General features: G+C 37.4%; 1 protein-coding gene across 2 annotated transcripts; it reads right to left on the reverse strand.

The window, feature by feature from the left end:
* Positions 1–1,880: 1,880 nt before the first annotated feature.
* E2F7 (E2F transcription factor 7) lies at positions 1,881–46,007 on the reverse strand. Of its 2 annotated transcripts, none has more exons than XM_079142536.1 (13): positions 45,793–46,007; positions 45,053–45,145; positions 37,094–37,369; positions 32,038–32,203; positions 27,457–27,747; positions 25,971–26,129; positions 24,521–24,655; positions 12,529–12,711; positions 11,972–12,044; positions 9,355–9,838; positions 8,088–8,304; positions 6,135–6,556; positions 1,881–4,628 (listed from the first exon to the last, which is right to left on the reverse strand). In XM_079142536.1, exons 2-13 carry the CDS (start codon positions 45,143–45,145, stop codon positions 4,458–4,460), a joined length of 2,670 nt encoding a protein of 889 aa, XP_078998662.1. In that variant the 5' UTR covers positions 45,793–46,007; the 3' UTR covers positions 1,881–4,457. The 2 variants fall into 2 exon arrangements, with proteins under 2 accessions (XP_078998662.1, XP_078998663.1); XM_079142537.1 differs by lacking the exon at positions 45,793–46,007 and adding an exon at positions 45,617–45,747.
* Positions 46,008–144,179: the final 98,172 nt, after the last annotated feature.

Raw genomic sequence — 144,179 nt, forward strand, 5'->3', positions numbered from 1 at the left:
GCTGAACTCTAGACTCATAAAATGCTGTGTGAAAAAAATGGTCTTACTAAACCAGTTCCAAAAATTGTATATCTATTTCCTCTTATGAATTAAGTCTAAATAAATCTTGTAGTTTAAAAAAATACTGTTTAATTTTATTTTACTCACAATATCAACTTTTGAGTCTTACTAGTCACTGATAGCTGAGTTCTTCAGAGCAGTTAGGCAAGATGGGATGCTTATATTGAAGTCAGTCAAATTCAAGACTGCCAGTGGGATATTTACAAAAGTGCATTTAGATGTGAGAGAATGAAAAGGAAAGTATTTTAGCTTTAAGTATGATTTCTTAAATTTGAAAGCATTTTCAGGTCTTTAGGACTTTAATCAAACCAATCTTCACACTAAAAATTAATGGCTATCAAAACCACTTTGGTTAAGTGTGAAGTGCCAAAACAGTCACCTGGGAACATGAAAATCTTGGACAAGGGGAGCTTCTAACTATTATAACAGGATGAATGTGACTTCATCTCTATAGTAAATGCTAACTCCAAAGGTGTTGGATTCTGCAGAATTGATGGAAGAGATTTTGCAAAACTAGTTATACAACTATAGAATCCCTTCACCCACAAGCCTGCAAAATGGTTGAGAGAACAGATATAGAAATGGACTTAGATTTTCTTCGGAGAGTTATGCTCAGTCACTCATGAGCCGCTGAGGGCAGGTGTTTGGATATTGCTTGCCTCTAGCCTCTTTTGTGAGCAGGAAGCATGTTCTGTTATTTGACTTGCCTGGGGGAGATGGGTGGGCCAGCAGCTTTGGTAATGGAGGGAGGAAGAGGCTTCTAGTTTGTTTGGATCTTCTTAGAATCCAGGCAAAGGGCACTGGGTGTGGGCTAATGGAAGTCAGTCAGCCTGGAACTGTTTCAAGTCCTGCCTGAGTCTGTGGGCATGGACTGCAGAAAAACCAGAGATTATGGGAGTACTTAACTAAAATGTTAAGTGGAGGACAGCTGGAGGAAATGTATTGCCCACATCAAAATTCAAGCACACATTTCCCTCTAAAGACCTGTCCATGTGAACCAGCCTAAACATGTGCCAGTCTCACCTCATGATTTGGCAGGGGAGTGTGAAAGCAGTGCAAGATGGATGACTTTCTGGACATAGTAAGAGCTAGAGGAAATCAGATTAAGTCTGTTTAACAGTAAAATTTGATTTTGAATTAAAGGTGAGCATTTGGCTAGATCAAGAAGCATTTAGGTGGGCTGGGGTTGTGGCTCAGTGGTAGAGCATTTGCCTAGAATGTATGTGGCACTGGGTTCAATTCTCAGCACTACATATAAAAAAGTGAATAAAATAAAGGTCCATCAACATCTAAAAATATTTTTAAAATAGCATTTAGGCTTATGGATATGAGATGTTGGAGACTTGGTCTTTATGCATCTGACTTCTATATTAAATAAGCATCAGAACTGTCTGGAAGCTCTAAACCTATAGTGATTTTTACTTCAGTAGAATCAGAAGCTCAATAGTAGTCTCAACCCTTCCAAGCTCCCAGGTAATTCCAGTGTAATTAGTTTTGCCATGTGGGAACATTTGGAAGGTCTCAGCTAAATCTGGTGGGGCAAGGTGTGGTAGTACACACCTACGACATTGGCTACTGGGAAGACTGAGGCAGGAGGACTGCAAGTTCAAGGCCAGCTGGGCAACTTAGAGACACTGTCTCAAAAAGGGTTGGGTACAGGTCTGAGACCCTGTACCAAGAAGTTCTGACTTGGGTTTATGAGGGCCCGGTTGGCTATGTTGCAGCTGTTAATGGTTTTACTGAAAGAGGTACGCAAAGAAAGCCCATCAGGAAATACAACCAACACTGCTTACTAAATGCATTGATTTTTATTGCTATTTTATAAAGCTTGATATTTTTCTAAAAGAAAAAAAAATTGGTTTACATGTAGTGAAGTTACAAGTTGATAGCTATAGATAATATAGCCATTAGGAGAAAGCAGAGCTAAATAATATGAAAACAAAAGCAGTAAGCAGCAATAAAATTAATACCTACACAAATCTAGCAGTGCAATAAGATAAGCAGAAAGCAGCTTTACATTAAAAAGTTATTTAAATACAGAAATAGCACCTTACAAAAAGGAATTGAGTAATGTAAACTTGGTAGGTAGATTCAAGTATAAGTTATACCCCCAACTCTTGTACCAGAATGAAAGGGTTTCACAAACCCTGGACAGTGTAGGGCACACCCCTCAGTGCTGACTCAAGTCTGCATTTGCTTAGCAGGATCACCAATAACTATTTTTTTCTTTTACTAAATTATACAATGATAGACTTAAGATTGCCATTGCTTCTTCACTACCCATAATATCTAAGTCTAGCTCAGCAGCTTTACTACCATCAGTTGCTCTGTAAGAAAGATTCATTTTCCTGACAGAAAATACCACTGATTATTTTAGTTTACATAACACACGTTAAGTAGGTATTGAATATAGAAGTAATTTTTCTTGGTTTTGTGTTGCTAGATGTGGTCACAAAGTTGTAACATTCTCATTTATGGATTGTATCTTAACACCTCTCCAGAACCATGAATTCTCTGAGGTTAATGAATAATAAGACAAAGGTAGCAAAAAAGTTAAGTAGAGAGCTGGGTGAGGGAAAAACCAGGTTGTGTTTTCATCTAAATGTAGAATCTCAGTGAAAATATTTTGACAAAGTCTTTGAGCATGACAGATTTAAAAATGTAGTATCCTACACAGACTCACATGCTGCACATCCTTTAACCTACCTGAAAAAATGAATAATTTTAATTGTCTTGGTAAGGAACCCATAAATACTAGTTCAGGGCAAACATTACCATGCAATTGATGATTAGAACCATGTTTTAAATCTAAATCTAGAGAAAACTGTAAAAACAGGAAAAAAATCATCTTGTAAACTTGAAGTTTAGTGTTCATAGAATTTGATATAAGTAGCAAATCTATTTAATCTGGTTACCTACCTCAAGTTTTCAAAAATCTTGTGGGGGTAATAAGGCTAATAGTATTCTGTAGTTAATATAAAGCTACTTTACTCAGACTCCCAGAGTCTCTTAAATTAATATTTTTATTCTTTTATACAATATTTTACTGGGTCTAAAAATAAAAAAAATTAGCCCTATATAAAGATTCTAAATCTAAGAAACTCGGAGAGAGAACAAAGGAAGAAAAGAAGGAAAAAAGCAGAGAAGAAAGGAAGTCTTTTACTCTGAAGAGACAAGAGTGAGGTGAATATCAAAACATCTAGAATATGAAGAACTAGTTTGGTTCCTTAATGAACCCTAAAGTAATGTGGTTTATAAAGGAATATTCCGTAGCAGTTTATAGTATTGTGTTGGTGTTGGAACAATGAACCCCTGAAAAGTACGTTGTGACTATGGTTTGAATATTCTTGAAAATAGAACATGTGTCCATTTTCTCTCTTACCCTTGCAAATATGCAGTAAAAGAAAAATAGTAAGAATCCCCTATTGCCCTATATCAGTTTCTACACCATTATTCTTCAGCACTTGACCAAAAGGTCTCAACTAGGTTCCAATTTTCCACATAATTACTTTATACCATCCTGATTGATTTTAAAAACAACAATTGTTAGAAGGAATCCATACCTGATACTCTACAGTTAACATTTAAATAAAAAATGTAGGGCATATACTGAAGGGAACTGAACACAGTAGGACTTTTTTTGAAATGAACAATAAAATCTCATTGTTTACAGTTATTTGAGAAGCCAATGGGCTCCTGGTTCCCCTTAGTTCTCATGCCCGCAGACAGGGTTAGCACAGTTCATTTATAGCCAGGTGTGTCATTCACAGTTATTTTGGTCTTGACATTTATCACATATATACATTTATCCACATTATTACTAGGTCGTAGAATAAGTGCAGGGCAAATTATAGAAAAAAGTATAAACATTCAAGTCGTCATACCCTGAAAAAAATGTGTTAAGCTGTAGTTGTAAACTTTTTGCACTAAATCCCATTTCAGGAACAAAATAAATAATACCATAGGATTCATAACTGAAGGGAGCTTCCTGATGAAGCCTAAGGAAGCAGTAGCTTTTTAAACTGCAGAAAGTTCTCTCACCACAGATTTACTCATGTCAAGAATGCTCACCCTGGTTAAGTGCTGGACAGCCCCCTTCAGAAAGCCTCGAGGCTCCAGCAGCCTGTTAGATCTGACTGCAGCCATTGGAGGATCTGAATCACAACCACCAGTCAGTGCTTTCACTGTAATGCCACACAGAGTCTAAACTCCTGCTGGTGTTGACACAGTTAATAATTCATAGATGCTCCATGATGTTGGGAAGTTAGCAGAACCAGTGGGTGAGAGAGAACAAGGATACGAGCTGAGGATGAGATGGTTCGCGTTCCACTTAGGACATCTCCCAGGACGTAGAGAGATTCAGGTGGTCAGATCCCACCCACTGCCAAGGCGTCCACTTAGTCAGGACCACTGCTGGGGATTTCTAGTCTCCTCTGGGCTGAGCTGGTGTTTCGTGACTGATTTCTTTCTCGTCTCCTGAGGACAGGGTCTCCAAGGCTGCCAGGTGTCTTGAAAAATGTCTCACGATGTGTGCAGCGGATACTCTTGGGGGTCACTGGAGCAGATGACTGAATAAAAAAGAGCAAAACCAGAAGTGAAGTCAATCTAACAATCTCTGGGCCCCTTCTTGACCTGTGTGGTGGGTGTGCAGTGTTCTCTTCTGCGCTTTCCTATCACACTCGTCCTGCTTGTCTTCTTCACAACCCTGGCCACAACTGGACATTAGGTTGATGTTTACTTTGGGTGCAGAAAGGTGGCCTATCAAAGAGTTTCCAAGTGTGGCCAGGGTCTAGAGCTAGAGTCTAGGCTCTCCCGTTCCTAGGATGGGTGACTTTGGCACCTGTCTCTCAGTTCAATGCAGTGAGGATGAAAAAAACAACCGACTTCAGAGATCTGTGAGAATTAACTGAGATGACCTTTGTGAAGAACTTCTGAGCATGCAGAGCAAATAACAAGTGTATTTGTATGGTTTTTACTTACTTGGTAATATGTATTATCTCTCATATTAAATGTTAAATATTTGTCCCCTTAATGTACCCTAAAAAGGTAAAGATGTATAGCCTGTTTACTGCTATATCTCCACTGCCTAGATCAGTGCCTGGCCTGTAATTGGTGATCAAAAAAGCATATGTTGGCCTGGGAATATACCTCAGTGGTAGATGCTTGCTTATAGCACATGAGAGGTCCTGGGTTCAATCCCCAGCAATGGGAGAGAAAGTTTATGTCATGCTATAATCACCTTATTTAAAAACTAACATGATATTTCAATACCTAACAAACTTCTGAGCCTCTAAATAACTTGTCTAAAATAATTTTGGTCAAATAATACTTTTTCTAGGAGAGTAATCACTTCAAAAAAATATTTAATGACAACTACAAATGGCATTTGAGGGACAAATACAGTATTGATGAACTTATACTGATTATATATATACATTTTTATGAGCATTCATATATGTACATATATATGTGTAGATATTTAGATATCACATTCTTGAAGAAATGATTAATGCTAAGAATCTGAGTTAGTATCAAATCTTGTTACCCTGGATTGTTTCTATACCTGGACAAATTAAATTTAAGATGGTCTCCTTAAAGGAGCTAATGAAATAAAAATTAAAATCATCACTAAAATCATCTAAGTATGTGGCATGCCTCAAAAATCTCCCCTAACTATGCCTAAATAGGTCCTTCTAATTCTAGGATACAGAATGACAACTGAAAAAACTACTTTTGTCTTGAAAACACAATTGTTTTCCTGTTATCCTGAGGATGGTGAAACATAGCAGCTCATCCTTCATTTTATACATGAAGAAAACAAGGAGGCTAAAAGTGAAATGACACAGAGGCAATAGGCAGCAGCAAATCAATGAACTTCTTTCTTTGGTGAGGTGACACAGACAAAAATTTAAAAATTCCACTTAAGCCTATCTTATATATCAGTATATAATAAGCAGATAACTATGGGTTCACAGTGGAAGTCAGGTAGGAACTAACCTAATTAATACCTCTGTCCTATAGCCATGTAGCTATAGGACACACCCCACCACAAGTGACAAACCATCAGGCCTCACCTGTTGTACCTTTACTACTGAAACTGGATGACCCATGTATACAGGGGAGTCAGGCTGGATGAGGTTGTGTGATCCTGACATCACTGGACTCAGGTTCAGAGAGGGCAGACTCTGAAGCTGAGGGTCTGCAGAAGGGAGCGTAGAGGACTTTGGATTAACCATGGATGCAGGGCTGAGAAGAAGATGCGCTGTAGATCCAAGGCCAGGCAAGCTGAAATTCACAGGTCCTGTATTTGGGAGAGTGCCAGGAGCAGAAGAAATCAGGCTGGGCATCGTGGGAGAATAGAGAACAGAAAAAGGGCCCAGAGTTGGAGACGGTAAGACCATACAAGGAACACCGAAGGATGGCAGTTGACCTGAGGATGGTCCCACAGCATGGGGAGTTTGACTGCCAGATAAGAGCACATTGAAACCGTTTATTCCTGAAACAAGAAGAACAAAGTGAAGATCAATATGACATAAAGATTCCGAAACTCATGCTGACATTCTTCATGGCCCTTTCCAATGGGAGTCCATGATAAATCAATGAATGGTGGAAGCTTCCCCCACCTGACCAGGTCAAAGCCCCTCTCTTAGCTCTTCTAACCCACAAGTCTCCTTCATACTGGTGGTCAAGACTATACCCCCCAGTTACTTGCATGACTATGCAGTTGATGCCTGTGGAAGGTTCTTAATGTGAGTTCCACTAAACTCAAAATAAGGAGGAAAGTGAAACGTGAATGGAAAAAGGCAAACTTCATTTTTATGAATTTCTAACTGAAAATTTATATTTCCCTCAATGATTACAGGCAACAAATCACAATAGTATTAACAGTATATACAAAGATGTTCATATTTCTTTATAATTATTGTGATGATTTTAGCTCACCACAACTTTGAAACGATGGCAATTTTAGACTACCAACGCTTTTTATTGCTATAAATCACTTTAAAAATTATCTATTTTATTTTAATAAAATTTATTCTTTGTAATTCTATATATTCAATTTTCTGCATTTTTAAACATTTTGAAGAGAATTCACAGATCTCCCAGACTGTCCAATGATCTATGGCTGAGAAAAAGTACAAAATCCCTATGCTGGTACATAATTTTCTTTCAGCATTGGCTGAGTCTGTTTCTGTTTTCAAAGTATCACTAACACTGTTGACCATGCTTAGAGTAAGCACTCGGAGCTGAAGAAACGACAAGTGGGTAATGGACTAATGCCTACCTAATCTGTTCTGGCAGGTCAGGCTTAAGCCACCAAGCAACCCAGGGAAGTCCAGTTAAGTCTCTGCACATACTTCTGTGCACACAGAGAGTAGCTTTATTATACAAAGAACATATCTTAAAAATTAAGTTCCTATTGTGATTCAGCTTTAAAAATAGTAACAGCATTTGACTGAGTCTAAGTATGAGGCACTATTATTCTAGGTCCTTTAGGCTTATTATTAAATTGAATTCAATTTTCACAGCACTCCTGTGAAGCAGGTGCTATTATTACTGCTGTTTTACAGATAAGGATGGCTAAATACTTAAGTTCTCTTAGATTATAAATGGTTTTAAACATCAAGATCACGATGAAGTGTTCAGCACTTCTGGACACGCGAGATCAGAATCTAGCTGCACACAATGGCCAAGAGGTTCATACTAGTATTCTGAACCACTGCCAGATTCTGCTGAATTCTGAAAATAAAATTTGCTTTTTCACCAAAAACAGTCTAATGCATTTTTAAAAATCATCTGCTCTAATTGTTTTCCTGTTATCCTGAAGATGGTGAAACATAGCAGCTCATCCTTCATTTTACACATGAAGAAAACAAGGAGGCTAAAAGTAAAATGATACAGAGGCAATAGGCAGCAGCAAATCAATGAACTTCTTTCTTTGGTGAGGTGACACAGACAAAAATTTAAAAATTCCACTTATGATCCAAATCCCACAGGGACTCTTAAGACATGATGACATCTCTTACCAGCTGGAGACTGCACATAAAGATACTGCAGCAAAGAGGGCTCTTTGGTGCTTTCATTTTCTTTTGAAGGCTTTTCAGTATCTACATTTTTGGAAGAAGTGAAGCAGTTTGTTGCAGCCTTTCCTGAAACCTCTTCTGCAGCAGGGAGTTGACAATTCACATGAGCATCTTCCAAGGGCACAGATCCCCTGTTTCCCATTGACTTGGGAGAGGGTTTCTAAGCATAACCAAATCAGGAAGCAAAAAAGCAAGTCAAAATTCCATTAGTCAACCTTATAATAGCTTTGTCAAAATACCTAACACAAACAAACAAACAAACAAAAAAACCACAGCTGTGTGACACAATGACTTGTGTGTGTCAGTTCTTTTCATCCTGTTTATAGGAATAGTGTGAAGATGGATGTCATGCCACATGTATCTGTAGACTTATGACTCCTCAGTATAGAAATGATATTGATTTTAGTAATGGAAATCTGGCCATGGTGTTTAGATTATGAAATAAATTTCTGAGCTGTTAACACAAAAAGGATGTCAATGCTGCGGTCTTATGTGGCCTTTTAAGAACTGTGGGCTGGCTCAAAGCCACCTTGGTTGTCTAAGACATGTTTGTCAGTCTTTCACTTCTGATCTGTAACCCCAAGCTATAAACAAAATTAGAAAAATTCATTCTGGCAAGAGTAAGGCATAGAAGAGAATGGTCCATAATTAATGGAATGACCCCCATTCCGTGTGCCTAGTTGACCCACTGCAAACTGCTGCAAGGACAGTGCTTCTGCTCCCTTATTGCTTTACTGGGCACATCTCAATAACCTCTGCATGGCTACCAGGTGGGAAAACGACCAAGCAGAGGCACTGCCAGCCAGCCAGCACCCACATTCCTGACTCTGAACTCAGATGCATCCTGGATTGAGCTGATTACTGCAGTGATTTTAACTTGATTTTTTTTTTTTTTTTAAGTATATAAAAAGACTGGGAAGAAATATACAAGCAGGTTAGCAGTGATTGCACTATGTGGCAAGTTAATGGATAGGTTGTTTTCTTCTTTATCCCTTTTGGCATTTTAAAAGAAGTGTGACTTATACAGATCACTTTTCTTACAGTACTATTTTGTGGCAAGATTTTTTTGGGGAGAGTCAGTCCAGAGTTTAATGATATCAGTGACACATGAAATATCCTTATATTCCAGACTCCATTGCCTATTAGTATCTGTGTCTTTATTAAGAAGCTCATGGGAAATCACCAGACACATCCACCCATATTCCCTTACCTTGGGCATGACAAGGGATAAGGGGCTATCTTCAAATTCCTGACTTTGTCTCTTAGCAGCGGGCTCATCCTCTTGCATCTTCCTGTCCACACAGAGGCGCTTCTGAGCTGAGGGTGTGAATGAGGGCTCTGATGCAGCTGGGACTTCTGAGCTTTTGCTGTCTTTTTCTGATGCAGACTCAGGGGATGGTCCCTCCCGCAGGTTCCCATACAGCATGAACAGTGAGGTGGAGGGCACGTACACCAGGGGCTGGCCAGCAATTAGAGCAGGCTTCAGGCTCTCCATGTCAGAGGCTGGAGAAGCGAGGGGGATACCAACTTTTCCATTGAGGCCATTCTGCATGGAGAAAGCCTGCAAGTCTGTTTGAGCAACAGAAAATACTTGGTGGGTTAAAGGATTAACACAATAGTCTGAGTCAACAGGGAGGACAGGGTCCAAGCTGCTTGCTGGAGGCACCACTCTCTTATTGGCAAAGGCTTTTATCCTGTAATAAAAAGAAACATAATGAGTACCATCAACTACCACATTCCACTAGCTCTTGACTCTTCACTTAAGAGAGCCCTGCAAATCAGGAGTGAGGTACTGCTCAGGCTGGTGTTCAGATATACTCCCTGAGCACACATTAGCTTTCTCACAAGGCAGAAGACCAGCCACACACTGGATGGTTAGGGTTGGAGCGGGGTGCTGATGTGGGAAGAGCTATTCAGGGCTCTCAGATGATTCATGATTAGCACAGTACTGAACATTTTATACAATTATTATAGTAGTAGCTACTTTTATCCCCCCTAACCCCCAGTTTTAATAGGAAAACTGAAGCTCAGAGGTTAATCAACCTAAGGCAACTTAGCTCTTAAGTGGTGAAGCTGTGCATCATACCATGTCTGCTTGATGGCAAAGCCCATGTTCTCAGTCACTCTAAGAGATCTTGGGCAGATAATAGAGACTGGACCAGCATTTGATTTCAAGAAAGAATCTGTCTCATATTAGTATGAAATAAATGAAGTGGGCAGTGAGTAAGGAAATAAGATTATTTACTAACTGATTACTTTCTGTCATTCTCATTTCACTCTGCTCAGTATTACTACAGAATTCAAGGCTGTACTTGTTTGAAATTAAGACCCACTAATATGGGGGTCTTATAAGTGATGCCTGTGTCTTTAACAAAGAAACTCCAAATATTCAAAAACATATTTACATTGTTAGTACAATAGAAAGGGATGAGAAAAATTCTTCAAGAGGTAATCAGAGAATGGGGATTTCTTCAGCACTTCTGATGGATTTGCTGAGACCCACTTTGTCCACCTTCTGATCTTCCATTTTAACGCTGGGAACAAAATGGCTGCAGCCCCTCAAGGGCTGCAGAGATGAGGACATCTCTCTAGCCACGGCCTCCCTAAGTGAGGAGTCCATATTACCCAGGTGAGAAACTCAAGCAGCTCACGTGCATCACCCAACTCCAGCCATACGCTTCAATCCCATTTCCACCAACATCACCATCACCTGATCCCAGATGTTCTTTCTGTCACCTCTGTCTGTTTGAGCAAGTCTTGCTGGCTCTGTGTTACACTGATTTCCTTTCCTTTCTATCTCCAGCTGACCTGGCTCATATCTGCACCACAGCAGACCAGAACCAACACAAAGGCTCTGTTCTATGATCTGATCTCTATTTCCAATCCTTCTTGCTTAAAGCAGCCAGAAGGATTTTTTTTTTCCCCCAGTGCTGGGGATTGAACCCAGGGCCTTGTGCTTCCAAGGCAAGCACTCTACCAACTGAGCTATGTACCCAGCCCTGGAAGGATCTTTTTTAGTGAACCTGCAATAGTTCTTTACCATCTGGTGAATCCAAACTCTTCCACCTGGATTTCAATGCTTCTTGGCAACTTGACCTGTACCCACGCTCTTCTTATGAATGGTGTTTCATTTCACTATTCTATTTGGACAAATCTTGACAGTGAAACTAATCAGATTTTGTCCCTCTGCTTCCTGACTTTGCCCCAATCTGTTTCTTCCTGTATCTGTCATCAAAAATTTCTCTGATTCCCTCTTTATTGTTCCTTCTGTTTTCTCTGACCCGATATTATTTCTTTCAAAATTAGAACCCAAATTTAATTCAGATGATCTGGGTTGGATCCCAGCTCTGTCACTAGTTAACAAATGGATTTGGGCAACTCACTTAACTTCTTTGGTTTTTAGTTTCCTGTCTGTAAAATGAGGCTAACTATAGCAACCTCAAAAGATGGTTGTGCTCAGTTGGGTTAATAAAGGTTCAGCTATAGAGTTAGTAAACAAAGTTAGCTATGGTGATCACAAAGTGATTCACGGGACGAAGAGGCATCATTTCCTAGTGTCATGTTAGTATAGTAACTTCTCTTTTTTTTTTTTTTCAGTATATTTATCTTTTAATTTTGTTCCTTACATCCTGTCATAGCTTTGAGGATGAATTTCTCACACTTTCATGTCCCAGATGCTATTTTTTTGCACAGTATTGGGCACAAGAGATTCTTAATGAAAACGATAACTTAAATTTTATCTTTTGATGAGTGGCATTTCAATTTTGCCAAAAGTTTAACACTATGAAATAAAAAGAATGCACTATGAGTTTTTAAAAAGTACTTACTGTGAATTGTCTTCTATTTTCTGTCTGTAGACAGCTGCTAAACTTCCAATTTCTAAGGAATAGCCACCTGATCCTGAAAAGGGAAATGAAGTTTTAACAGATAGAGAGATTTATGCATATTAATTATATAAAACAGAATTTATTACTCATAGTTCAAGAATTATAAGATGATCTCAAATCTGTTTTGGTTTTGATTCAGAAGGAAGTTTCCAAAAGTAGGCTGTTAATGGTGAATTCAGGTCTCATTAAGAATTAGGAAGGAAACCAAACCAAACCAGTCTTGCTTTGAATTTCTGAGATATATCAAACAGGCCAACCATGGCAAACCAATTGATCAAGGTTGACCAGATCAGTTTCAGGCATGGGGCCATGTTCATACACTCTGAAGTCAGCATCTCCTTTGCTGCCAATAATTACTGTACTTCAGGCAAGTGAAAGGCAGATTTCTGAAAAAACAGGCATAGTCTAGAGTCAGATCATTTTAGAATGCTAGCATGTGGGGAGGGCTACAATTACATGGCAACTGATGGATTCCATGGGTCATGTAGGGCAGATACCTTGTTCTCTGCACGGGCTGCTAGGTTCTGAGCTCACTCTCCTCTGTATCCTCTCAGAAGTCTGAACTGTGTTAAAGGAACCATAACGAGCCAGCCTCTGTTTTGCACATACTTGAATCTTGCCATATGTCTCTCTTTTCAATTCTGGTAAGACAGATGCAGAAACATCCACCAGTTCTTCATCTAAATAAATGAGAATTGGTAGTGTTATTATACAGCTATAATTCAGGATAAGTTTAGTCTTTTGAGGAAATGGCTTTGGATCTATAATTGGAATGGAGTTACCCTATAAATCAAAACCTAAGACAATTAAAGGAATTTTATAAGCCTTGTCTCAAACCCCAATTTCTTTCAATGTACTCATTTTTTTAAAGTCAGTGGATGACTATGAGGTAAGAATGAATCCGTATATGTTCTAAAATTATCTGAACTGCAACAAAAGTAGAGCAAGATGTTCTTTAACCCAAATTAGAATGGGCCTGACATTTTAATGCTCTGCTGGGGCACAGAGTATCAAAGGCAATCCTGACCATGTTCAGCCCAACATGTATATTTTGAGATTCACTTTCAAGATTAATTGAAATCAGCCTCTTATGCCAAAGCTCTAGGGCAATGAGTAGAAGAATCTTTGTTTTCTATTATACTTTATTATTTTTTTCTTATGTAGCAGGAGGCTCAGTTACTAAGTGGCCAAAAGAATAAGGTCAACAGATTTTGTGGTTGAAATGCTGTAGAACAGTGAGGATAACAGAAGGCTGGGCCTTGGAGCCATTTTGTGCTTAAAGGGTGTCTACGTGAGGTCAAGATAGAACTTCCCATGTGGACTCTGGCAGTCATTCCTGTTGTTCCGAGTCACTTCTTCCTTGCTTGTTTGTGCTAATTTTTTCTAAGCTCAAAGTAGGCATATTTTAATTATAAAACTGATTTAATACACCGAAAACTCCAGCTAGACTTAAATTTTGTAAAATGCCTACTTTCATGTTAATGCAACTTTAAAACAGAAACGAAAGAAACTTTATCATTTTGTTTTTAATATGACAAAACCCAATAAATGTTTCTTTTAGGAAATCAGAAATCACAGAATCATAAAGAAGAAAATCAGACTAAGTCATAACAGGGACCATATTTGCTTTCCTGAATTGAATAAAACATTAGACAAAATGTATAAAACAATGGCTCTTAGTATACTGGACATCAGACAGTGACCCCTTAGAGACTGGTATAAGGTGAGTTCTATGATTTTTCTAATATACTGCCCAAACAATGTTTCTAAATGGGTTACAGAAGCCTGAAGAGTTCCCTAAATTGAGCATGGAGCTGGGAGCCCATCAAAGCATAAAAGCAAGACCCAAAAGAATCACTGTTTCCAAGTAACTTCACTGTATCCCCAAACAAAGCTGAAGAACAATTTCAGGAACTCAGAAATATTTAGCACCTATCAGTGCATAATTTTGGTCTGGCATACAATGAAAAATTATTAGGTATACAGTGAACCAGTAAATATAATCCATAATGAAGAGAAGAATCAATTGAATTGACCTAGATAATTCTGGGAGACAAAGACTACTGTTTAGTAGAGGCAGCACACTAAAATGATTACTGAAGTTCTATTTTAGAATTTGAGACATGAGAAGGAAGACTGAATACAGTAAGTGGAGACAAAAAAAAAAAGAAAATCTAAATCAAACTTTTAGAGGTAAAATCCAAAATGCTGAAGATGAAAAATAGTGTATGGGATTAATGGCAGATTAGACAATAAAGGAAAAAAGAAAAGTGAACTTGAAGGAACAGCAAGAGAAACTGCCCAAAATGAAAGAGAAAACTAGACTAAAAGACAATTTCAAGTAGCCAAATAAGTATAACTGGAGTTCCAAAAGACAGGAAATGGGAAGACAAAAAAATATGTGAATAATAGCTGGAAATTTGCCAAATTTGAAGAAAAATTTAAATGCATAGATCCAAGAGCTCAACAAACCCAGTACAAGAAACACAAAATACACCATGTCACACATCATCAAATTGCTTAAAATCAGTCACAGAGATAAATTTTAAAGCATTGACATATTATATACAGAAGAGGATGACAGCAGATTCTTTGCCAGAAATAATGCAAGCTAGCAGACAGTGGAGTATGTTCTTTAAAGTGCTGAAAAGAAAAACCTTTGGGCTGGGAAGGCAGCTCAGTGTTAGAGCACTTGCCTACATCTGTGCCCTGGGTTTATTTAATCCTCAGCACCGTAAAAGAAAAAGAAAAAAGAAAAACAAAACTCTTTAACCTAGGATCCTTTATCCAATGAAAATATATTTCAAATCTAAAGGTGAACTAAGGATGTTTTTAGACATACTGGAAGAATTTATCAGTGGGAAACCTGCACTACCAAAATGATTCAAAAAGACCATCAAACAGATGAAAAATGAAACTACATGGAAATCTACATCTACCAAAAGGAAATGGTAGCTACAGGAAAAGATAAATTGTTTTTATTAAAATAGTTTAAAAAGATGATCAGCTATCTAAACCAAAAAATATACTATGAGGTTTATAATATACATAGGAGTAAAATGTTTGACAATAATAGCATAAAGGACAGGCAGGGAAAAAATGAAAGTAATTATTATAAGGTTCTTATACAATACGTGTAGTATAATATCACTTGAAAGTAGAATGTGATAAATGTATACAGTGATCCCTAAAGCAGCCCTTAAAATAACACCAAAGAGTTACAGCTAACAAGTCAACAAAGAACATAAAATGGAAGGATAAAAAGTAAATCCAAAAGAAGAAAAATAAACAATGAACACATGGGACAAATTGAACACAAATAGCAAGACAATAGATTAAAATATAGATTAGAAATTGTACAACATGTGAACAGTCTAAACAATACAGAAAGCAGAAATTATCAGATTAGATTAAAAAATAAACTCAACTGTATAATGCCCACCAGAAACACCTTCATGATACAAGTTGCTTATAAGTAAAAGGATGAACAATATATACTATGCTACTTAATCAAAAGCTGAAGTGACTATCTTACTATCAGATAAAAGTAAAGCTTAGGGCACAGAATGTATCACCAGGAATAAAGATGGTCATTTCATAATAGTAAGAGTCAATTCATCAAGCAGTTATAGTAATCCCAAATGTTTATGCTGATAGAGCTAATGACATAGCTTCACAATACATACAGCAAAACTTGACAGACCTGCAAGAGTAGACAAATTTGCAATTATATTCATAGATCTCAAAATCCACCTATCAATAACTGACAAAGTAAGTAAAATCAGTAAGTATATAAAAGAATTGGATAGCACTATCAACTAATCTTATCTAGTTGCCATTTATAGACTATTCCACCCAATAACAATATACATGCTTTGTAAATGTACACAAAATATTTACCAAGATGAATTATATTTGCCTCAAAAAATAAATCTCAATAAATTTTAAAAGAATTCAAGTTATAAAAAGTATGTCCTCTGATCACATGGAATGAAATCAATGAAAGATATTTGGGAAAATTCCAGCACATTTGGAAACTATAATACATGTCTAACTAACTTGCGGGACTGTGAATTAAAAAAAAAAAATCTTATTTGGATAACAATGAAACCATTTCAAAATTTGTGGATAAAACTAAAGAAGTACTGAGAAGGAAACTTATACTACTAAAATGCCTCTTAGAAAAGAAAGATGATCCATATCAAGGACTTCAGTTTTTACCTTAAGAATTCAGAATAAGAACAAATTGAACTCAAAGTAGAATAGAAATAATAAAGAAATTACCTGAATAGTCCTACAGCTATTAAAGAAATTGTAATCTATTCTCACATAGAAAACTCCAGGGCTAAATGGCTTCATTAATAAATTTTACCAAATATTGAAGAAAAAAAATTCCACCAATTCTATAAAAATTCTGCTATTTGGGATGGACTACTTAACAAAACAATCTCAGGGGCCAATAGTATCATGATACAAAATAGACAAGCAGACTAATGCAACAGTTGGGACAGTTCAGAAATGATATTCTATGTATATGGTCAATTTATCTTCAGTAAAGGTACAAAGGAAGTTTGGAAGAGAAAGGACAGTCTTTTTAAATAAATGGTAATGGTATAAGTAGATACCTGTTTTTGAAGAACCTCTACTGTTTTTCATAATGGTTAGTTTACAATCTCACCACAGTCTATGAGACTTCTTTCTCTACAACCCTGACAACATTTGTCATTTTTTTTTGTCTTTTTGATAAGTCATTCTAATTGGAAATGATATTTCACTGTGGTTTTGATTTGCATTTCCCTGATGATCAGTGGTATTTAACATTTTTTTGATATACTTATTGGCTATTTGTACATCCTCTTTTGAGAAATGTCTATTCAGGTCATTCATAAAATTTAAAATTAGATTATACTTTGCTGTTGTTGTAGTTCCTTATATAGTCTGGAAATTAATCCCTTGCCAGATGAATAGTTTACAGATATTTTCTCCCATTCTGTAGATTGTTAGAACCATGGTTTCCTTTACAGAAGGTAAACATAATCCTATCTATCAGTAAAATATGCTGTGTTTTTGGGGTCCTCCAATGTATGTTCTTGCTGCCTTTGTTGAAAATCAGTTGGCTATAAATGCATGGCATCATTTCTGGTTTTTCAATTCTGTTCCACTGGTCTATGTATATTTTTATGCCAGTACCATACTGTTTTTGGACACTACAGCTTTATACTGTGAACTCAGGTATCAATACTTCCATCTTTGTTATTTTTGCTCAGGATTACTTTGGCTATTTTGGGTTTTCTGGGACTTCATACAAATTTTAGGAGTTTTTTTTTTTCTCATTTATGTGGACAATGGCATTGATATTTGATAGGAACTGAAATAAATCACTTTGGGTAGTATGGACATTTTAACATTCTTCCAATTCATAAACTATCTTTCCTTTTTTTTTTTTTTTTTACTATTCAGTTTCTTTAAATGGTGTTTGTAGTTTGGGTTGTATATATCATTTACTCCCTTTGTTATTTTCTAGGTTTTTTTTTTTTTTTTTTTTTTGTAGCTATTGTGAACATAATTCCTTTCTTGAGTTCTTTCTCAGCAACTGACATTGGTGCTGTTTTATCCAGCTTTTCCACTGCTGGGATGAGTTTATTTAGGGGCTCATGGTTTCAGAGGTCTCAATCCACAGACAGCAGGCCCCATTCCTTGGGGCTCAAGGTGAGGCAGGACATCATGATGGAAGAAGTGGCAGAGGGAACCAGCTCACATGATGCTCAGGAAGCAGAGACTCCATTCTCCAGATACAAAATATGTACCCCATAGCCAGGCCCCCAATGAACCACTTCCTCCAGTCACATCCCATCTGCCTCCAGTTCTCTCTGTTAATCCCCTGGTGGGGGGGGGTCAATTCATTGATTAGGTTAAGGTTATAACCCAATCAATTCTCTTCCAAGCCTTCTTGCACTGACTCACCTGTAAGCTTTTGGGGAGATACCTCAAATCCAAACTGTAACTCTGTAAAAAGGCTACTGGGTTTTATATGTTGATTTTGAATCCTGCAACCTCACTGAATTCATTTATCACTTCCAACAGTTTTCTGATGGGAGTCTTTAGGTTTTTCTATAAATAAAATCATGTCTGCCAACAAGGCCAATTTGACCATTTCCTCCTTTCTGATGTGGATGCCCTTTACTTCTTTCATTTGCCTTACTGCTATGGCTGACTTCCAATATTTTATTGAATGAGAGTGGTGAAAGTGGACATCCTTGACTTGTTCCTGACCTTAGAAGAAATGATTTCAGCTTTCCCCCATTCATTTTGATGTTTGCTGTGGGTTTGTCACATACAGCACTTAATGTGTTAAGGGACATTCCTCCTATACCTAATTTTTTGAGGGTTTTTATCATAAAGCAATGTTAAATTTTATCACATGCTTTATCTGCATCTATTGAGAAGATTACACAAGTTTTGTCCTTTATTCTGTTGCGGAATTACACATTGATTTGTAAATGTTGAAATATCCTTGTATTTCAGGAATAAATCCCAATTAATTATGGTGTATACTTTTTATGTGATATTAAGTTCAGTTTAGTAATGTTTTATTGATCATTTTTGCATCTGTTAATCAGGAATACTGGTCTGCAGTTTTCTTTGTCATTGTCATGTCTTTGGTATTGGAATCAGGATGACGATGGCACCACAGAATAAGTCTGGAACCCTTCATTGTTGATACCTTGGAATAACAGTTGGCATTACTTCTTTAAAATATGGTAAAATCCAGAAGTGAAATCATCCAGTCCTGGGCTTTTCTTTGTTGGGAGACTTTCTATTACTGATTCAATGTTGTTACTTGTTATTGGTCTGCTCAGATTTTCTATGTCCTCATAGTTTAATTTTGGTAGGTTATATTTGTTTAGAAATGTGTGCATTTCTTTGAGGTTTTTCAATTTGTTGGCATATAGTTGCTCGTTTGGGATCCTAGTGATCATATGTATTTGTTATTAGTTGAAATTTCTTATTTTTCATCTCTGATTTTATTTATTTGGCTCCAGGTTTATAGTAGTGTTCCATTCTGAAGTTTCTGTTGATTCATGTGGATACTATTTCCAACAATAAGGGTTGAAAGTCCCCCACTATTACTGTATGACAGTCCATATCCCCTTTTATATCTAATAATGTTGGTCTTATAAAATTTGGTGCTCCAGTGTTAGGTGCATATATATTTACAATTTTAATTTCTTCTTGTTGATTTGATCCCTTAATCATTACAGTGACCTTCTTTGTCTTTTTTTTTTTTTTTTTTTTTAAGTTTTTGGCTTGCAGTCTATTTTATCTGATAAATATAGTTACTCCTGCTCACTTTGATATCCATTTGCATGACATATCTTTTTCTATCCTTTCACTTTCAGTCTACTTATGTCTCTACTGGTAAAATGAATTTCTTATAGGCATATCATTGGCTCTTGTTTTCGTATCCATTCAGGTGGTGTATGTATGCCTTTTAATTAATCAAAATAACCTACTTACAATCAGCAACATTATTTATAAGTAAAGATATACTCCTGTCATTTTTTTCTTCCTCTATTGTTCATCCTTATGGATGGTTTTACCAATACGGTTTTCTTCTTTTGTGTGTGTGTGTGTACCTGTTCTCCTTGTGAGTTTTGTACTTTTCATGTTTTCATAATGGTAGTTAATATTTTTGCTTCTAGTATAGGACTCACTTAAGCATCTTTTCTAAGTCCAGTCTGGTACTGATGAATTTGCTTAGTTTCTGTATGTCTTGGAAAATCTTTCTTTTTTATTTCTGAAGGATATGTTTACTGAGTATAGTATTCTTAGTTGGTAATTTTTTTTTTCTTTTAGGATTTTGAAAATATCATACCATTCTCCCCTGGCCAGAAAGGTTTCTGTTGAGAAGTCTGATCTTAGTCTGATGAGGATTCCTTAAATATTATTTGACACTCTTTCCTTGCTGTTTTAAAAATTCTGTTTTGCCCTTTTGACTATAATATGCCTCACAGAGGTTCTTATTTTGGTCAAATGCATTAGGGCTTTTTGAGTTTCCTGAAGTGGACCGTCTGTCTTCTCCAAGATTTGGAAAGTTTATAACAATTACTCCAATTAATACTTTTTCTATGCCTTTTCCCCTTCCCCTACTGGCTTGCTTAATGGTATAAGTCTTAAAGGCTTTTTTTCTGTCTTCTTTTTTAACCTGACTGGATTATTTCAAAATACCTTTCTTTAAGCTCAGAAATCCTTTCTTCTGTCTGACCTGTTATGCTGTTTAGCTTTTAACCAAATTTTTAAAAAAAATTTCAGTTATTTAGTTCCAAGATTATTTGGTTCATTTTTATTATCTTAGCTAAATTTCTTACTTATGTAATGATCTTCCTAATTTCATTGAATTGTCTGTATTCTATTTTATCTCATAAAGTTTCTTAAATCATTCTTTTGAATTCTTTGTCAAGCAATTATTGATATCCTTTTCTACAGAATCTGTTGCTATTTTTTCTTTGGAGGCATCATATTACCTTCCCCCCCTCCATACTTCCCGTGTCCTTACTTTGATATTTGTGCACTTGATCAGATGACTATCATTTTATAGGGTGGCTTTCACAGTAAAAGATTTCCTCTTGGATATGCCTTAGGACCTTGGAAGGATAGGCTATTTTGACTTTGATTCCAGGTAGATGCGTTAGTGCCATGTCTGTGCACCTTCTTCAGCTGTAAGAAACATCAGCATTATCTGCAGGTGTCTCAGTGGCTTAGGTTGCAGAGGTTGTGGGCTTGCACTGCCAGATGGGATCAGATTATGTTAGGTGGGGCCTGTTTTACAAGTTGCATGGAAGGAGTGCTATCACTGTGGGGTCACATGGGTACAGCACAGTGTACCTGATAAGAAGGTATCTGTCAGTGTCTTGAGGACTGCATGGGGGGTAGTCCTCACCAAAGGGCCAAAACAGCGCACCTGCCAATGCCTGAGGGCTGTGCAGATGAATTCTCAAGATCTCCAGAAGCCAAATGCTCAGGGCAAGTTGCCTTGCTGCTTCCTGGAACTGGTGGGAGGGGGCACTTGGCTATTTTCCAGGACTCTTAATAGGTTGCTTCTCAGGATCATGGTTGGGTGGGTAAGGACACCCATCCAGGGTGTCCAGGGACAGCCTCTTCCAGGAGTTCTGCAAGCAAGCTGCTCAGGACAGACTTCCCAGCAGCTTCCTGAGATTGAAGGTGGGTAAGCAGGGACGTCTGGATAATTCCAGTATAGCAGAAGCATGGGCAGAGCTACCTCATGATCTCCCAATGACCTTTGCAGGACAGAGTCACTCAAGAGTGGGTGGCCCAGGTATCTCCTAGGGTCATGGGAAGGTGAGTGGAGCTACCCTGCTAGTTCACAGGGCTAAGCTGGCTGATCTGTGGGGGGCAACTTTCTAGAATCCTGAGTGAGGAATAGGCTGGATTCTTTCCCGAGGGCCAGGCAGTGATACGGTAACCTGGTACCTTCCAAACTGGGCTCAGAGCCTCTTGTTTATTCTTTCCTTGCTGAGCAAAGTCCTCCTTGATTCAAGGTTGATCTGGAGAGATAGATGAAAGGTGCAGTATGCTTAGTTCTCTTCTTTAGATGACCATTATGTATCTCTGTGTTCCACAATGTTTCTGCCCACACAGCACTCCAATAAAATAGCTGTTTTTCTTTGTGTTGGTTCTTGTGTGAAAGAAAGTACAGGAGGCACCTCTAGTTAGCCATCTTGCTTACATCACCCTTAGGAGTCATTTTGAATAGCAAAACCATCAACAAAAAGCACAAAAATGTGAAAACATGACACTACATAGACTACACTAAAACAAGGAATCTTGTTTAACCAAAGTGTGAACTTGGCAACACAAATTTTCTGTGTGTCCATACGTGACTGTGACAACGCCAGTGAGCATTGCCTTTGAAGTTACAAATAAATTTTAGTGGGCAGATAAATTCACAAATATGATATCTGGGAATAGTGGGGAACAACTATACATAATTCATTTGTAAAATATTCTAGAAAACACTAAAACCTACCTAAAGAGGCAAAAAGCAGATCAGTGGTTGCGGATGGGAATGAAGGCCAGCAGGGAGGAAATACAAAGGAGCAGAGAAGACTTTTGAGGGTGATGGATATACTCAGGATTGTGATTACTTCACAGGTGTATAACAAGTTTCACATATGCAAAATCTTATCAAATTGTAACTAACTCCATGCTATTTTTTGTATCTCAATGATCCCTCAATAAGGCAGTTAAAATCAAAACACCTACATCTTCTCAAATGTGCCACACTGGTGGGAAAGAAGAGGAGGCATATTTATGAAATTTAACTCTGAGGAACTCCTGCTCTAGGGGTGAAGGAAAAGCAGTCAAGGAATCACAGGTGACTTGATGTTCCAGACTAGGTTGCTGGGTTGATGATGTTCACAGTAATGGAACAGGAAATACAGAAAGAGAACTAGGTTTCTGGAGGACCAAGACTATGCCCTTTTGAGGTTCCTGACCTGATTTCAACTGTTTTTTTCCACATCGAATCACAGAGTTCTCCCAGCTGCTGTCCCACTGGTAGCAAACATGACCTTCTTGACTCTTCTACACCAGCTCATCTCCCCAGTGATAATATTTTTCATGGCATCCACACTTTTAGTCCTCTCTTTTAATCTCTATGTTCAAAGACTCCTGGTCACTTTTGCTCATTATATCTAGTACAAATTTCTTGGCCTAACTTTTGAGGCCTTCCAAGAGTGTGGTCCCACCTGATTATATTTTATCTCATGTACTTTTAATTCTATGCTCTGCATTTAAATTAGGGTGGCTCATCTCTCCAGCACATCCCAGATTAAGTCTCACATATGCTATTTTTTCACCCCTCTAAAACTTACCAGTTTATCACAATTGAACCTGTATCCTCTAATATGTGCTAATTATGCATCATCTCTAGCCACTCATTAGTCAACTAAAGTGATCAAAGCACTGATCTTGGTGCTATGAGGTGATGAAAGATGAAAAATAATTTCTGGCCCCAAATGTGCAGGGCATGGGCAAATCCATAGTATCAACTTTGTCAAGTTGTCTGGGTGATCAGAGAAAACATCAGGGAAGAGTTGCTATCTGAGCCAGATCTTGAAGGCTGAGTAGAATATAGTCACATGCCATTTAAAGATGTTTGGATCAAGGACAGACCATATTATAAAGCAGTGGTCTCATGAGATCATATCACTGAATGACTTTATATTAGTCTTAGTTTGTGTAAATACATTATGATGTCCGCACCATGATGAAATTGCCTAACGACACATTTCTCTGAATGTGTGCCTGTTGTTGTGTGTCCTATTAATGTTGAAAAGTAGACAGTTTCACAGGTGAAGAGAACAGAAGCCAAAAGCAAAGAAGCAGAAAATGGCAAAGTTGTACATTTCACAAAGGCAGGGACCTTATCACACATAACTTAAATCTGTCGTGACAAGTAGGGTAGTAATCAGCACACAGTCCATACTTAGTAAGTACTTGGTGTGTTGAATTAGTTATACTTGATTTTAAGTGGTTTCATCTAGCTTCTAAGTGAATAATATGTAACAAGTGAGGTAGAGAATCTTTTATAAGCAGGAGTTAAGTGGCATGAATTTATGCCACTAAAGCCGAAATTGAAAGGATAATTTAAAAATAACTTTAATGGCTTTTTCTCAGGCAGTACCTGTTGCAGTAGGAGCTAGTCCCTGACTGCTCAGATATTACCTGTGCAATAAGCTGAAGATAATACCATCTTTCACATCAGTTTAGTTAAAATTATGACATTTGTTACTTTTTAGATGAATTACAAAAGGGCTCATTATATCCATATTACATTTACAACAATCTTAACATATATTAGATTTGTGACAGTAACTGACACAGTTTTTACATTATTTGGGATTTCACTGAAAAACAATGTCTATTCTGCTAATGTAAAAATAACCAGACTTCAAAAGTAGTGTCATTTTAAATTTTTACACTCAAATTTCCAGGTAAAAAGCTCTAGAATAAAATAAAAACTTATGAAGAGCTATAACTTTTAAAATTTTTTATTTTTAAAATTTCTGGGGGGACTAAACCTAGGGGTACTTTACCAAGATACATCCTTAGTAGTCCTTTTTATTTTTTTATGTTCAGGCAGGGTCTCACTAAGTTGCTGAGCTGGGCAGTCCTCCTACTTCAGCCTCCTGAGTTGTTGGGATTACAGGCTTGCACCACTGTGCCTGGCAAAAGGTATAAAAGCTGTAGACATGCCCATTTTATAAGCTTCTAGTAGTTCAACTGTGAGTGAGTCAACCAGCACATACCATTTTTAGGCTAATAAAATCAGTGAAATCACTACCCTAATTTTGTATGTTACATGGATTATTGACAAAATATCTTGCTGTGTAGTAGATGTACAACTTGGAAAAGGAATTAGGGATTATAATAACATAGGTCCCTAGCAAAACCATGCCTCCTTACCACTAGAGCTGAAGTCCACAGGCCCAATCCATTTGAAAGCTGGTTTACGGCCTCGCTCTTCTGTTACATGCACTTTCTTTATCAGAGCCAAGCTGGTCAGAACATTGGCTATATCATAGAGGCGCCGTACCTTTGCTTGAAGATATAAAACACAATTATGGTCATGCCTTCTGTGATACCATTAAATTTCATTTATCTGGCAGGTAATGTTTCTCGGACATCATATAAACCTCAAAAGGAGTGGGGTGGGTTGAGACCAATGGCTCTGTCATGAAAGCACCCAAGATTTATGCATCTGATGTATCTGAAGACAAATATTAAGGGAAGGTCAGTGTGTCCTTCCATTTCCAGAATTTCACACCTCTTGGAAGGGAGCATCTGGTAATAGGCAGGGAGCACTGTGATTGCAAAAATACCAAGGGAGGAAATGATTAAGGGCTTAATAAATGTAACTCTGACATGTGGCACATCAAGAGCTTTTCCTGAGTTTTCTCTCAGCAAGAGGTTGTGGCACCTGCTTCATAGGGAGCTGGCCTGTAAAAATGACAGGGATTCCCCAGGGCTTCCTGCAAGGCTGCACTCCTGGGCACACATGGACTCAAGGTCGTGAGGTATAACTGTGCTAAGGACAGCAGTTCCTCATCTGGCATTCTGGCCACGCTGCAGTGCATTCTCTGAATCTTAAGTTTGGGAAAAGACTTGAAAAATGCACATACTAGAGGAAAAACGATGAAGTACTTCTACTCAAGAAACTAACAGGTATGAAATCCACTTGACCTCAGGGTTTAGGATCAAACAAAGGCATTATATTATTGTCTAGAAATATCAAGTTTTCACCCTCATCCTAAGTGTTAGATTTTATCCAGCCATTTTACCCACAAAGTAGCTATCACTCCAGTTTGAGGGCGTGAAGGAAAGGGGTGGAAGCTAGCAAATAATGAGCTCATGACTTCCCAGAGCTTGGAAAGGCTGCCAGGAGCCTGGGGCACTGGCTCGACTGGTAAGGAGGATATACTAGGTGTGACATTTGGAAAATATCTGCCCAGAAGCCACTTCCCACCACCCTGGCCCTGGCCATTCCTCTGTTTCTTACCTGTAGACAACTTTCATCTCCACCCTTCAGAAGAGTAGGCAGGGGGTGGGGAAAAAAGGGGAAAGAAAACTCAGACATTCTGTCTCTAAAGAGAAATGCAAAGTAATTCATACCCTCCCTGACCACTGATCTTGGGATGGCATTCTGCTTCTACTGTCCCCTGTAACTTGAGGAAAAGGCTTCTGACAGGAATGGGAATTCAATTTATGTGACTAGCTTATCCTCACAGCAAAAGTACTTCAATGAACACATTCCTCAAAAATAATGTTTTGTTTTTAAATATCAGAGGCAGAAAATATCAACATGTGAGATCCCACCCTTTTGTGCTAATAAATGGATTGAGGTGAAAATTCTTACTTTTAAATTTACTATGATCTGGGGTATCTTGGCTTTCTTCTATCAGTATCTTGGCAGCCACATCCAGAGTAACAATCTTGGTTTTGGAGACAAGGAACAGCATGACAAACTTCTGGCTCATAATTCTCAGAGACTTATCTTTTCTACTGTTTGCAGATGCTACAACGGGAAGGAAACATGGAATTTACCACATGAAAAACTGTTCACAGTTTGCCACAACTATCTAACTCCACTGGCATATGGAAAGATCATCTTTGTCACAGGCAGAAGCCTACTGGACACACATCACAAAACTCAGCTCATAAAGAAATAAGAAGGATTTTCTTATGGCCTCTAAAATTACTCTGAAGTAGCCATAACCTGTTATGTCTATTTAAAACTGCTCTTAACACTTCATACTTATATGTCATACAACAGAATCCATGTGGTAGTTTTCCTGAAGAATATTTTGAAAAGATTAATGTAGATAGATAAAAAGAGAGGGTAGGGATCAGGAATGGTTTTCAGATTGTCAACTCTCCTTTCAAAGGCAAGAACTCCATTTTTATTTTTCTGTGCTCACAATATCTAAAATATGCCCTAAAACATAGTAGGAGCCCACCTACTCCAGGAGTTTTCAGCAACTGGGGAACAGATAAGCTCTATGTAAACAGACTCATTAGATGCGTGACCTGTGGATGGCATGTAAACCATCCCTGGCAGACGGCTGTGTAAGGATAAGTGCTGCCTCATTGGGTGGGACCAAAGGGCCTGAGGCTGTGAATCTAATGAAAACCAGGCCCATCCTTCTTTCCATGTCTCATATTTCCACCTAAAACATGAGCAATACTCGTGCTTTGTCACCTGGGCAATAAGGGTGAGGGTGAGAATGATGAACATCAATGGCAAAAATAGGAAGAAGAAAAATACTAGATGGGGGAAGACAAGAACAATGCAGATACAAATAAAAAAACCTGCACAAAACCAAGAAGGGGTTGTCTTTTTATCAATACTTTGTTAATGAGGCGCTTTTCTGTGTAATATACGCCAACATATAATTTAGGAATCAAGAAGATAACTTCAAAATAAATTCTCATAAAAAGAAAACAGAATGGGGCCATCAATCTATAATGGGGGGTTGGGACTGTAGCTCAGTGATAGAGCGCTTGCCTTGCATGCACGAGGCACTGGGTTCGAGCCTCAGCACCATATAAAAATAAAGGTATTGTGTCTAACTACAACTTAAAAAAAAAAAAAAAAAAACTATAACGGGGAGCACTCTTAGTGATCTATGGTCCAGACACCAAACACCAAATGAATTGCCACCAGATGGATATTAAGTGAGGTGGAGCAGGCAGCCTGGTTGGGAAGCCATCTGTCTCCTTTTCTTCAGTAGAAAATAAAGGGACATCTCTCTCTGGATTATCAATCTGGCACTTCTCATCCTAGTAGTGAATCTCTTCAGAAGAGACCACTGCCATTATTCATGAGGTTACAATGGACTCACAAGAGGGATAGTCAGGTTCAGAGAAATCCAGTAACTGTTGATCTTGGGAATCTGGACAACCATCTTTCCTACGTTCTCCAAATTTATAATCCATCAGATCCAGTTCCTTCTGTTGGAGGTAGGCCATCTGCTCTTCATATTTCTGCTCCTCTCCGAGTCTCTGGAGGGTCCTCAGGGTTTTTGGTAGGCTATGCCGTCCGTGCCAGCCATACTGATTCTTGGCCACCCGGCTGACCAGATGTAGTGACTCTAGCACATTTACAATGTCATAGATGCGTCTCCTTTCCACACCTGTTTGAAAAACAGAAGCCAACAGACATCATGTAGATGAACATTTTTGGGTATAAATTCCTTGAGGGCCTGGACCATGTCTGTGAACTACTTTGTATGGTGCCTGCTATAATGCCCATCAGATGTAAATAATCAATAGATTCAACCTGTAAGGATGCAAGAAAAAAGTTATTTTCTTGATCTAGTCCTCAAACAGACCTCAGCTAAAATACCCTCCTCAAGACGGTAAATAGTTCCATTTGTGTAACATTAATGGTATAGCACCTATTCTTTAGACCCATTAGGCTAACCACACAAACATTTCTGCACATTAGAACTGGTGGTATTGAATAATATGCGTAATAGCATGTCTACTGGACATATGATGAATGGATGATTGATTGTGGCTTACATTCCCAATTATACAAACTATAAAATAAACTAGCAACTGCCACTTTATTATTGGGCAATACTATCCTTTCTAAGGTATGAATGATGTAAAAATATAACCTTGAAAACTTTTTTTTTTTTTGGTATTGAGGATTGAACCCCAGGGGGCTTTACTACTGAGCTACATCCCAGCCCTTTTTATTTTTTATTTTGAGACAGGGTCTCACTGAGTTGCTTAGTTGCTAAGGCTGGCCTTGAATTTGCAATCCTCCTGTGTTGGCCTCCCAAGTCACTGGGATTACAGGTGTATGACTAACCTGGAAAACTCTTAATGGCCCAGCAAGAAATAGATGGTAAAAGGGCTTTGAGTACCCTTTTAAAGTTACTAGAGGAAGCTATAGCCAGGGCTGGAAGAACATGAGTCTCCTTTTTCTCATCATGGCTACTGTCAACTCTCCCTGTGTTCTCATTCATCTTATCCTGCCAAGCAGTCCAACAGTGAAGCACAGACAGGATGACTGCTGCAATCATTAGTTTCCTCCCAATTTCCCTTCACTACTGAAGGAACTAGGATTCTGAGCTACCCACTGAATTGCCAAAAAAAAAAAAAAAAAAAAAAAAAAAAAATCAATGAGGAGGGCTCTGGGGTCAGACTGCCTGGATTTGAATCCTTGATCTAGCCCTTACTAGTTGGGTGATCCTGGAAGTTATTTAACCTTTCTGTGCCTCAGAATTTATCTCATAAAATAATGAGGATTAAATGTGATCATAAATGTAAAGGGTCAACAGTCGTGTTAATTTTCTCTAAATATTTTACATGGCATTAGAGGTACCTAAAATCCCTGCTAACATAAGAGATCACAGTAGAAACAGATTTAAAAAAAAAAATCTCATGTCTGTGACTCATTCTGTTGTGCAATAGGCCCCCAGGCCACTGCTCTTTTTTGCTCTCATCTAAATATCCATAACAAAAACCTTACAGAAAACCAGTCCAGCTACAAAGATTCCCTCTTTCATTGCACATGCCAGGAGCTGTTATATAATCAGGTCAGACTCAGTGAATGTAGCTCTGGGCCCTTCAAAGATTTAATGTGAGAAAGCCACCAAATTAAAAGGAAATTCTGGAGTTGAGGGAAGTTCTATCACATGCACAAACAGGCACTTCACGATCACATCAGAACCTTTCAGCTCATGACCCTGAAAAATCCGTCCCACTCAGTTGCTTAGGCTTTGGTGCCAGATGCCTGCTAGAAGGTGCTGGCAGGACCAGCCAGCAGTCCCCTGACCAAAAGTGCCTGGTTCTTTATTCCAGTCTGTTTCATATATTAACAGATCTTATTAGAGTATAACAATCTATAAACCTTCCCATTAGAAATGTCATGTGAATGCAAGTGAGACACCCCAGGGCCAGCCATATGCCTGGCTTTTTTGTTATTCTGTATTTGATAATAAGCTGTTAAGTCTCCATCTAGTGGCTAGACATCCCAGGCAAAATAAAAGAAGATCCTGACCACTTGGAGAATAACACATCTTTATAGCATGTTGTTTTGGTGAAAATCAAACTAGTAGTTACCTGTCTGCTTAATCACTCACCATTTGAATCTTTAACTGGGGGTTGACACCCTAAAAAGTTCCATTTCACAGGTCTTCAGACCTGAACGTTACTCTGAGGGCTTGCTCTCTCAGAAAGGTTTCCCCTGGCATTCAGTCTTCTTTTTCGTTTGTATTTTTAAAATTTTTTTTAAAGTTATAGATGGACACAATACCTTATTTTATTTACTTATTTTTTAATGTGGTGCTGAGGATCAAACTCGAGTGCCTCACACATGCTAGGCAAGTGCTCTACCACTCAGCTACAAACACAGCCCTTGTTCATTAGTACTGAGGTAGTCTTATTAATTCTAGTCATGAATTAGTTGTATAGTCACGGACTTACCAACTATTGCCATGTTTCCCTTAGATTTAGTTCCCTATGGAGCTTATTGAGAATAACTCTCAACCTAGTAAAAGTTTCAGAGGCTGTGCTGTTTTCCACTTAAAGTCATTCCCACTTCTTTAAATTCTTACCCATAATATCAGTATCAGATCTATATGGCACCAGAATCGGGGAAATAAACCATGGTTTTGCAGCTTGTAACTGGGGTGTAGCAGGGAGTTTAGATTTACCCCCAGAGGATGGTCACCAATGAAATAGCTTCTAGGAAAAGGTCCCATTCCCAATTTCATGTGAATAGAGGTGGCATGCTTACTCAGCAGGTCAGGACAATTACAGGCAATAGGAAGCTGTTAAAAAAAAAAAAAAAAAAAAACCTCTGGAGTGCTGCTCCAGGCAGCCTTTTATAACATAGAGCTCTGCAGAAAGATCTGCAGCGCAGAGGAGAGAAGAAGTCCACTCTTCCATCCTCCCTGTGACCTGGAACATCTCTCTCCAACATCTACTCTTTTTTCTACAGTGACATCAGTCAAGACCCCTGGATGGAAGCTGGATACTTCCTTTCTAGTGAGGACACTGGATGAGCTGTTATTTTACCCTTATTTTCTCTAAGACTGGTTTCCAGAACCCTGTGCTTTCTACTGGCTCTTCATCATGCCTCTGTCTACCTGGCTCATTTTCTTATTTGATTGCCAGAAATCCTAGAAAACTGCATTATACTTCCAGGTTTCAAAACAGATCCCCAACCCCAGCACTCTTATTTCTTCCTAGCTACAGAGGCTAACAGGACAGTCGGGGGGTTGGGGGAGAAGGGAATAATCTAGTAAGAACTGAGTAGAAACTATTCCATATAATAGCAAGAACTACCCATGCCAGAGACTAAGTTAGGCATGTTATCCCATTATTCCCATATTTGCAATGTCTCTGCAAGGTCCCTATGGTACAGACAAGAAAAGATTAACTTTTGAAAGCTTTTATAGCCTATAAATTCGAGAGCTGGGCTTCAAATCCAGCTCCATTTGACTCAAAGCCCAGCTCATGGATTTCCCATCACATCCCACTGCCTACTCATTATCTTGGTTTCCAGCAACCAAAATCATCTTCTTAGCTATCAGCTTGAATAATTCAAATTGACAGTGATCTACTGGGACACATTTTCTGGGCTATGAGAGAGACAGAATTAAGAAACAAACAAAATATTGGTCATTTATCTATTTAGTTGATTTCTTCAAAATGCTTTTCCTCTTGTATACAAAACCTTATTTTTTAAGGGGACACTGACACCTTCAGCTCATTGTAACGTCTGTATTTTTAGACTGTCAACATGATCATCCTGAATCCAACTGCAATCCACGTCCACTAGGGGTCTCTATTCTGAAGCAGCTGTACACATATTATAGCCTGTATAGCCATCACACATCATACATGCTCATGCCACGTGAACACGGGTATTCTTCTTTGTTATGAGGTTTAGCTGTTTATGTCCAGATGTGCTTTTTCTAGTTTGACAGGCTTACTGTGAATATCATGTTATAGAGTTTTAAACCCAATGCTCTTGCTCTCAAATCTTGTATAAAGGAAAAAAACCATTTCTGTCTGATCTCTTAGAAGCATTATTAAAAATACAAACTAGAATAATTCTAAATATTTTCTAAGTCTGTCGGAAGATGGATTTAAAATGAGATGTAAATTTGTTATGTAAATCTCAAAGAATGTTGCCTCTTACAAAAATATATTTTAAGGTTTAAAAAAAAACCCCAAACAAAACAAAAAAACTGAATTTTTATTTGATCTAAGAGGCTTCCTGGAATGAAGAGAAATTTGATGGTGATGAAGAAAGCTCTGCCTGCTCTGCTGTCACCATCCTTGTGGAGAAAGCATTCTATTTAGTTAATAAAAGAAGCCACCTGAAATCTTCTGCTTGCCCAAGGAAACCAGTTTCCCACTGTAACTGGAGACAGGCCTCCAGGTAATCTGGTGATACATACCAAGACTGACAGCAACTTCATCTAGAGAGATGGTAGTTTTCTCAGTTGACAAGGGATAACTTGGATAGCGAGCTAGAAACTTCTGGCACAGCAGTCCTAAACTTTTCTGTTTTCTGCTTGGCCTTTGCTTTTCAAATTCATCCACAGCACTGTCGCCAACATCAAGCTACAGAGGGCACAGAACGGAGGGGGTAAATGTCACAGTTAATATCCTAAAGGAGAAATTGTGGTGGCTGGTATCAGCAAATGGGGGTTGGGGTGGGGATGATCCCAGTCCACACATTTGAAGATTCTAGTTAAAATACAATTTTCTTAATGTTTTCCCCATTGCTTTCTCTGGACTGAAGCTGTTCACCTTCGCAACACAAGGCAGACTCTATCGTTTAAAATTTTTTTAAATGGATCATGTAATCATATATAGGTTATTTGCTTCACCATTGCTACAAGCATACTCCTCAGATCAATGGAATCAGCATCACCAGGAGTCTGCTGGAGATACAGAATCTCAGGCCTCACCCCAGACCTGCTGCACCAGGATCTGCCATTTTAAAAGATACTGGGTAATTCATATTCACATGTAAATTTGAGGTGCATTGTGCTGCACTGTATTTCCTAACTGTTGTACATTTTACAATCAACTAAAGATTGATGAAACTGCATAAGGGTCATTAAATAATATTCTTTTTTCTTATTTTTTTTTTTTTATTGTAAGTATACAAATACAAAAGCATTGTCTCATCAACCCACATTTGAAAAGGCCCAAGAAAGTAAAAGTGTTTTCAATGAATGGATATAGGAAGAAAAGTGGTTTGATTATTTTAAGAGCTTCAGAAAAAGTATTTGATGGGCTGGGGTTGTGGCTCAGTGATAGAGACTTGCCTGGCACTGTGAGGCACTGGGGTTGATTCTCAGCACCACATATATACAAATAAGTAAATAAAATAAGAATCCATCAACAACTAAAAAAAATTTTAAAAGAACACGTTTGATAAACTTCATTCATGATTTTAAGAAAAGTCCTTAGAAAACTTGGAATAGGAGAGAACTTCTTCAATGAAGACCATTCATGAAAACCCAAAAGCAAGAATCTGTCTTAATGGGAAAACCCTGGAAACATTTCCTTAAAATCAGGAAAATGAAAAGGATGTCCATTTTCACAGCTCCTCTTCCACACCATACTGGAGATCCTACTCAGTGCATGAGAACAAGAAAAAGAAATTGAGGCACAGGAATTGGAAAGGAATAAGCAACATTTCCATTATGCAGAAGATATGAATTGATAAGACTGTTTGCTCAAAAAAAATCTCAAATTACTAAAAAAAAAAAAAGGATTTAGCAAGGAAGCTAAGTACAAGACAATGTATTTTAGAAATCAGCTGCATTCCTATATAACAGCAACAGAAAATGAATTGAAAAGATGTCATTTTCAATAGCAACAAGACTAATAATGTTTTTGTGGTGGAGGTTGTTGCTTTTGGCAGTACCAGGGATTGAATGCAGGGTCTCACACAGGCAGGTGCTACACAGTGAGCTACACCCTCAGTCCTTTTTAAAATTTTTGATTTGAGACAGAGTGTCATTAAGTTATCTAGGCTAGCTTTGAACTTGCAATTCTTCTGTCTCAGATTCCCAAGTACCTGGGATTACAAATCTGTACCACCTTGCCCAGCAAGACTGATAAGGTTTTTAAGAATGATTCTGGAAAAATTTATTTGTATAAAATACTAAATCTTAGATCTGAAAGAATACTTAATACTTGGAGAAATATACTATCTCCTGGATACCTTCCTATTCATTTAGTACCACAAACAGATTAAATCCTCTCAAGTTTATATAGATTTAATGCAATTCCAATTAAAACCAAACCTAAAGTATACATGAAAGACCAAAGGGCCAAGAATAGCTGCATAACACATTTGAAGAAAAATAAGTTGAAGGTCCTGCTTTACAATATGGTATTGGTGTAAAAATGGACAAAGTGTCTCATGGAACAGAAAAAAGTTCAGAAACACACACATAAATGGAGATCTGACGTATGGCAGAGGTGGCACAGGTAACTGAGGGAAGGAGGACCTCTCAAATGGTGCAGAGACAAGTGATTATACATACAGAAACACAAAGTTGTATTCTTGATTCACTACACATATAGACAAAGGAGAATATCTTTCTAACCTTGGAATAGAAATAATTTCTTTAAAGAGGCATAAAAAATCACCCTTAAAAGAAAGGATTTATATACAAAGACTATGTTAAACTTAAGAACTTTTGTGCATCAAAAAACAACAGAAAAGGACTAGACAATTGCTAAACTGAAAGAATATATGTGTAACACATACAACTGATAATGATTTAGTGTCAAGAATATATAATCACCTCCTACAAATCAATAAATAAAAGCCCACAATAAAAACTGGCAAAGAACACAAATAGGCACTGTACTGAAGAGTAAAACATGATGGCCAGCAATCATGTGGAAAGTTGCTTAACTTCCTGGATAATGAACTGCACAGTAAGATATAAACTGTATATCCACTAGATAAGCAGAAATTATAAGTTTGACAATTTTGAGTATCACAGAGGATAAGGATCAATAAATGCTTATATATTAGTGGTGGAAGCAAATAGTACTTTAGAAAATAATCTGACATTATCTTGTAAACATTTTCATATTTAATGACCTAGCAATTTCTACAATAGGTACATACCCTAGAACAGTGGTTCTCAGTTTGTTCACAGGATTCCTTTATATTCCTAAAAATTACTGAGGATACTATGGAACTTTTTATGTGGGTTTTATCTATTGATATTCACCATATTAGAAATTAAAACTGAGAAAGTTAAGGTGTGAGAAAAAATCAGTTTTATATTTATATATTTTCAAGTCTCCTTAGTATTTGACTTCATAGAAAATAATTAGAATCTCATGCTTGCTTTTGTATGCAATTTGTTGTAATAACCACATTTTGTAGTTACTGGAAGATTTCAGTATATACTTAGGAGGGAATGAGAGTTCAAATGGCAAATATTGGGGTACTATTATGAAAATAGATTTGAACTCCTTGACCCTCTGAAAAAAATCTTCGGGTCTAGGGAATTGCTTGTATAATATTCTAAGAGACATAAACAGGTATAACATAGCTGCATAATTCAAATTAGTCCCAAACTTCAAACAACCCAAATGGCTTCAGGCAGAAGAATGGATAAATCATAGTATATCCAGGCAATGGGATGTTACACAGCAATGAAAATGACAGAATTATAGCTGTGTGCAAAGACATGAATGAGTCTTAAAGATGTATGCCGATTGAAAAGAGAAGACTGTATACTATATATAGTTTCAATTTTACAAGCCTAAAACCCAAACAAAACAATCTAAGCAATACACTATATAGGAGCACACACATACAATAAGGTGATTTTAAAAATGGCAAGGAAATGATGAATATAAATTAAGGAGAATGGTTATTCAGATGTACATTAATAGTTCCGTTCTGGGTTTGGGGTTGGACGTAGGTAGGTTCCTGGATATTAAAGGTATTGCAAACGTTAAGTGTACTTCATGTCAAATAGTCTATAAAAGGTAATAAAGAACCAGTTTTAAAAAGATATTAAAAGCATTTTAAGGCCACTCAAATTTTAGGCACTTACTTCCTAATAGTAGTGAGTGTATCAAGTGACTGATCAGTTAAAATCTCCTTATAAAGTTTGGGTAGAAAACCAAAAATTTAATTGTTTTAGGGGTACATTAAACAATTAGTCATAACAAGTAGATATTAATAATGCTATCTTCTCAAAGAGGTTATAACAATTGTCATCGGGTGATTTTCATTTTGTTATAGTTTGTCAAGAAAACTTAAAAAACAACTAATATTTTCCTTTGACAGCAAAAAGCACACAATTTTATTTAATATTTATGATCAAATAAAACCAGGGCAGGCCCACAGCTCCCATGTTACAACTGAGTACCTGAAGTACAGAGACTATGTGCCATTTCCCCCAACTCAAGAAGCTAGTGATTTGAACACTAGGCCTTTGAAAACAAGCTCCTTGTGCTTTCCACATCAAATACAACAGAAAGGAAGCCAAAGGACAGCTTAGACTTGAAAGAGGAATTATGAAAATTTTCTAGCTTCAAGCATGTAGGAATTACTCTCAAAACTGTATGATGTACAACTAGTTACATGAGAGAATTTGTTCTACTACCAATGACATGCACAGTAAATTAAATTCATTTTGTTCTATTAATTTCAAGTTGCAATTCAGAACATCTTTTTTTCAATTTCTTCATTTTGGCAAATTTTATAGCTTAAAATATATACCACAAGAAGGAAAAACAGTTAAGTACACTGAAATCTGTAAGAAACTTCTTAACAAATCTAGAGAAAAGTTTGATAGGAGAGTGAAAATCAATGACCACGGAATTTTTGTTTGTTTTTAAAAGAAGTATGGACATGCTGCTTTTATAACTCTGGTTCTTCACAGGACAGGTAATTTAACATTAATAAAGCACAAAACCAATGAACTGAACATCTATCAGCATAATGGGATTTCCCAAGTCAAAAGTACTAAACTTTAGATCTGAGCAAAACTAAAATTCAAAGTTTTTTAAAAAAACTATATTCCTTCATTAAATAAAAATTATTACAATTAAATAAAATTTACGATATTAAAATTTGTTCTGATCAAGGAAGTACGATACAAAGGAGAAAAAGCATTCATTACAAAAAAAAGATAAAGCTTGAGAATTCAGTTATAAATAAAAAGACTTAAGTTTAAATAAGTATAAATATATTTCCACAGCAAATACAACATAAAGGAAGCGAAAGGATAGCTTAAACTTGAAAGAGGAACTATGAAAATTTTCTAGCTTTAAGCATGTAGGAATTGCATGCTTGCATAAATAAACATATTTAAATATTTAAGTATAAACAAAAAGGCATTAGGAAAAATAAAAAAGATATTTTTCAGAAGATTAAAAACTAAGAATTCTGACTTTTTAATAAACAAGTAAAATATTTTCATTCTAACAAAGCCCAAAGGAGCATGATCTTTTTACCTGTAAAGAGTCTGAAAATGCATCATCCTTGTTTTCAATGGGTCTGAACAGTCCCTTTTTCTTCTCCCGGTCCCTTATGTCTGGACTGGCGGCACTAATGAGCATCTTCAGGTTAGCTGTGGGTGTCCATGGCTCTACCTGCTGTCTGTCGACAAGTTTCACTGGAGTAATGGGATTTCTTTCTGGAGTGAAGATTTTTTGCTTTGATAAATCAATTGGTTCATTTTTTATTGGAGTCTTTGGGGCCATCCTTAATCGATCAACAAATATATTCTCCTATTTAAAAAAAGAGACCTTTTAGCAAGTATGAATAAGGGCAGGTGCAGCCAAGAGTAAAGTTTATTCCCATCATTTACTAAGACTTGGAAATACAAATAGGACCATATATTCAGAACTGAAAGGTATTCAGGATTGGATTAATGAAAATTAGACAGAGGCTTCATGGGCATTGAACAGTGGCTCCAGTGAGAAATGGATTATAATCATCTACTCCTTTTAAATATATTTTTCATGGTCTCTCTATAAGAGAAGTCATGAATGTATCTGTAACCTATAGATGCTTGTAATAGTTGAGAATAATGAAGGTCGATATGGGTTAAGTTCACATTGCTTCTAAGGGCCATATTTTTTTGAAAATCTACTTAGAAGTTTGCATTAACTAGTGAAGAATAATTATGCTTTTGTAGTATGATTCTGTAATACAGAAATTAGTAACAGGACCAGTTAAAGAAAAGGCATACAACAAAATACATTTTAAGCCAACCTAGGGAGTTATTTAATGTTTTTCTCCTAGAGCAGTGTTTCTCAACCCATCCATGTGGGGACCAGGTTTATTTTAATTTCCAAACCCCCACATGCTGATACATGATCTTACTTCATAGAACTAATATGCATTTCTCACCATAAGTGATTTGTCACTTAAGTTTGTCACTCAAAATAAGAAGAGATCACTGACTATATAGCTCAGATGTCCCAGAGGTGTTATCAAATTGCTATCAAAGTTTCTAAGTGCTCAACTACCAAGTTTCATTTTTAATTTTTTGTAGTCTGGAAACAGTTTATGGACTAACAGCCCCAGACCATACTTTGAATAGACTTAAATAATCCTAGGAAATATTAAATTTGGGTCCATTATGAAAAGGACTAAATACATAGAAACCGCATTTGGAACTACCAAGTAATTAAAACAAACTTCTTTCTCCTAAAATGTTATTGCCATTCAATGCTAGAGAGAGTCTGTTCTTTCACAGAATTTTCACTTCCTGTCAATAGTGACTCACATGATTATGAAGGTTAATTAAGGGCTGGGGTTGTGGCTCAGTGGTAGAGCACTTGCCTCATACCTGTGAGGCACTGGGTTCGATCCTCAGCACCACATGAAAATAAATAAAATAAAGATATTATGTCCATCTGCATCTAAAAAAACATATATATACAAAAATGAAGGTTAATTAAGTATCTGTCACTCCTTTTCTTATACAGGTATCACTCTATAGCTACTGCAAGCTTGGATACTGGCTGACTGGTAGTTTAAAGTGTTTTCCTAGATGTTAACAACATTGTGAAGAGGTAAGGTTGCTTGGGAGAAACTGGAGTTTGTGTTTGTAAGCCAACTCTTGTTTCTTGGATCAGAAGTTGCCAGCTAGCCAAAGTGATGTTCTGTCCTAGTATACGGTTGCAGGAAGGGAGTGGATGGGGTGATTTCTCGTGCATAATAGCAGTAAGCACCCCAACCCCAGAAGGCTGCATCTGTCCAGCTCTTTTAACTGATCCCTGCTGGTTAGCCATTCTGATAGAGAATTATACAAGTGAACTCTCAAAGGAGATTATGTACTATACATGCATCAACTCCTCAACTAATCCTGTGGCACAGGTGTACTATTTTTCCAGTTTACAGATGAAGAAACTGAGGTACAAAGATTAAATAACTTGACTGCGGTCACATACAATCCCATTCTGTGTAAAAATCAGTAGTATATAAGCAATGACTTTCAGCAAGAAGTTTCTGAAATTCTACATCTAGATATGAGTTTATCTTGGGTGTAAACTGGGAGGAAGGTATCTTTTTCAGAGCTCAAACAAAAGGTACCTAGAAGCCTACTGATCTCCACTAGCACCTCAGAAGGCAGTATGGAAAAGTGATTACGCCTCTAGGATTCAGAACCAGCTTGTCAGCCTCTGCTACTCATCAGCAGCGTGAAAGAGGGCACATTCCCTCACTTCACTATACTTCCATTCTATCCCCTCACTATAAAATTCCATCAAGTGAAAATGAATTTCATAAAAATACTAACCTCAAGGGTTATGAGATAGTCCCTAACACTTAATGAAGCTTAGCAATTACCTTTGCCCCTTTCCCCCTTCTTATTACCATTCTTTCTGGCACTTAAGAGTTAATATAATGTAGCAAATCATATTATTTCACTTTCTAGGTGTGTCTTGTTTCAGTGCACAGGTGTGCACTTGTGGAGCTCAATTCCAGGTGTCATGGTCCTTACAATTTGTGGCACAATGACCTACCTGTCTATTACAAGTGTGTTTTTGGTATAGACATGAGGTGTCTCCCAAAAGCTGATATGTAAAATACAAGAAAGTTTAGAGGTAAAATGACTGGGTTATGAAAGCCTAAACCTAATCAGTGAACAAGCCACTGGAATGGATTAACTGGGCAATAACTATAGGCAGGTGGGGAGTGGTTGGAGGAAGCAGGTCACTGTGGCATGCCTTTGGGGTTTGTATTTTTGTTCCTGATGAGTGGAGCTCTCTCTGCTTCTTGATTGCCATGTCTTGAGCTGCTTTCCTCCGCCTTGCCCTTCTGCCATGATATTTTGCCTCACTTCAGGCCCACAGCAATGAAGTCTGCTGTCTAAAAAATGAGACCTCTAAAACCATGAGCCCTAATAATCTTTTCCTCCTCTAGTTTTTCTTGTCTGGTCTTTTGGTCACAGCAAGAAAAAAGCTGACTAAAACAAGGTGCTCAAAGAACACTATGCATTGATTACCTAATTATTCCAAGAGGTATCCTCATGGTAGAGTGTGACCCAGGCTTGCTGAATGGACAGAGATTTGATCTCCTTTTCTATAGTACCTATCCTCACAGGAACAGTAAGTTACTACTTTTCCCCTAGTGAGAGAGAAATTCAGAATGGATCATTTTTTCATATCCTCTGATCTATTTTTACTACAGTTTAACACTTAAAGTAGAAGAATTAGGTCACATGATCAGTTAGGACTATATTACATTTGCACATCAAAAACTTAAAATGCCAAGCATATTGTGTTCTGAAGTCTTGAGGGGACATCAACTGTAATCTGGTCACACCCTCCTCTACCTGTCCATCTTGTTATACTGACAGTGCAAAGGGCAGAGAAAGGGGCTTAGAATAACAATTTTGTGATTATTGTTTATTGTCCGGCCCCAAGTTCCCATGTGCATTAAGTAAGGCGTTCAGACTAATCTTAAGGACTTTCTAGCAAGGCTGCCTAGCTGTGAAGAGGACACTGGGGTGTGCCCAGATCTCTCTGGGAAGTAGTGACTCATTCCTTCAGCGGCTGGTAGCAATGCCAACAGTAAACCCTTAACCAGATTGACTTGGCTGAAGAGAGACGATTAACAAATCCAGGATCACACCCCTTCCTGGGAGGCCAGGACTGAGTTCAATGGCTGGTAGGCATAAAAGTACCTAGTCTGGTAACTTACCCTAACTTGGGATTACTCCAAGTTAGGGTAACCTAACATTTGCCCATGTGCCACAGGATAAAATCTGACTTCCACCAAGACTGTATTTCAGCTCCACTTCCCCCTTTGTTGAATTCCTTTCCCTCCCTCAGGCCTTGATCCCAACAGCACTGTCTCATAAATCTCCTATACACTAGATCTGCTTGCCAGGAAATCTTACCTGCAAAATCTTAGAAATCACTTTCTCAATTAGCAAGTCTAGAAATGTAACCTATGAAACAGTCCTTCAGTGCTCCAACATATAGGTGAGGTATCTTGGCTTACCTGCCACAGGTGCTATGCTCAGATAATGCAGGCAAAACCACTGTCACTAATACCAGTACTGTGCAATGATGACAGGTTGAATGGGCTGTATGCTGCCACAGAAACAGCTAAGTAGCTGAGAGATCTTGGTTCTAGTCCTGGTTTTCTCACAATACAGCTTTCATAGCACAATCTCAAATAATATATGCAGTCATCAGCCTTGTCAAGGTCCTTGACTGTATGTGACCAACCTTCTTTCCCGTTCCCACTCATGCGTAGCCTACCTTTTCCCCCAACAGTCCACTTGCATTTCTTTAAACCTGCCCTGCACTTTATCTCATCTAAGCTGTTTCTCACACATCAGGTTCTCTTTCATGCCATTAGCCAAGCTTTGCCCATGGAAATTCTATTACTGTCCTTCTGGCTATTGACGAACAACTCAGCTTCCTTCCACAGCACACTTCTAGGAATTATCCACTTTGAGGGCTTTCGCCCACCTTCCTCCATTCTCAAACCACCACAGAAAGTTCCAATCCATGCCTCTCACTTAGGTCACCTCTCAACTGCCAAAGTACATCAATGGTAAAATATCTTACTTGACCTCAATATGGCAGTTAAGAGTGTTGATGACTCTTTATAAAACTTCAGCCCTTAGTTTCTAAAATACCATACTTTGTCTAATGGTTCTCTTTAGACCTCTGCCTCTGTCTCAGTCTGCTTCACTGGTTTCTTCTTTCGCTCTCACAAACCACAGGAGTCACTCTTAGCCCTCCCTTACTATTTACTTTCTCTGGGATACTTCACCCAACCTTATGTGTTTGACTAGAAAGTCAACCTAAACGCTAACAATTCCCAAGTGTGGTTCCAAGGTTAGACCTTTAATGAATTCCAGTATCAGACAACCAGCAGCCTTCTGCACAAATTTATCTACCTATAAATCACATAGGTACAAACATATTCCAAGTTAAACTCACCTTCTTTCTCAATCACTCCCCAAAGATGTGAATACGTTTAAAGAACAGCCATGCCCACTAAGTCAGGGCACTGTTCCCAAACATGCCTTGTTCATTTCTACTTATTTATTATCTCCCTTCCTCTCTATTTGCCTACACCTCAGCATTCATTCCTTCCAGCCCCAGCTCAAGTGTCAGTAACTTCACAAGTCTTCCCAATAGCTCAATCCCTGGCATTCACCTCCCCATCCCAAACTGTCCACTTTCTACTTTTGAAATCACCAAATATATTATAGGATCTTGCATCCCCGATGGACTGGAGAGTCTTATTTAAAACCCCACAACTGGGAGCAGTAAGTTTGGTAGTAAGTTAAAATGATTTATGATTTAAAGAAGTTTCTCCATAAGTAGCCAGAAGATGCATGTATAAAACAGTACTTAAAAAGATCTTGATCCATCTACAGACATCAAGAAAGAAGAAATCTTCTAAATGACATGTGATTCAGCAGGACATGGCTCCAGGTATCCCTCAAAGGAATTTCCAGAAAAAAACAATTGAGCATCACTGGCTTCTGGTCACTGATTTCTTGAACATTTTTAGAATGTCCAAACCTCGTGCAATTTCTTCTGTCTGAAACGTCCATCTCACTTGCTCTTTTCTTATAGGTTGAACTTCCTCATCCAGGAGGTCTTAACCCAAATGAAACCCTCTCTGTAAAACTTTCTCTCTTTTTTTGTGGGGCAGGTAGTGGGGATTGAACTTGGGGGCACTTGACCACTAAGCCACATCCCCAGCCCAATTTTGTATTTTTATTTAGAGACAGTGTCTCACTGAGTTGCTTAGCACCTCACTTTGCTGATGTGGGTAAGGTGACAGTTTAGATATTGCTATGACCAATTTACTTGGTAATGTTTCTTGATGAGACAGTATTACAAATCCCGAGAAAAAAAAAAAAAAAAAAAAAAGAAAGGCTCAGCACAAAACTAGCCATAGCACTATAGACTAACTGGGATTACAGGCAAGTGCCAATGCACCCGGCTCTAACTCTTATGAATTTATTTCTTCCTCCTCTATTCTGCCAAGGCACTTTGTTCCCCCTCCTATTTCAGGACTGCATTAAGTCATAGTACAGTTGGCTAGTTTTATATCTGGGTCCCTGAAAGTCTCTGATGACCAAGGGGCCAGACCTGCATCATATTCACCTTGTGCTATCAGTTTATTTCAGCACAGTATGAAGGGTACATGCTACTAGTGCTTTACAAAAACCCAGTGGGAGTGGTATTATTATAAGCTCCAATATTTGAAAGGAAAAAAATGGACTAAGAAAGATTAGGAGACTCATTACTGTAACCCTAGCAAATGAAACAAACTTTCATTAAAAGATTTTATAAATAAATTTGTTTGAGGTCACAAAGCTAATAAATGAAAGAACAGAAAATGGAACCTAGGATTCTGTGACTCCAATCCCCACCACTCCTAGAAAGCCTTCTTCCTTTATTTCTATAACAATGTGGAAAGGAGAGAAAAGCATCTCAAGGTCTATCTGGGGAAGCTCTCTGTTCTCATCTCTTGCCTTCTCTCTGAGATGAAATGATTCCTGATTATGTATTATATTTCAAACATTTTAATCACTTTCCCAACCTCTTCTGAGTCATCTGAACTTTTCTGCACACTCATTAAAATATCAAAGTGCAACTAGACACACTACTTACTGAGGCTAACTAGAGGAAGAGAAGGGCTTTTGTTGAAGACACTTGGTAAGGAGAAGGACCCAGAAAGGAGTGGGGCACACTGACTTAGACTTTACATAAATACATACATATATTCTTTCAGGGCAGAACCATCCAAATTATGAAGAAAAACAAAAACTTTTGCTCTGAAACTTCTAATGCCCAAACTCTGACCATATCTTAAAGTCTGGACATTTCTACCCTCATATGCCTTAGGTAATTAAAAGAAAGAAAGAAAGAAAGAAAAAAAAAGTCCTCTTTAAAACAATTTTTGGTAATCTTTTTTGATAAAAATCAAATGCTGGGAAAGCATATAATTTTACACCTATCCAAAATTAGTAGCTGTTAAGCATTCTTTAAAGGTCCATATAACCAGAGGTGTTCTGCAACCATTTTCATTGTTGATGTTAAGCCTAAAATAATACCAGAATCCCAGAGACGTTCAATGCCTAAGGAAATTGCTATTCAGTTTTATATTCAAAGTTTCTAAAACTAGGTTTGTTATATCTATTTGCCTCTGCCTAAAAGTATTCAGATGTTTATTCTTAACAAGCTACTACACTTTTCAGTAAGATCATTTGCTGATTTGTGCAACTGTGCTGATGTGGGTAAGGTGACAGTTTAGATATTGCTATGACCAATTTACTTGGTGATGTTTCTTGATGAGACAGTATTACAAATCCCAAGAGATACAAAAAAAAAAAAAAAAAAAAAAAAAAAAGAGAGAGAGAGAAAGAGAATGGCTCAGCACAAAACTAGCCATAGCACGATAGACTAATCAAAGAGTATGTTGGTGGGGTCAGTCACTTGGTCTCCCTATATTATAGGCACAGACCATGCTCTTACAGGGTGAATGGGACAGTTTCTACAGCTGGTTTGTTGGTATGAAGACTTTTGTCAGGATTTTAATAATCTAGCATTTATATAACCACAATAGGTTATTTTCCTGGGAAGTGAGGCTAACGTTTCTATAAAGCATTAGTTAACCCACCCTTAACAACTGCAAGTATTACAAACTTCTGATTGCTGTGTCTGCAATATCTTTGATTTATATAAGTTGGCTCCAATATTGCATCTAACCTGGCCTCTTTCCACTGCACAATGACTGGGAGTAATTTGAAAAAACAGTGCTATAGATGGCTCCATTTTTTAAAAAGCGTATTTCTATTAGGTTCATCAAAATTTATTAAAATGCTTATAAAGACAAATAAAAGTGACGTGCTGGCACACTAAACTGGATTAGACATCACCTTTCCTAGTATGTTAGACATTAAGGTACTTACGTGTACTTACCTTTTGTGCATTTTCCCCATCTTCAATTGTAAAATCTAATCTGGCTTGCCTGGGGTTGATCAGGTCTTTTAGTGTTAAACAATTCACCTCCATCTGCAAGGCACAATTACTTTAGAAAACCATTTTATCATTATTTTCCCCTCCAAAAAGTATTTATTACTCATTTGTGAACATGAACTTCCCCTTCCCTAACAAGTCCTGGGAATTTTCAGGAATGCAGCCACCCTCCAACCACCCTCTCTAAAACATGAACACTTAAAGTATGCTTAGTAATGGGAAGAAAAAAAAAATTTTTAATATGAATTCTTTTTGAAAAGCAACAAGGCAAAATAAAGTTACCAAGTTAAGAGGGTGTTGGTTAAATCTGTCAGAAAGTAGAGGGTCTCTGCAGGTCAGTTAATTTTGGCGCAAAGAACTGGGAGGAATTCGGCTTTGAGGGGTTTTGAATTAGGGTGAAGGAAACCTGATCTCTGGAACAAACCCACTCAGCAATCTCCGCAGCTCTTTCCCAGGCCTCCCAGCGGACCCCAAAGATAAACCCCAGTCATGGGGAAGGGCCAGTACCCTTCACTGAGAGAGCTGGAGGCGACAGAGCCCCGCGCGCGGGTCCTGTGGCAGCACACCTCAATCCCGCGCCAGCCTGGGAAGGAAGGGGGTGGCAAGCTGGCAGCCAGGCGGTATGGTCCCCTTTTCCCCAATTCCCGCCTCCCCACCAGCGCTGGGGCCGCACGCGTACTTACTCCCACTTTGCGAAGGAGGCTCTCTGCCTGTACGGGGACCTCCGCCGCCCCACACCAATGCGGGACGAGAGTGCAGATATCAGCAGTCGGGCGGCGACATCGGCAGGGCAAGGCGAGGCGAGCAGACCCCCGCTCCGAGTGCCCAGTGCTGGCGGGGACCCCGCGGCGTCCGGGAAGCGCCAGCGTTCCTACGCCCCGAGCGCGACTCCAGCCTGTACCGCGGTCCCCGCTAAAACACCTCCACTGGCGCCTTGAGACTGAATTTGAGCATCCGCCAATCAGCGGCGGCTGGCGGGGCAGCCTCGGCCAATCGCGCGGCGGCACGGCCCGGGCTGGCCGCCCCTTGCAGTCTTGGCGCTCCGAGCCGCGCGTTTCGCCCTCACCCGCCCAATTGTGGCCGCCTGGCCCCCTCCCCCTTCCGGGTACCTGGAAACCTCGGCCCGGGAGCCAATGCGGGCGGTGGACGCGGGCGGCTGGCCGCGGGAAGCAGCGGGGGCGACGGGCGGAGGAGGAGGAGGGCTCTTTTGTTATGCATAAAAGACCCGCTCACGTCCCCGCGGCTGGCGGCGCCCGGTGACCGCGGGCACGGCCAGGGGTGGGGAAAGCAGATGGAGTTTGGAAAAACGATACACACGCCCTGGATGCTGTCACCGCCGCCCCTTCCCCCGGCAACCTGCGAGGAAGCGAAGTTGTCCAGACTTGCTGGGGCAAACTTCCTAACACCCGAACGCTGGAGTGACACGTGAACCATGGTTACCACTTCAGGGTGCGAGCAGATGGCACGCCGGTTAGCCCTGGAAACTAGACTGGAAGCCCAACCAAATGTTTTTACCCCTTCCCGCCGCCCCCAAGTCTAGAAATGTTTCTTGGTGTACCCTTTTCAGAACATCGCAAATAATTAGAAGGGCGATAGCCTTATTAAACAAATTTTACAATATGAACTAGCTTTCTGGGGAACAGTGGAGAAAATTTCCTCAACATTGCTAATTTGTATTAAATGTTTCACTTCCTTCTTTGGTTTTTTAATTTAAAAGAAGAATGTTAGTAGAAACAGTCCCCCCACCCCAATAGATCTCTTTGTTCAGTACAGTGTTAGTTATAGAAAAATTGAGGTTACTTCAGAGAGTTCCCATAGATCCAGCACCCAGTTTCTACCACTTTTAACATAATAATATCCGACGGTTGTTATGAAATTCATGAACCAATAATATACCAACCAATAGACATATTCTTAAAGTCACTATTTTAGTCTGATTTCCTTAACTTTTACCTAATGTCTTTTCTGTTCCAGGGTACAACATTACTTTTACTCTTCATGTCTCCTTAGACTTCTTGGATGTCAGTTTCTTCATTTTTGATGACTTCCACTGTTTCCAGGAGTACTGGTCAGGTATTTTGTAGGGTAACTTTCATATAGAATTTGAAGCAGTCTTCTTTACAGCCTGCCTATAGAATTTCCCTACAAACTATATACTTCATTGCAAGGCCAGTGTTTTCATTATCCCTTTTGTACCAAGACTTCACTCTTCAGCCCGGTCCTTCAATGTAAAGGACCATCAGAATTCACAACACTCAGTCAAGTCCTTTACTTTTTACTGTATTTAGATTGGTAGTAAATACAGCCTAAAAATCACCACCAGGCCATACATTATAAAGACATAAAAGCATGCAAAACTTTAAATATAATGACAATTTTTATAATAGAAATAATATTTCGAACTGAAATCTTTCTTATAGGCAGAAGCATAGAGAAGTATAAAAGTAAAATCACAATTTATTCAGTTATGTCCTTAAGTAGAAAATTTAGATGAGGAAATCTTTTTTTTCCCAACTGTATGAAGTTCCTGTGGCAGTTTTAATAAATAACCACAAATGGATTGGCTAAAAAGAAAAGAAATTTATTCTTTCATTTTTGGAGACCAGAAGTCTGAAAGAAGTCAAGGTGTTGACAGGGCCTCACTTCCTCTGGATTTAGAGGAAAATCTATCCATTGCCTCTTCTACCTTCTGGTGGCTGTCGCCAGTCATAGACTTGTAGCTGCCTTGCTCCAATCTCTGACTCCATATTTACATTCCCTCCTCTTTTGTTCATTAAATCTACCCTGTGTCTCATATGAAGTCACTTGTCATTGGATAATCCAGGATGATCTCATCTCACAATCCTTTATTGTTATAGTTTGGATATGTAGTGTCCCCCCAGACTCTCATGTGCTGCAGGCTGGTCCTCAATATAGGAATATTCAGAAGTGGGGATTTTGGAAAGTGTTTGGGTCATAAGAACTCTGACCTCAGTGGATTACTCCATTAATAGCTGAATGGACTATTGGGAGGTAGTGGAAACTCTAAGCAGGTGGGGCATGGTAGGAGGAAGCAAATGGGGGCTGTCATGAGCTGAGCAGCTGTGTACTGTGATATTCTACTTTACCTTAGGCCCAGAGCAAAGGAATTTGCTGACCATGAATTGAAATCTCTGAAACCATGAGCTAAACTAAATCTCCCCTCCTCTGTGTTGTTTGTGCCAGGTATTTTGGTCACAGTGATGAAAAGCTAACACATTAATTATATCTGCAAAAATCTTTTTATAAAATAAGGAAAAAGCTCATGGGTTCTAAAGTTCATGACATGGATATGTCTTTTGGTAGGCCACCATTCAGCCCTGTAAACCAAACTTCATATTATTAAAGTCCATTCATTTCTTAGATATTTCAAATTAATTGTGTTTGTTTCTTTGAGGCTAGGCAGTTTTATGTTTCCTTTTCCTGTTATTTTCAGAATAAAAGCACTTTTTCTATTTCAATTCAAATATCTAATCAAATCAAGAACTCAGTTAATATGTATCTTCAGACACTTCAAGTTTTACTGATTTGGAGGAAAACTGGAAAATAAATGTTTGATGGACAAATTCAGAGACATTTAAATACATTTATTAAATCGATGCTTTTAATTCTCAGAATTTGTAAGTAATCTGTCAATCTCTCAGTTATTCAATTGATGGCTACTGATAGCTGAAAATTAGGCTGAAACTATCCGTACATGTGGCTTCTCCAGGTAGCCCAATTTTTCCAATAGCAAGGTAGCTATATCTCTTACATTGTGTCTTCATGTATCCAAAATGAGTGTCCCTGCTGGTAAAGTGGTAAAACCTTTTGTGACAGCCTAAAAATAGAGATAGAATCAACCTGCTGTTTTTTTGGATGAAGTCATCAGAAGGCCACAATATTCAATGGAAGAGAACACATTCCACCTCTCAATGGGAGAAGTGTTAAAGAATTTGGAGCCATATTGAAAAACTGCCACCCCAAGTTATATGCTAATGAAAGTATTTTCCAGTTCTACCTCATTAATGTCTGTCCAAAACATCATTGACTTTGGAATAGTATAGTATTACCTATGTGGCAGCAATCCCCAGCGTTGTGTATTGTGCTAAGCTTGTGGTTCTCAACCTTGTCTAATCTTTAGAATCACCTGAAGAGATTTTTTGAAAATTCCAATATTTTGAGTTCTACACCCAGACCTTCTCAATCTAATTGATCTGGAATTGGACTTGAGTAATTCTTAAAGTTTTAATGTCTGGTTCCTCAACATCAAGCTAGTTGTATACTTCTTCATTGATTCCTTGAATGTTTTGATTCAATGGTTTTAGAAATGAATCCTCCTATCCCATCAATGAGGACAGGAAGTGTTGTACAGATGTGCTACACTCTGGAGTAGGTGCAGAGGTTTCAAGGGGGCTGGGTCTTTGCTGGTTCATAGCTGTGTCACTGGTTTTTGGAAGGAGTCAAGGTTGTAAATGAGAAATCTGATGGGTGAAGTGGAGATATAACTGAAGACTAAGTAACAAGGAATGTGAGAAGACTATGATGGTGTCTGACATTCCTCTGGGCAAACAACATACTACACTTCTTCTCACACCTAAAATAGTTTTTTACTCTTTTAGAGTTCCAACTTCTGAGAATTTGTAGAAATAAGATTTTGCACATTTCAAAAAGAAGACAATAACATGAAGTAGAATTCTTGTCAGTCAGCTCTAGAGCTAGACAATCTGGGTATCAGCTTCCTCAAATATTTTCCTTTTCTTTCATTACTGCAAGTAGTAGAAATGAAGTGATATTTTTGTGGCATCTATGTTCAAAAGTGTAGTCACAGAAGATAACTGGAAACTGATGTTTCACCACACAGATAATGGAGGGATCTTGGCTTTTCTCAAGAATTGCTGACTGGATCTGTATTACAACATATCTTCATAAGCTGAGGGCTGCTGTTTAAAATGGGCTTTGTCTTCAGACTGTCCTTGATCTGAGAATGTGATAAATTTGCTTTTCTAACTGCTAACAAGTTAAAGAAGGCAGAACATTTAATTTTGTCTGACCACAAGCAAGGTGAGAAGGAGAACAAATCTAGTTGACTTCTACACAAGACCTTAGCAACAATAAAAAGAAAATAATACCAAAGGAAGGGCAGTTATTGCTCCCATTCTTAAATGACATCCAGATGTCCAGCTATTCAAAGAGAGGTGCCTCAGTTGTGATTAGCTGTCCCATAGGTGTCAGAAGGAATTAATTCTTCATCTTCTACAGACCCCTGGTAATCCTTAGCATGGAGCAAGTTTAGTTTTCTTCATACGTTTTGTGATTTTCATTCTTATCAAATGAAAAGCTAGAGTATTTAGTGGGGAGAGGGGATTGTGCCAAAAGAAACAGGCGACAACAGGTAAGATGAATTTTGAGCTGGGTGTTTCAGGGACTAGTATGGGAGTGGAGAGTGTATAATGGGGTGTCCTTCACCTGGTGTAGCACTGCTGCAGGCTTAGCATGGTCATTTGGATGCACCACAATGCATGGGACAATAAGAGTAGGACTGGTCCATGGCACTAGAACTGGATATTCTGGAGAAAATGGGCACCATAAGCTTCCCCTGAATCTCTAGAGTCTTATCCAGAAGGAAAGGACTTCATTTTGAGGAGTAGGGAGACATAAATTCTAGACCAAAGTTGGCCATGAATTTTTGGGGGATCTGGAACAAAAGATATTGCCTAACTCAGTTTTCTGTGATTGTGGGTCTTAATTTGGCAGACCTCTGAAAAACCAACTAATTTCATTATTGTAAATAATTATTGAAAACTTAGTGTCTACTTAAAACTGTTTGCTATTGACTTCTAATTACTTAGTGTAAATGTGTAAGAATATGCAAAACCACATTTTAATTCCTATATTTGGTGAAACTGAACACTCCCCTACTCAATTAATCACATATGTACATCCCTGGATGTATACACATATTTTAATAATGAGAATTTTTTAAAATACCAGGCCAAAAACTAACTTTTGTGACTTTCATTGTTCTCACCTTAGAATTAAATGGCTCTGAGTATAACTTTTTGTACCTACCAAATAGCACTATTTAATAGCATTTATTTATTATAATACTTTGTAAAGTCAAATGAAAGTATTTTCATTGTAAAGTGGAGAAAAGAGTTTGGGGTTAGTGACTTACAGACTCAAAACTTAAGTTCAAATACTGCAGACATTCCCTTTCCTTAACCCAGGTCCACTTTATCATTTTCTGCCTTGGAAAACCCAGAGAAATGGGATATTGAGCCCAAATGGAATGTTTTAGTCAACTCTTTTGTTCCTGTGATCAAAACACCTAAGAAGAACAATTTTAGAGGAGGAAAAGTTTATTTGGTGCTCACAGTTTCAGAGGGCTCAAGTCCATAGACAGCTGACTCCATTGCTCTGGGCCCAGAGTGAGGCACAACATCATAGTAGAAGAATGTAGCAGAAGAAAGTAGCTCAAGATATAACAATTAGGAAGCAGAGAGGGATAGTTCCTCACCAGAGACAAAATATATGCCCCAAAGGTAAGCCCCCAGTGACCCACCTCCTCTAGCTACACCTACTTACAGTTATCACCCAGTTAATCCTTATCAGTGGATTAATGCATCAATTAGTTTAAGGCTCTCATAACCCAACTCATTTCACCTCTGAATGTTCTGGTATTGTCTCACACGTGAACTTTTGGGGGACACCTCATATCTAAATCATAACATGTAAATATATTAGTCCAGGGCTTCACCCGTCAGGGGAAAATGTAATGTACAAAGGTAAAGGCATTGTCTACATGAAATCTCTGTTATGAAGCCAGCTATTCCTGGAAAGAGTAATAATTTAATCAACATCATCCATGTAATATAGTAAGGCATCTTTCCTCAAACTATACTTGGGGGTTAGTAGAGTTAACCTTGAAGTATAACACAGTTGTTTTCTCTGTAATACCTTGTATAAAATAGACATGCTCCTTGGTTTATGATGGGGTTACATCCTGATAAACTCACCCTAAGTTGAAAATATCATAAGTCAAAAATGCATTTAATACACCCATTTAATACACCTAATCTACCAAATATCATAGCTTAAGACTAAGTTACTTTAAACATGCTTGGAAAATTTCCATTAGCCTATAGTTGGGCTAAATCATGTAACAGAAGGCCTATTTTATAATAAAGTGTTTATCATATAATTTATTGAATATCTGTATACAGAAAATGCTGGCAACATAGTATACCATAGAGTATCAGTAGTTTAGCCTTCTGATTACATGGCTGAGTGGAAGCTGCTGCTGCCTACTGTTGTCCAGCTTGACAAGACAGGAACAGAGTGCATATCACTAGCCCAGAAAAGAGCAAAACTCAAAATTCAACTCACAGTTTCTACTGAATGCATATTGCTTTTGCACCATTGAAAAGTCTTAAAATGTAAGTCGAACTATTGGAAGACAGGAACTGTCCGTGCTGGAGTTTCTAGCCTTATTTTGAGTCTCACCTTTCCTTCCAAGTAAATTTTCTTAGTCTCCAGTCACACATACTCCTAACAAGTCTCTGCCACCTTTCCTGACACCTGTGGCTTCCACTGCCAGTGTTGGTTTCTTTCTGCCCCCATGGTGATGCGTGGTATGGATGCCTCCATACAGTGTGGCTCCCTCCTGCCAACCAAGCTGTCACCACTCAGAAAGTCAGGGATGCTCTGTGATGTCACTGCACCTTCATCAAGGGTGCCAGTGGTTGCTGCCATTGAGTGAAACCAGATCTGGATCACTGCTGCTTCCAGGACTGGTGTTACGGCTGCTGCTGGTCCTTCAAGGCAGGAGCACGGGCAATGGCCTCAGCCCCTCTCTTCCACCCCCAGCAAAGTCATCTCGGTCCAGAACCTCTCTAGTATCAAATATTCTTTTGGAGTTCTTCTTCCCCCTTTAGGCCAACATCTATTTAATAAACTGGTCTAACATCCTTCAGGTGACTAATTCCTCTTTATTTGAATTATTCAACTACTTTTTAGCTGAGGCAGTTAAATTCTTCCTATCCTTTTGATGCAAGGAGGATTTTTTATTTTCAACATCTATTTCTACTGGATTTCTTATTGTTTGATAATGTTTCCATGTGATCATTTCTACTGTTTTCTTAAGCTTACTGAAATTTGCTCTAGGAATCTTTTATTCCATTTTACTAGTTTCTTTACTTTTCTGGTTGTTATTAAATGTTTTATTGATGTTTGTAATTGCAATGACCTAATGCTAGAATACCTTTTTGGGTAATTTGTTTTTTTCATTTTCCAAACTTTCTATAATCTTGATTTTTTAAATAAATAATTAAAAATTCCAAAAATATTCCACCTTAATCAGTGTCACTATAAATCAAGAAAAAGAGTTAGCTAAAGAACAATATGGTTATATAAACAATTTCCAGTGGCAGTTTCAAAGGAGCAAAATGTTATAAAAGCAGCTAAGGCATAACAGAACATATTACACAGAGAAGAAAGCAGATGATTTTACCAGTATAGGCTAACACATGTTATAACCATAGGGCTAAAATTAAACAAATAAAAGGAAGACACAAATTAAAATTTGCAGAGTAGTGAAATAACTGGACTCTCATCATGGTATAATGATTCTTTCATTAAATATGCAATTAGACAGTAAAAGAAGGAAACCTGCATACAATCTGTGAGACTGAAGAGAGGCAAACATTACTGAATTACATGTCAATAAAACAGGCATCTTAAAGTTTTCCTATTTAATGGTGTGGTTTGATGGTTAATTTTATGTATCAACTTTTCTACGAGACAGTGCCAAGATATTTAAGCAGACATTACTGGATGTTGCTATGAAGTTGCTTTGAATGAGATTTCTGTTTAAATTTATGTTGAATAAAGCAAATTGCCTTTCATGATATGGATCAGTTGAAGGCACAAAAGAAAGAGGGAACTCTGCCAGCAGATAGCCTTCGGATTTCATCTTCAATATTGGATCTCTCTGGTTTTATAGCCAACTACCTTTGGACTCCAGTTGCAACTGTTTCCTAAGTTTTCAGCCTGTGAAACATCCTCAGCAGATTTTGGACTTTCCAAGTCTCTACAGTCACATGAGGAAATTTGTTGAAATCAGTGTCTTTCTACATACACACCCTGTGGGTTAGACTACTAATTAATACAAGTAGTCTAATTTTTTATTTGTTTGTTTGGACATAATCATGGTTGGCTATTTGAAAGACCTCAAAACAATCTTTTGTCTTGAACCAAAGTCAATCTCTACCAATGAAGATGAACCCATATTTTTTTAAAAAAAATATTTTTAGATATAGATGGACACGATTCCTTTATTTTATTTATTTATTTTTATGTGGTGTTGAGGATCAAACCCAGTGCCTCTCAGGAAAGCGAGTACTCTGCCACTGAGCTACAACCCCAGCACTGAATCCATATTAATAGCAATAAATCTCAATGAAAATTATTTATGGGCTGGTTCACTCAGACAGCATTCATAAAACCTTTGGTTAGTTGCATTTACTTTTTAGACATTAGTTATTAATGCTTGAAACAATAATACTATTATATATTGGCAGAGTCCTTTTTACTAGAGAGAATACCAAGCACTTTATGAGCTTCTGGGAGCTCGTTTCTGCTCACAATGCATATATAGTTCTTTGACTTGAGTCAGTCAGAAGCATAAATATCATTCATACTTGGATTTTAGACAAGAAACCTTCAGCACTACCATAAAGATATGTCCATGATCTAAGTCCTGTTTACCATCTTCACACAACTATCTGATTCCAAGCCACTTTCATCTTTCTCCCCTGGATTGTTTTAATAGTCTCAAAACTGATCGTCCTGCTTGTTGTGCCTCTGTGACTTAGTCCTAAGCAACAGCTGCAGTGATCCAATTAAAATGTAAGCCCGTGTCTCCCTTCTGCTCCAAACACTCCACTGACTCTAGCCCATAAGGTAAAAGTCAACATACTTACAATGGCCCACAAGGTCTTAGGATCTGGCTTCTTTTTGCTACTCTAATCTTACCACCTTCAATTTTTCTCCTTGTTTGCTTCACTTTAGCCACACTTGTTTCCTTGTTAATCCTTGGTCACACTTGTTAGTCTTCTGTGAGCACTTATCTTCTACAGAACTCATAGCTCTCTCCTTCTCTTCTTTCAGAATCATGTGAATTTCTATACCAAAGACACTTTGAAATCTCAGTGACTTAACAAAACAGAAGTTCCTCTATCACTCATGTAGTAGTCTGATAACAGTTTTCCTGGATGCCAGGTGGCTTTCTTGTCTGACTCTGGGTGGCTTTCTGTATGTGCCAACTAGGACCCAGGCTCCTTCCATCTTGGTGCTCTGCAGTGTCCTCAGGCACATCTTCAAGTCCTCTGTTTCCAACTCCTGGAAGGGGAAAAAGATAGTAGACATAACATGTATCACTTTCCTCACGCCCTTTAGAGAATAACCAGTCTCACAGCCACACTGGATTCAAGGGGAATGGCAATTGTGGACACTGGCTCTGCAGCAAGAAACTAACACTGTGGATGGAGGGCAAAGACTGGGGACAGCTAGCCATTTCTGCCACAGACTGCCTTCTGTCCTTTGAATATCTGTGTGGTGCCTTGCCTAAAGAAGACAATCCAAAGTTCAGACCAGGTGCACCACCCAGGACAAAGTCCAGGAAATCTGGCTAATGTAGTTTCTTTGGTTCAGAGATTTCTGAATTAAAAGACAAATTGCCCATCTCTTTATCCCTCTGCCAACCTCATGTAAGAAATGTGAACCAAGAACATGATATCTACAATAAAAGCTCTCATTTGGAAAGGGGAGGGCGGGGAGATCTATAGCATTAACTGATCTGTAGCAATGAGAAATCCAACTGGGCAGGCATTTTGAAGACTCCCTGCCCTCCCTGTGGAGGAGATTCCTTATGAGACTCTAGGGGAGGAAGTTCCTTGTCTCTTGTCCTCCCTAATTCTGGGCTGTTTTCTTGGATTTTCTTTCTTGTCCATTATCCTCCCCAGACAATATCTGAGATTGGCATCCAGGAATATGACCTCAGTACTGTGTAGTTTTCACAGCCTGCTTCCTGCTGGTGGGTATTTGCAGTCCTGTGACGATGTTTTATAGTTATAGGGTTTTTGAGGCATAGTTCCCTACTTCTATGGTTTCTTTGGAAACATTATTCTATTAATTCCTAGTCAGTTCCATGTGCTGGCAACCATATCCAAAGTTCTTTCCTAGAAATAATTCTTAAGTCTGCTCTATTTTTTTCCTTATACTTACTTACCCATGTACTTCTTTCTTAATTTAATATGGATAACTTGGGGACCCTTAAGAAAATAGGGTCGAACCTCTGCTTAATCAAAACAACTGCATGAATGTTTTTGCTCAAAACATTTTAGGTTTTATCTCCTACTGCTTTGTGTCTAGAAGCAGTCAGTTTTCCAACCTTGAAAATTCTCCTTGATTTCTAGATTCTTTTTATCTCACATTTCTTCTTATAAATCAGTCAATTCTTTTTCTCAACACATGTCTTTCTTATAATCCTTGTTCAATTTAGAGGATCATTCATTTAACATTTCTTATGACTTAAATTATATTCCCCCAAATTCTTACGTTGAAGTCCTAGCCCTTAATGTAATTGTTTCTGAAGACAGGACTTTAAAGTAATAATTAAGATTAAATGAGAGCACAACCAGGCACAGTGAAGCACACCTGTTAATCCCAGTGACTCAGGAGGCTGAGGCAGGAGGATAATAAGTTCAAGGCCAGCCTGGGCAACTTAGTGAGACCCTGTCTCAAAATAAGTGAGGTCACAAGGGTGAGACTTTTATCCAGTAGGACTGGTGACCTTCAGGAAGAGGAAGAGATACCAGCAGTGCAATTGCACAGAGAAAAGTCCTTGTTAAGACACAGAGAAGGCAACCGTCTGCAAGCCAAGGACAGAGGTCTCGTGTTGGAAACAATCATGCTGGCACCGTGATCTTGGACTTTCAGCATATACAACTGTGAGAAGATACATTTCTGTATCCAGTCTGTGGCATTGTTATGATCACCCTATCAGACCACTACAGTATCACTGGTGTTTTGAGTCTTTGATGTCACTTTCTCTAATGTTAAAGGTTTGCTTGCTCAGTCTTGCAAGTGTCCCCAGGTAGGAAAACTATTGTTTAATATGGGTCTCTGCTTTAATTTTTATAGTTTAAAATTATTAAGAATTTTAAATTTAATTTAAAAATTAATAGGTACTCTAATTTTTATAGTTTAGTTTATTTTAATAACAAACTTACAGGAACAATACAAAAGACAGACAATTTTAGAAACGGGAACTTGCATGTAGGATAACTCAGAAAACTATAGTGAATGGAGGGAATCTACTGTAGGATAAAAATCCACAAACATCATTTAATTTTCATCAATAGGAAATGGAAATGTTTTAAATGGAATGTTTTGAAACCATCCAAATGCTGGTAGTTTTTCAGAGAAATTTAACAGGTGTATTTATAAATATCACAAAAGTCAAACTACTGAAACTTGTTCCCTGAAATGTTTTGACTTGCATTAGTGCTTTGGATGTCTGCATTTATATGATAAATTAACATGCAAGTGAAAAGGAAAAAAACTGTCAATACCTGATTTCTGTCTTCTGATTTTCCATTTTTAATCATATACTTTGGTATCTTTTGACCCTATGGGTTCAGAACAACTGATAACAGGAAGAAGAGATTTTTTTTTTTTGAGAATGAAATGTTTCCCATAATAGCAGATCTTTTTTCTTAATTTTTATTTTTTAAAATATCTTCTTTAGTTGTAGGTGGACACCATACCTTTATTTTATTTATTTATTTTTATGTGGTGCTGAGGATCACACCCACTGCCCCACACTTGCTAGGCAAGCACTCTACCACTGAGCCACGACTCCAGCCCCATAGCAGATCTTTAGTGAGTTGTCACATATGTGGTGTGCTAGCTGGATGTCTTTTGGTATAATTGTTAGATATTTGGTAGGGATAGCACACAGGTTGGTGTCTTCAAAAAAACCAAACAGGTTTCACTTGCTTCCTGAAAAGCACCAATAGCTGCACTCAGAAGCACAGATCTATTTTTTTTTATTAGTTGTTCTTTTTAGTTATACATGGCAATAGAATGTAATTTAACATATCATACATACATGGAGTATGACTTCCAATTCTTGTGGTTGTACATGATGTGGAGTTACACTGGTCTTATATTCATCTATGATCACATTTTTCCATATATTTGTTGATCATTCATATTTCTTCTTCTGTGAAGAGTCTGTTGAGATCCTTTGCCCATTGATTGACTGGTTTTTTTTTTTGTTGTTGTTGTTGTTTGTTTGTTTGTTTTTTGTTTTTTTGATGTTAAGTTTTTTGAGTTCTTTATATATCCTGGAGATTAATGCTCTATCTGAGGTACAGGTGGCAAAGATTTTCTCCCATTCTGTAGGCTCTGTCTTCACATTATTGTTTCCTTTACTATGAAGAAGCTTTTTAGTTTGATTCCATCCCATTTGTTGATTCTTGATTTTACTTCTTGCACTTTAGGAGGCTTATTGAAGAATTCAGTTCCTAAGCCAACATGATAGAGAATTGGGCCTACTTTTTCTTCTAGTAGGTACAGGGTCTCTGATCTAATGCCTAGGCCCTTGATCTACTTTGAGTTGAGTTTTATACAGGGTGAGAGATAGGGGTTTAATTTCATTTTGCTACATATGGATTTCTAGTTTTTCCAGCACCATTTGTTGAAGAGGCTATTTTTTCCCCCAATGTATGTTTATGGCACCTTTGTCTAGTATGAGATAACTGTATTTATGTGGGTTTGTGTCTGTGTCTTCTATTATATACCATTGGTCTTCATGTCTGTTTTGGTGCCAGTAACATGCCATTATTGTTATTATAGCTCTGTAGTAAAGTTTAGAGTATGGTATTGTGATGCCTCCTGCTTCACTTTTCTTGCTAAGGATTGCTTTGGCTATTTTGGGCCTCTTATTTTTCCAAATGAATTTTATGTCTTCTTTTTCTATTTCTATGAAGGACATCATCCGAACCTTAAGAGGAATTGTATTAAATCTATATAGCACTTTTGGTAGTATGGCCATTCTGACAATGTTAATTCTGCCTATCCAAGAAAATAGGAGATCTTTCCATATTCTAAGGTATTCTTTAATTTCTTTAATGGTCTGTAGTTTTCATTGTAGAGGTCTTTCATCTCTTTTGTCAGATTGGTTCCAAAGGTTTTTTTTTTTTTTTTTTTTTTTTTTTCTTTTTTGAGGCTATTGTGAATGGGGTAGTTTTCCTAATTTCTCTTTCAGTGTATTCATCACTGAGGTATAGGAATTCATTTGGTTTATGGGTATTAATTTTATATCCTGCTACTTTGCTGAATTCACTTATGAGTTCTAGAAGTTTTGTGGTGGATTTTTTTGGGGTCTTCTAAATATAGAATCATGTCATCAGCAAATAGGGATAGTTTGAATTCTTCTTTTCCTATTTGTATCCCTTTAATTTCTTTTTACTAATTGCTCTGTCTAGAATTTCCAGGGCTATATTGAATAAAAGTGGTGAAGGAGGGCATCTCTGTCTTATTTCAGGTTTTAGAGGAAATGCTTTCAATTTTTCTCCATTTAGAATGATGTTTGCCTGGGGTTACCAAATGTAACTTTTTCAATGTTGAGGTGTGTTCCTTCTATTCCTAGTTTTTCTGGTCTTTTGAACATGAAGAAGTGCTGTATTTTGTTGAATGCTTTTTCTGCATCTATTGAGATGATCATAGGATTCTTGTCTTTAAGTCTACTGATGTGATGAATTATGTTTATTGATTTCTGTATATTGAACCAACCTTGTATCCCCAGGATGAACCCCACTTAATCATGGTGCACTATCTTTTTAACATGTCTTTGTATGCAGTTTGGCAGTATCTTATTAAGAATTTTTGCATCTATGTTCATCAGGGATCTTGGTCCTAAGTTTTCTTTCCTTGATGTGTCTTTGTCTGGTTTTGGTATTAAGGGTGATATTAGCCTCATAGAATGAATTTGGAAGGGTTCTTTCCTTTTCTATTTCATGAAATAATTTGAGGAGGATTGGTGTTAGTTTTTCTTTGAAAGTCTGGTCCTGGGCTTTTCTTTCTTGGTAGACTTTTGATGGGGTCTTCTATGTCATTGCTTGAAATCGATCTGTTTAAATTGCATATGTCCTCCTGATTTGGTTTGGATAGTTCTTATGTCTCTAGAAATTTGTCAATGTCTTCAAACTTTTCTATTTTGTTGGATTATAACTTTTCAAAATAGGTTCTGATTATCTTTTGTATTTCAGTAGTGTCCAACATGATAGTTTCTTTTTTCATCATGAATTTTACTAATTTGAGTTTTTTGTTTCTTTCTCTTTGTTAGCTTGGCTAAGGGTTTATCAGTATTACTGATGTTTTCAAAGAACCACAGTTTTGTTTTGAAAAATTTTTGGATCGTATCTTTTGTTTCAATTTGATTGATTACAGCTCAGATTTTAATTATTTCCTGTCTTCTATTGCTTTTGGTTTTGATTTGTTGCTTTTCTAGAGCTTTGAGAGGTAATGTTAGGTCACTTATTTGTTGACTTTCTATTCTTTTAATGAATGAACTCAACGCATTGAACTTTCCTCTTAGCACTGCCTTCATAGTGTCCCAGAGATTTTGATATTTTGTATTGCTATTATCATTTACCTCTAATTATTTTTTAATTTCATCCCTGATTTTTTCTGCTATCTATTGGTCATTTGATAGCATATTATTTACTCTCCAGATGTTAGAGTAGTTTCTATATTTTATTTTGTCCTTAATTTCTAATTTCATTCCATTATGATCTGATAGGATGCAAGGTATTATCTCTGTTTTTCGGTATTGCTAAGAGTTGTTTGGTGCCTAAGATATGGTCTATTTTAGAGAAGGGTTCATGTGCTGTTGAGAAAGAAGTGTATTTAGTCATTGATAAATGAAATTTTCTATATATGTCTGTTAAGTCTAAATTATTAATTATACTTTTTAGTTCTATAGCTTCTTTGTTTAGTTTTTGTTTGAAGAATTTATTCAGTGGTGAGAGAGGTGTGTTAAAGTCACCCAGTATTATTGTGTTGTGGTCCATGTGATTCTTGAAATTGAGAAGGGTTTGTTTTATGTACATAGAGGCTCCATTGTTTGGGGCATAAATATATACAATTGTTATGTCTTGTTGATGTCTAATTCCTTTAAGCAGTATGGAAAAATCCTTCTTTTTCCCTTCTAATTAACTGTGACTTGAAGTCTACTTTCTCTGATATTAGGATAGAAACCCCTGCTTGTTTACCAGATCCTTGTGAGTGATATGTTTTTTCCCATTCTTTCACCTTCAGTCTGTGAATGTCTTTGCATATGAGGTGAGTATCTTGGAGACAGCATATTGTTGGGTTTTGTTTTTTAATCCAATCTGCCAGTCTATGTCTTTGATTGATGTGTTTGGGTCATTTATATTCAATGTTACTATTTAGATATGATTTTCATTTCCTATCATTTTGATATATTTCTGCATCTTATTTGAATTAGTTTCTCCATTGAGTCACTGTCCTTTTAGTGTAGTTCCTCCCTTTGCTGTTTTTCACTTTTATTTTTCATTTCTTCTTCACGAAGTATTTTTTTAGATATGTTTTGTAGTGCAAGCTTTCTAGTTGTGAATTCCTTTAACTTTTGCTTATCATGGAAGGTTTTTATTTCACCATCAATTCTGAAGCTTAATTTTGCTGGGTATAATATTCTTGGCTGGCATCCATTTTCTCTCAGCACGTGGTATACATTATTCCAAAACCTCCCAGCTTTAAGGGTCTAGGTTGAGAGATCAGCTGCAATCCAGATTGGTTTCCCTGTAGATATTACCTGTAAAGTTTTCTCTGACAGTCTTTAAAATTCTATCCTTATTCTATGTGTTAATATAGAATCATAATGCACCTTGGTGTGGGTATGTTGTTATTTGGTATATTTGGGGTCCTATAAGCCTCCTGCTATATTTGATTTTCCATTTCATTATTTAGGTTTTGGGAAATTTTCTGATTTTATTTCATTGAAAAGATTGTGCATTTTTTTTTTTCATTTGTATCTCTGAGCCCTCAACTATCCTAATAAATCTTAAATTTGTTCTTTTCAGTTTATCCCATATATATTGCAAGTTCTGTTCATGGTCTCTGTACATCTTTTCTCCACAGTAACTTTGTTTTCAAGATTATATATTTTGTCTTCATTTTCTGAAATTCTGTCTTCCAAGTGATCTAGTCTGTTGGTGATGCTTTCCATTGAATTTTTAATATGGTTTATTGATTTCTTCATTTTGAGGATTTCTGCTTTTTTTTTTTTTCAGAAATTCTATCTCTTTCCTGAAGTGATCTTTCACTTCCTCTACTTTCTCTCTGATTTCACTCCTTATATTATCCTTACTTTGTGGATCAGTTTAATTAGGTACATTCTAAATTCTTTCTCTGACAGTTTTTCCACTGTGATGTTGATAGATTCTGTTATAGGAGTATCTTGAATTCTGTTATTGGAGTATACATTATTAAACCAAATAGTTCCTACTACGACATCTACAGTATTAATTATCATATAAACAGAAATACTATGATCATATTGCCTCCAATAAAAACAGCAAGTTGCAAAAGCATTTACAATTTCAAATGGTAGACAGGGAGAAAACAGAAGTGATATAGGCTGTGATGATTATGAGGGAGAAGGAGAGAAGATAGAAGTAAAAAATTAAAGAAAGAGTAAAAGAGAAAATGGTAAAGATTGTATGTTAACAGAAGAAAAGAAATAAAGAGATCAAGGAAAACAGGTAAGATAAAAATATATATAAAGTAAAAATTTTTAAAAATTAAAAATAAAAATAAAAGAATACAAAACTAAAATATACTAATCAATCATCTCAGTCTACAAAAAAACTGATCCATGAAATGTAACTGTTTTAAAAAATGCTAACAACCAGAAAAAAAAATATGAGTATGTATAAATATCCATGTACCATCAAGGTCACAATTAAACTGAAAAGAAAAAAAAAAAAAAAAAGGAAAAAGAATAATCTTGCTGAGAAGTTCAAGAATTCCTTCTTTGGGGCTGGAGTTGTGACTCAGTGGTAGAGTGCTTGCCTAGCATGTGTGAGGGTTTGATCCTCAGAACTGCATATAAATAAATGAGTAAAATAAAGCTCCATCAACAACCAAAAAAAAAAGAATTCCGTCTTTGGCATCATTCAGAAGATTCTCAGCTTCTCTTCTCAGCAGTTTTAGGTGGAGTTGTCTGGTTTGTGATGCTCCGCCCTCTGTATTGCTGAAGTGAGAGAGAAAATCCCCTATGCGTAATTCCTGGAGGCAACGTTTAGGCTTAGGCGGGCTCCAGGCTCTTTGCTCAATGCAAGTTGGTCTGTAGATTTTAAATCAGCGCACATCCAGAGCCCAGTAATTGCTATTCTATGCTGGAAGTCTGTACCCTAGGTATCTCCCTGGGTTTCACTTGTGTGGAAGAGCCAATTCTTAGTCCCTTATGTCACCTGTGAACCCCAGGTTTCCTGGTCTTGGGTTCAGTCTCGCGAAACTCCATCTCTGCTGCTCTGCCCATTTGAATTCCCAGCCAGGCACATCTCTCCCAGCAAGTAGCTGGATTGGAGGGGAAGGGGTTGAGCTGGTTGGGTTCCTACAACCAGTTGTCTCCTGTGTAAACCTCTCTCCATGTTTGATTTTCTTTTTTTTTTTTTTTTTATTGTAAACAAATGGGATACATGTTGTTTCTCTGTTTGTACATGGCGTAAAGGCATACCATTTGTGTAATCATAAATTTACATAGAGCAATGTTGTTTGATTCATTCTGTTATTTTTTCCCTTCCCCCCACCCCTCCCACCCCTCTTTACCCTCTATACAGTAGTTCCTTCCTCCATACTTGCCCCCCTCCCTAACCCTAACTCTAACCCTTCCCTCCCCCCCATTATGTTCCATGTTTGATTTTCTCCTGGTCACTTAAGCACACTCTATGTCATACAGTGTGTGTTTACTGGGCCTGTATTTTGGGCCAAACTCCAGTTTGCCAGGAATTGGCTCCCTCAGCAACCTGCTTCCTTGCCTCCACTGCAAAATGATCCTTTCCTTTGTCATCCAAATGATGCCTGGAGAGATGGCAGCTTTTTTCCTGCACAAGGGTACTATGCAGCACACCTTGCAGTTTAGTTGGGCAATATCCTTGATCTCTAAATGCTACCTATCCAGACATGCCTCAGGCCTCCTAAAAATGTAGGTTCCTTTAATTCCCTTATTCTCCCACTTTGCTAAAAGAGGGACCTCTCTGGTTGGTGCTTCCAGCTTGGCACCAGCAGTGGCTGTGCCACTGGGGATTTCTTCCTTATTTTATTATACCCAACCTCCTGAGTCCCCAATTTGCTTTGAGTGTTCAGTTTTAAGTTCCAGTAAATTCACACCCCCTTTTGTTTGTTCACCCACCATACTGAGAAGCTTTTTGCTTTCTTGTTTTCATGCCACATAACAGCCAGGAAAGCAATCTCCTCTATTCTACCATCTTGAAAACCCCACATATCTGCTTTTAAGTCTTGAACAATTTATTGCACCAGATGCTGGAAGGGAAGTTTGCAAATGAACCAGAAGTTCAGTGGGTTTCTGCTTACATTTAATCTCCAGAGTGCTGCAGTACCAGCCCTGCAACAATGAGTTTTTCCCGCCCCTTCAGCAGAGGATGCACTCTTGCAAGCAGTGTTTGTAGCCAGTTGTTTCCTGGGAGCTTTATCTTGCATCTATGTGGGCAGTTGGCTTTGTAAAACGCCTGGTATAGAGACCTCCTTATTTACCTCCCTTCTCTTTTGGCTGGAATCCTAGGATCTAGAGATGTGCTGGGTTTTCCACTTACCAGATTCTAATGTTGATCTTATGTTATCCTATTACTGAATTGACAAGATAATATTCTATATTTTAATTTTTCTTTATTTTTTATTAGAGCTTTATAGTCATAGTAACTGGGCTCATTCTAACAAAGTCATACATGCATGGAAATTGATTTTGGTTCATGATTCCCCCCTTTTCTGTCTCCCTCCCTTCTCCCAGTCTCCTTCCTCTACTCTACTAGACTTCCTTTGGCTTGCTTATTAATTTATATTTGATCATTTCTTTATGCTATCCTGTTCTCTCCTCCTTTCCTTTATTTTTCCTACCTTCTGCATATGAGAGAAAAATTCAACATTTAAGTTTCTTTTTGACTAATTTCACTTAGCATGTTATTCCCCATTTTCATCCATTTATTGACAAATGCCATATGCTTTAATTTCATTCTTTTTTATGGCTGAGTAGAATTCCATTTTATACATATGTGTGTGTGTGCGTGTGTGTGTGTGTGTGTGTATCACAATTTCTTAATCATTCATCTATTCATGTGCATCTGGGTTGATTCCATAATTTAGCTATTGTGAATTGTGCTGCTATAAACATAGATGTAGCTGTGTTGCTGTAGTGTACTGATTTTAGATCTTTGCGGAAAATACCAAGGAGTGGGATAGCTGGATCATATGGTGGTTCCATCCTAGTTTCATGAGGAATCACCACACTGCTTTCCAGAATGATTATATTAGTCCACAGTCCCAACCACAGTGTAAAAGTGTATCTTTTCATCCATGACCTCACCAGCATTTATTTTTTTGTTTTTTATATACCACTTCAAGGAATCAGTGTAACAGATCTCAAAATTTCATAAACTTAGCACAAAAGAAATCTGTTTCCCTTTAGTTACACAATGGGGTATTCACGGTTGATGAGTGTCTGTCCTCCCTCAAGGCCCACCTTTCTTCTTATTGCCACCCTAAGCTAGACCCGCACTGTCCAACATGTGTCCCTGATGATGCCATATAGCAGGACTGAATACTTGGAATGTGGCTTCTAGCAACTGAAATGTATTGTAAGTGTAAACTGTATACTAGGTTTTTAAAAAGTGAGAATAGAGAATTAATATTTTAATGCTGAATCCATGTTGAAATAATATTTAGGAATACTGGGTTCCAAATCTGCACTTTTAAAATAAATGTCACCTGTTTCATTTTCTACTTCTACCAGTTTGACTACTAGAAAATTAAGAATGACATGTGGGTCATATTATTCGTGTCCTGGACAGCACAGTTCTAAAGCCTGGAGTAACTGGCAGAAGGGTAAGAGATAGAGGAGAAGTCATGTAATATTTATTGCTACCCCAGCTTAGAGGTAAGATCAGGCAATTTCCATTGGTGAGACTTACTTAAGTAGCTATATCTGGATGCAAAAGGGACCAGGAAATGTAGTCCTGGCTCTGAGGCCAACTCTTTGCAACAGGTTGACACTCAGAAGGGGAGTAGAAGTTTTAGTGGACAGATATCCCTCTCTGTTGTAAGGTCTTTGCTCAAACAATCTCCTTGGTGAAGTCCACCTGCCCACTGTTACCACCCAGCCCCACCCAAGGAGTCACCATCTGCCTTTTCTGTTTTGTATTTCTCTAGAAGGCTTCCCCCATTTGGCATACTCTGTGCTTTGTTTTTTCATCTTCTGCCTTTCTCTCTGTACGTAATCTCCTAGAAGTCATTCTTTTTTGTCTGTGTATTCAGTGTTATGTCCTCATCGTCTGGAACTGTATTGTCACGTACTGGTACTCAAGAACTGTATGCTGACCAAATGAACAGTGGAAACTTATTGGCCTGCTGAGCCACCAGTAAACACTGAAAAAGGAATTTAGGAAACTGTACTTGAGTGGACTTTTTAGTACACTCCAGGTAAATGATATACTGTGTTATATCAGCATTTAATTTTTTCACCACTTTAATCAAAGGACCTGACAAGAACAATTTTAGAGGAAGAAAAGTTTATTTTAGCACTCATGGTTTCAGAGGTCTCAGTGCGCAGATGGCCAACTCCATTGCTCTGGGCCCAAGGTGAGGCAGAACATCATGGTGAAAGGATGTGATGAAGGAAAGTAGATCAGGACATGACAATCAGGAATCAGAGAGAGACTAAGTTCAGTTCACCTGGAAAAAATTATATACGCCAAAGGCACATACCTCTTCCAGCAGCACCATACGTGCTTACAGTTAACTTATAGTAAATTCCTATCAGAGGATTAATGCACCAATTAGGTTAAGGTTATCATAACCCAGTTATTCATCTCAACTTTTTTCACTGTCTCACACACAGGCTTTTGGGGGACACTTAATATCTAAATCATAATAGTAGGTGAACAGACGAGAGGGAGGTACGTGTAATGGCAACATGGAGTTACATCATAGATTTTCTTTCTTTTTTTTTTTTTTTTTTTTTTTTGTGGTGCGGGGGATCGAACCCAGGACCTTGTGCTTGCAAGACAAGCACTCTACCGACTGAGTTATCTCCCCAGCCCACATCATAGATTTTTAAACTGCAGGTCCTTCAGCAAATTTGCCATACTGGTGGTGGTGGTGTTTTTCTACAGAGTAATGAAAGAGTTCTTTTGAGGATTTTTACTTTATATTTTTATTTCACCAGTAGCTAACTTTAAAAAAAATCTAGACAATCTTACATTAAAAAAAGCAAAAAATTTTTTTTCTTCTGCAGTTTTGTAAGTTACACGTTCTTTTTATACTCTTATAGTTGTTATTCTTTAAATTCCATCCTATCAGAGTGAAGTATCGACACTCCACATGTTCTTTGAAGGGAGTTAAAATAAAGAGTAGATATGGAGTTGGTAATCCTCAACAAGTAGAAGGGGGAAAAAATCAAAGAAGTAAAACAAACACAGTTCCACTCTTAGTTTAGACTAAAAAGAACTGAAAGCAGCAACTTCAACAGATATTTGTACATCCATTCTCCTTGCAGCATTATTCAGAAGAGCCCAAAGAAACGAACAACCTGAATGCCCAACAACAGATACGGATATATTAAGAGTGATATATATGTACTATGGAGTATTATCCAGTCATGAAAAGGAAGGACACATGCTGCAACATTGATGAAATTTGAAGATTTTACACCAGGTGAAATAAACTAGACACAAAAGGACAAAGATTGTATGATCTCAGTTACGTGAAATATCTGAAGAGGCAAATTCATAGACCAGAAAGTAGAAGTTGCAAGGAACTGGGCAAGGGAGAGATGGAGAGTTATTGCTTCATGACTATGGAATTTCTGCTTCGGGTGATGCAACAATTTGAGATATAGTGGTGATGGTTATACAACGTTGTTAAGATAATTATTGCCAACAAATTGTACGTTTATAAAGGATAAAGATGGTGCTTTTATGTTACGTATAATTTAATATAAAATGTTAAAGAAACAAAGCCAACCAACAGGTTACTTGAAGAAAGAATAAAGGAACATAAAAAATAATAAAATACAAGCAAGATGATAGAAACAAGTACAGGTAACAAATATTAGTAAACCTGAACACACTGGTTAAAAGATGGAAATCATTATATATAAGAATGCAAAATTACTTGTTTTCAGGAGACACGTTAGACATAAGGACTAAGGAAGTTTGAAAATAAAAGAATTAAAAAAATCAAAAGGAAACAGGAATTTTGGTATTAATATTGGTCAAAGAAACTTTAAGATGAAAGTACTGTTAAAGTTGCAAGGTAATGATAAAAAAATTACTTCAACAGAAATTTCTAGTAATTCTAAATTTGCAGGACTCAATAAAATACATAAAAGACAATATAAAATGTATACGACTCAAAATATGTATAGAAAAATTGATATGACCATAGAAGTAGATAAATACAGTATTCAAATGAAGATTTCAACATACATCTCTCAATTACTGATGGTCATATAGCTTAATGAATAGATGGAAAACTTGAATCCTTCATTTAACCACCTTGAGAAATAGATTTAGATAGAAGCATATACTCAGTGACTAAAGACTAATCTTCTTTCCAAGAAGAAAAGGAACACTAAAACAAACCAACAAAATTTGTCATATGCTATAATACCATAAAACAAGCTTTAATACATTTAAAAAAGAGTGGATATAGCTCATATTTTCCATTAACAGTGTGATTTAGTGTAAAATCAATAACAAAAATATTTTAAAATTTCAATCACTTGAAAATCAAAAAAATATATATTTCTATGTCACTAAGTTAAAAAGGAATAATAACAAAGATTAAAATATACTTAGAATTCAATGATAATGAAAATACTAAAGATCAAAACGAGGAATGGATCAGAAAGATATTTAGAGGGAAATTCATGATAATGAGTGGTTTTTTTAGAAAAGGAAGTTAGATTAAAAATCAAGAAGCATGTTATTGCTTGAAAAAAGAGGAAAAAAAAAAAAAAACAAGGATAGCCAGAGAAAATGAAATATAAAGATCAGAAATTTATGTAGAAGAAAACAAAAAGGCAATGGAAAAATAAACGCCTCAATTTTCATACCTATTTTTATATTCTAGAGAAATCCTTAAACATGTCCATCAAATAAAACTGACAAAAATGACAATAATTTTACCAAAATTGAAATAAACAAAAATGTAAATAAGTAAAAGTCACAAAAAATCAAAATTGACTGAAAAGGAAACAGAAAAGCTAACAGATTTTAAAATCCTTTTAAAAGAGTATCCTTTTTTTAAAAAAATTTGGGGTACCGGGGATTGAGCCCCAGATGCTTAATAGCTGAACCACATCCTCAGCCCTTTTTATATTTTATTTTGAGATAGGGTCTTGCTAAATTACTGAGGCAAGTCTTAAACTTGAATCCTCATGCCTCAGTCTCCCTACTCACTGGGATTATAGACATGTGCCATCATGCCTAGCTTAAAATAGTATCTTTCAAATAGTTTGAATTTATAATTAAAAATCTTCTTACAAAGAAAACTTTAATCTCAGTTGGACTTACTAGTGAATTCTACGACAATTTAAGACTTACAATCAAACATAAACGTTTCCAGAAAATAGAAGAGAAACATTTCCCAAGTAATTTTAATATTCCCATGCTGACATTTCCCTGATATTAAAGATATTAAAAGAAAAAAAAACCAGTATCCCTCAATAGCATACACAGGAAAATTCTCTAAAGATTACCAAATCAAATATAGCTACATACAAATAACACCTTGTGACCACATTGGATTTATCCCAGAAATCCAAGGTTAGTTTAGCATTGAACAATTAATGCAATTTATCATATTAAAAGAATAAAGGAGAGAAGCCAGATTATTATCTTCCATGCACGTAAATTCTATCTACCTATGACATATAATACATGTATATGCACACATAGTACATTATGTTCACACATATTTCTGGGATATAGTAAAATTCACACATGTATAAAGTTTGTAATGATCAAGTCAGGATAATTAGCATTTCAATCTCCTCCAGCATCTTTCATTTCTATGTGTTGGGAAATTTCGTTCTCCATTATTCTAGTTATTTTGAAATATATCACAAAATTCTACAGATGATACTTTATTGTGCTATAGAATAGTAGAACCAATTCCTCCTATCTAACTATATTTTGGTACCAGTTACCTAATCTCTCTCCCCTTCCCTTTGTACAACTAACATCACACTTCAGAGTGAAGAACTGAATGCCTTCCCTTTGCAATTGGGAGCAAGCAATGGTGTATACTTTCACTACTCCAATTCGACATTTTTATGGAGATGCTAGTCATGTAGCAATCAAGAAAAAGAAAAAACAGTGTGTAGATGTGAAAGAAAGAAGTAAAGCTTTCTGTTGGTGGAAATATGGCAGTGTTGTATAAAAAGTCCTAGTGAAGTTGCAAAAAAGCTGCTAGAACTAATTGGTGAATTTGGCCACATAGCACAATACAAGTCCAATATGCAAAACTTATTCAATTTTTAAGACTATCAATAAATACTTGGAAAGTGAAATTTAAAATACTATTTATTTAAACTTAACTATATTTGAATCAAATTTAAAAACCCAAATATTATTACATGTCATAAAACAAAATACCTAAAAAATTCAACAAATATATGTGATACTTACACTAGAACAGTACCAAACATTGTTGAGGAAAATTAAAAATGATCTAAACAAGTAGATATGAATATATCTGATTTTTAGTCTCCAATTTTATTTTTATAATTAATTCATAACTAGTTCTAATATTCAGAAATCATTTCTTTCTAAAAAGACCTTGCAAAAATTAATCCTGACACATATTCATACATTTAAATTTGTTTACATTTTGTTGAGCAGGTAATTTTGTGTGTGTGTGTGTGTGTGTGTGTGTGTGTGTGTTTGTGTGTGTGTGTGATGCTGGGGCTTGAACTCGGGGCCTTGTGCATGCGAGCTACCAACTGAGCTATATCCCCAGCCCCCTTGGTAATCTTTTTGATAACACATTTAATTTCTATTCTGCCATGTGTTACCAAGTACTTGCTATTTGCTATGTACTGATACTGGAAATGGAAGAGTATAAAGATGAAAAACTTAGCCTCCCCTATAAACTCATATTCCTAACAGGCATGCAGTCCCCCACCATACAGGTGCATATAAAAGGTTATGACCCAGTTGAAAGAAAAATTGGCTCTGCATTTTGATAGAGAACTAGAATGGCCAATAAAATTTTACTAAAAATCTGTGGGAACCAAAGGAGGAATTATATCACATAATGGTGCGTAGAATTTTCCTAGGAAAATCCTTATTGAAAAATTTCTTCTTTGTACTTCCTTTTCTGTGGTGTCACAAATGCTTTTTTCCCTGCTTCTTCTTTCATGTAACACCTACCCCGACTGGATCCATTCCATCCTTCTCAGTTTTTTGTTTGGGATTTAAAATTCTATACTTCTTTATTATGGAAAGCAAATTCTATTACCCTCCTTATTTGCACATTCCCTCAAGGTCTTATATACCACCCCCAAAGACATAAGAAGCACTTCTTCTGAATAAATATAATGCTTTCTCTAATAAAAATTCTGATGAATGCAATTTTCTCCATCTTATTACATTAATAATATATTAGCAATCCAAATCTAGCATTACCATGTAGGTTTTGCTCCAGAAATGACAGACAGTTTAGTATACTATGGTATTTCAATATCATATGTTAATAGATTTAACATCATCTTTAAATCTTTTAATAGATTTAAAGATCATCTGAATCTGCTCTGTTCAACATGGAAGAAACTAGCCACATGTGGCTATTTCAAGTAGAATTTGAATAGTTGAAAGTCAATTATTTAAAAAATTTGATTCATTTTTATTAGCCACACTTTCCATGCTCAATAACCATATATGGTTAATGGCTACAGTGCTAACATAGGTAATAAACATTCCCATCATTGAGGAAAATGCTTTTTGTTGACAGTGCTCAGGATCAAATCCAGGGCATCACACATGCTAGACAAGTGCTCTACCACTGAGCTATATCTCCTGAGGAAAATCCTATTGGACAGGTTTGGTATAAATAAATGCTGAAGAGTCTTTTGATAGAAACAATATCCTTTATTGATTTAAACATTTAAATAAATTAAAGTTAGGAGGAAACTCTCTTAATTTGAGCACTGTATACATAAGAAATAATGGAATATAATGGCATTTCCATTATAATCATAAAAGGGTGACCATTACTAACATAATTGTGTCCATTAGGATTAGGTTTGGTTTTCATTGGAAAACAAGTTTATTTCTCTTTGAAAAACACTGGAGAATAGCAGTTCAGGTAAAATAGGACTAACCTATGGCCTCTTCAGGACCCAGGTGGAGGGGTGGGAGTATAAGACTGGTGGATCAGAAAAAGGTTAAATGCAATAAACATGTCTAATTTCTTTCGTACACTGTGCCCCATATCACATATGATTTAGATTTCTTTTTGGAAAAATCGACCTTTGGTAGCAAAATGTGTTACTACACCTAATAGATTGTACTTCTAATTTTTAGGAGTATTTAAGTGAGTTTTAAATGATTGTTTCTCTTTTGAACCATATCTTCAATAGATGCTATATAGCTTTGATAAGTAGTGGATAATGATGAGGAAAACATAACTATTACAAGTCAAACGAATGAGCATCAACATCACAGAAACTTGGCGGTTCCAGGTTCTAATTGGAAGTAGGTTGTTTTGATGAAAGGAAGACAGCAATATTTTTTTCGTAGCATAATTGTTTTAATAATGCATACTTAATCTAGTGGGAATAATCATTGCAAATCCCTCTTTTTAGCTTTATAGAAAATAATAAGCTTAGAAAATTACATAAGTATACAAAATTATGGCAAAAGGGCAGAGATTGATATTGCATTGAATGTACAATAGTCTTGAGAACAAGAGCTGTAAAAATATAGAATCTAGGGGGTATAGTTATATGCAAAAATTGATATATGAGATCAAAAATTTATTTGGCAAACAGCTACTATCTTTTAAATTTAGAGACATTAATATTTATTGTCAATCTGGCTGTTACCCAGATGATGCAAAATTCAAAACTCAAAGTTAAAACTCTATAACATGCAAATGTGATGACTTAAAACATAAAATTATCTTTATGGAAAAACCAGAATTACATAGATTTTCTTTTCCTGAATAAATTCCCAAGAGTTTGAATCCCATGTGAGACATTAATGGATTTTTAGATTTCACTTAAAAATGCTCTCAGAGAATTATTAGAACATCAAAGTGACTGTAGCTACTTAGGTATTTTCTTCAGCGGCACAACAAGTAAGAAGCTCATTTTTTTTATAGCTATAAGCAAGGTAGTTTGAGGTATTTGAGAGCCTTTGATTTGTAAAGGCTAAAAATAAGTTCAGTACCCCTCCCCACAACTCTAGAATGAGTTCTTCACACAATTAATTTCTTGTGAGTTCCAAAAGGAAAGAAATAGGGGCCCCGTGTCACGAATTACAACTGCTGATTTCTGACAACTGTTAGAGCATCACTTCCCCCACCCCACCTAGAGGTGTTAGACATTCCCAGGTGATGTGTCATCTAATTAATTCCTCTATCTCCTTCTTCTTTCAAATAAATAGAAGTTTCACAGCATGAGTCACATCATGGTAAACACTGTGACATTTCTTGTTTTTATGTCGAGAGATGTTTCCATTTCTTTAACATTTCAAATCTGCTTCCCAAGGCTGAGTATCTTTAAAGTGTCATCCTGGTATTGATTTGGAAGCCTTTGTACATTGTGGTCAGCTCCACTTTTTCAAGGAAATGGTGGGAAGGTAGACCACACAAACTCTTATTCTCTAACCTATGTCTCTAACCTATCTTCAAACAATAAACATCAGAGTGGGCAATTAGCTTCTCACATTCTTGTAACTGGAATTCAGCTTTCCTTAGTGTGGAGACCTCCTCTATGCCTCTACCCCAGAGGTCTCACTGGAAACTGGTTAAAGCATTATCTCCCATCATTCAGAGCCATGAACTCTGAAGCAGCAGAGAACTCTTCAGTATTGCCATTGTCTCTGGAAATTCATATCTCTTCCACCTTTGAGCAAAGTCCCTTTTCCCTTTGGACTCTGCCCCTACCTACATCTAACCTCCTCCTCCTCCCAACTGTCACTGAATCTAAGTCAGTATTCATTTGGTGAAGGTGTTGGCATATGGACCATAGTCTTCCAAGGTCAATACTTGATTCTCAAACGATCTTGACCTCCCTATTTTGCAGCTACCCCCATGGCTACTAGCAGGGTTCAGTCAGAACCACCTCGGAAGTCTAACTCAGTCTTTGCCCCTAACCTTCAGTCATCCCAAATTTGACTCCCTTCTTATCTGTCTTCCCTGCTCTTTCTTCCATCCTCTCAATTCAGTACTTCCCTTAACAAGTCTAGATCTCTTTTATATGAAAACAATGTCATTCCTCATCACAAGTCATTCTTAACTGTCTCCTTTATCTTTGATTCCCTTCTGAGTGAAATGCCTTACAAGAATTGTCATATTTTCTGCCTTGACTCATTCTTTGGAAGTCAGGAAACTGATACCCCCAAGTCAATGAGATTGCCCTGATCATGATCTTCTAATTATCCAATTCATGAATTATTTGCAGACTTAATTGTAAGTAATCTCCCTCTGCAACATTGGGCCCACAATTAACTTTTCTCTGTTAGCATCTATGACACAATTCTCTCAGGGTCTTCTCATGATGTCTTTCCCATCTACTTTATCAGTTTGTCCTATTGTTCCCACCCTAAAATGTAGATGATCATTTTTCTTTTATTTTTGTAAGTGTCCATACTGTACATCTCATCCTCTTCTAGGACCTCCATGTATAGGCTGAAGATTTATGAATTCTTAAGAGAAGTAAATGGATAATTACTTTTAAAATGATGTCTCTTGTCTCAGGAATGATCTTAAACTGCTAATAAGAGTAAAAAACTCCACTGAGTAGCAAAATAAATAAATAAATAAATAAATAAATAAATAAATAAATAAATAAATGTCAAAGAACAAAGAAAAGAGTGAAAATGAAATAGAATCCAAGAGAGATGAGGCTAAATATAAGTCATGAATTTCAGTCTAAACTTTTTAGAAGCCAGTGAGAAAAGGGTGAAAATCTCATTATGGTTACAGAATTCAAAATGTTAAAGAGATGCATATCAATTATCTAGAAATAGGACCATTCAGGCTACTGAGATAAACAAGAGTTTTCAGGCTGGGATGAGGAGACCTCCAAATATGTGAATCAAATCCTTGGTGCCACCCTTCCTGAAGAGACACACATGAGTTCCCAGGGTTGGTGGCTTATGGACATCCTCTATTTATGTAATGGATGAGATCAAGAGTCATCTTAGTTAAACCAATTCTGTGACAGGTCAACACAACATGGTTAATGATCCTATATTTAGGAAATTTTGAAGTGAAGGTAGTTCATTGTCTTAGAAGCAATTCTCCCTAAATATTCTCATAAAACATTTTTGAAACAGATTGATGACATTGACCATAAAATTCTACTCTGTGTCCAGTATTCAGTTTCACACAATTGTATTTCTAGCTTTATTCTAAATACTTAGTAGTTGCCTGTACCTTGATTTCCTTTGGGCATTTCTGTTACCAAAACTGGATCCATTATTTCCCTCCAAATCTACTTCTGTTACAGGGAATGACCTCATCATGTATTCAGTCTCATCAAATCTTGGAGCCAACCTAGATTTCAGTCACTCATTCCCTTCCTTCCTCACACACAGTAAACATACAGGTTCCTCCACCATGGTCTCCTTGCGTCCTGGGTTTCTGTCCCTCCTTGCCACCTCCACTGCCACTGTTTGAGTTCTTCTAGGACCTTATTAATTCTTGCTTGAACTACTGTCCTGTTGTCTTAGTTAGCTTACTTGGTCCTAGTCTGATCCTTCCTCTTCTGAGCCAGTTTCCATCTATTTCCCTTTTGTATTTCTGGCGTTTGCCACAGTGATTAGCAGATAGCAGGTAAGAATGTTTTTTGTGGGAGGTATTCCTATGTTCATGAATGAATGTATCCACATATGATTCTCATAAAGAGCATGCTGTCATACTTCTTTACAATATCAGAAGAATTACACCTAGACTTATTCCTGTACTGTCAAAATTACAGAAAATAGTTGTGCAGAGTAATAGGTAACAAAGTATGTTTCTTAGACTAAGAGCCTCTTTTTATCTTTCAGAGGGGTAAATAACTGAGGGGAAGGCCAAAGAATTTCCCACATTTTTGTTAGGAGAAACTCCAAGAGAGGACTAAAGAGGAGGTGAAAAAGGGTAGAAGAAGAGAAAGAGACGAGCAAGCAGCCTGAGAGCAGCCATGCGGTAAACAATAGCCCCAGGGATAGGACGCAAGGAGGAGACCCAGAGAAACAGTCAAGATTGAGATCCAGGCATTGAGATGCTCAGGTGAGGAGAAGAAGGAAAGAAAACTCACCAGGAGTTTTATTCCAATAAATACTGGGAGTATTTATTGGGAGAGGATAAAAGGAAGAAATTTAAATGAATCTTAAGAATATCATGTGGGAATGTATAAGGGAGGCCTTAGGAAAAATTGTAAGATAAGTACAAGGAATGTATAAAGCACATTGAGATAGGCTCTCGGTGGCACTAAGTGTGCAGACTTGGTTGACAACAATCTATTATCAGCTGGAAGTAGGATCCCTGTTGTGTTTGTATCAGAGTAGAGCAGGGTCAGGAGTAGGCTAATGGTATTAGAAATGCATGCAAACCATGAGGTGGGCTTGCCTCTTCTCAGTCCATGCAAGAAGGGAGCAAACAGAGCCAGTTGTTTCAAAAAGCATCTCTTTATTTATGATGCTGGTCTTGGCAGCTTAAAGGAAGCAGCACAAACCTTTTAGTATGGCATCTTGCCAAAGGACTATGCTAGTCAGAAAAATAGCTTCAGAATGGTACCAACTCCTGTTAAGTACCCAGGTTGTGAATCATTAAACAACCTCTATCTTGCAGATTGCACACCAAGCAGCAAAGATCTGGAGCAAGAGCACTTACTTAAGTAATGCTCGAGAGTCATGGAGCCACCCCTTTTCAACTTCAGGGTGTGTTGTAGCTCCCTTCTGGTTAATGGAGAAGAGAAAATATAAAGAGAAAGGGAACTTTACTGTGTTATTGAATATCTAATGACTAATAACCACATTAAGAGCTAACATATTGAACATTCACTATGTTTAGGGTAGTGGTCTCAGTGCTGTGACTGCATTATTTTTTTTATTTATGTAATCTTGTGACAATACCATAAGGTAAGTATAATTCGCCATTGTATAATATGCTATTATTTACCAGAAGCTATCTCTTTTCAAGATAGTGGACAATCATTCGTATTGACGCAGGGATGATGAGATTCAAGTGGGTCACACTGCTAATGCGACTTGTGGGAGATTCAGGAAAGGCTGGATCATATAGAGTTTTGGTGTGCTTACCTGTGAATGTCAGATATAATGGCTACTTGAAGACTCATCTTGAGGGTTAGAGATAATATTATATAAAGAGTCACACATGGTAGCTAACATAGAGAAAGTGCACAATAAATGGGAATTAATGTCAGGTCCTTTCTATTAAACTTTTTTTCTGCTCTCATATTTTAAAGTCAGAATAAAATTAATTATCACTATTACCATCCTCCTCCATATCTGCTTTTACTTTAAAGCCTACAAAAAAGGGAGTTGTGAACGGTCAGCAGAGCAGCTCAAAATGAAAATGGGAGATATTCTTTAAATAATGACTTTTAGCCTCTTCTGTTAAATAATAACTAGATTTTGAACCTGAAGAGTTAATACTGTAAACAGGCTTCCAGTTCTCCACAAGTCTGTGCTTGCACGCCCATTAGAGGCTGAATCAGAAAGACAGGACTAAATTATTTGAAGTTAATATGTGACCTCCCAAAGCCCAAATAAAAGCGAGATCAAGCCCCAGGCAGTCCTGATTACACACGTCCCCTACAAAACTCAGGTGATCTTAGTTGAATGAAGGGGAGGAAGCTGGCGTTTGAAAGTTTCAGAGGGTCAAAGGATATTTGAGTATTTCTAGGAAAATGAAATGCAGAAGTGATAAACAGTGACATATGGTGGGACTGGCTTGCAAAAGAACCAACAGTACTACTAATGTATCTCACTTACAGCATCCTGGGGAAGCTATAGACTTTTTCTGGGGCTTTGTCTTAATTGCCTTCTAATGAAGATTTGATTTAATTTGCTTGCTATCTTTCATTCTTTTTTTTCCCCCTATGCTGGCCTTGTTTTGAATTTTATAGTATTCAAATGTTCCAAGCTTAATATTCTCAGTCCAGTAGCTGAGCTGTACGAAGGAAGTACTATGCTAATCACACAAGTAATATAACTAGATACCAGGGGACCCTGTGTTACTGCTGCTAGGTGTATTTTATGAGCTACTTCTGCTCAATGAAAGGTATGATGGAGGGGTTTGGGAGAAGCAAAGTGGTATCCATGTTCATAAGTCTGTTCATAAGTCTGTTCATACTCCTGTTCTCTTAATTTGCTTTTGCTTTGCTAAAAAATATCTTTTAGGCTTTTAAAATTGTTTTTATATTTAAAATTTCTTTATGTCAAAAAGCATGTTCACCTGTGTAGAGAGTCAAGGAGTTTTGTGAGGTTTCTTGTGAAAAAGGACAGTCCGTGCCCAGTAGGCTCCCTCACCTTCATGTTTCCTTCCACCCATAGGAAAACACTTTTACCTATTTTTAGATGTTTTTGGCCACTGTATGTCTAGACATCTCTAAATAACTGGTTTTTGTTTTAGTCATTATCTGCTGCTTTCCTGCTGTGCAAGGTGAAGTTTCAGCTCCTTTTTGTTCTGCTCCCTTCTCACCCAACCCCATACCCATATGTGGTCTCACAGTGTAGTTTTACAATATCTAAGTATCTGGTTGGCTCCACATTTGGCATTTAAGTAACTGCCACCATGCAGACACTAGCTATACCTGAGGACTAGAGGATACTGTGATTATTTTTCTTTGCAGGTGTATTGTTTTGCTTTTCCTGGGGCTAATGATTATCTTCTTTGTTGATAATTCCTTCTATGTAATTATCAGAAAGTTAACTGTGTTCTCTCCCATTGTCTAAATCTTTTATGAACACAAGATACCCTATCAGCTTCCTCTTTGGCAAGCAACTTTTACAGGAACTTCTAAGCCACTGATATTCAGATGGTAGCTCTCTAGACCTGCTGCACAGCAGTCCTGTCTTGTCTTGGGAATTGCTTCCTTTTCCTCCTGTTGTCAGAGGGCTGATTCTTCAGTTCTGAGTCTATGCCTTAATTTATTCCCCATTTTAGTGGATCACATTCTTCAGTAGCTTCTGGAGAATGAAAAGATGATAAATAAGATTTTTGAGATTTATGTATTCTAAAATGTGTTTGTCTCACTTTTAATTGATAGTTCCATTGGATACAGAATTCTAAGTGGTAAATCATCTCTCCTCACACATTTAAAGTCATGCTCGGTTGTTTCATAGCCTCTGCTGTTGTTAATGAGAAGCAAAAAATGTCACCACTATTTTTTTTGTGTGTAAAACCTATTCTCTCTGGAAGATTTTGTGTGTGTGTCTGAATGTCTTCCTACTGTCCTGAAATTGGACAACAATGCATTGCCATGTGGTACAATTTTCATCCATTGCCATGGACATTCCCTTTGGAAAACTGTCTCCTTCAGTTCTGTTAATAATTTTTGCATTGGATTTTGATTTCCTCCTTCTACCTTCTCTTTTGGCACACACTTGTTATATTGCAATTCTAGCTACCAAATTCTCTTTATTTTCCTACTTTTGTTCTACCTCTTTTATGTTTCTACTTCCTCAGAGATTTTCTTAGTGTTTATTTCAGTCTTACTGTTGTTTTTAATTTCTACCTTTTCAATTTTTAAACATCCATATTTTGGAGGATTAACTTATATACAACAAAACTCAGTTAAGGGAGCAATTTGGTAAGTTTGGCAATGTATCGTCAATGAATTTCTGAGCCATTTCAATTATAGCAAAATTTTCCTTGTGTGTCTTTGCAAGATGTCATTGTACATCTTTTTCATCTTTTTATGTTATCTATTTTTACATTTAAAGTGATTTCTTATACATAGCATAAAAACTGACAGTTTCTACTTTTTAATTAGAGTATTTGGATATTTTATTTAATGTAGTTTTCTACTTGATTGGGTTTATTTTTTATTTTATGTTTTTGCTTTTTAACTTCTAATTTTTTAATTTGTTCTTTACGGTTACACGTGACAGTAGGATGTATTTTGACATGTTATGCATACGTGGAGCATAACTTCTAATTCTTGTGGTTGCACATGATGTGGAGTTCCACTGGTCATGTATTCACATATGAACATAGGAAAGTTATGTCTGATTCATTCTACTATCTTTCCTAATCCCAACCTCCCTCTCTTCCCTTCATTTCCCTGTGTCTAATCCAGTGAATTTCTATTCTTACTGCTCCTCTCCCCCTTATTGTGTGTTAGCAGCACAAATCAGAGAGAACATTTGGCCTTTGGTTTTTTGGTACTGACTTACTTCACTTAGCAAGAGAGTCTCCAGTTCCATCCATTTACCAGCAAATGCCATAATTTCCTTCCTCTTTTTTACTGAGTAATATTCCATTGTGTAATATACCACATTTTCTTTATCCATTCATCTGTTGAAGGGCACCTAGGTTGGTTTCATCCTTAGCTATTCTGAATTGAGCTGCTATGAACATTGACGTGGCCGAATCACCATAGTGTGCTGATTTTAAGTCCTTTGGATATATCCAAAGAGTAGGATAACTGGGTCAAATGGTAGTTCCATTTCAAGTTTTCTGAGGAATCTCCATGCTGCTTTCCAGAATGGTTGCACCAATTGCAGTCTCACCAGCAGTGTAGGAGTATACCTTTTCCCCCCACAACCTCATCAACATTTATTGTTACTTGTATTCTTTTTTTTATTATTATTTATTTAATTAAAAATCATAAATTTACATGGGGCAATCTTGTTTGATTCATTGTGTTATTTTTTTCCTTCCCCCCACCCCCCAAACCCCTCTTTTCCCTCTATACAGTCCTTCCTTCCTCCATTCTTACCACTCTCCTTATCCCTAACCCTAAACCTAACACTAACCCTAATGCTAACCCCTCCTACCCTCCCTTATATGTCCTCATCCGCTTATGAGCGAGATCATTCGTCCTTTAGTTTTTTAAGATTGGCTTATCTCACTTAGCATGATATCCTCCAATTTCATCCATTTGCCTGCAAATGCCATAATTTTATCATTCTTCATGGCAGAGTGATATTCCATTGTATATATATGCCACAGTTTCTTTATCCATTCATCAACTGAAGGCCATCTAGGTTGGTTCCACAATCTGGCTATAGCGAATTGAGCAGCTATGAACATTGATGTGGCTGTATCTCCTTAGTGTGCTGATTTTAAGTCCTTTGGGTATAGGCCAAGGAGTGGGATAGCTGGGTCAAATGGTGGTTCCATTCCAAGCTTTCTGAGGAATCTCCATACTGCTTTCCAGAGTGGCTGCACTAATTTGCAACCCCACCAGCAATGTATGAGCGTACCTTTTTCCCCACATCCTCTCCAACACCTATTGTTGCTTGTGTTCATGATAATCACCATTCTAATTGGGGTGAGATGAAATCTTAGGGTAGTTTTGATTTGCATTTCTCTTATTACTAGAGATGTTGAACATTTTTTCATATATCTGTTGATTGCTTGTACATCTTCTTCTGTGAAGTGTCTGTTCATTTCCTTAGCCCATTTGTTGATTGGATTATTTGTATTCTTGGTGTAGAGTTTTTTGAGTTCTTTATATATTCTGGAAATCAGCGCTCTATCTGAAGTATGAGTGGCAAAGATATTCTCCCACTCTGTAGGCTCTCTCTTCACATTACTGATAGTTTCCTTTGCTGAGAGAAAGCTTTTCAGTTTGAATCTATCCCAGTGGTTAATTCTAGCTTTTATTTCTTGTGCTATGGGAGTCCTGTTAAGGAAGTCTGATCCTAAGCCAACAAGTTGAAGGTTTGGACCTACTTTTTCTTCTATAAGATGCAGGTCTCTGGTCTGATTCCAAGGTCCTTTATCCATTTTGAGTTGAGTTTTGTGCAGGGTGAGAGATAGGGATTTAATTTCATTCTGTTGCATATAGTTTTCCAGTTTTCCTAGCACCATTTGTTGAAGAGGCTATCTTTTCTTCATTGCATATTTTTGGCACCTTTGTCTAGTATGAGAAAATTGTAATTATTTGGGTTTGTGTTCATGTCCTCTATTCTGTACCATTGATCTACCTGCCTATTTTGGTACCAATATGATGCCGTTTTTGTTACTATTGCTTTGTAATAGAGTTGAAGATCTGGTATTGTGATACCCCCTGCTTCGCTCTTTCTACTGAGGATTGCTCTAGCTATTCTGGGTTTCTTATTCTTCCAGATAAATTTCATAATTGCTTGCTCTATTTCTGTAAGGTACATCATTAGGATTTTAATTGGAATTGCACTGAATCTGTATAGCACTTTTGGTAGTATGGCCATTTTGACAATATTAATTCTGCCTGTCCAAGAACATGGGAGATCTTTCCATGTTCTAAGGTTATCTTTAATTTCTTTCTTTAGTGTTCTGTAGTTCTCATTGTAGAGGTCTTTCACCTCTTTTGTGAGATTGATTCCCAAGTATTTTATTTTTTTCGATGCTATTGTGAATGGGGTAGTTTTCCTAATTTCTCTTTCTGAAGATTCATCACTTATGTATAAAAATGCATTGGATTTATGAGCATTGATCTTGTAACCTGCTACTTTACTGAATTCACTTATGAGTTCTAATTGTTTTCTGGTGGAATTTCCAGGTTCCTGTAAATATATAATCATGTCATCAGTGAACAGGGATAGTTTGAGTTCCTCTTTTCCAATTCATATCCCTTTAATTTCTTTGGTTTGTCTAATTGCTCTGGCTAGAGTCTCAAGAATGATATTGAATAGAAGTGGTGAAAGAGGGCATCCCTGCCTTGTTCCAGTTTTTAGGGGGAATGCTTTCAGTTTTTCACCATTTAGAATGATATTGGCCATGGGCTTAGCGTAGATGGCCTTTACAATGTTAAGGAATGTTCCCACTACCCCAGTTTTCTCTAGTGTTTTGAGAATGAAGGGATGCTGTATTTTATCAAATGCTTTTTCTGCATCTATTGAAATAATCATGTGATTCTTAACTTTAAGTCTGTTGATATGGTGAATGACATTTATTGATTTCCAGATGTTGACCAACCTTGCATCGCTGGGATAAAACCCACTTGATCATGGTGCTCTATCTTTTTAATATATTTTTGTTTGCGATTTGCTAAAATTTTGTTGAGAATTTTTGCATCGATGTTCATTGAGGATATTGGTCTGAAATTTTCTTTCCTCGATGTGTCTGTGTCTGGTTTAGGTATCAGTGTGATATTGGTTTCATAGAATGAGTTTGGGAGGGTTCCCTCCTCTTCTATTTTATGGAATACTTTGAGGAGTATTGGAATGAGCTCTTCTTTAAAGGTTTTGTAGAACTCGGCTGAGAACCCATCTGGTCCCGGACTTTCCTTTGTTGGTAGGCTTTTGATGACCTCTTCTATTTCATTGCTTGAAATTGATTTATTTAAGTTGTGTATGTCCTCCTCGTTCAGTTTAGGTAATTCATATGTCTCTAGAAACTTGTTGATGTCTTCGAGGTTTTCTGTTTTGTTGGAGTATAGATTTTCAAAATCGCTTCTAATTATGTTTTGTATTTCACTTGTGTCTGTTGTGATATTTCCTTGTTCATTCCAAATTTTAGTAATTTGAGTGTTCTCCCTCTTTCTCTTTGTTAGTGTGGCTACGGGTTTATCAATTTTGTTTATTTTTTCAAAGAACCAACTATTTATTTTGTTAATTTTTCCAATTGTTTCTTTTGTTTCAATTTCGTTGATTTCGGCTCTGATTTTAACTATTTCCTGTCTTCTACTACTTTTGGTGTTGTCTGCTCTTCTTTTTCTAGGGCTTTGAGCTGTAGTGTTAAGTCATCTATTTGTTGATTTCTACTTCTTTTGTTGAATGTGCCCCATGAAATAAATCTTCCTCTAAGTACTGCTTTCATAGTGTCCCAGAGATTTTGACATGATGTGTCTTTGTTCTCGTTTACTTCTAAAAATTTTTTTATTTCCCTCCTGATGTCTTGTTATCCATTCATCATATAATAGTGTATTATTTAATCTCCAGGTATTGGAGAAGTTTCTGTTTTTTATTCTGTCATTTATTTCTAATTTCAATCCATTATGATCTGATAGAGTACAAGGTAGTATCTCTATCTTCTTGTATTTGCTAACAGTAGCTTTGTGTCATAAGACATGAGAAGAAAGTGTATCCACTCTTTGTTGGATGGTATATTCTATATAAGTTGGTTAAGTCTAAATTGTTGATTGTGTTATTGAGATCTAAGGTTTCTTTATTCAATTCTATACAGCGGTGAGAGAGGTGTGTTAAAATCACCTAGTATTATTGTGTTGTGATCTATTTGATTTCTGGAATTGAGAAGGATTTGTTTGACGTACATGGATGAGCCAATGTTCAGGGCATAGATATTTATGATTTTTATGTCTTGCTGATTTATGCTTCCCTTAAGCAGTATGTAATGTCCTTCTTTATCCCTTCTGACTAGTTTTGGCTTGAAGTTCACATTATCTGAAGTGAGGATGGATACTCCAGCTTTTTTGCTGTGTCCGTGTGCATGGTATGTTTTTTCCCATCCTTTCACCTTTAGTCTATGGGTATCTCTTTCTATGAGATGAGTCTCTTGCAGGCATCAAATTCCTGGATTTTTCTTTTTAATCCATTCTGCCAGTCTATGTCTTTTGATTGATGAATTCAGGCCATTAACATTTGGGTTATTATTGTGATATGATTTGTATTCCCAGTCATTTGACTCATTTTTGTTTTTTGACATGATTTGGTTTCCCCTTTATTTGGCTATTCCTTTAGGCTAGTTCCTCCCGTTGCTGATTTACATCGTTGTTTTTCATCTCTTCCTCATGGAATATTGTACTGAGAATGTTCTGCAATGCTGGCTTTCTTTTTGTAAATTCCTTTAGCTTTTGTTTATCATGGAAGGATCTTATTTCATTGTCAAATCTGAAAGTAAGTTTTGCTGGGTATAAGATTCTTGGTTGGCATCCATTTTCTTTCAGGTCTTGAAAAATGTTGTTCCAGGCCCTTGTAGCTTTTAGAGTCTGGATTGAAAAATCTGCTGATATTCTTATTGGTTTCCCCCTGAATGTAATTTGATTCTTTTCTCTCGCGGCCTTTAAAATTCTGTCTTTATTTTGTATGTTAGGTATTTTCATAATAATGTGACTTGGTTGGGTCTGTTGTAATTTTGTATATTTGGAGTCCTATAAGCCTCTTGTACTTGGTTTTCCATTTCATTCTTCAGATTTGGGGAATTTTCTGATATTATTTCATTGAATAGATTGTTCATTCCTTTGGTTTGTTTCTCTAATCCTTCCTCAATCCCAATAATTCTTAAATTTGTCCTTTTCATGATATCCCATAATTCTTGTAAATTCTGTTCATGATTTCTTACCATCTTTTCTGTTTGGTCAACTTTGTTTTCAAGATTAAATATTTTGTCTTCAATATCTGAGGTTCTGTCTTCCAGGTGTTCTATCCTATTGGTTATGCTTTCTATGGAGTTTTTAACTTGGTTTATTGTTTCCTTCATTTCAAGGATTTCTGTTTTTTTTTTTTTTCAATATCTCTAACTCTTTATTGAAATGATCTCTTGCTTCCTGTATTTGCTCCTTTAACTGTTGATTGGTGCGATGATTTAATGCCTGCATTTGCTCTTTCATCGCCTCCTTCAATGCCTGCATTTGCTCTTTCATGTCCTCGTTTGCTTCCCTGATTGTTTTAATCATGTACATTCTGAACTCCCTTTCTGACATTTCTTCTGCTGTGCTGTCATTGGATTTTATTGATAGAGTATCTAGGTGTTTGGGACATTTTCTTCCGTTGTTTTCTCATATTGGTCAGATGTCAGTGGGACTTTATGATATTGCAGAATTCTTCTATTGGCTTATAGTTTCCCTGTAGATTTCCAGTGTATCACCTTCCTGCCTTCAGTAGCCTGAAGTCTTGGAGTAACTTGATAATGCAGTGCTTTCGAAGAAAGCTGCCCCTAGCCCGCTACTGGTTCCAGGGCTTGGAGCTGGCTGTGTGTGGAAAGGCTCTCACTGGGGGGTCTGCTCCGAGAAGCTAGCCTAGAAAGGCGCTTCCTGCCAGAGGGGGCTGGGCTGTGGGCTGCTTGGGGAAGTCCCTGGCTGCCCTGTCCTAGTCCTTGAAGCAACCTGCAGGCAGGAACTCCCCACCCTAGTTCAGGGACTTGAAGCTTGGTTCTGTGCAGAAAGGTTCGCACTGGGGGGCCTGCTCCGAAATGCTGGAGAATCTGTCACCCGTGGCTCTATTTTAGTCCAAGTCTCTCAATGCCTCCCCTTCTTGGATCCTGGGTTCTGGAGCGACTGGAGATGCAGTCACCCTCCAGTCCACCATCTTGGATCCGTTACTTGTATTCTTGATAATTGCTATTCTGACTGGAGTGAGACGAAATCTCAGTGTAATTTTAATTAGCCTTTCTCTAATTGCTAGAGATGTTGAACATATTTTAACATATTTGTTGACCATTCATATTTCTTCTGTGAAGTGTCTGTTTAGTTCCTTTACCAATTTATTGATTGGGTTATTTGTTTTTTTGGTGTTAAATTTTTGAGTTCTTTATGTATCCTGGAGATTAATGCTCAAACTGAGGTATGGGTGACAAAAGATTTTCTTCCATTCTGTAGTCTCTCTGTTCATGTTCTTGATTGTTTCCTTTGCTGTGAAGAAGCTTTTAAGTTTGATTCCATCCCATTTGTGGATTCTTGATTTTATTTATTGCAGTTTAGGCATCTTGTTGAGGAATTTGGTTCATAAGCTGACATGATAGAGATTTCTGGTTGGGTTTAAATCAATCATTATGTGTTGTTTTTCTATTTGTCCCATTAATCATTGTTCATCTTTCCTATTTTTGACTTTTTTGGATCAATTGAATATTTTTAGTATTCTGTTTTATTTTCACTGTTATCTTCTTCTCAATAATCCTGCTACCATCTTTTAATTTTTTCCAGAGCTCTTTTTAAAATTTCTGAATACTCTTTTTATACCAACACGTTCTTATTACAAAGATGCATTTTTCTTTTATCTCTGTAAATATATGAAAATTTTTGAGATTTTCTTCCCCTTATACAGTCTCTCCAGTATGATTTCCTCTGTCTTTCTTTACAAGTTCTTTTAATGGACAAAAATTGCGTATATTCATGGTGTACAACATGATATTTGGAAATATGCATACATTATGAAATGACTTAATCAAGCTAATCAATATATGTATTACCTCACACACTTATCACTTATTTCTGGTAAGCACACTTAACATCTACTTTTCAGAAACCTTCAAGTACACAGTACATTAACTGTAGTCACCATGCTCATTTGATTGTTTGACCTTGTTCTTTGATTCAACTGAAATTTTGTATAAGAGATCCATGCCACCCTCAATCTCTGGTAACCACCACCCTACTCTGCTTCTATGAGTTCAACTTCTTTAGGTTCTCTTTATAAGTGAGATTCTGTGGTACTTTTTTTCTATTTCTAACTTATTATACTTAACATTCTCCAGGTTCATTCATATTGTTGGAAATAACTGAATTTTCTCTTTTCTTAAGGCTGAGTAGTATTCCATTGTGTGTATATATACCACACTCATCCCTGTGGACACAGGTTGATTTCACATCTTGACTACCATAAATAATGCTGCAATTAACATCAGAGTGCAGATATCTCTTGACAGGCTGATTTTTATTTCCTTTGGATATATTTCCAGTAGTGGGGTTGCTGGATCAAATGGTAATTCTGTTTTAAATCCATCTTTAAATCTGTAAGAGATTAAAATGTAATAAGGGGTATTCCAGTTTAGACAGTGACCTACCAACTAAATTGGGTCTTTTCTTTTTGGCAATTTATAAGGCAAGACACAAGGCCATGGTTTAAATAATTGTCCCCCAAAGGCCTATGTTTTAAAGGCTTGGTCCCCAAACTGTGTTACTATTGGAAAGTGGTAGAAACTTTAGGAAGTGGGGCCTAGTAAAAGGAAGTTTGGGGTGCTCTTGAAGGGGGTATTAGGACCCTGTCTCCTCCTCTTTCTCTCTTTAGCTTCACACCCACCATGAGATGGGCAGCTTCCTCTATCACAGGCTCCTGCCATGTTGTAGTACCTTATTACAGGCCCCAAATCAACCACTGGCCAAGGATCAAAACCTCTGAAATTGTGAGCCAAAATAAACCTTTCCTCCTTCAAGATTGATTATCTCAGGCATTTGATCACAGTGATAGAAAGGTAACTAACACATACAGCAAGAAGCCAATAGGCAACAAGAGTAGAGGGAGAAAAAAACAGAAGAGGGGTTAGACAAAGGGAGGCTGAGTCACAAAAATGAGTGGACAGTTCATGGTTGTCTTAGGGGATGACAAACAAATCTACTGGGTTGCTGGGACTGTTGATGTCTATTGTTTTCTGAATGGGGATAAATGACTTCCCAAGTTCCTGAAGTCAAACTTGGTGGGTACTGAAAATGGTTTTCTGTGTTTTTCAGTTCATTGTGCATCCTTATAACCATTTCCTACTGTAGCAGTTAAACTGAGTGTTTGTATGTTGTAGCCTAATGACATTAACATGCACACATAATAGAGGACTTAGCTGAAATAATTAGCAGACAGTATAAAAATCTACATTTCAGGCTTAAAGTTTCACAAAAATCTCCTTTCTCTCTGAGTGCCAGTAAAACCCATAGACACCAGGGGTGCATGATCTGTGGTTAAAGCATTTGTATTTAAATCCTGGCTCTGCAACCCTGGGCATATTGCTGAACTTCTCTGCCCTTCATTTCCTTATGAAGATAATAATCAAAATTTCTCTTTAGAAGAGGCTATGCTGACAGTGTGGTTGGAAGGGGAGCTTTACACTGAGTTTTGCACACTTTTCAAAAAAGTGAATTGTCCAGATCAGAGAATTGGAAATAGGTGATGGTGATTGTATATGTGTATGTATGTGTTACAAACATTCATTGGCGCCAATGTTCATAATAATAACCATTACAGTTTCTTTTTTTTATTCATATTTATTGTAAACAAATGGGATACATCTTGTTTCTCTGTTTGTACTATAGTTTCTTTTTGTAAAAAAAATTTTTTAGTTGTAGATGGACACAATACCTTTGTTTTATTTATTTATTTTTATGTGGTGTCCACATGTGCTCACGTGTGCTAGGCAAGCGCTCTACCACTGAGACATAACCCCAGCACCGCCATCACGGTTTCTCCTGAGGGTTAAATTAAGTGATATTTACAAAATTTTAACATAATGACTAGCAATAAATATCTTATGTATCAGTAATACATAAATACATTTTTATTATTAGTATTTTAATTGTCAGGGATATGACAATGGAAAGCAAGAATTTCTTAAAATGACAGCGAGAATCAGGTCCTGGTGTCTTCACATGGATTTTTACCAGCACTTCATAAACCTCTGCTATAAACCTGTGATTGAATGGTTGGTGGTCTGTTTGCAGTACGAAATCCTATCTCTTCAGCTCTCTAGAGAACTCCTCTTCTGTGGTGGTTGCTGCCTGCACTTGAAACTGCCCCTGAGCCTTTGCTCGATTACTGTGTCGTGACCTCTTACAGCTACATTTCTAGGGGACTGCCTTTGTATTGTATGCACTGACTGGCTCCTAAAGACCTTGCTGCTGATTCTTACATTTTGATCCTGTCAGCAAAGTTCAGGTTCAACTCCCAGTGGCCAAGTATCCTATTTCTACCCCCTGCACTGCTTCCTGCTTCAAGTCTCCATTTGATTTTCAAATTGCATCATGCCTATATGTGGGGCTGAGATATCGTATATGGTGACATCTACATGATGGTGTTGAGATGTACCTGAAAACACAGCCCCTCATGCAGATATGACAGTAGACATTTTATGATTTTCACAGCAGTCTGTGGGTGAGGGTACAGTGCGATGGTACTATTAATAGCATTTTACAAAATGTGTTTCTCTTGTTGCTCATCCAGAAGTTCTCATGAATTATCATGCAAGTTGAGATGTAGTTTTTAAAAGTCCTTGCTGCTGAGGCTTCAGAAATGAGTGCTCTCTAAGGCAGAATAATGACATCTGTTTGCCTACTTCAGCTATTTAAGGTAGCTCAACATTCCCATGCACGCACCTGCAGGTATGGGTTTGGGCTAAGTTTATTTTCCTCTCATCCCTCAACCCCACCCTCACTTCCTCTTTTCAACTTCCTGCCGTTTCCTTGCTACTTTTGGTGTTGCTTTGGTTTAGTTTTTCTGAATAGGTATCATCTTGGTTTGTTCCTCAATCTCCATGAAGACAGCCTCAATTTGCGGTCCTTAGAAAGAATCGCTCTCTCTTTGACGCTTCAGTGAGCTCTCTATTCATCCTGCCCTGGCCTGGGTTGGAAGTGGTGATGTCAGTCTTTCTCCAAGTTTGAAGGACTTGGCTGGCATTGCGATCATTAGCTCTTATAGAATAACTTTGGCGTAATCAACAGGATCCCGTGGGTATAGCTGGATTTTGTGAAAATCCTACCACATGAGGAATATCTTCTTCTTTTTTTCTTTTTTTTCTTTTCTTTTCTTTTTTTTTTTTTTTGGTATTAAGGATCAAACCCAGGGATGCTTAACCACCAAGCCACATCCCCAGCCCTTTTGTGTATTTTATTTTCAGACAGGATCTTGCTAAGTTGCTCAGGGGACTCACCAAGTTGCTGAGGCTGGCTTTGAACCTGCAATCCTCTTGCCTTAGCCTCCCAAATCATGGGATATCTTGATTCTTTTTCTCCTATTTAAGAAAGCAACTAGAAACATTAGTGAAAGTGATATGATTAAGACACCTTTAAATCCAATGTAATTTATAAACTTCATTACTCTTATGGTTTGGATGTAAAGTGTCCCCCAAAAGCTCATGTGTGAGACAATGCAAGAAAGTTCAGAGGAGAAATGATTGGGTTGTATGAGTCTTAACCCAATTAGTGATTTAATCCCCCGATAGGGATTAATTGAGTGGTAACTGAAGTGATAGGGTGTGGCTGGAGGAGGTGGGAATTGGGGCGTTACCTTGGGCATATACTTGTATTTAGCAAGTGGAGACCTCTCTCTCTGCTCTCTGATCATCATGTGAGCTGCTTTTCTCTGCTAACTCTTCCTCCTTGATGTTCTGCCTCACCTTGAGCCCTGAGGAATGAAGCCAGTCTTCTGTGGACTAAGGCCTCTGAAACCATGAGCCCTGGAATAAACTTTACCTCATCTACAATTTTTCTGGTCAGATCTTTTACTCACAGCAGGAAAAGAAGCAAACAAATGAAAAAAAAAAAAAAAAACTGACTAAAACAATTACTTCATGGTACATGGCAAACTATTTAAGTTATACTTCATAGTTGATGAAGACACCACTGTGAATTTTTAAAACAATTTTTTGAAAGCAGTGTAATTTTTTTTATCAGTGTTCTGTAACAGAGAAGCCCAATATGTAAACAAAACAAAACAAAACAAAACAAAATAAAATGAAAAATAAAAATGGAGTGGGGTGGGATTTCACTGACTGAATATCATAGGGGCCCAGAACTCAACCTCTTCAGTGTCTTTGGACCCTAAAGTCCTTCCATAAAATCCTTAGGGCTCTGCACAAGGCAATTTGAAAACCCAGTGGCCTCCATTACATCTTAAAGTGCATGCAGTGATTGCTTGCAGTTGAAATCGATGAATGGTGACAGCACAGTACTGTTTGGAACATTGGAACAGTACTTGTGTGCACTGCCCTGCTCCATTATTACCACGTCTCTGGGCAGTTTGGTAATTTTCCAACTCTTCTCCTGTGACTCACAACTGTAACCCCGAAGACAGTGATGCTGAGCCTGCTGTCCTCTCCATCCTCACTGCCCTCAACTCTGTCCACAGCAGCCTCCCCTGACTGACTCTCATCTCATGGGTCACCTGTGTATCCACTTCACCGTGCCCTCTGACCTCCTCTTCTTCTGCCAATATACCCCATTGTAGGCCCCTCACCACGTTTGCCCTGTCCCCTTGTTCTTTTATCTTGGTTGATGGCACCATTACCCTCTCCTTGCTCTCTGAGTCATCCTCTCTGATTATTCCTGCTCACCTACCCTCCACTTCAAATTAGTCACCAACTCCTATTAATTCTAGGTCTAAATGCTTCTCAAGTGTGACACTATCATCTTTTCTCTAGGTCATTAACTTCTTACACATGGCTTTGAATTTATGTAGTCCATACTCAGAAAAGCCTGCTGAATGTAGGCTATTAGTTTCATCTTTTCCAAATGTCTGTGCCATCTTTCTCGTTCCCTCAACTGTCTTATTTATATTCTTTGTAGTTTTAATCTCATGTTTGGATGAAGATACTTAATTTTTTTTCTATGCAGTATTTATGGTGGGCCGTCTTTTGAAAGATGAGTAGTTGTAAACTTAAGGTGGAATTTTCAATGATATATAGCAAATCTTAGCAATTGAACTTATTGATATTTTGTAGAGAAGCAGTTCTCAACCTTGGTTTTGTTTTGATCAGGTATTTCAGTGATCATAAGAAAGGAATAACTGAACTAACAGTGTGCTTAGAATTGTGAACGGTTTAAAGCCATGGTTGTCAATCAAAAATCTGGGATCGCCCATGGGAGTCTGACATTGTTGATGTCAGCTGTTGTGTGCAGCTTAACCTCCCAGTGTCTCAGTTTCCTCATCTGTAAAGTGGGTATCTTCCTGTTACACATATGAATGGTAGGAATATGAAGTTAATTGTATAATTAATGCAAAATTCCTAGCACAGGGCATTGCTAAAAGCAAGCCCTCAATAACTAGGAAGTTTTACAGTCAATCCAGAGAAAATACTTTAAAAAACCTTACAGCTTACCAGGCTTACCTGACCCATAAATGAATTAAGTTTGATTTCATTTCTTTTTAAATGAATCAGTTCCTAACAGTTAAAAAATTGAAAGATATTCTATAAAACACATGTTTCAGGTTTCTTTTTGAAAATCAGAATGTTTGGCAATAATGCTTGATCATGGTTAAAAAATCAAGTTTATCTTAGTTAATACTGCTATTAGTTTACACCAAGTGTACATTGTGTTTTCAAGACCAGGTTTTCAATTCCTGGTCTATAGTCTTGGTGACCATGTCCTATTATTTTGGGATTTAAAAATTAGATTGCAGTAACACTAACTTTTGTGATGGTAGTGTCTATTCTAAGAGCCAGCCTAACTCACAAGTTTCTGATGTACTCACTAAACACCTACTATTTGAGAAACTGTGGTAGGCAGGAGCTTTCCTTGGGAAAGATCCTGTTCTTGTGCACAGGTAGTTCACTGTCTAGTAAGAAGGAAAGATAAGCACACATGTAATCATTCATCAAGGAATAATACAGTTTGTTAATCCAATTATAAAGGGGCAGGGGCTGTGGGACTAGAGGCAAGAGATTTACTTGGATACAATCTGGGGTCGACCGTACAGTGTTCTTGAAAGGGTTCCTTCATATAGCAAATATGTTTATGGACATGAAGTAGAGGAGCTGAGGGTGTGTGCTGGGAACACAGAACTTGCCCTTGATCAACATGGAGTTCCCTGGGGGAGATGTGAATAAGTGGGATGAGCAAAGTGTGATGAAGAGTACAAGTGAATATGTGCCAGATAATTTAGACAAGTGATCAATTCTACCTGAGGTTAAGGACTGGGGAATTCAGTGTTAGGGGACTTCAAAGAGGAAATGATTCCTGAATTTGGAATTTAAATGGTAGATGCTCAGGTAATGAGAAAAGGGTAAGAGAGAATTTCAGGTAGATTAAACCAAAGAAAGTAAGCTATGTTAATTGGATTTCAAGAGAAGAATAGGTTTTATTAGTTATAAATGGAAATTTGGCATTCTAGTTGAGAAGAACAGCAATGATTAAGGCAAGTTGCTATCTGTTGCAGTAGCCACCTGATTATCCAAAAGATTTGCATGATTTCTTCCCCTTGTCATCTCTCAGTGTGGCAACCAAAATCTATAACAAAAGGGAAACTATTATAAAAGAAGATTTAGTAAAAACATGAATGAGGTATGTGTTCACTAGCTGTATTCAACATTCTACAAGTTCTCATTTACTCCTCGTAACAACACTATGTGATAAATGTTTTATTCCTGTTTTACAGTTGAAGTAACAGAGACTCTGAGAGGAGAAAACTCTTGCAAAGTCATGTAATGAGTAAGTGGAGGATTCAAGATCTGAGCCCAGGAGTATCCAGTTTCAACATCAACACTGCCTCCAATAAATGCATCATTTGGCTTCACATTTTTGTATTATCTTATAAAATGCTCTCATGAAATATGACTGTTAATATAGGTGTCCCAAGTTGCCATCACACATCTCAAATCTGAGTTGTAATGAAAGGAGCAAATTAGAGACATGCATATCACAGAATATGTTCCTTTCCAATTTCAGTCATGAAAATTTAGCTTTTACACAGTGAAAAGCTCACTATTGCAAAATTAGGCAACCACAATTGTAAATGACACTGTGTTCCTTTCTTATCTGCTCATAAAAGATGATCTAATCTAAGATTAGAAAATATTTTAGTATCACCTCTCATGGGAACATAAAAAATTAAATTCATAAATTTATGTACCACTGTGAATTCTTTATGACTGTCAATTGCTTCCTTCAGGCAATGAGCCAATGTTTATTAAATAGTTACAATGGGCAAAGTACTTTTTGCAGCTTTTTGGAAGTTTCAAAGGACTGGCTGTAGACATGATTTCCATCAGAAGAGAGTTACAATCTAATGAAAGAGATGGACAAAAATCAAAAAATTAGAGGAGAGCATTAGCACACACACATAATTATATGATGTGTGATCATGTATATTATCACCATAAAACAATGATGATTATAGCTGCAGTAGATGCATGTCTAGATATTATAAGAATGGCCAGAATTAAGTGGGAATGTTCTTCACAGACCAAACATGCTAACCAATTCTGAGAAAGGTTTTGGGGAAACTTTATAAAATTGGAAATCAAAAAAGTCTGTAGACTTTAAATGCTTATTAGATATTTTAATGACTTCTTTCAAGCATTGTGACTTTTAGTTTTTCCACATTGTAAGGTCTGTGATATATAAGTGATGCAAAATAAAAAAATTTTCATTCAAACCAATTTAACATGCAATCTTTAACATTCTCAGTAGAGCTTATAAACTTCATTCTTTTTTACTCAAATTTAAATAAAAAGAGATAACTTGAAGGCCAGAAGAGATAAGTGAAGTGCTACATAGTATCACCAGAATGAATATTTATGATGTTCTGATAAAAGTCTCTCGTATCAGTTCCTCATTAGGACATTCATTATTTTGAATTTAACAGCAAAATCAGGCATTATATTGATGTCATACTTCAGTGAAAAATACATTGAAGCAGAAACTATTCTCTGGGTCTTTTCTGGTTTTGGATACAGCTATGAATAATTACTAATAAGGAACTAATAGTCACATTTGAAGTAGTTGAATCTGCAGTAGTAATGGTATATGATGCACATTAGTCATGGAATGTAGTAACTTTGGAATTAGGGTTTTGAGTTCTGAAAGTCTTTATTTATTAAGCACTGGGATTTAATCCAAGGACACTTCATCAATAAGCTGCATCCCCAGTCTTTTGAATTTTTAATTTTGAGATAGGGTCTCACTAAGTTGCCCAGACTGGCCTCCAACTTTCGATCCTCTTGCCTGAATCTCCTGAGTCATTGGGATTATGGGGGTGCCCCACCACACCTGGCAAAAAGTCATCAATTTTTACCATTCCACTCCATATGTTACCAGAAAAACATGAGGGAAATTATCATACAATCACTTAAGTGCTAGATGAAAATGGAGTTATGGTTCTGTTTCTGACTTAGAAAATTATCAGTTCTTATCTTGAACAAATATTTATATCTTTGAGCATTTATTTTTTCATTGATTAAATAATTTTTGAATATACTAGATAAGTAAATAAGAAATAATCCTTGCATTATTAGAACTTGTATAATGGATGGAAAAGAAATAAAAACAAATAAAAATATAATTTCAGATTGTGAGAAGTTTTGAAGGAAAATAATAGGATGCTATGAGAGAGAACCAGGGAGCTGATGATGAACCAATTTTAGACTGGCTAGTTAGTTAGTTAGGAGTTAACTAGTTAGGAAGTTCTCTCTGAGGAAGTTACATTTGAGCAGAGACTCCAGCTGACCAATTGGAGGAATGGAACAATTTCAAAAGAAGAAAAGGGGATGGTTGTATCAGGTCAGAGAACGAAACATATAGATATTCTAGATTCTAGAGAAATCTAGAGGAGATTGATGCGATTGTAACTTAAGAAATAAAGAAGATAGTGCTTATGCATTGGGATGAGGTTTAGGAAGCTAGTTCAGTGCAGAGCTTCTCAAACCTTAGTCACATCTAGGGGATTGGATTTTTATTGTAAGGTCCTAGGAAGTCATTCAGTTTTAGCTGAGGGGTGACAAGAGCCTTAAGGCTGCTGTGTAAAGAATGGTTTAAAGGGAATCCAAAAGAAGCAGGGAAAACAGGAGAAAGAGGCTTAAATCATTGCCACATTGACAGATGATGGTGGTGGACTCATAGGGATGACAGTGCAATGGGAACCACCCAAGATGTATCATAGAATCAGAATGGACAATATCATTAGTAAATCTAATGCACAAATGAAGGAGATAGTGGTATCAAGTAGACTGTCAGGGTTCTAGTTCAGGTTTCAGGTACCATTTATGAGATAGACAAGTCTTAGGGCAGTGATAATACTTACTCCATTATGCTACCTTGAGACTGATCCTGGAGAAGTCTGCACATTTCCTGAGATTGTTGATATAAACAGGAGTTATTGATAGAAATTATATTCTAGTTTGGCATAACATATATCAAAGACATTGTTACCAATACTTATAAGGCTAATAACTTTCTACTTAGACATTTTATTTTTTCAGAACAATTTTATGTTCAAAGCCATATTGAGTGAAATGTACAGAGATTTCTCATATATCCATTGCCCCCACATAAGCATAGTCTTTACCTTATCAACAGTTCCCACAAGAGTGGTTCCATTTGTTAAACTAATGGATCTTCATGATGCATCATTTTACCCAGAGTCCATGGTATTGAACATTCTATGGTATTATACATATTCATTTTGACAAAAATGGTATACAGCATTATAATATCATACAAAATTGTTTCCACTGCCCCTCTTTACTCCACTTATTCATCCCTCCCTACCACAAACTCTTCTCGGCAACTGATCTTTTTACTATCTTCAGAGTTTTGCTTCTTTCAGAATGCCATATAGTTGGAATCATACTGTATTTAGCCTTTTCAGATTGGCTTCTTTCACTTAGCAACATGCATTTAAGTTTTATCATGTCTTTTCATGGCTTTATAGCTCATTTCTTTTTCTTCTGAATAATCTTCCATTGTCTGGATGTACCACAGTTTATCACATCACCTACTGAAGGGTACTTGGGTAGCTTCCAAGTTTTTAGAAATTATAAATAAGATGTTATAAAGATCTCTGTGTAGTTTTGTGTGTGTGTGTGTGCGTGTGTGTGAATGTAAGTTTGCAACTCCTTGGAAAGTATCAAGAAATATGATCACTTGATAATATGGTAAGAGTACGTTTAGCTTATAAGAAATTTCCAAACTGTCTTCCAAATTGGCTGTACCAGTTTGCATTCCCACCAGCAACAAATGAGAGTTCCTGTTCCTCCACATCCTTGCCAGAATTGGTGGTGGTAATGTTTTGGATCTTGATCATTCTGATAGCTGTGTAGTGATATCTGATTGTTGCTTTTATTTGCACTTAACAACATTAAAAATATCAGATAATAGATTCAATTTTCCTCCGTGGGAGGTAACATCTTGGAAATTTTTGAATGTAAAGTAATACATACCACTTAATTGTAATGGAAAGAGTGGATTTAGAATTTATACTTCAATCTAGAGGTAGCAAAGCTCTGGAAGAATGTGATTCTTAAATACCAATTTTAGACTTAGAAAATTAGCTAAAGGAACTTAAAATATAAGTGCATTGGCCCAAAAAATCTGCCCAAGGACTGTCTTCCTCTTTCCTTGAAAAATTACTATTATTAAAGATACATTATTTTAGAAACTTCACAATATTTGAGGTGAATCCCTCTCTAAACAAGTCCTTTTGGAGTTAGGGTAAGAGTATGGTGTATTAGAATTTGAGGAATTAAAAAAGGATGATTATTTGATTCAAAAAGGACTTACTCATACATTTGATTCTGGAAACATCATTCATATTTGCTCTGCTGAACAGTGAAAAATTGAAGTATGTCTTGTGTTTAAGAAAGGATCTTAGGAAAAACATCTACGTGGGGCATCATCTTTGTTATAGGGAGATACAGCCATCTAATTAATGGTCTTCGAGGAAGACAGATCCATGGGGACATGGCAGTTTCTTTTGGTGCCTTGTGGCTTTTGTTAAGTGGAAGCTCAGAGAGAAATCTTAATTAGGTCAGTTTAAAAGCTTAGATTTGCTTAATTTTAACTACTGTCAGACAAATATGCTTCAAGCGAATGGAACGAACATCCAAATGTTCCAGAGTCAGCCTCAACAAATGCTCCAGGGATAGCCAAGACTTTTGGGGAAGCCGAGACAGACTTTTGGTCTGAAGCTCAGGTGCAGACATTTGTCATCATGTAGAGAAGTGTCTTCAAGTAGGACCATGGCTGGGAGGGATTGGAATGCAGCAATGACCACACAGGAAAAGCAGTCAGACCTGGAGAGCAGAAGGGAGCCTGGGAACTCAGACTTGAACTCACTGTGAATCTGGTGTGCAGAGGGCTTGGTCATTCCACAAGACTTAGCTGGTGCCATTGAGAATGTGTCTCAGTTCCCACTTCACACTCACTGGGGTGGCTAGAATAGAAAAGAACAGATGCTATACATAATAACAAGTGTTGCCAAGGATGTGGAGATATTAGAACCCTATAATATTGCTGGTTCAGAAAACAATTTGGCTGTTTCTCAAATGGTTAAACATAGAGTTACCAAGTGAACCAGCATTTCCACTCTTGGTTGTGTACCCAAGAGAAATGCAAATACACGTCCACGCAAAAATATCCATAGTAGTATTATTAATAAGAGCCAAAAAGTCTATCAGTTGATGAATGAATAATCAAATGTGATATATCCATTTAATGGAATCTTACTAGACAAAAAATGAAGTACTGATGCATTTTATTATATGGATAAATCAGGAAAACATTATACAAAGTGAAAGAAACCAGTCACATAGAAATGTGTATTATATACTTCCATTTATATAAAATGTCCAAAATCTAGAACAGACAAATCTGTAGGAATAGAAAACAGATTAGTGACTTCCTAGGGCTTAGGGTTTATGGTAGAATCAGGGGTGACAGCTAAGGGCTAAGTGGGTGAAGTTTCTTTGAGATATGAGAAAATATTCTAAAATTGTGGTGATGGATGCACAACTCTGAATATACTAAAAGCTATTGCGTTGCACGCTTTGAAAAATGAATTGTGTGATATGTGAATTGTAACTACCTAATTTTCTCTCTCAAATGAATGTCTCAGCCAATATCATATCTTAGTTTAATACTTTAATCTGACAAAAGTGAGAAGAGCAGTTTCTCCAAAAAGGAAGTGAAAACAGTGGACAAAATCACTACCGTTTTCATTTCAATAAAAACAGGATATAATTACAAGTATTAATTTTGAAGAGTTTTAATGGATTGATTTGGTGTAAATTCTGAGGCTACTAGCAGTCAAATCTTAAAAAAAAAAAAAAAAAAAAAAAAAAAAAGACAACTAACAGCCCAAATTGAAATCATGTCAGGTGTTTCAGAACAAAATTGGGAAAAACTTGAAAATGCACATTCTGTACAACAACTTACTGATAGTCCTCAACTTAGGGTAGTTTGACTTAAGATTTTTCAACTTTATCATGTTGTGAAAGAAACACACATCAAGTAGAAACTGACTTTGAATTTTGATGTTTTACTGGGCTGGTGATAGGTGGTCCGAGCTCTCACTGTGGCAGTGCGGCATAGCTCCTAGTCAGTCATGTGACCAAAAAGGACACTGGCTGACACTCTTTGGTGTGCTATATCACCAGCATTTTTTGGATTTTTAAAAATTCCATTATGTCTTTAAAATGCCCGTCTGTGCCCCTGTACTTATACAACCGTTCTGTTTTTCACTTTTGGTACAATATTTACTATGTTACACAAGCTGTTCCACCCTTCATTATAAAATAGGTTTTGCTTTAGATGGTTTTGCCCAATTCTATGCTAATGTTAGTGTTGTGAAGGTGAGGTTAAGCTATAAGGCATGGTAGGTTAGGGAATTAAGTGCATTTTTGACTTAGATATTTTCAATTATGATGGGTTTATCAGGACATAATCCTACTGGAGGTTGAGGAGCACCTGTACTGGAGGGAGAACTCAGAAGCTTAGGCCATGGCAGCTGATAGAACTAAAGGCTTCCTAATATTTAATTTAAATACCAGTGCTCTCCGGGCAGATAACTATCTCTGCAGTGACACTCATTTTACTCTCTTTGCATTTTCACCTGAGTTATTTATGATTAGCTATCTAAAATTACATGTAGTGACTAATATCTTAAACTTTGGAGTCAAAGGGGTTGTCAAATTTGTCATTTTAGACTTTGCAGGCCATCCTGTGCTGGTCCCAGCTTTGCTGTTGTAGCACAAAAGCAGGTATGGGCAATACAAAAACAAAGGATGTGAATGCACTCAATGCCACTGAACTGTACACTCAAAGATGGTTACCATGGTATATTTTATGTTATGTATATTTTACCACAATAAACATGCAAAATGAAACACATGTAGGGGGTTGGATGTGGCCTGTGGATCATGGTTTCCGAATCCCTGATCTATTCGTACTAATTCACCAGCAGCATGCCTGGGGTGGTTTGAACGCATCTCTTCCAAAATTCAGGGATGGTATTAAGAGGTAGCAGGACACAAGGGCTCCTCCTTCACAAGTGCCATTTAGGCTCTTCCAAAAGAGGCTTCACACAGCAATTGGCTAGTTTGCCCTTTTATCTTCTTCCATGTGAGATGCAGCAAGAAGGCCCTCACCAGACCAAATGCCAGTTCCTTGTTCTCAGACTTGTAGTGTGCAGAACTGCAAGAAATTTCTGTTCTCTGTAAATTACAAAGTATTCTGTTATAGCAGCACAAACAGACGAAGACAGAGCCCTGTGCAAATTAGTAAAGATAAATTACATTTTCTTGTGGGAACAGCAGCTATCTTATAGGGTTATGGTGATGAGATAATGCAATATTTACCAAAGTCCCGGAGGATAAGCATCTACTGGAATGTTTGTTAAAACGCTATGATTCCAGTCTTAGAACAGGCCTCCAAAGTCACAACTTCCATGGAGAGGTAGCTGTGAAGCAAAAAGAAAAAAAAATTTGAGATACACTTAAGAAAAGTGCACTTGGCATACACTTGTGCATTACTATACTGGTTTTTAAAAAATTTTTAAAGAAAACAACTATTACCACCTGCTACAATTAATGCAAATGGTCAATAAATATACATAGTTTACTTTTTCCTAAAACTCCTCACTTCTTTAACTCAATTTCCATATAAGGACCTTTTATAATATGCTACCCTTTTGTGTGTGTATGTTTTCCTAATGTTTGGGTATATTTTGAATTTTCATAAAGAATAAGTGCAAAATGTTGAACAGCAAACCTAATAACAGGAAAGACTCACTAAGCCACAGATTACAATCACAGCTGCTGTTTATAAATAATGAGCAAACTCGCCCCCCGCACCCACCCCCTAGTCAATTCTTGCAAACTGAAAAGCCCACTGGGGGCAGGCAGCAACTCACGTGGGTCAAGAGGGCCTGCTAGAACTGTGGAGAACTAAAGACTGCCTGGCTATTTGAAAGGTGACAGCTTCTGCTAAGTTCCTGCTCATTATTACTTTATACGTCTTTTCAAGTGAAGACAGAAATCTCAACTTTTCAAATGTTATCAGCAAATTGTGATTATTTTTCTAAGCTGCTTGGCCTTCAGATTCCTACCTTGGTCTAATTCATTCAATGATGGTGTGATGATTAATTTGGGGTGTGAATTGAATCAAGTAATGCCTAGAGAACTGGTGAAGCAGTCTTTCTGGGTATGTCTGTGAAGGTATTCCCAGAGGAGGTTGGTCTATGAGCTTGTGTACTGAGTGGAAAAGAGTCACCCTTAGTGAACAGACACCACCCAATCCACTAGGGGCAGGGGCCCAAATAGAACAACGAAGGCAGAGGAAAAGTGATTTTCTGTCTTCTAAAATTAATCATGGTTGTTGATCCAAGCCAGTTGGAGTTAGCATTTGGAGAACAAGGTGTCCCGTCAGTTGACTGAGAATGCATATTGTATTGAATAATGGGATCCTGCAACTAATTCTCAAACTGCTTGTTTGGAGTTTGTACTTATTCAGCTTCTCTAACTTATTTTAGTGTATTTCTTTTCCTTTCTAAGGCCATGCAGGTAATTCAGTCGTCTCATTTAAATAACAAGAGTGAAAACGCAACTGATTTATGGAGTAATTGCTGTGTGCCAGTTAAGTGCTCTGCTTAATGTAACTTTTTAATCCTATGATGAAGAAACTATGATTATTCCTATCTTATAATTATATTGCAATTTTTAATTTTAAGCAAGAATAAATAAAGTAATTTGACCAAGTTTACATAATGTTTTGGTTTGGATGTGAGGTATCCCTCGAAAGCTCACATGTGAGAGTTCAAGAAGGTTCAGAGGAGAAATTACTGGGTTGTAAGAGTCTTAATCAGTGATTTAATCCCCTGATAGGGATTAACTGAGTGGTAACTGAAGTGGTAGGGTGTGGATGGAGGAGGTGGGAATTGGGGCCTAGCTTTGGGTATATATTTTATCTGGCAAGTGAAGTCTCTCCCTGCTTTCATCTGTGGTACTCTTCCAGCTCCATGTTCTGCCTCACCTTGAGCACCGAGGAATTGAACCTGCTGTCTATGGATGGAGATCTCTGAAACCATGAGCCCCTCCCTTCACTCTTCTGTGTCTAGTCTAAAGTACCTCTATTCTTCCCTAGGTGCCCCCCTATTATGAATTAGCACCTGCATAACAGAGAAAATATTAGGTCTTCGGTTTTTTGGGATTGGCTTTTTTTCTTAGCATGATGTTCTCCAGCTCCATCCATTTACTGGCAAATGACATAATTTCATTCTTCTTTTAAGACTGAGCAATATTCCATTGCGTATATATATATATATATATATATGTATATTTGTATATATATATGCAATGTGATATATATATGTATATATGTATATATATATATATATCACATATTCTTTATCCATTCATCTAGGTTGGTTTCATAGTTTAGCTATTGTGAATTGAGCTGTGATAAACATTAATGTGGCTGCATCAATGTAGTATGCTGATTTTAAGTCCTTTGGGTATAAAAAAGGGTTTAACTGGGTCAAACAATGGTTCCATTCCAAGTTTTCTGAGGAATCTCCATACTGCTTTCCAGAATGGTTGCATCAATTTTCAGTGCCACAGCAATGTGGGAATGTACCTTTTTCCCCTCATCCTCCCCAACATTTATTGTTGTTTGTATTCTTGATAATTGCCCTTCTGACTGGAGTAAATCTCAGTGTAGTTTTAATTTGCATTTCTCTAATTGCTAGAGATGGTGAACTTTTTTTTCATATACATGTGTATATATATTTTTATATATATATATTATTTCATTGGGGTGTACATTTTCAAAATAGGTTCTGATTATCTTCTGTATTTCAATAATGTCTGTCATGAAAGTTCCTTTTTCATTATGAATTTTACTAATTTGAGTTTTCTCTCTCTTTCTTCTTGTTAGCTTGGCTAAGGGTTTATCAATTTTGTTGATTTTTTTCAAAGAACCACCTTTCTGTTTTGTCAATTTTTTTGGATTGTTTCTTTTGTTTCCATTTCATTGATTTCAGCTCTAATTTTAATTATTTCCTGTCTTATACGGCTTTTGGTGTTGATTTGTTTTTCTAGGGCTTTGAGATGTAATATTAAATCATTTATTCATTGACTTTCTATTCTTTTAATGAATGAGATTAATGCAATGAACTTTTCTCTTAGCACTGCCTGAAAAGTGTCTCAGAGATTTTGATAAGTTATGTCTATTCTCATTCATCTCTAAGGGAATTTCATCCCTGATTTCTTCTGCTAACCATTTGTCAATCAATAGCATATTATTTAGTCTTCAGGTGTTAGTGTAACTACTATTTTTTATTTTATAATTGATTTCTAATTTCATTGCATTATGATCTGATAGAATGCAGAGTTTTATCTCAATTTTTTGTATTTGCTAAAAGTTGTTTGGTGGCCTAAGATATGATCTATTTTAGAGAAGGCCCTATTGCTGCTGAGAAGAAAGTGTATTCATTCATTGATGGATGAAATACTCTGTATATGTCTGTTAAGTCTAAATTGTTGATGGTATTATTTAATTTTATAAGTTTCTTTGTTTAGTTTTTGTTTGGAGGAGCTATCCAGTGGTGAGAGAGGTGTGTTAAAGTCACCCAGTATTATTGTGTTGTGGGCTATGTTATTCTTGAAATTGAGAAGGGTTTGTCTGATGTATATAGATGTTCCATTGTTTGGGGCATAAATATATACAATTGTTATGTCCTGTTGATGTATAATTCCTTTAAGCAGTATGAAATGTCCTTCTTTGTCCCTTCTGATTAACTTTGGCTTGAAGTCCACTTTATCTGATATGAGGATGGATACCCCTGCTTGTTTACGAGACCCATGTGAGTGATATGTTTTCTCCCATCCTTTCACCTTCAGTCTGTGTATGTCTTTGTGTATAAGGTGAGTCTCTTGGAGACAGCATATTGTTGGTTCTTGTTTTTTAATCCAATCTGCCAGTCTATGACTTTTGATAGATGAGTTAGGCTTTTTATGTTCAAGGTTACTATTGAGATATGATTTGTATTCCCAGTTATTTTGGTTTATTTCTGGTATTTAATTTGAATTAGTTTCTCCTTTGATTGACTATTCCTTTAGTGTAGTTCCTCCCTTTTTTGGTTCACTTTTTTTTTTTTTTTTTCATTTCATCTTCATGGACTATTTTGTTGAAAATGTTCTGTAGTGCAGGCTTTCTAGTTGTGAATTCTTTTTTGTTTATCATGGAAGGTTTTTATTTCATCTTCAAATCTGAAGCTTAATTTTGCTGAATGTAGAATTCTTGGTTGGCATCCATTTTATTTCAATTCAAAGGTCATAGTATGTCTTATGTTGTTTGATAGTTTAGTCTTAAAAGCTTTTGCAGAAAGTAGGAATATGAATTGTGGAGTAGGGCAAGCAACCTCATTATTGGAGACTTGGATGAAAAGAAAAAGAAGACCTGCTTGTCACATCTGAGGATAAAGCTTGAAAAGATAACTAACCCATTAGGCAGTGCAATTGAGACCAAGATTTGTAGGCAATGAGCCCTGATCCTTACAAGATGACTGTTTCAGGGACCACTCCAGTCACACTGAGTAACATGCTGCTTTCCAAATGGCCTGTGCTGGTGACTTTACCAGTAACACCCTCTTGATCATTTCCATACTGCATTTTCCTTGGCTACTTTCGTCAGGTCTTTGAGATGCAGCTTGGGAGTTGCTATACTTGGAAACCACTTTTCAACCTCTCTCCATCCTGGTTGACTGGGAGGGCTCATCTCCAGATGAACTCCAGCAATACTCCTGGGCTTGCATCTTTTCTACCTCTTGTCACACTGAGAAAATGACAGGTTGTTTTGCTTGTTCCCTCCTCCTCAACTCTGAGCTTTTTGAAGACAAAGACTGTTCATTTCTATAATCTTATGACTGAACCAAACTGACAGACAAAAAATAGATACTTAATATATTTGTGAAATGACCACACCTTGGAGAAAGATATAACAAAATAAAGAAACAAATACCACCCATGTGCAAAATTATAGGAAAGGGGACATATAGCTGAGAATAGCATATGAAATTTCATTTTATAAGTAATGGCTGGATGCTAGAAAATTCATGTCTGCATTAGTAAGGAACACTATGTTTAAAGAGATGAGGAATAAGCTTGCTCTGTTCTGGGTGGACACCCCACACTTACGGTCACATTATAGTCATTTCAAGGCACTATGCCTTAAAAAGACAGAGACCAACTAGAGTACATTCGGAAGCTTGGAGAAAGGATGACTTGGACAGCATGATAGACGATTTCAAATATTTGAGTAATATCATATAGAAAAGGGAATAGTTGTAGTCTTTATGAATAAAGGGTGCATATTATAGGAAGTTAGACTTTGGTCCCAAGGAGGTGCAGTTAAGGTTGGAGGTCATGACTTGGCTATAGCCCTGTGCTCCATGATTGTCTTCTCTGTAACAGTTCAGCAGCCAAGTGGTTGGTGTGGGCAAAGAGGGATTGGTGAATGAATCAGTTGGTATTTTAATAGAGCAGTATAAGGAAAGAATTGGGATGTTCTTCAGAGATGTCAGTGAGAAAGTAATCATATTTCTCTTGAGTACAGAGGCAAAAAACATTAGCTACTGCCTCACTGTGATGGAATGCAAACATAAAATATGTCATTTGAGTTCCTGAATTCATTCTAGGTAGTGGCTATTTTGTACCATAAAGAACATTTCTGCGTGTGAGAGGCTGCTCAGATACAGTCTCCTGGGAAAAGCACTGGACTGACAGCAAATGCCAGGCCTGCTGTGTGTTGGCTATGAGACTTTGGGCAAGTTATTCAACATATACTCTGTTTCTTCATTTGTGATGTAGAGACTAAAGTATCTATCATAAGACTATCCATAAGGATCATGCAATATTCTTTACTGAAATATCTTCCATTGTGCCTAGAGCTCAATAGTCTGTGAGTGAATACATATTGAATCAGAATGATGAATTTTCTGCCTTAAAAATAGCAGATACTGTGGATCTAAATGTAATAAAATTATATCACTTTTATATTTCTCATTTTTAATTTGATATTGTTTATGAAAATTCTTAGGTGCATCTTTATCTTTTTGTTAAACCTTTTATTCCAAAGTAATTATAAATTCACCTGTAAGACATAACACGAAGAGATCCTATATATCTTTTATCCAGTTCTCTTAAGGGTAATATTTTATGTAATGATAGCACAGTATTAACAACTGGGAAATTACCATCAATGAAGATATCAATCTCGTTTATATTTTGCCAGCCCTACATGCACTCATTTATTATCTAGTTTTATGCATGTGTATCATATGTAAGTTTATGTGACACTCAAGATAGAGAGCAGTCTCATCACAGGGTCCTGCATTCTATTTTATTGCCAAACCTGCTTCTCTGTTTCCCTCATCCTCTGGCACCATAAATCAGTTCCCTATAATTTTGTCACTTCAAAAGTGTTATGTAGGGACTAGGGTCTAGCTCAGTGGTAGAGTGCTTACCTAGCATGTGTGAGGAACTGGGTTCAATCCTCAGCACCACACATATACAAATAAATAAAATAAAGGTATTGTGTCCACCTGCAACTAAAATCTTTAAAAAATGTTATGTAAGTAGAATCATAGAGTATGTAATTTGAATTGTTTTTCCCTCAGCACAACATCCTTGAGATTCGTCTAAGCTATTATATTTTTGATAGTTCACACCCTTTTTTTTGGCTAAGTAGTAGTTCGTAATTTGTAAATATGGTGCTCAATACCATAGTTTGTCGGCCTCCTAACTCATTGCAAGGGATGTGGGTTGTTTTCAGTTTTTTTTGACTATTAGAAATAGAGCTGCCATGAGTATCAGTGTTTAGACTTTTTTGTATGAGTCAAAACTTTCATTTGTATATTGGTTTTCATTTTATTAATTTCATCAGTTTGAGGTACTCATTTTATTCAATTACTACCTATGGAAAATATACAAGTTAGTAGTGAATACTCTGTCTTTGGTAGTGGCATTGATCTTGGTCAAAATAGAAATAACTTTGACATTTATGTCAGTAAAATGTAATTAAATTTTATAGCTTTGCACACATAATTTTATATATTGGCTACATATATATCTAATGTATCAACATCATATATCTATGCCAGCTGCTGGTTAAAATTCATGACAATATTTATTCAAGAAGGATGTTTTTATGCCACTAAAACACATTGGCTTGTAAACTACCTCCCAAGCTATATAGTCTTCGAATTGTGACAAGAGCTAGAATTTAATGCCTTATTATAAGTAAGAAAAAATATTTTAACAATTTCCTATATGTATCCTCCTCCTCCAATTTAGATTGCACAAAACTGTTAAATAAATAAAATCCCTAGCATATATCCAGGTCACATCAATTCTTACTCACCTAATGTCACTAAATGAGAGTCTTCTTTGCATGGGTGGTGATTCAATGGGTGGTGCATGGGTTGTTTAATGATATTAGCAAATCCACATACAACGATTACTATATACCAATCACTGCCTTGATTTTTATATAAGCCTATGCTGTTTATTAATGTAAATTAATCTTCACTGAAACCCTAGAGTATATGCACTCTGAATATACTTAGAGTTAGAAGCAGTGAAGCACAGGCAAAATTATGAAATAATTTTCCAAGGTCTCATAGCTAATTGATGGAACTGAGATGAATTTTCAAAGCCTATCACTTAACCACTATACTCTTTGCAAGATTAGGATTAGTAAATCCAAATGAGCTAATACATCAAATTAAGATATTTTTATTAAAATTGGGATTCTGGATTCTTTGTCAGAGTGTAACAAGGATTCATTTTCTCTGAAGTAATCTAGTTATTAAAGAAATGTAGTGTAGTGGGGATTCCCAGTTAAAGCTTGAACTGCTTATCATAGAGTTAGACATATTAGGGCAGATTCATTCAGTGTCTATTTGAAAGGAGGTCTGAGAAAACCCTTGAGAATGAGAAGAGAGAATTAGCAGGCAAGCTTGGTAATTAGAAGTGAGAGCCAATTTTAAATGCAACATGATGTTTGCTATTGATGCTTGCTTTTTAGCTTGATGCTTATGCATTCATTCCTAGGAGACTGAGGCTAAAAATAAAGAGGGAAAAAATTAGGAAAAAATTAGTAATACATCAAGAACATTGATTGAGCAACATTTCTTTGCTGCCCATTATGTGAGCATGTTACAAAATATGGAGGGGTGAGGGCTGGGGACATAGCTCAGTTGGTAGAGTGCTTGCCTTGCAAGCACAAGGCCCTGGGTTTGATCCCCAGTACCACGAAAAAAAAAAAAAAAAAAAAAAAAAAAGTGGAGGGGTGAGCAAAGTGAGTACAGAGAATATGGAACTTTGGTACATTTAGGGCATAGAATAACACTAGTAGCTTCAGTCAAATCTAGCCTCCATTATCAAGACATTTCATGGCAGCCCCTGGCAATGTCTGAGTCTCTGCCTCTGATGTGTGGGGCCAATGATTTCATGAATGGATGAGGTATTACTCTGTGTGATTAGATTACAGCCCCCTTGACTTGGAAATCAGCACCATGGACAGCAATGCTGTGGTGTTCTAGGGCACCCCCTGAGTCACAGACAGTGGCAGGCTCAACACTGGGCCCTGCAAAGTGTCCTGAAGAACCACAGGAAAAAATGAGGGCACTGAATGGGAACAGGAAAAATGTTTCTGTGCTCATTTGAGAGGAAACTCTTATAGGACTCAAAAAATTGGGGGATAGAGAAGGGACACTTTTAGAGAATAGAGACTCTAGGGAAGAGTCTCTGGGGGCAATATTCAGAGAGATAATGTTTATTATTGTTAATGCAATATTATTATTAATTGATTTTGGCACATTGACGGTAGTAAAGAGACATCTAGGTTACAAATGTAGTTGCCTTCTTTAAGAATAGGATAGGTTAGGATACATAATGGAGTTTTTATTTAGTCATAAAGAAGAATGAAATGGCATTTGCTGGTGAATGTATGGAATTAGAGAACATTGTGCAAGTGAAATAAGCCAGACTCAGAAAGTCAAGGGTCGAATGTTTTCTCTGATGTGTAGAAACTAGAGAAAAATAGGAAATAAAAAAGTTGGATTGGGGGAATTCATGAAAATAGAAGGGAGATCAGTGGAGTAAAAGAGGGGGTTTGAGGATGAGGGAAGAATGACAAGAGAAGGGAGATACTCTGGAATGAAATTCACCATATTATGACCCATATTTTCTGGACCTTTAAAAGGAACATACTTGACATACATGCCTATACACACATATTTATGTTTATATATAAAGCACCAATTTTTTAAAAATAAAGCACCAATTTAAAAAACAATAAATAAATAGAAGGAAGACCAGTAGAGTAGCGGAAAGGGTGCAGGGGCAAGAGGAGTGGCAGAAAAGTGGAAGTACTGGGGATTGTAATGAAGCAAATTATATTCCATTCATGTATGAATATGTCAAAATGAATCTCACTATTATGTATAACTCTAATACACAAATAAAAACTTAAAAGAATAATGTTCTTTGTGACATATTTTTTATATAATCTTGACTAAAGATAGAAAAGAATATTTTATATTTAAAATATTCAGTGATACAATGAACTGTGTTTGGATTCAGGAATAGCACCTACTTTCCCTTTTAGTGCTAAAATATAAGAGGGATGCATAGTATATGCAATCAGTACTCAGTGACTTAGAGCATTCTTTAAATGTTGGTTAAGTAACAGGAAATGTTATGATTATCTATTGTTCCATAACAAATACATTGTGTAACAATTCAATATGCAACAAAACAACCATTTTATAATGCTATGGATAGGACACCATGGGTGGGGAATTGAGAAATGCATATACGTGTATATGTATATATAAACACATATACAAGGAATTATCTTAGTAGGCTAGTCTGAAATCTGTATGGAAGGCGAACAAGATGTGTAGGTGGGACGGTCTTGGTCAGGAGCTGACAATGCAATCCAAAGGAGGAATTCCTTCTTCAGGGAAGATAGAAGTCTCTGTCAGAAAGCATTTGATATAAAGTTAAGAATTGCTTATGCAAGGTGATAAGCAATTCCTAATAGGTAAGACACATTTTTTTAGCTGTGACCAAAACACCTGACAAAAACAACTTAAAGGAGGAAATATTTATTTGGGGTTTAGGATTTCAGAGGTCTGGGTCCAGAGAAGGCTGACTATTGCTCTGGGTCCAAGGTTAGGTAGCACATCATGGAGGAAGGGCCAGGGGAGGAAAGTTACTCAGCTTATGGCAGAGGTTCGGGAAGCAGAGGGAGAGGGATAGGGGAAAGAGCCACAGGGAAGACATGCCCTTTGAGGGCACACTCCCTGCCTTCACCTCCAGACTCACCTCCTTCGCCCTGCTCCCCTGCCTATAGTTACCACCCAGTCAGTCTATTCAAACTAGAATGAACTGACTAGATTACAGGGTTCACAATCCAATCATTTAACCTCTGAATATTCCTGCATTAATAGGTACTTTGGCGGGGGTGCACCTAATATCCAAACCATAATATTATTGGGAAAACGTGGCATTTGAAATTCCAGGGGCCAAGCAGATAGGCCGTTAGGAAGTTAGACGAGGTAATTGACTTCGGGGAAATTGTTCAGCACCTCACAGTGGTTAAAGGTCAGTTTTTGTTTCCTAGAAGGACACTGACAAAAGTGAGCTAGAGAAAACCCGTTTCTGTAGGAACTATGGGTCTGAATAGTTTACTGAAATGGAAAATCATATATAGGAGGACAAAGCAAAACCCTGTTTACCAGAATTGTAGTAAGAGACTTCCAGAATATCAGAGTTCCTACTTAGGCTGAGAATTCTGTGAGGCTAGAGGGACTATGTCTTTGGATATATTACTAGGTATGTTAAATGTTGATTATAGGGGGTGACAGTGGGGAGCTTAGTCCTTTATGGGAGTAAAAGCACCTCTGGGTCTCCTCTTACTACCAATGGCGAAGCGGGAACTTGTGCAGTACTGTGCGTAAGGAAACTTCAGATTCCAGAGCTCTTGGTTGCTCCTGCTGGGTGCTCATGGTATAACTGCAGGTTGAGGCAACAGGTGGCCAGAAGGCAGATATCTGACTCTGTCGTCACAGCTGGTATCCCTTTTGGCAGTCCTGCTGAACTGCAGGGGCTCATTTGGGCACCATTTTTACCGCTTAAATTTACTTACCTCATGTTGATAGTTAGTTTAATTGTTATTTTTAAAAATAAAAGTCTTTCAGCATAAACTCTTTCTTGAATGCTAAGTCTGGAAATAACCTGAAAGCTGTCAAAATATTTTCTGGCATGTACTTATCTATGTAATCCCACCTGTCATTGGAAAACACACAAACAGGCACATGTACGCGTGCAAACGCACATGCACACACACAAACTTTAAGGTTTTCTAGGTACTCAGAGATGGTGAACAATTTTCTGAGGGACACAACTATGTATTGCCAAGTCTGGGGGAAGCCTTCAGCATTTCAGTCCAAAGCATCAAGATTACTCTTCAATGAAATTGAATAGTAACTCCCAGGTGATACTAGCTAGGAAAAACCAACTAAGAATCAGCTTTGATTTCTACTTTCTTTGAAAGGTAAAGCATATTTTGCAAAAAGAGAAGCTTTTGGATGTGTCTAAGTCAAATTTCTAAAGGAGTTTTTTGTTTGTAGTGGTAAATAATATGTACATATTGGGCTTATTTGTGGTTGGTAGTTTTCTAGGAATTTAATGGTAATAGCTTTTAAGGCATCTATGCTAAGATATTTAGTTTTCAAAATTATTGTTTATCTAAAATATAGCTTTATAGTGAGATCCTCTTTTCAATTGAGAATAAACGATTTTCTATTTAGATAGAAATGTCCTGTTTTCCTTTTTAAGTGGAATTCTTATTGGAATATAATATATATGACAAAATTTGTACAAATTATTGATGTATAGATGGAAAAATGATCATAAAGTGAATGAATGCCTCCAGGCAAGTGCTGTGAAGATAAAAAATTAACATATAATCAGGAACTATTATTATGCCCTCTTTTTTCTACAAAGAAAATCACTATTTGGACTGAAACATTGCATTTGGTTTGCTTTTGTACTTTATATAAATGAAACATTATGATATTTACTCTTTTGAGGCTGGCATTTTTAAAATGATAGAGTGTTTAGGTATTCATCCATGTTATTGTGTTTAGTAGTCATTTATTCATCTTTATTATTACATAGCTTTCATTGGTTTTTCCCCAAAAGTTCATGTGTCAGATAATACAAGAATTTTCAGAGGTGAAAAGATTAGATTGTGAGAGGTATAACCTAATCAGTAGATAAATCCACTCATATGGATCCACTCATGTATAATCCACTCATATGTATGGCAACTGTAGGCAGATAGGATGTGGCTGGAGGAGGTAGGTCACTGAAGGCATGCCTTTGGGGTTTATATTTTGTCCCCTGTGGGTGAAATTCTCTCTGTTTCCTGATGATCATGTTATGAGCTGCTTTTCTCTTCTAAATTCTTCTGCCATGATGTTCTGTTTCACCTTGGACCCAGAGCTTTGGAGCTGGCTGGCTGTGGACTGAGACTTTGAAACCATGATCCAAAATAAACTTTTCCTCCTCTAATTATTCTTGTCAGGTCTTTTGGTCTTAACAATGCACAGCTGACTCTAACACATGATATAAATATAATTCAAGTTATTTGTGTATTCTATTATTTGTTTCCAGTTTAAACCATTAGGAATGATGTTGCTATGAACATTTTTCTACATGACTTTCTATGTACATTTCTGTGCAGTGTATAACTAAAAGTGAAATTTCTTGGTAGTTCAGCTTTAGTAAATATTGCCTATGATAGTGATTTTTGTCACTGTGATAAATATACAAGACAATAAACTTAAGAGGAAAGAATTTTTTGGTTCATGGTTTCAGGGATTTCAGTTCATGATTGATCGGCTTCATTGTGGAAGGGTTGGGTGGAAGAAAACTGTCACCTCATGGCAGCTAGGAAGCACAGAGAGGAAGGAGCTGGGGAAAAGATATAGTCCCCAAAGGCACACCCCCAAGAACCTCATCCCTCCAACTAGATTCAACTTCCTTCAGTTTCCACCATCTTCCAATAATCCATTCACTTATGAAACCCTCCATGGATTAATCCACTGATGAGGTCAGAGATCTCATGATCCAATCTGAACATCACTGCATTGTGGAACATGAGACTTTGACAGACATTCCAGATAACACAGCCAAATAGTTTTCTAGTGATTGTACTACTTTATACTTCTGTCAGAAAATGCCTTGAGTTCAAAACTAAGCTCACCTCTTTGTACATTCTTTCTGTCTTGGATATTTGCCCTTCAAATCTTCACTGTCTTGGCAGCACTCTTATGCCTTCAATAAAATCTTAAAAAGTATTTTTCTACTCTTTTAGTTTACTAAAATTCTGCAGTAGTCTAATCCACTATCACTAAAAACATCCATTACTGATATCCTTTGAAACTCAGAAATAATAAAAGCTAGCTTTCATTTTATTTGCCTTAAAAAAGAAATGAATAAGAATTAGGCAGGCAAATGAGTATGAATAGAGGGAAAGAGAGAGGGAATAACATACATAAAGAAAAGAGCATAATGTATGTAATGAATCATACACAGTTTAATGTTGCTGATCATAAACTGTGAAATGGTCGTAGAAAAGTTAGAGAAGTCATGTTACTTTTTCATGCCATTCTAAAGAGCTTGGATTTTTATCTGAAGGCTATGAGGAAATCATTGATCATTTTAGTGCGGGAAAGAATAGATTATGACTTTAACTTTATAAAATTTATGTTATAAATCGTATGGGGAACATATTTGAGGGAATTAGACTGACTCTAGAAAATCAGTCTTACCCGAAATAACAAATGAAAGAATGGTGCTTAGATTAGAGAAAAAAAGAAGAGAGTCAAAATGTATTTTAATGGGTGAGTCTGCAAAGAGAATTAAAAAGAAGAAAAAGTAAAGAATGACTGCCTGGTTTGTTGCTGGGATGATTGGTTGAGTGGTGAGAAACAATATAGTAGGAAGAGATTTCTTGGGCCAGGAAAGGGGCCACCATGAAGAACCTGGACAAGGCTGATTTGAGATGACTTTGGGAACCTCCCGCACAAGCATGAGTATGTAGCTTAAAGATAGGATTGAGGCAAGAGATGAGTAAGATTTGGGAGTGATCAGTCTGTAATAGAATAGGTGATTGTAAAAATCTCGTGATCTGCTAGGTAAATCAGATGAGAGAACTTATATGGAGCAAGAAGGACAGTAGACCAGAGATGGAGCACCAACACATGGAGGATAAATGTCGGAAGAGGGAATTATAAAGGAGACCAAGTGTCGCCCCCTGCGGCAACAATTGTGTGGGTATTTATCGGAGGTGGACTGAAAATAAACTACTTTTCCTATACTAATTTATAGAGGAAGAGAGACTTTGAGAGAAAGATAGGCTTTGCTTAGAGGAAGAGAAACTTTGCTTAGAGAGAAAGTTTTAGAGAAAGAGAGGCTTGCTATGCTTACCAGACATCTATTTCTTCTTAAAGTTTGCTGCTTCTCCCTAGAGGTGCATCCTGTATCCTGTGAACTAAAGGGTACAAACTAGAGGTGTGTTCTCAGTTCTCCACTCTACGATCTGCCTTCTGCCGCTGCCTACTGCTTCTTATTGCTAGCTGCTTCTTCTCTCTGCTAGCTGCTTCTGCTTCTCTGCTGGCTGCTGCTCTTTGCCTTCTGCCTACTGCCCGCTTATATCCCCTCCAGGAGGTGGAGGGCCGGGCCACGCTAGTTGAGATCAGGCGAGGAACCAGCTGCCCCATCACGGCAAAGGTCAAAACGAGTAGGCCCGAGCAGGAGCACTCGGAACACCTGTGCACGCGTTGTGTGCGTGGACTTAATTGAATATGGCCAATCATAAATCACCTGAGTGTGCTTATGTTAATTAACCTCCTCACTGCCGATGTGATCAAAGCAACCTCCGGCTGGCCACCAGGTGCCATTCCGGCGCAGCCCCCAACAACCAAGAAATCATTATCAGAGAAGTAGTGAGAGAACCAGAGAAATGGAGTTGAGCCAATGGGATATGTATTTTAAGAAGGGAGGGGCTGGGGATATAGCTCAGTTAGTAGAGTGCTTGCCTAGCATGCACCAGGCCCTGGGTTCAATCCCCAGCACCAGGAAAGAAAGAAAGGAAGGAGACATCAGCAGTGTTAAAGTTGGAAAGAGGATTTCTGAGAAAAAAACAAATGTGTTCATTGTATTCGAACATTAGAACCTCATGGTTGTCCTAGAGTAGAAGGAAAGAAATCTGTTCATAATGAACTGAGAAATATATGTAAATTAGTCTTGAGATACTTAGGTGGGAAAGAAAAGAGGGAAAAATTGTAAAGCTAAAGAAGACCAAAGGGCCAAAGGACACTTTTTAAATTATGGAAGATGTTTAAATTATATATAAAGAGAAATGTAGTGTTGAAGAAAGAACAGACTGGGTTGATCTTGAGAAGAGATCAGGAGAGGGTTAATAGACTGAGAAGAATTTGAAGCTGTAGTCAGAGATTTTAGAAGAGTGGCAATTCTGGGTTAACTTGCAGGATTCTTTGCTTTCTATGTAATGCTTTTCTGAAATATTTGAATTTCTGTAGTAGTATGTATTATTAGAATCAGAAGAAGCAATAAAGATTAAAATAAAGATTATGAAGGAGGACACTGGACTTTCTGTAAGTGATTTAAGATAATCAGTGTAAGAAAAGTCCTCAGATCTGAAATTAGATCAATAAATATGATTCTACCTACACATTTGCTGTTTAAATGAAAAATGCTTATTTGAAAAACTAAGAATGTGTAGTTTGTGTGGGTCATCATTTTGAAAGGGAAAATGTTTTCCTAAATATCTACATCATGCAATTCATTAGAAGCACTATCCTGAGAAGACAGCATCAAAGCATTTAATTGTCTATTATTTTCTTTCTCTGAATTGTATTGTGATATTATTTGTAGCATAATTTGCTTGATTCAGTACTATGTTTAATAATGCGCTCAAATAACTGATTCTGGCAAAAAAAAATTATCAAGGGAAAAGATTTGGCAGAAAGAAATGTTATATTTCATGAGTTAGTGCCTCAAACCACTCAATCACTTCCGCCCTTTGCTAGATTGTCCTTTTGGGTCTAAACTCAGAAGCCAGAATAAAAAAGTGACAAACTCTCCACTCTAAGTGAGTGATGGTAAAAACAAAATAGTTAAGTATAGCTACAGACTATAGTTAAGTATAGCCACTATGCACTATTGTAAAATCATGCAATGTTCTGAGGTCTCCCTTCATTTCTTCTTTCCTCCTTTCTCACTGGGTAGAATTGTTGTGCTAAGATAACTGCACTAAGTCAGCAGTAGTTAATGGTGGTGCAATCTGACCTAGTCCTTGTGGTTCTGAGGTGGATGGGATTTATGTCTCCTGTATCCAGGATGGCAGACAGGCTTCATTAGGCTACAACCCCAGTGTATTGGTCTTAGCTGCTTGGGTGCTGTAATGAATGGATTGAGGGCAAGAAGAATGTGTGATTATGATGGTGTCTGCCATGGGCAGATGCAGGGATGTGACCTGGAAACTGAAGGTAGAAATGAAAGAGCCTCTGTCCTTGAGGACAGCACACCATGGAGACCCTGCTCCTTGCACCAGTGCAAGCCCATCACAGGTACAGCAGGGAGGTTCAAGGTCTAGAACTCAGGCAGGGAGGGCAGGAGGAGCTTGATGGGTAAGTGAGAAATTCCCGGATCTGACTCGGGTCTTAGTGATGCTACTCTCTAGTTTCGTGACTTTGGGTAATTCATTTAATTTTTCATTGGTGGTAAAAAATGAGGAATAATTATAATTTTCCTATATTTTGCATCAAAAGTGATTAGAAGGATTAGTTTATTCTGTAGTTGAGATATGACTTTGTAAACTTTTAAGCACTGGTTCGGTTTAAAATATCATTAGTAATGACAAAGTTGTGCCATGTTCATAAATAGCAGTTACTGCATTTTTGTATTAAAGTAATAGGCATAAAAAAGGTAATATAACCAGGGCTTCAAGAGCGATCATTCTCTGTTGAAGAGCCTGAGGGATACTTATGGAGAAGGTGCCAAAGGAATTTGGTAGTTGGAGATAAGAAGACTTACAGGGGAAGAAACCTGTGAGTCAAGGCCTAAAGGGAAGAAAATGGGTGTTGAAATAATAAACCCAGAAGTTCCTTGGTGTTTTATGGTTTATCATGCATTTTCACAGTTTGGGAACAAAATTAATGCAATTTGGCTGTGGTATGGGATATGCCATTGGGGATGGAGATAAATAAGTTTGGAGATCTGGGTTAGAACCATGTATTGGAGGAATTTGAACAATTTCTTAAGGAATTTACATAGAAATGAATGTTTTAGGCAGGGGGAAGAAAAGGAACAAATAGGGATTCCAATTCTCAGCTACTACAGTGGAACCTACAGTATATATTTGTCAATAGATTACATGTTTCATAGATTTTGTCTTTTCTAAGACACTTTCTTACAGCTCTGTACTTTGCAAGACTTTAATGATGTCTTCTGTACTTGGCCTTCTCATCTGTCCCTGAATGCCTTGTTTGAGTAAATGTACTTCCTACCTTGGCGTGTTGCTTTCAGTCCATTGAATAAAAGGCTCCCAGAACAACATACAGTTCTGATCAGGCACTCTCTGTTCAGAATCTTTCAATAGTTTTCTGTTACTTTTTGGAAAAGGTTTGAACTTCTTAGCTTGACATCCAACCACCCAACTGCAATGTATCTTTCCAGTCCCATCTCCTATTATTGTCTGATATATGCCTTATATTTCAACCATATTCTCTTTTTACTCTCTTTTTAAAACAGTTTGTTCATCCATGCCATTCGACCTGCCCCACACTTCTTTCCCACGTGCTACTGTGTCTGTCATTCAACAGCGAACTCCAACATTGGTTTTATACGAAGTCCTTCCTGACTGTCACATCTAGAGGTGATGACTCCTGCCTTTAAACCATAGTTGCTGACATTAATATGCAGCTCACTATGTGATAGTCGCTCTCCTCAACCCTTACCTAAGTCAACCCATCCTTACATCACCTCCTATGAAGCAGGGTTAATTACTGTTGCTATTTTACAGATGAGAAAACAAAGGCACAGCCTTATTTTGCCCAAAATTATGTAACAAATAACCGACCAAGTTGAGATTTGAATGGAGGCTCAAGGCTCTCCAACACCAATGTTCCTGCCGTTATCTGCTCTGTTATGCCACCTCTTCTAGTCTCATGATATTTGGTCCCTCCCTTTTGGCATTTGGTATTTTTAGTTTGATTGCTTTTAGATGTACTCATCTGTCTGCTCTGCCTGGTGCTAGACTTTTTGCCCTGGAGAATTCACCTGTTATAACTGGAAATGCATCCATTAAGGGAGAATTCCAGGTATCCTGTTTCTGACAATGACCCAAATCCTTTTAGCTTATGTCCCAGTCCTGTCTTGGTCTGTAATTTTTGTTCCATCACTGCACTTGGCTAACCTTACTTTTGTCTTTGTTTTACGCTTTGGCATTTGTACGTACTTCTTGTACCTGGTGTCAATTTTAACTTCTCATAATTTGGTCTTTAGTTTTTTCCTTGGACACCTGTTTACATGTTTCTGTCCTTGGTTTCGGCCTTCAGATCCAGGCTGATACAGACTCCATGGCTAATCGTTCTCTCCCATCTATTCTTGGAAGAAAGAGTCAGAAATGGCTAGATTATAAATTCTTAAAGGTTGGACTTTTGCCCGTATTATATCACACAGAATAAATATGGTGTTTTATCCCTAGGATCACTATAATCTTTTGCTGAATAGAAGGATGAGTAAACAAAACAGTCCACGCCAGCATTGTTTTCATTGCCTGCCAGATGAGACTTCTCTGGAGACTATTTCTCACCCTGTTATGAAACAGTCCCCAGAAAATACACTATTTTTCTTTTAAAAAAGAATATTATTTTAACTTAGCTCTTTAAAGATGGGGAGGACTACACAGTCATGGCTGATGAGCAGGGGCTAAATAAGGTAAATGGATTAGTATGGTATGAAAGGGTATGGTTCTTACATATGCACTGAGACAGGTAAAAGTTCATGCATTCTGTTTGTTATTTATTTTTCTTGGGGAAAATTCCTCTTTAGTTATATACATTTTGGCTGCTGTTCACTGTGTCTGTCTACATCTATATCTGACCTCACCTGGTGGTTCTCAAGGGGAGAGGGTCTCTGTGCACCAGTTACATAAAACTCACCCGTCAGGGTAAGTCATGGTCCAAAGGCCCTAACCTCTGCCTAGGGTCAAATGCCCCACATACTTGGATTCCTTAATTTTTACTTTAAGTCTGATGGAATGGGGTGCTTTGATGTGGCTTAGAAACAAGGTTGTTTTCTCTTTTTTAAAGAACGAAAGCCTTGCTATGGAAAATCCAAATACAGACTTGTAATGATGAGTTCAGGCACACATTTAACAAGTTTCAACACTTGTTTAGTTTTGTTGCTTATTTAATGAACAATTCCATGTCGTTAGGAACTGGTAAATATTTTTTATGTATAGTTTGTAAGAGTAAGACTCTGACAGGTTTGTCTTTTTTAGGTGCAGTATCTTCTTGAGTTTCACCCTTAATCGTCCTGAACTGCTACGGCTACTATGATTTACCCTTGTATATGTGGGACCACCAGGAGTCAATATAGCGCATTAGTATGAATTAGGAAAAGAGGCCTCAATCTCAAAACATGTATGTAACATGGTATTTCCATATGACATAACATTGTCTTGAGAGAACAAAAATACTTGCTGCCTAGAACCTTATAATAACACAACCGACTGTGTGAACTATGGCCTGTAGGGTTGCACAGTGCACAGCCTACACAACTGTAGCCAGTGATCCTTTAAAAGTACAATGACAGTAAATAGAAGACAGAGCAGCCTTCCTTGATCATTCTCTGTAAAGTCACGGGGGCTGACATGAGTAGAGTTGTGTCCTGCATGTATGTCAAAGGGCAAAGTAAGATGGAAAGCCAGAATATGAGTCTACATATTATGGGTCAGGAAGAAAATGAGAGCTGAGCGTGGTGCCAAAATGGAGAAGTGGGGAGTTGGAGGTTTCAAGAGCCAGGAACTGGATGGACACACAAAATGCACATGTGTAGAAATTCTGATAGGGAAGGCAGATATTTAAAGCAGCTTTTTACAGTATTATAATGCCATCTTGTACAAGGATGTGTACTTCAAAGAGGCCAAAATGAAACAGATATCAATTGTGTTCTCAGTAGTAATAATATTAATAGTTTACATTGTGCATGACTTCAGAGTGTATGATACTTTTAGTAGGTAGTATCTCATTTTGGCATTCACAAATACCTTTTGAGAATGTAATGTAGGAGAACTGTAATTTATCCTAATTTTATAAATAAGTCTTCATAACTTGCTCAAGGTTAGAGGGCATATTTTCAAATCAAAATTCTTCCAAATTCATGATATCTTAAAATATACCTTGATTTTTTTTTTCCTGAATAAGTTCGATCAAATTTTGATGGTTATTCTGGTTTCTAGACTTCCCCTGCAAACCACTAAACTAATTTCCCTTTTTTTCTGGGCACAGAATACAGTCTCCATTCCCAAATTACTAGCTGGGAGAAACTGATGTTGGCAATGCTCTTCTCTTGTTCTCCTCCTGCCTTGTTGTTAACGCTCATGCCAGACTTAGAATCCACATACTGGAGGCGGCAGAGCCTCAGTCCAATTGAGTCCCTGTTATAGTCCGGATATATGGTGTCCCCTAAAAGCTCCAATGTTAATGCAGGAGGTGAAATGATTAGATTAGGAGAGTTACAGCCTAATTGGTGGGTTAATCCATTTGATGGATTAATAATTTAATGGAATTTTGGGTAGTAACTGTAGGCACGTGGGGTGTGGCTAGAGGAAGTGGGTCACTGGGGGTGTGCCTTGGGGATTATATATTTTGTTCCTGGCTTCCCTCCCTTCCTCTCTCTCTTTCTGCCTCTCTCCCTTCCAGCTACCACGACTTCAGCCATGCCCTTCCTCCATGATATTTGCCTCATCTCAGGCACAGAGCAATGGAGTTAGCCAACCATGAACTGAACCTTTGAAATCATAAGTGAAAATAAACTTTTCCTCCTTTAAGTTATTCTTGTCAGGTGTTTGGTCATGGTGATGAAAAGTTGATTAATGCAGTCCTTGAGTAGCTACATGAACAAGAGTCCTTCCTCTTCTAAAAGATAAACTTCAATAGAGTTTATTAGGCAAGAAATAAATTTCTATTAAGTTAAGCTACTGAGCTTTTGGGTTTTACCTGCTTTATACAGCACCTAGTTGATCTTGTTAATGTATTCCCTTTACTGTATTTACATTTAGGCCTCTGCTGTGTAAGCATTTCTCTTGTAGTTGCTTACCTCTGACTGAAGGGTAGATGCTAACCTTTTTCAAGATTGCTTCATACCATTATTTCCACTCACTTCCTCTTTAAACTCTCAGGTGTTTTAAAGCACATAAAATTAAGCTATAATTCTTTTTGGTCCCACATTAAAAAAAAAAATAGTGATCTATGCCCCCCTCCTTCACTTCCCCTATGCATTAAGGACTTGAGCCACTAGTTTAATAAATTTCTTATCATCACACTTTCTGTCTTTTTCAGTATCATCATCAGTTAAGCATGCCATTCTTTGCCTTTTCTTTCTGGTTCACTTTCTGTAGTGTCCCTACCTCAGCAATTCTTGGACAGCATTAGTACCCCCCTGTCCATTGGCCTTACTGGCTGACATTCATCTTTTCCTACTTAAGATTCCTTGGTCTACTGTTAGATAATTTCCATGTGTACATGCTCATCTCCCTTGTCCCACTTCCCCTACTGCTTATTGCCTGGCAACATTCCAACCTTCAGTCCAACTTTCTTCCTATTCCACCTCTGCTCTCAGCATAGCTAAATACAATTGAGGAACAGAAAAAAAAAAAAAAAAAGAAGTAACAACATTGACTGGTGTAACTTTAATTTATGATCACCAACTTCAACTGGGACCCCTTACAACTTTTCCCTTTGCTAATTCTCTACTGCCTTATTTAAAGCAATTATTTCAAATCTTTTTGCTCATTTCTCAAAGTTCACATAACCCTGTTGTTTAACTTACATTTATATGAGGACTTTCCTTATGTTTTATTGTGGGAAAGTAATTAGAAGAAAACTGTTTTTGTATTTCTCCATAACATATGCTAGCATTCTTACCTATACTGTGCATTCTTCCTTCTTTCTTGGTAAAATGAATAAATTGACTTGCTTGTCTGAGTCCATCTTTTCCACTTAGCATTGGATTCCATCTCCACACGGTTGCTGCTGCAACTCTTCCCCCTTCTACCCACTCCACTGGATCAGTCCCCAAGCACATTCTTACTGTTTCCTATCTTATAAATCACTTCTTTAACTCCACACCCTCCTCTGGAGTCTGCCCATTCCTCTGCTCACTTGATAACACCACCCATAAGTATATATAGTTTCCACCTTTGCCCTCTTGAAATCACACCAGCCAGCAAAACCGCTCTTTCTAGGTCAGTAATGACCTGCATGTCAAATTAAATGACCAGTTCCTACTCTATATGTCCTTGAACCATCAACCATGTGATTGACCATGTGCTCCTTCTTGAAACAATTTTCTTTTTTTTTTTTTTGACTTGGCTTCAGCTTCCGCACTCTCTAAATTTTCTTCCTATTTCATTGACCCCTCCTTCTCAGCTTCCTTTCCTGACTACCCCTGTTCTCCCTGACCTCAATTTTTGGGGTACTCCAAGATTTAGTGCCTGGCTCTACTTTATTTTCACATGTATTTTTTTCTAGTAATTTCATTTCGGTCTCTTTCTAAGTGATTTCACCCACATATATATATCCTCCCATGGGCATTTATCCAGCTCTATCTCTTCCTTGCAATCCTCGCATGGATACCCTAATGCCTACGTGTACACATAATAGACATCTCAGTGAGCCCAGCAGCCATGGGGACTAGACACATTGCACACTACAGTTCTTCACTCATCTCCTAAGATTCATGTAATATCAATGAAAAAGTGAATAATGATAGTTCAATGAATGAATAAGATACATTTTTTCAGTGTTTTTTATGTCCTGGGCACTTTCACATAAAATTATTTAATCCTCACAGCAGATCTAGTAAGTAACACATTACTTCAGTCTCTGCTTTACAGAAGAGGAACTGGGGCTGAGAGAGGTTCGAATCCAATGGCAGAGTCAGTGTTTTGAACTGACTAACCAGGGGTTAGCAAAACTGCTTCTGTAAATGGACAGTTAATATTTTCATCTTTGTGACCCATACTGTCTGTTGCCACAGTCATCTCTGCTCTTATTGTGTGCAAACAGTCACGAACAATCCATATATGTACACACATAGTTGCACCAATAAAACCTTATTTGCAAAAGGACTTGGTGAGTCACACTTGACCCACATATGGTAGATCGCCAACTCTGGCTTTAAACTCTTTTTGATCTATTGCCTGGGTTAAGTGAATGACCGAACAAATGAATCAACACACAAAAGAATAAACAATCCCCCTTTTGTCCCTTCAGTTCTCTCACGAGCATCCACAAGACTGCTAGAGAATCACGTCATCACCACGGGCAATAGCACCACAATCCCTCTTCAGTGCTGAATGATGTGTACATGGGATGAACCTTCCAAGGTAAGCATTTCAGCTCCTGAGATGGGGCAGGTGAGCAATGTCTGGGTGCCTGAGAGACTATTCTCGTGGCTAAGAGATCTAAATCTTAAAGTTATGTTTAGGGAGCACAAAGCTTCCAGTATGGAGTCCTAACATTTCTTACCAGTGACATTATTCTTGCTCCTGTGCTCCTGCCAGCAACACAGAAGAGCTTTCTGGTTTGGGAACTTGAAAGTCCTCCCTCAAAAAAAAAAAAAAAAAAAAAAAAAAAAAGTCCTCCCTCAACTCCAGTTCTGTGTTTGTTCTGTTCCTTCTGTCTGGAAGATTTATAACCACCTCTCTTCAATGGCCACTCACAGTAAAAATATTTAGTTCTTCAGGAGTCTGTCCAGAGGTTGTTTTTTCCTGGAAGTTCTTAACACTCCACGACCAGTGACTGTCCCTGCTTCGTGTCCAATAACTTCATGTTTATTCTGGTAGTAGCTTTTATCACTGAGTAGAAATTGTCTTTTGCTAGTCTGTCTCCCAAAGACAGTTTTTCTTTGTGAGCTCTTTGAGGACAGGCTTCTCTCTTACTCACTGTTTTAAGTACAGCATTTATTACAGTGTCTGGCATGGAGGATTTCCTTAGAAAACATTTGTTGGATGGATGGATGAATGAATGAATGAATGAATGACATGCATCAGATCTTTCTTAGGAGTAGCTGAACAAACTTCTTTCTATTGTGTTCCATAAACCTTGTTCTTACCCTCCTGGTATCTCAGATGAAGACAGTTATGCTCCCTGGTCCTAGCCTAGGAAAGTGGGTAAATTATTGTCTTCCAGCTGGGAATCTCTAAGTAATAATACTATAAATGTATTAATAATACTACTAATAAAAAGATATAAATAATTCTATTAATGTATTAAAATCAATGACTGGGTAGTGCAAAAAAAAAAAAACTAGACTTTGGGGTCAAACCTATTGAGGTTCACAAATCATTTTTTCCCACTTTTTTCTTAAACTTCTCTGACATTGTTTCCTGGTCTATAAAATGGGGATAAGAATATATGTCCTCTGAGACCATAGCAGTATTGAAGGGGATTAGAGTTGATAAACCAGGACAATGTCTCTATCTGGTAGGTCCTAATCTCAAGTGGTAGCCACAGCCACTAAGGTCCATGATGATCCTTTGATAACCACATTTGGGGACACCAGTGTCTGGGGATGCTCACAAAACAAAGAGGTTATCTTTAATCAATTTAATTACAATACCAACTTGCACCATAATAGTAGTAACTTCAAATTGGGCATCGTTTGCACTACTGGACTTCTGATCTCTACTCAGTTTAAGGTAAATGTACAAGGCTCTAAAGTTCTCATAAGCACACATTTTTCCATGTAGGCCTTGACCACTTGAAAACTGTGAGAGACTGATTACTAAGTCAGATAATGTTTCTCTTTGACAAAATAGCCCGGGAATAAGTGCTGTTGTTACTTCCAACTTTTCCTTCTTAATATTGAAATTCACCCAAAAGGTAATTGGTTGACAGATGAGCTGACCACTTGAGAGGAGACTGAGCAAGGGTAGCCCTCTTCTGGTGGTTAGCTGTGAGGCTGGGGAGGAGAGCATTGCAGGTGTTTTCCATGACTGCCAATTTCCCTAATGTCTTGGGTGCCACAAACTGATTTTCCTCTGCCAGCACATTTAGTTTACAAGATGATTCTTGCATAAAACACCGCTGGTTACGTTTATGAGAACATATGCAAAATTAAACCACTGACCCAGTAGTCAAATAAAATTTCCCATAAATTGCTGAACTTGTTCTTTGCTTTTCTTAAAGCAAATGAACCCTTTGTCCATTAATTTTCCAAATAAATGCTCTTGCAACAAATATGAGTTTTATGGGTCCAGAAGGGGTGCAAGTAGCAGAACTGTGGCCTCCCAGTGAGATCAAAGACTTCCCATTGCTTATTGGACACAGGATATGGCCCCTGAGCCTGGTTCTATTAACAAAGGCCCAGCATCTGTGGTCGCCTTGGGACATTACTTGGTAAGTCAGGACCCTGGATAAATTGGACATAAGGTCTCACAATGATTTGGACTTCACCCAGGCAGGCCTCAGGTAGAATCTGCTCCATATGGTGACTTACACTAAGCAGATAAGATGCCTTATTTGGCACCAACAGGAGCCTCTGTATTTCTTTCTGTGCAGCATAAATAAAGAGTACACATACTATTCAGCACTCTTATAGGCTACTGTGGGCTGGAGAGAGTGGGAATATAAAATGCATAGAACATGTTTAATAATACTATCCTGTTCATCAAGCAGATTTTTCACAGGGCTTCGAACACTTGGTAAAATCTTGGGATTTTGCTATTCAGGTGACCATTGAAGAATATTTGCATTTATCATCACCTGTGAAGTACTATGGTAAGAGCTCTGGAAGATACCAAGAAAGAAGTAGGAGACATGATACTTGCTGGGGAATGACAAGCCCTCCTGGTAGTGGTCTCTGCTGAATGGGGGTGGCTTGTGGGCAGGTAATGGTAAAAAAGCTGGTTGGCTCTTTGAACTCAGATAATTTGGGATTTTGGAGCTATCTCAAGGAATCCTATTTACACAGGACACACAAATCTCTTTGGATAGCTCAGTGGAGCAGACGGCGTAATTCTGGGTTCCCAGTCCTTGATTATTCATAAGGTTGGTATGTAAAACCAAAGTGAAAAAAATATCTACAGCTTAGGCATACATATGTGTTTGTAGGTGTACCCATGTGTGTCCCCAGTAGGAAGCCACATTCTGGCACTTGTTATCTGGCATCTGAACCTGAACCTGGTGGTTAAGGAACAGCCCACTGTGGACTGTGCTGCTTGTGAGCCTCACAAGGGGCCTTCTTTCCCGCATGCAATTTCCTTGACATCTCCTCCATCTTTCATAGGGAGGTGGAGGCACTCAGGTACCTTTTACAGCAGAGAGCTGATGTGCCCTTGTGCAATGGGAAAATTTGTTCCAGCTTTTCTGCCTTAGTTCTAACCTGACAAGTTCCTCATTTGTGTGTTTCTTCTATCTCAGCATTATTTTTATTGCACTTAATGAATTTAACCTTTGTCCACTAGATTATAAGCTTCTTGAGGTTCTTTTCACCTCTGTATATACTCAGTGCCTAGTACTTGCTTAGTGCAGCAGAGTCCCTAGTCCTGATTCAATATCTGTGAATAAAAATTTAGGAAGCTTCCCAGACTATGGAAAAGAAGGCACCTGAGCCCTACTCAAGCTGATCTTTTTTTTTTTTTTTTTTTTTTTTTTTTTTTTTTTTTTTTTAGTGATACTTCTTGATAAGTGACTATTTCTACAATATACAGACATGCAATCACCTATCATCATGAACTGAAGGAACAAGAAGTGTAATGACTCTAAAATCATTATCGTAAAGTCTCAGAGTACATCAGTGATAACACTGCTTTACTTTCATAGTTAGTTTAATTAATGTTAATTAATTTCTCTCTCCAGAATGCAATTCAGTTAAAAGAAGGAACTCTCAGGTGTGTTGGATGAGGGACAAACTGGATTCTTGTTAATATTTCAGTTGGAAAGTTTACCTGTAGCTGAAAATCTGTATACTACACATACCTTACAAACAAGCACATTTATTATTTTCAGTATTTAGTGGCTGCCTACTGTGTGTCAAATACTCTCTTGGCAGGATGTCTCTTGAATGGGCTTGTAATTTACTTAAGGGATTTGGCTATGGAAGTAAATTAACTTGATAGGACAGAAAAATGATTCCATTAATCAAATTGATGTATTTTTAAATTAAAATGTATGAGTCAGGATTTATACTCCTATAGTACATTTATTATAGATAAATATTAGGAGTCTACATCTAGACTACATTGAAATAATGAATATTTTAATAAAGGAATGGTTACTTAAAAATTCACTTTAAAGTTATTTAGCTTACATGGTTTGCCCTAAATCTACCCATAATTGGAGAATATATTTAGTGTGTATGATGTGTTTTTTTTTTGGAACATAAGTATTGTGTTACATGATTATCTAATAATTCAAACACAGCTGAACTTCCCTTATTTTGAAGTGCATGTATTTTGGACAGTTCTGCTGGGGTGGTTCAGCCCAATTTTTTTCTTTGCTCTTTTTGTATTAATACTGCAGTCTTTTTCAATAAAAGAAGCAGGTTTTAATTTCAGCTGTGAAATAGATAATTTTTAGTGAACAACAAATTTCCTTGCTATGTAATTGACCAGAAGGAGGCTCCCTACCACCTCACTGTGTAGTTAGAACAAAAACCTTCAAACTTTAGTCTTCCCCAGTGCAAAGTCTCCTCAGGCTGTCTCCATCCTTGATGGTGGCAAGGGGCGGTGCTTTGAGATTTTCTTTGGAGGAACAGAAGTCATATTTGTATTACTGGTAAGAAGACTTCAGTGAATGTAAAGTACCCTTCCTTCTAGCACCCATTCATATATTTCTTTCTTATTAGAACAGCAATTAATAAAAATGTCAGTATAAAATATTCTTACTACTTTTGGATGTTGTATGATTCCTTAATTCTCCTTCTTCTTTCTTTATCTTTCTTTCTTTCTTTTTTTTTAGTACTAGTGATTGAATCTAGGAACATTTAACTGCTGAGCCACATCCCCATCCCTCTTTATTTTTTATTTTGAAACTGGGTCTTGCTAAGTTGCTTAGGGCCTCCCTAAACTGCTGAGGCTGGCTTTGAAATGCCTGGCTCATTCTTTAATTTTTATAGCTTTGTTTTCTGAACACTGCCCTGAATCTCTAATACAATACTTTAAAATTAATATTTTGAAATAGATCAATAAGGAATTTGATTTTAAAATATACATAGGTGGGCACAGTGGCACATATATGTAATCCCAGCAGCTCAGGAGGCTGAGGCAGGAGGATGGTGAGTTCAAATCCAAAAATGAGTCACTAGGGCTGGGGATATAGCTCAGTTGGTAGAGTGCTTGCCTCGCATGCACAAGGCCCTGGGTGGTTCAATCCCCAGCACCACCACAAAAAAAAAAAAAAAAAAAAAAAAAGAGGCACTAAGCAACTCAGAGACTCTGTCTCTAAATAAAATACAAAATAGGGCTGGGATGTGACTCAGTGGTTGAGTGAACTCAGTGGCCCCTGAGTTCAATCCCTGGTACCCAAAAATATATATAGATTATGTCTCTACCTACCAATCCATATTATTTCATTGCATCCTTAAGTAAGAGACACTTCCCAAGTTTGTCACATAGAAAATCACAATTCCCTCAAATGCTTTAATGACATTATACTTGACAATGAAGCCACTAGTCATTTCAGAATATTGAACAAAAACTCCCAAATCTTTGGAGAGTAAAGAAGGGCGTGAAGATGTAGATATGTAGCCCAATGAATGATGTCATGAGATCATTTTGACTCAGTGAATCTCAGAGTCGTTGTTCTTCATTGGCAGGGAAGGTGGTGTGTGTGGTTATTGCAAAAACGGCATTGTTGCTCTTTCGGGAAAAGCCTTGTCTTTTAACGATGAAGCAGAGCTGATTATGAAATACCCAACTGTGACTAATTTTGGAGGAGTAGCATCTCAGATAAATTGTCTCCTGGAGGTGGTGTTAGAGCCAGTGAACAGCAGACCCATGATGAGTTCATCTGCGCTAATAGTGCCTTTGAGGGTTTACTCATAAACAGGGCACAGAGTGGACTGGTGCTGCCCTTTAAAATTCTCCTTGGCATGAGGATTCTGGTTTTGGAGAATGATGGTAGTCAGAATAATGACTCCCTGAAGAGGTCTGCCCTAATGTCTGTTATATTACATGGAAAAGGAGCATTGTGAGGTAATTAAGGTTACAGATATTAAACTAGGGAGATTATCATGAGTGAACCCAATTTAATCACACGCCCCCTTAAATGCAGAGAACTTTGTCCATCTAGAGGAAGATGCATTAGAAGGAAAAGTGAGGGAATTAGAGTGGGAAGAATTGAATGTACTGCTGCTGGTGAGATCTGAGGGATCATATGAAAGGACTGGAGAGAAGCCTCCAGAGCGAATGGTGGGCCCTGGTTAACAGCCTGCAAGGAAATAGGGACCTCAGTCCTATAGCCTCAAGGAACTGATTTCAGTTAACATGTGAATAAGCTTGGCACTAGATTCCTGCCTAGAGCCTCTGTCAGAATGTAGCCCTGCTAACACTAGAGTTTAGCCCAGAAAGACCCATGACAGACGTATGCCCCACTGAAACTTTGCTAATAATGTGCTGATTAAAGTCACTAAGTTTGAATTAATGTGACAAGTCACTGATAACTCCTCGGGCATCCGAAAACTAAATCCCAGGAAATGTTTTGAAGGAAATGGTACTTGCACGGAATTGTTACCTTGGCAGTAGACTGCTTCAGTGAACCAAGTCTCCAAGTTCAGTTTTTAACTCAGGCTTTAGTCATGGGATAGTAACAAACAGGGTAAAAACAGCGCCTTGACAAAGATATTAGTTTCCTATTGTTGTTTTAACAAATCACACACATTTCCTGGCTTAAAACAAAACAATCTTATTAGCTAACATATGCGGGGTAAAAGTTTCACGGAGTAAAATCAAAGTGTGTGCAGGGATGCATTTTTTCTGGAAACGGAAGGGAAGAATCTGTTTCATTGCATTATCTAGCTTCTAGAGGATACCAGCTTTTCTAAAATTGTGGCCCTTCTTTACTTTCCTTTTCAAAACCAGCAGCACAATATCTTCAATGTCTTTCATTCCTGCCTCCCTCTAAGATTCTTGTGATTACATTGTGCTCATCTGAAAAATTCTAGATAATCTTCCCATCTTGCCTTAATTTAATCATACCTGCTAAGTCTCTTTTACCACGTAAGGTAACATATTCACAGGTTTCAAGGATTAAAGCATGGACATCTTTGGGAGACCATTATTCTGCACTGTAATAAGTATTTGCATGTGAGGTTTATACTCTTAGAATACTCACTAATTTCAAGCAGGGTCCCTGGAATGAAATTGCTTGCTGAAAGACAGTCCAAGCTAACAGGTAGAAAGGCCTCCTTGGAGCAGAACCCAAGTCTTCAGCTATCACACTCAACTAAACACTACCAGCAGCCCACACCAACTGCCTACCTTGCAAGTAAGGCCACTGTAGATGTTCCAGCTAACTCAGGGCCCCTGCTACCACTGCAGAACAAGAACTACCTGGCCCACAGAGTCATGATAAATGATAAATGATGCTTGCTATTTGAAACTCCTAAAACTTGGCATGGTATGTTATGCAACAATGGATAATTGAAATAACACTACAGTCCTATTTATAAATGAGCTAAGTACCCCAAATGAATGATCTCTAACTAGATGAAGATGGATTCTTTTCTCGGGTATTCAGGATTAAATCAATGACATCAGTCAAAATATGTAAAGTTCTTAGCACAAGGCATGGCACATAGCAGAAGCCTTAAGATATTGATCACCTTTTCCAAGGCAGTTTTTTAGCTAAAGAGATCACTATCTGCCACTCCATTAAAAGTGAGAGGATTCATCTGTGTCAGAGATGTATTTAATGTGGCACATAACATACATTGTATTACCTGACCATTTTGCTTGGTGGTTCATAATTTAAAGTTACCAAGTTGCGACCTGAACAATGTCATTATTTGTTCCAAAATTATTGCATCTCTAGAAACATAACATCATAACTAAATTTTAGAATAGGAACTAGAGTCTTGCAGTTCATATAGTTTAATTGCATTGTCACATGAGAATCTTAGACTTTTTCTTAGTTCGTTCAATTGCTATAAATGACTTCTGAAAGTAATATAATTATAACTTGTAATGGTAAATGCATTCATAGAATTCATGGAGCAAGCTGAATATATAACTGTTCATTTGGAGCTGTGTTGATTACCATTTGAAAACAGTTAATGGAGTAGCTGATTAGAATACATTGCAAAGAATCATGATTTAATTTCACATCACCTAGAAAAATTTGATGCCGGGCTTGTTAATGGCAATTTCGAGGGGCATAAAATTGACATGTTTTCCGAGCTAAGTGATAAGATTGTGCTGACTCAGTGAAAAACTTATATTTCAAAATACATGAAGTATCTTACAATGTAACCTTATGTGATTAAATTCACCACCTGAGTATTAAAAATGTGAGTGAAGTTTCTAAGAAGGTTTAAGCTCATTTAATTAATGCTATGTGAGATTTGGGCAGAAATCTCTTTTGGTGGTAGCTTTCAAGTTTTCATAGAAAGCTACTTAGATGGATTATGTTCACTTCACGTTCAGCCTGTTTGCTTCCTTCCCACCCTGGAATTGCCACATGGAATCTCTAGAGCTTTTTGAAAAACTCACAAATCTGTCATGTCATTCCTCTACTAAAGTAGTTTTTCATTACCTCCAAACAAGTACAAATCCCCCCACCCCTTAGTCCTATCTCTTGACAGTTTTCCTCATCTTTCATGGATCCAGCCATGGAGAGAATTTGACACCTGAGCTGTTCTTCTTTAGACCATTTTCAGACATGCAGCCTGGGTCTTTCCAGGGTATCTGAAAAACCTCATTGAAGTGTCACCTCATCCTTTCTTGACTTCCTTCCCCATGTAACAACTCTGCCTGCACCTGCAGTGCCCGAGTTTTACTCAATTGGTGGTGTTGATCAAGCGATGGCACATGACTTGTTTTATTATGTATTTTTAGTAATTGAGTATAAGTGCCCTCCAGGGGGTGCTGAGTCAGGTTCATATTTGAATTTAATGCCAAGTACATTGCCTGCAACCTCAGTCCAGATTTGCTGAAGGAACAAGGGATGTATTTGTTCAAAGGGAGCAGAATATAAAAGAGCTATTATCAGTGCCTGGCATTTAATAGGCACTGGATGTGTGCTTATTCATCCAACATGGTGGGTCAACACCACAATATTCATCATCAGTCATATACTATTTTCCACTAGCTTATTGTGTTCTTTCTAAAGGAGTGAGCTATTTAACTATACGGTAACATTGTATTCCAGTAATTTTCCTGGAATAAAATAGACTGAATCATATGAAAATTGAAACTATAATTTTTCATCTTTAAACTTTAGCCATATGTATCAGCACCTCTAACATGCTCCCTTTCAGGTCTGGCTATAATTTAGATCTTGGTCCAAATGATTTCTCTTCAGAGAGCATTCTAAACCACTTACCCCAAATCCTCCTTTCTGCAGTCTTTGGTGGGTGATCTTCAGTAACTATAACATTGAATAATTTTAGGGTCTTCCATTATTTACTTATCACTGCATAAATTTATTTCATTTACATTGACTATAGCCATCTTTCAGAAAAAAAGTGTGAGAACAGGGCCTTTCCTGTTGTCCCATGCTTTGAATACTAACTGGTATGGAGCTGGTCAATGCATGCACAAAGTGACCTTGTAATAGAGTTTCTTTGCAGCCTGACTGCATGGGCCAGTATCCCTCAGGGTCACCCCAGTTGTTACACAAACACAGGTTCTCATTAGATGCATATTCAGATGCACATGTGCGATGCTATACTTGATGAAATTGAGGCATTCTGTGAAGAAGACTTCCCATCAAGTCAGTAGAAGAGATGACTGCTTTTATCATCATAATTGTTAGTTACTGGAGGAGAAGAACTGACCAAATGATGTTGTGTCATTTACTAATTGTGGCAAAACAATAGTTTCTTCTTCTTCTTCTTTTTTTCTTGAAGAGCGTAAGAGTAATATGAAAGCATTAGAATACATTTTCACAAAAATAATTTCTAAGGAAATAGCCACCTTTTCTTTGAGTTTCTTGAGAAGAGTCATTTCCTAAACTCAAAAAGGAAGGCAGTATGGAAGGGAAAAGCAGTTAGGAAGTCATCCATTGGCCCAGGTTTAACACTAGATGGAGAAGTCACCATGCATACCTTCTTCCTATCATTCCACTAGATACGTTGTATAGCCTTTAATGCTCCCTGCGTGTGTTCCGATGAGAGACCTTCACAGCCTCAGACATCATCAAGATCTAGATTTGGGGAAACAGTGGTGGAGAGCATTAGAGAGTTTTATACTGCTCAAGTATATCCAATACCAGAGAGTACTAAATACATTTGAGAGTATTTACATTTTCATTCCCATATGGTCTGTTTTTCAAATTCACTGAAACCTTTGGGGGTCAAAAGGAGAGAGTAGGTTTTCCAGAACCTTCAATGTCAGTAATTCTACCTCATTTCATAAATGAGAAAGTTTCTTTGGTTTCTTAGATGAAGAAAAATTTAGAGAATATGAGAACTATGGGTTATTATTATCAAAGAACAATATTAGAATAATAAATTTCTCAAGTAAATGAAACACTGTAGAATTTAGAAATGACTTGTATTCAGGACCTGAAGTTATGACATTTAAATGATTCATGTACCTCTATGGTATTCCTACCCTGTGAATCTGGAGCCAGGCCACGCAACTGGCTACATTGGACTAGAATCAGCAAACAAGTCTGACTGTCAGCTACTAAGTAATATACTGTTTCTGTATTTTGACTAATTCTGTATTCTTCTGCAATGAAATGGTGAACAATGATGGTGATCATTTCTGGTTTTTTAAAAATATTTGTTTATAAATTCATTTCCTAGCCATCCAAACACCATGTTTTAGGTGCTATGTTCCCTACATATACAAATATAATCACCAATATAACCATTTCATATTCTTCAAAGGCAGATGGAGAGTAAAATAGAGCTGTTTATTTTCACTGTAATTTGACCCCATTCTAAATTCCTAGGACTCTTACCATCTCATTTGACTGAAGTTCAGTTTTAAACAATGGGTCAATATATTCTTTGACATATAAGAATATAGCCTAAGAGGCTGCTACACATTAACAAAAAGCTGTTGTAAATAAAGATCATCAAGGAAAAATACCACTTAACCAATAAAGGGGAACTCCCAGTCCAAGGAGTAGAACATGACAAATATCATCTTGCCTTAGAAAAAAAAGACAATACTTTTCTTGAACTCTTGAATTTCAAGAATGAAATTTACCCAAAGCCTAAAATTTGGGGGAGTCAAAGACTTTTACAGAAATCATAATCTTATTGGACTTAAGCCTGTGGCATTCATTTCTTATGTATAACCTTTAATCTTTATCTTCTGACTATGATGTGTGGAGGACTGATAAATAATGTGCTGCTCTTTGTTTTTCATTTTCCTAGGCTTACAGAATCAGAAGTCAAATCTACCCATTTTGTGATCTAATCAATTTTCTTTGGTTTAACACCAAGACTAATGCATCCCCTTCTTAGGCTCTTCCAGCTTATCTGAACTTAGAGTTTCAGTCATTCATGTAAAGCCCTTCAAGCTGGTTTCATATTGAAAACAGGTCCCAGCTGCTCTGGCTTTCTTAATTCTTCCTAGAAAAGCGTGTGACAGCATCTTCCCCAGGGAGCAACTCCAAAGCTCTCTCTCCTAGGTGGGGAAAGTGCTAGGTCAGACTGTTATGATTCTTCCTCAGTCGCCTAAAGATCAATATATGTTTTCTATTTTGATGAGTAGACATAGGAATATAACAACAGTATTATATATGCAATATGGTATATGTTATGATGATGGAAAATTATATTAAGTAGTATTTTTGGAACTTACTAGCATGCAGTAAGGGTTCAATAAATATTTGAGGAATAAATGAATATGCAAAGAGATAAAAGTATTAAGTAACCAATACAGGGGTCTCTAAACAATTTTTAATATTTCATCATATTTTATTTTAAAACCAAGGTTGAAAGCAAAGTAGTTGATTTATATCATGTATTTGAAAAATCCAACCAAATAACTAAGCAGTTAGGGATTTATTTTCTATCTTCTTAAAATGCATAATCTTAGTTTTGAACCTGCTCACCAAGAATTTCTAGTGTCTCTACTCTGTACTCATTGTTACCAAATCACTCAATTTCACATTTAGAAATGTTTAAAGCAAAGAATTAACAGGACATAATGTTAACTTTATGCATATCATACAGCATTTCCTTCCTATTATAAAATTATAAGCATGGATTCTACTCCTGTATTCTAGATTACATCAGTGATATATAACAATATATACTTTATTCATACAGCAGATACTTATATTCTTAAATACTTATATTCTTATTTTGAATAATGGAATTGGAATTCTACTTTTGAAGCTTAACGATCACATTGAAGCCAGCCAAAACTAGTTGAGTGTGTGGTTGTGAATGGAATTTATCATAGGCTCAGCATCCTGAAGCTTTAAATCTACTTCTGAAACAAGGACAAGCAGGCATTTTGCCAGTGCTAATTTGTTTTACTCTATTGATTTGAGCTTTATTGGGCATTCCATTGTCTCTTGTAGGCAGGGCATAAGAGGAATACAGCAGCAAAGCTTCATTCCAGATGTTACATGTCATTCATATCACATAGTAGGTGCCCTCCTTATGCAGTGCAGGACTTAAGGCATCTTATCAAAATACTTTAGTAAAAGGTGCCTCTTCCTATGTGCAGGTGTTGACACTTGATTTGCATAATCGCTCCCTGGTAAAATTAAATTCGAAAATTTTATAGTATGTTTGCTACTTTAAATATATTCCTCTGTAGCTGAAAAAAATTTCAAAAGTCAAGATAATCTTAAAACTTAGTCTTTTCTTTAACATCTTGAATGAATGGAGGCTCATTTTCCCTATTACTACTTATTATCTGTCTCTAATTGCACACTCTCTTTAAGAACATCATTGAAGATTAAAAAAAGAACGGAGAGTGAACTTTATATCTGTGCAGTAAAGGCAACAGAATACATTATGTTTGAGGAAGAAAAAGAAAATTTTGAAGACAAATGCAGTGGTGATCTCATTTTTCATCCTTATTATAGTCTGACCATATAGTCACAGCATTTCCATGACCATCTGAGCAACTGATTTACATTTCTCCTTTACTACATTTCTTGCCTTGGTTGAATGACATAAAGGGTATTTGTCCAATTCATTGCTCTCAAGAGAGTTGGTTTCCTATTTTCTTTGCAGTTAGAAATACCAAATCTTGCTTTCTTACATTAACATCATCTGCTGGTGTCAATGCAGATCCTTTAAATATAGTGCTCTGTAGAACATTTTGGATATGTGGTTTATAGAGTTTAGAAGAGGGTAGCTCTGTGTACCCATGAACAAAAATTTAAAATTATAATTTAATGCAGCTGTTGATAATAGCTTTTTTTTTTTTTTTTTTTTTTTAGTAAACCTTGGATGAGAAGGGAAAATAAGCTGGTTCCCCAATGTCTAACCTCTTTGTGTTTTTAAATGGATTAAATGAGCGAGTCTGTTGGCTGATGCAACTGAATGAACAGAGCAGCATGATGGCTCAAGAGCTGAAAAATGTGTTCTCTTGGTGTCATGGAGGGTACTGAGAATAGGTAATGCTTGAAAAAGAAAACAGGGTGTCATAAGTAAAGCTTATGATACACACTTTGAGAAACCTATTATTCCCTATTATCTCCAAAAGTAAATAATTCAATTCTTGTTTTAAGTGGATCACCAAGCAGGTGAAAACTTTTTAAAAGTCTTTTCCCATTTGTTCATGACTAAGATGAAGAGATAAGCGGCTGCTCCCTTTTGCTGAGTGAGTATCCCCACTTTGATTCTTACCCTGTGTCTTGCTAATAGAAGGTTCTCTCTTATAAACAGGGTAAAGGGTAAACTTAAAAAGTAGACACCCCGCCCCCCCAAAAAAAAGGAAAAGTGTAGGTTTATCTTTAATTAAGTCATTGCACAAGGTTGACTTCTCCATTTTTAGCAGGCAATACATGTAGGTTAAAACTAGGGATAGCCAGTATTGTGGCTAATTGTCGCCGCCCGCGGCAATTTGTTACCGCCTGCAGCAACAATTGCGTGGGTATTTATCGGAGGTGGACTGGAAACTGAGCTACTTCTATTACCTTTCTCTTTAGTGCGTTGCTTTCTTTCTTGCTTGCTTATTCGCTAGTTTATAGAGGATAGAGGAAATGAGGCTTACTTGCTTTGAGAGGAGAGAGAGAGACTTTGCTTAAGAGAGAGAGAGACTACACTTTTAGAGATCTATATCTTCTTAGTTCTGCTGCTTCTTCTTAAAGGTGCATCCTGCATCCTGCGTCCTTCACTCTGCTATCTAGAGGTGTGGCTTTACTTCTCCATTCTTGCAATCTGCAACCTGCGTTCTGCCATCTATCAGAGGTGCTGCTTAACCGCGCTTATCCGGTTATCCCTCTACTAGCTGCTTATCCGAGGTGCTTCCTATAGGTGCGTGTCTTGTATACCTAAGGCAGCCAATCAGTTTAGGATTAGCACAATTGAGGCATGCCCCTCGGTACCAATCAAGAAAGAATGAGGATGGTATTGGCACCAAAATAGACAGGTAGATCAATGGTACAGAATAGAGGACACGGACACAAACCCAAATAAATACAATTTTCTCATACTAGACAAAGGTGCCAAAAATATGCAATGGAGAAAAGATAACCTCTTCAACAAATGGTGCTGGGAAAACTGGAAATCCATATGCAACAGAATGAAACTAAATCCCTATCTCTCACCCTGCACAAAACTCAACTCAAAATGGATCAAGGACCTCAGAATCAGACCAGAGACCCTGCATCTTATAGAAGAAAAAGTAGGTCCAAACTTTCAACTTGTTGGCTTAGGATCAGACTTCCTTAACAGGACTCCCATAGCACAAGAAATAAAAGCTAGAATCAACCACTGGAATAGATTGAAACTAAAAAGCTTTCTCTCAGCAAAGGAAACTATCAGCAATGTGAAGAGAGAGCCTACAGAGTGGGAGAATATCTTTGCCACTCATACTTCAGATAGAGCACTAATTTCCAGAATCTATAAAGAACTCAAAAAACTCTACACCAAGAATACAAATAATCCAATCAACAAATGGGCTAAGGAAATGAACAGTTACTTCACAGAAGATGATGTACAAGCAATCAACAGATATATGAAAAAATGTTCAACATCTCTAGTAATAAGAGAAATGCAAATCAAAACTACCCTAAGATTTCATCTCACCCCAATTAGAATGGCGATTATCAAGAACACAAGCAACAGTAGGTGTTGGCGAGGATGTGGGGAAAAAGGTACACTCATACATTGCTGGTGGGGTTGCAAATTAGTGCAGCCACTCTGGAAAGCAGTATGGAGATTCCTCAGAAAGTTTGGAATGGAACCACCATTTGACCCAGCTCTCCCACTCCTTGGCCTATACCCAAAGGACTTAAAATCAGCATACTACATCCATCAATACAGCCACATCAATGTTCATAGCAGCTCAATTCACAATAGCCAGACTATGGAACCAACCTAGATGCCCTTCAGTTGATGAATAGATAAAGAAACTGTGGTATATGTATATACAATGGAATATTACTCAGCTATAAAGAATAATAAAATTATGGCATTTGCAGGCAAATGGATGAAATTGGAGAATATCATGTTAAGTGAGATAAGCCAATCTCAAAAATCCAAAAGAGGAATGATCTCACTGATAAGCAGATGATGACACTTAATGGGGGGTGGGAGGGGGACAAGAATGGAGGAAGGAGGGACTGTATAGAGGGAAAAGAGAGGTGGGAGAGGTGGGGGGGAGGAAAAAAATAACGGAATGAATCAAACATCATTACTCTATGTAAATATATGAATATGCAAATGGTATGCTGTTACTCCATATACAAACTGAAACAACGTGTATCCCATTTGTTTACAATAAAAATAAATTAAAAAAAAAAGAAAGAAAGAATGAGGAATATCTGTTGACCGCTAGCGCAGAGGAGACATTAATCAGGCAAAAGTAGTTCATGCTGTGTTAACACTAATTATGCGCCACACCTCTTAGCTCAACCGCCAGCCGCCATCTTAGTGTTACCCAAACATGTCTTCTGCAGCTAATTACTACAGAGGGTGTGGATAGGAAAGGAAGAACAATCTAGGAATTCACTAATTTATTACATTATTATAAAAGGTGGGCTTCTGGATCACACAGCATTATAACCAGGTCACTTGTTTCAATTCAGTGACTACATTGGAGTAAACCTGATCCCAGAGAGATGAAGGGGCACCACTTAAATGTGAGCGAAGCGGCTATTGGAGGCTGGGGGCTGCAGGACAGGGTCTTCTTAGCTCCAACTGTTTGCTGAGAGGCAGGAAAGTGGCAACAGTGCTACCAGCCTTCAGATAAAGCCATAAATCCAGATTTTAATATGAACTCTCACAGTTCCTCAATATTAGCAACATCATAATTCAAAAATTTTCCAACTTTAAGCCATGCAGTGCATGTCTGTGGGTCTCTAGTTTTAACCTTTGGGATAAGGCATGCGATATGGCCCACAAAATTATTCTTTAACCAACAACTATAAGAATAAAAGGGCTTAAAAAGATCATAGTTCAATGAATACCCGCTGAGTGCTTTGCATTTTATTTGATGTTATGGTGGTTATGGAATGAAGAATTTCAGTTGTGTTTTCTGAGAGTCTATAATTAAGTTATGGAGAAGAGACAAAGTATCTATGAAACAACCAGAAGACACAGCTCAGCATGCTCTTCATGACTTTGAGATGAGCAGTCATCTTGCCTACACTTCAGCAAAAGGCCAGAATAAATCATCAAATGCTCAATGACTTTATGTATGTCATCTTCAATGGTGTAACCTGTGAAAGTCTGGTTCACTGCACTTTCCCCTAGAAAATTTATTTATTTACACACACACACACACACACACACACACACACACACACACACACATGCTCCCTTGATATTGATACCAAGGGAAGGTCCTTTCTTGCTTATATGCTACAAACTCATACATTGAGAGGTGTAGACTTTCTCAGTTTTCTCAGCAAATGGGACTCAAATTTGTTTCCTTTCCTATTATTTAGAACATTTTCTTATTCAAATAACAGAAGAACCTGACTTGAAGTGGATTAAACTCTAAGGAAATTTGCTCTCTGACATCTTGATTGGTGATGGTGTGGGGGAATCCAAGGTTGTTAGACTGAACATCTCTGTGATGTTGTCAAAGTCCCATTTCTTTTCACTTTTCTCTTTTCATCCTCATGGGCTTTGCCCTCACACTGGCATAAGATGTCTGCAGAAGTTGTTGCATCCAGTGTTCAGAAGAAAAGGGGGCTGTTTCTTTCTGGGTCTCTCTTTTATAGATAAGAAACCCATCATGGAAACTCTAATAATTTCTACTTTCTTTACGGGTCAGGGTGGAATCACAGGTCGGTTCCTAAGCTAGTCACTGGAGAATGGGATGGAACTGCCTTAATGGGACGAGGCTAGTGATTCTCAACAGAACGTGTTGCTGCTTAGGTGGGATAATTCAAATCTTTGTCTTGTGAGACTGTTCCAGGCACCTCAGGATCTTTATCATTCTGGGACTCTGAATGAAAAATGCCAGTAACACCGCCCAGTCACTGGGAAAACTTAAAACTCTGCCACCCTATATTTCTTAAGAACCCCACTCCTTACGCCTGGGGAGGGAGGAGGTTGCGCTGCTTGGCTCCCTGGGCTTTAGTCATTTGGAGAGAATGTACTGGGGGGATTGACAGCAAAGCCTGTGGCATTCTCCCACTCGTTTCCTCACCTCGACACAATTTTCTTTGTTATTCAAACCAGAAACTCAAGCAGCACCCCAGATTCATGCTTCCTCCACACCTGAAACATCTGATGTGACCAAGTCCACGACAATACACCTTAACCTTTGATATCTCTCTTGACCACCGTGGTCATTACCACAGCCCAGGCCACCATCATTTCTCACATAATTTTTATGGTTTACTAGCCTCCCTGCTTATAGCTTTCCCCCTTATTCTCCCAACAGCTGCAAACATGATCTTAAAATACATTCAGTATATATAACTGCATTAAAAATGATTTAGTGAATCCCTTTGAACTTCATGATTATTTATTTACTCCCCCTCCTCACTTGAACTCCCTAAGCACAGTTATGTCTTTATGATAGATTGGATTGTTTTTGAAACCAAATTCTTCCCTTGTTCTCTGTTTAAGAATTATATATCCATGTCTTTTGCCATGTGACCTTTTGACTCCTTCCACTGAAGTAGGCAGATTTTATTTCTCGATTGTACAGAAGTTGGTCTAGGGCCATATGCCTTCCTTCAGTCATTGGAACATGGGTAGAGGTGACTGTTTCCAAATGGGCTCTTGTCAGAGTCCTTTCTGTGAAGATAGTGCTATGGGTAGCTTCTGAACTTAGAAGGAAAACCTTGGTGCAAACTCAAGTCCACTATGACCTGGATTCAAACCCAGTCGTGCCCCAGCTGAATCCCTAGTAATCTGAAAACCTGTGAGCAAGAAAAATATTTGTAATTTTGAGTTTGTGTTTTTCCTTATATGGAATTATTGCAACAATAGTTGTCTAATTATAATCAATGATGATTACCAATAATTGACTAATCTTATTTTCTGGTCTTATTTAATACCTGGCACACAATAAATATTTATTGAATACATAAAGCTATATACAATTAAATCAATTTTGTGATAGGCAATTATGTCGGCATTTATTTGAACTGTTTCTTCCTATTTGCTCTTGAACTAGACCATGTCACATTTCTCTAAAAATGTTTTTCTCTTCATCATATGGGTTCTTTTGTAAAATGGGGTTCTAAACTCTTTTGAACTAAAATTGACTTTTTCAGGTCTATAGTCTCAGTGTCCATGAATAAGGGGTGTGGTTGTATTAGGGTATGCGGAAGTC

Source organism: Sciurus vulgaris (assembly GCF_902686455.1).
Source record: "Sciurus vulgaris genome assembly, chromosome: 5".
Lineage (NCBI taxonomy): Eukaryota > Metazoa > Chordata > Mammalia > Rodentia > Sciuridae > Sciurus > Sciurus vulgaris.

What these genes read in the sequence shown, in the direction of transcription:
- E2F7 (XM_079142536.1), bottom strand. Translation starts at nt 45,145, where the DNA reads ATGGAGGTGAATTGTTTAACACTAAAAGACCTGATCAACCCCAGGCAA. An exon ending in AAAATAGAAGACAATTCACA is followed by an intron (nt 9,839 to 11,971) that starts GTAAGTACTTTT and finishes TTTTTATTACAG; the next exon opens with GATAAAAGCCTTTGCCAATA. An exon ending in CAGTAGTAAAGGTACAACAG is followed by an intron (nt 4,629 to 6,134) that starts GTGAGGCCTGAT and finishes TTTTTTATTCAG; the next exon opens with TCATCTGCTCCAGTGACCCC.